This window comes from Centroberyx gerrardi, chromosome 4 (genome assembly GCF_048128805.1).
Source record: "Centroberyx gerrardi isolate f3 chromosome 4, fCenGer3.hap1.cur.20231027, whole genome shotgun sequence".
In the NCBI taxonomy this organism is placed as follows: domain Eukaryota; kingdom Metazoa; phylum Chordata; class Actinopteri; order Beryciformes; family Berycidae; genus Centroberyx; species Centroberyx gerrardi.
In genome coordinates, this window is record NC_136000.1 from 12,330,496 (window position 1) to 12,442,993 (window position 112,498).

Genomic DNA, 112,498 nt, shown 5'->3' on the forward strand with positions numbered 1-112,498 from the left:
CAGCGTTAGCCTATGGCCAGGGAAGAGGCTCCGTGACACCGTTTGCACAGACACGCACATCACGGGCTGCCTCATCTAATGCGTCTATCGTTTCCTCCCCTCCCTCTCTGTCTCGCAGCATCACCGGCGGACTGGCGAAGCTGTCATAAACCGGGAATAAATTTCCGTTTAACGATCCTAAGGGGGGCTGTCATATTTCTGAATGGATATCACGGTATATTGATTTGTGAGTACAGGCCTGTGATGTGTTTTTGGATGCGACCCCCTTCAGAGGCATTATGCAACCTGCTCGTTAGGCTGTTAGTAACCGAGCGGTAGCTCTTTCTGTTTGGACTGGTCGGGATATGTGCGCATATGTTGAATAGGTCTATGTGAATCATATTTTTTTTTTGTTGCCAAACTGAGGTTTTTCGAGGTTCTCCAAGGACGTCAGTGAGCGGCACGTGCAGCAGCGATGTGCACGTCTGACGGCTAGACGGAGCAAGTGGGAGGGAGCCTGTTTCTCATAGTCAATGAGCTGAGTTTCCAGAGTTATCGGTGAAATCCAGGGTTCAAGCACTCTGCTTTAGCTACTCACTCGGTTCACCGCCTGGCTTGAGGATGCGACGTCATGAGTTGATTGTGCTTGACAGATGTTGCCGTGCTTCAGTTGCAAAGGCATAGATTCTCCGCGTGTATCTCGCTGTTTTTGGGGATGATTATTTTAACACTGTTTCTGAAGTAGGTTAATGATTAGTCCTCGCGTTGCGCTCGGCCATATTGCAACATTCATTTAGTCTTCGGGATTAAAATGATACCTGGAACTGCCGCATCAATGCTACCATCTGCGGAAGCTGCGAAATTGTACCAGACCAATTACGTCCGCAACTCTCGTGTCATCGGACTTTTATGGGCCATCTTTACTATCCTGTTCGGTATCGTTAACGTGACCATCTTCTCACAGCCCTATTGGATTGGCGATGGCGTGGATACGCCACAGGCCGGATACTTCGGCCTTTTCCACTATTGCATCGGAGACGGAATATCCAGAGAGCTGGCCTGCCAGGGCAGCTTCACTGAGTTCGCTGCTATTCCCTCCGGTGCGTTCAAGGCCGCCTCCTTCTTCATTGGGATGTCCATGATGCTGGTTGTCACCTGTATCGGCTGTTTCAGTCTCTTCTTTCTCCTCAGCACTTCCACCGTGTACAAGATTTGTGGCTGGATGCAAGCAGCATCAGGTACGTGCACTTGTTTTTTCCAGTGGGAATACATAGGCTATTCCAGTGGGTTCCGCGGCCCTCGAGGGGTCCTTGAAAGGGTCTTCCAGGGTCTCAGCAAAATGAAAGATTTAGAATGAATGAATGACATGAAAGAATGTCAACGTTGATCATAGGCTTCACTCTCTCCGCTGTTATCTCCCCAGCTATAATAAAAACAGTTGGGCCCATGTAATTCTTTCCTACAGCATCTAACAACAAAAATCAGATGTGGGGTCCCAGGGATAACATCTGATCAAATGGGTGCCCTTGGGGCAATATAGGTGTCTATTTGGGGGTCCTTGACATGAAAACCTTTTTGTAACCCTTGGAATGGGCTACACTGGAATGGATTTGTATTTTATTAGAGTAGTTGGTTCTCAGTGTCCTCAGAGGACATGTGACACTGTCAAGGATCTTTACAGGAACCTCAAGCCAACACAGCTGAAGGGAGTCAAGGCAGTGCTGTCCATGGTGCTGAAGTGTTGCTGAGAGAGTACCAAACATGTTGCCCCTTCCATGAAAGGGGGGGTTGATACTAGACTGTTATCAAGAAACTACCAGTAGGTGGTTATTCAAAGTTAGACCAATCTCAGCTTTACTGGGCGATATCACTGTTTTTGACAGATGGTCAGTGTTACCTTGATGTTAATTCATCACACCATGCTTCTGTATGTTATTCCATTGTTAAACTTTTCTCCTGATACATCACTACCACAGTAGTGCATATAGGCTACAGTACCTCCTGCTGCTTTTCAACCCTAACCCAAATGTCAACAATGGTGGTACGTGATAGATAGTGATAGGAGTGATAGGATAATATAGGAGGGTTGCCATGTACTGTCAGACCAGTGTTCAGATCATAAAAACACATTTCAAAAGAGATACAGAATTTACAAATGTAACTTAACTGAATGTCATGAGAGTAATTGTACACTGTATTTTCAATTATATTGCACAAACGTCCACAGTCATACTGGTACGATAGCACATAATAGTTATAGATACAGTGTAGCAATGTTAGTCTGAATGTGAACTGTTTTCCCATGTTATCATGGTAGAACCACCACAATAGAAAACAAGAAAAGGTGTGTCGCACACTCCAGCTCCATAGAAAATACTTATTGGATAACATTTCGGCCTTGTTCAAGATCAAGAGAACACCACAGTCTATCATCAGACAACAGGTGTGTGTGTGTGCGTGTGTGTGTGTGCATGTCTTTATGTGTGTGTGTGTGTGGGAGGGGGGGTGTCCACAGTATCATAGAGATCAGTGGTTCCACTGCTGGCTGTGAAGTATTTTCTCACTGAAACTGTAGGCTAATGTCATCCAATCCAAGTAGAGGCCTCCATCATCTGAAAGCAATCTAAACATTGCCAAGCGCCCGGCTCTGCTCCGCTGTTCCAGTGGTCGAATCAGCCTGCTTCCTGCTTCCTGCTCACAGCAAACACAAATGAGGGGATTATTTGGAACAACTCCAGCTCGGTGCGTTATCTTGGGCTGAATTAACGCAATAAGCCTGTCTAATGAGGGCACCGCTGGGCTTTGTGGCTCTGCAGCTACGAGATGAAAGAGGAAGCCAAGAGGAGACCCTGACCACAGCAAGCTGGCACAGGGAAGCCTAATGAGCAAGCCTGGCTGCTTAGCACTGTCAAACTTCATTACACTTAGCTCAAGGTTAAACTCATGCTGCCATCACTTACTAGCAAGTCTGGCCCTGCGGAGGACAGGTGGCCCACTGGCATCTGTAATGGGCCCCTTACCGTCATCTGATGTTTTGATGGGGTGGTACAAATAATTGCTATGATAGAGATACAATGGCTGCCAGAATGTGTGTTTGTGTGTGTGTGAGAGAGAAAGAGAGACAGAAGGAGAAAGAGAGAACACAGAGGGTCAGCCAACTTGTTGTCACCCATGCCTGCTCCTGGACTGGTCCAAGGACATGAGTGACACATGCTCAGTATTCACAGCGCTGCTCCCAGCGCACGAGTCTCATACCATTTACTCTCTACTCGCTGGCTCCAATCTCTCTCTCTGCTTCAGCAATTACCATAATAGAGCTTTTTTGTTTTTCCATCACTGCATTGTAGATATAGCATTCTTTCTTGTGTTTGGTGTTTGAAAACTCATATTGTGTTCATTACTGTAGGATAGTGTATCACAACACAGCTCATAGCACAGTACCATGGCTCAGTGAGTTAGCCTTAATATCAACTCAATATCAAGGTCATATGTGTTGGCCAACTGTACATGGCTTAAGCGATGTATACCGTCCGTGCAGCAGCTTTCACAAATCCCTTTGGGCTGAGGCCAGAAGGTTGTGGACATATATTTAACAACATATAACAAATTCACATGGTTAAACAGAGCCCCACTCCGGCGGGTCAGTTACCGCGAACAAGCCCACATCTCCAGCCATCTCCAGGGAGGGGGTTCTTCTCGGTGAAACCCAGGGAAAAAGGCTGAATGTTTGATGAGAGAGCGAGCCACCAGGACACATTAGAGGAGCATCGGCGAGGCGAGGCGGCTCTCAAAATGTCTACCAGAGCAAAAAGAAGTAGAGTGCAGAAGTGCTCCTGCGTCCATCCCGCCCTAGATGAACTCGTATCCTTCTTTTACTCTCTTCACTAGAGCTATTTCTGTCCGTGCATCTGCTCAGGTCCATGGCATGCAGATGTAACCACGTGGGTTTTTTTTTTTTTCCACTGAGCTGAGCATGGCAACCTACATGACGCACAAGCCACTCTACCTTATATCTTTCCGTTACCTTCACACAATTTCACCCTTCTGTGCATCTCTCCGCCAACTCTCTTCACCTGCTCATTTTGACCTTATAGTATCTCCGGTTCCACTCTCCTTTCATTCCTTTTTTCACTTCATCTCCTCTTTCCCCTCCCTCTCCTTCTGTTCACAACCTTGTTTCAGTGAGTACAGTACGTGCTCTCCATTTCTACCTCTCTCTCTCTTTCTCTCTCTCTCTCTCTCTCTCTCTCTCTCTCTCCTGTAACTGCAGTTCTTCGTCAGTCTGTACACCAATTAACTGAGAAACGCAAAACAAAGCTGGCAGTGCCCTCAGAGGCAACCAGACTGTGAGGTCAATGATAATTACTTCACCGTTTCATACCCTCTCTACAAATTCCCTGTCATGTTGGGAGACTGTGCTTTTTTGCCAGCCTTCTCTCTATTTCATACTGTTGTTTCCTCCCCAAAACACAATGAAATGAGTCATACCTGTGAATGAGCAGGACATAATCTAGGACAAGTCAGCACAACACATGTGCAGAGTGTCGCATGTGCAAAGATTTGCTACAGACTGGGCTGTTTTCAGTGGTGGCTGTTTACTCAGGAGTCTGTTTTTCTATTTTCTTTTCGTCTTTTTTTTCTATTCTTTGGACTGTTCTGTTAGACTGCCCATCCTTTCTGTCTCATGTATGGATGTTGTTTTTCTTGGAATAATTAAGAAAAGGAAAAAAAGATTTGCTTTAGAATTCAAAGTCAAGCCGGATGACAAAATTGCATTCGGCAACATCCTCTGCTTAGTGTTTGATGTCTTTGGTAGCGAATACTTAGGGGATAGCTTTTTAGATTGTGCACCAGCCTGTGCTTCCTGCAGCATTTGCAAGGCTTGCTCTGATGATGCGCTGAAATAAATTTAAATGCATGAACCTTTGTTTAATGGGGTCCATTTTCTGGCCCATTGATCCTAAAGGACTTTTGTTTCTGTGCTTGTGCTGCATCTCAGATGTTGTTAATTAGACACACCTATATGGATGTTTATATGGGTGTAAGATTTCATGTTTAATTTTATTACATATAAGATTCATTAGGTTGATCAGCAGGTTGGCAAGTTGATTAAGGAGGCAGCCTCGTTGTCGAAATGTTTCTGGTTCAATCACCAGTAAAAACAGTGTTCAGTATTAATGGCATGCCCCTGAAGAAAGGTACCATAACTCCATATACAGTATATGCATGCATAGTATGCTGCAAGGGTGGATATTGGAAAATATTTAGCTAAAAATACAGTAATGCAATCCAATATGTTCTTGTGGTTGTATCTGTCCTTTTAAAATTAAACCATCACCACAGATACATTCAACACCTCTAATTGGCCTAATAGGGATCAACATGCCAAAACTTTGAAGTCTGCAGCCTGACTGTGGTGAGAAAGGATGAGTAGAAGACAAAGGAGAGACAGAGAGACAGAAACAAAGAGAGCAAAAGAAATGGGAGAAAACATGTCTGAGAGGGGAAGAGCCGTATGATGTCTGAAGGTGGACAGGCAGACAGACAACAAATCAGCGCCATAGAGCTAAGGGAAGACATGCCCAACCCTTTAAGATCTCTCTCTCTCTCTCTCTCTCTCTCTCTCTCTCTCTCTCTCTCTCTCTCTCTCTCTCCCTGTCTCTCTCTCTGTATGTATCATTATCTGCCTTTCTCTCTGGCTGGCTCTCTCACTCCCATGGTCCATTAGTTCCACTGAGAGGCTTGTTCTGAAAGAAGCATTAAAGCCTAGTTGAATGCAGAGATGGATAGTGGTGGAGCTCGGCGTGAGAACAGCCATCCTAGAGCTGCACTTTTCACTGCAGTAGAACTAGACCTGTGCACTCTGTCTTTCTAGTGTTAATGCTGAAAGGGAGCGCTTTTGTCTGCATACCTTATCTGCCTTTATAAGCAGATTAGTGCTTGATGGAGGAAAAGGCTGATTCTGTTGCTTTTGCCACAGGGTGTGTGTTTGTGTGTGTGTGTGTGTGTGTGTGTGTGTACCATCCGGTCCCTTAGGTGGAGAATGTAGAAGCACATCCTATATCTGTCGGCTCATGCATGACCCTGCGCTGCCCAGGGCTCGGTGAAGAGTCTTTTTCCGGCACACTACTCTATGTGGAAAAACAACTTTCTAAAGTCGCCACAATATTATTCTGTTTTTAGCAAGGATTAGCATATAAACCAACTAAATTGTGTTAAATAGGCACAAATGAACAAAGCTTGACTGTAATTTGAGTGCAGCCAAGCTTTGTCTATAATTGACTTGACCCCTTAGTAGTAAACAAACCAAAATTTTGCCAACACAGGAAAAAAAACATTGTATATATTAACCTTTACAGCAGATTAGAGGTTGCTTATTTTTTTATCTTGCAGCTTTTTTTATCACTCATCCTTGAATGACCTCCTGAATCTTAACAGCATGTCACATCGTGTTCAAGTGAGTGAACCTGGCTATTTTCACACAGCAGGGCTAATCTGTACCAGCACTGTGCTTACCCAGAAAATTCATGTTAACTTCGTACAGTTCCATCAACTGTAGTGAATTGTTATCCAGCCATACTTCAGTTCACTTCAATTTGGTTTGACATTGTGGAAATACTTTACCAGGAGAGACCAAGCAGGTACATTACTACTACTACTTTTTCCCCATATAGAGTGTTAGTGAGTGCAAAAGATTATGTAATTCAGAGTTGGTTTGCCTTCTGCTGTTCATAGGATCCCATTTAGTTGGAAACTCCATCAAACATCTTGCTGACAGACATCCTCGTCAACATGAAGCCATAATCCATCTTTGGGAATTCAGTGGCATTTGATTGCTGCCGAGCAGCTTTCATTTCAGGCAGTAATTTCAATAACTGACAGCAGGTTCTCAAAAGAGAACGCAATTGAATAAAAGCGCACAGCAGGAATAATAGAGCTTGCATTGGCAATGGTGTGATTTGCTACACCACTCTGATAATATTTGCTGGATTTTTGCAAGGTGTGTAGAAACTCATGTGACAAAGTTACCTTTTATCAAAGAGATACTTTGCCCAATATTATTAGAACAAAGTATGTAATGGGAAACAGCAGATAAATTATATTAAATGGAGGGACAATGGGGGAAATGAACCAGTAAGTGATAAACACAGGTAATTGGCATTTCTCATTTCCAGTCAATGGATAAATAATCAGGGAGATTTACTATTTGAGGCCTTCCAACTCCCAGATTACTCCCCCTAGCTGTTGAATAAATTACCCATGGCTTGTTCCCTCAAATTAACTTCATAATCTTGTGCGCCTCCACACTGTACAGTCAGAACCATGTAGTCTGGTCCAATTGTATGAATAACTTTCACAAATATTATATAGGCACATCCAATCTGCAGTGTGCGTGTTTGGTGGCTGTTTTTACCTAAAAAGTCTTGTCATGTCTTAGAGTCAGTGTTTGGGGGATGCCAGCTTGACTTACCATGTTAGAATTTGTTCTGGTGTATTCCAGGCAAAGTCAGAAATCTTTATTCAGCCACTCGCACTGCTGTAGCGTCTTACAGTGGAAGGAGTGATGCCTCTCTTCAGTACATCAAGTCAGACCCCCAGTGGGGCAGATTTGTGTAATGTAGACAGTGAAACAACATGGGAGAGTGCTGTCTGCTGCTTTTATGGTGCATTAGCCCTTTCAACTGATACACCAGTGAAAAAGGAACTGAGAAAGAGAAAAGAGTGTGTATTTGTGTGCCTGTGTGCCTCTGTGTGTGTACGTGTGTACATGTGTGCGTGAGTGGGAGAGAGAGAGACTAGACTCATATTGTGGCATTAGAAAAGCAAAATAACAAACAAGACAAGATAATACAAGATTTTGAAGCAACAGAAACATGAAACCCCCGCAGAGTAGCGCACAAAGCTTAAATAGGCTTCAGAAGTCTTTGGCTGAAACCCACACTGGCTGTCTGGAGGACTTGACAGTGCCAGTCAGGTGGTAGCAGAGGGGTGAGGAGTAGCGGTTTGGGATAATTGCGGAGCCTATCTGTATTCTCACTGGGTCTTCTCAGAGCGGCGCTGAAACTGAATGTGCTGACCCACAACCTTTTTCAATCAAATCAACTGGATGCACAACACTGCCTCCCGCACTAATCCACACATGGCACCTTCGCGGCAGGCGGCTCAACGCTCTAAGGTGAGATAGAGATGATCTCTAGAGTACAAACTCATCGCTGTGCCTCTCCCCAGCTCTCTCTCTCTCTCTCTCTCTCTCTCGCTCTCTCTCCCCTATCTATCGCTCTCTCTCTTTCTGTCTCATGCATACACACTCTCTTTCTCTCTCTCCCCTTCTTATATTTCTTCCTCCCCTCTTCCCTCTCTAACAAGTTGATCTGCTTTAAAACCACCTCTGCATTAACACCTTCCACTACTGCATTTTTTTAATTAAGAAACACACACAGCCAGTTGAACACCATCTAATTATAGCTGGGGGGCATAGGGGAACCATCCGCCATGCAGCTCACAGTCCTGCTGACAGTGGGCAGGAGGAACGGAGGATGGATGGGGGGGTGGATGTGCACGCCCCCAACACAAAAACAGCACACACAAACCTAATAATTTATATAGTAAGAGTTCAGAAATACTGTATTCCTACCAATTTATTATGTTCATGAGAGATTCATACAGATGGCTTTAGAGGGATGGCCATGTGGTGTTGTGTAATGCAGGAATTGTTCATTTAGTGCTTATTTGTGAATGCAGAACAGTTGGTTTAATTTAAAGACCCCCAAGATCAGGTTTTTGGACGTAAACCCAAACAGATCAATGGTGATTAATTAGCCCACTCTTTATGAGTTTGGGTGTAGCACACTGAAATACAAACTCTAAATGCCAGCCAAGTCATCATGACTCCCCTGAGTCCTCTGGTGTCCCTGCAGCCCTGCTGGGTGTGGACTATAGATTTGCCGGAGTTAATCCCTGTGATCTCAGAAGTAGCCTGGCTCAGGCGGGAGCTCAGGCCGGGGAGGCTGCTGATTTATTCCACTGGAGGAGGTATGAGGTGGGACAACAAGGACACTGTGACCCATAAAAAAACTTACTATGCTGTAGTGACAGCAGTGGTAGCAGTGCACATGCTTGCATGTGTGTATGTGTTTATGTATGAGTGTGTGTGTGTGTGTGTATGCATGCACATACAAGCACACATATGCGACACACATACAAATACATTAATTTCCGTCAGTTACAGTGGTTTGTGTGTGCTTAAAGGATAAGGCCGGTGTTTTTTAATGCATTTCTTACCGTCAACAAATCCTATGAAAATAACAAAATCAACAATGCGTTTGCTCTACTCCCGTTACTTTCTGACTTCCCACGTACCGTTTTTAGCCGTCAACCCGGAAGTCATTGGCTCCAATTGTAAGCTAAAAACCCTTAAATACAGCTCACAAAGACATAGTTTCAATTTTAAAAATCGCTAACTGTTACCACGAAAAGTCAGGCTGTTGTAGTTATTACCAAATCAAATTCAAATGGGAACAAATTCTTCATTACGCTGGGGACTATTTTCGGTGCTACGGAACTACTTTCCTGATATCGCAAAGTGTTTACAGCTGGCTTATTAAGTTGTTTGAGGAAAAAGTCGGCCGGCCCAGTGCATCGTGATGATGAAATATGCTGCCCTGAGCAACGGCATGGCTCTCTGATGTGTTTTTAATCGTTTTTTTAATACAATGAATTTCTATGGCTTCATTGGGCACCGGCTACATGGACGAGACTTGTTGGCAAAACAAAATCATTGCTGATTTGGTTATTTTCATAGGATTTGTTGACGGTAAGAAATGCATTAAAAAACACCAGCATTATCCTTTAAGTTATTCCAGGCCTTAAGCAATAAGGCTGGAGGGAGCATTCTGTTAATGCAACCAAATTTTATATTTCTAATTTCTGAGTGTTTTGCCATTTCGACAGCAAATGCAGCTGTAACTACATCATTATTCAATGACCTCGTTGCGGAGGTTGGTCCTCTGCCGCAGCCCCTCAGTCTGTCCCGGGTGAATACTCCTAATGTTTGATCGCTGCCCGAGAGAGCACAATTCTGCTTCAGCCATGGCCGCTTCCCTCATGAGCTGGCGGCCCGGTCAATGTTTTCATGGAGAAATCAAAGGCCTCTTTTGATCCCCACTGCCCTGGCCAATGCTGATCCTCTGTGGAGGTACAGGCCGCATCTGGACCTGTTACATAAGCCCTCCACCCCGGCTGCCTCCCGCTCTGCTCACTGCGGTTTACGCTGCGCTCCTCCCTCAATTCCTCTCCCCCTCCCTCCATCCACCTCCGCATCCGTACCTCTGCTTCAACCTGAAGTGCTACATCTGCCAGAGGCACAGGGCGCACACCTCTACCATCCTGATAGAGATCACTTGAGTGTAGCCCTTGTATAATTTCAGAGGGCACGGTGTGGCCCTCCTTTGTCCTGCTTCACCTGTAGACTATCACAGGCCTCTCTCTTTTCTAATACCAACTTTAATCAATATGTAATAATGAGGAGCCCTCTCACAGCATGGTCTGTGGACATTGGCAGTCAGAGCACATACCCTCTCTGAATATATTTGGCCAAAGCAGGCGGGAGAAGAAAAGCTTCTAAAGATGACGCAACGTCACTGAGCATCAACTCCAAGGAGACAATGAGCCACTGTTTATGCGGTGTGTCGCCTAATGCCTTTGAGTAAGAAATATTACAGATGATTGGCAATCTTACAGTACATGCTTTCACACATCATGCCCACATAATGCCCTATGGTAATATACTGTATATATATATATAGATAGAGGTCACAGTAAATGGAAGAAATTGATGGTGTGTTGAACCACAACGCTGATCCATTGTCACTGCATGACAGAAAATCCTTTTTGGAAGAGATGTCTCTTTTCAGCCTGATGGCATCATACCTAAGGCTAGCTCTAAAGCTGTTGTCAAAATTATATTTCTAAAGATGAGTCTCCCTCTAGTTAAATTGTATTCCCTGTTGTATAAGTCAGAGTGCTTCCCACAGCCTACAGGTACAGTATACTGTACAGTAGCCGCAGGGACATGTGTGGGAAGATTATTTTCAGGATTGCAAGATGGTGAAAAAGTTTGCGTAAGACTTGTCCTGGCACAAAACAGATGATTTGATGAAATAAGCCATTCCTTGCTCCTTCTAATCCTTGAATTGATTTGATAGGTAGGCTGTGGGCATTATGTGCTCGCTGTGCAGAAAATAACTGATGATGTTGACAGAGAGAGCTAAAGAGGATGCCTGGAAGCTCCTTGCTCCCCTCCAGCAACCACAAGTTTTGCCAACAACTGGAGCAGAAATAGATTTGGACTGAAGACAGCTCATCTCAAGAAGCATGTACCTCATCTTCCTGGGGAGATAGTTGGAGTCAGTTTGAAAAGTTTCTCTTGCTCCACTTTCCACTGCATCCTTGACACTTAGGACATGTTTTTTTAAAGAACAGTCTTGAGTTTGTGTCCAGCCAACTGTCTAAAAGAATCTTCATCTTCTGTCTCTGCTGTGTAGAAGTGTGAAACTGTCAGTCCTATATGACATTTCGAAAACTTTTTTTGACTTATTGCCGCATAAACTGAGAGAGACAGATTATGACATTGTCACAGTAACAAATTACATTGTTATCCTTTCTATAATAGCACTTCCACAGCACTCATACTCTCCTTCCATTGTTCTCTCCACACCCCATATACCTGGACTATGAAAGCTTTTACTCAGACTTATGGGGGTGACACATTTTCACACTCCATTTAGCCACACTATATACATCATACACTCCTAATTGCCCCATTTATCTGGATGCAATTATGGTATATCATTGTCATAGTCTGAGGCCATCATTCTTGTGGACTCGTTGGCTCATCTTTGGAGCCAGAGATGAATTATAATTGTCCAGAGTGAACAGAGGGCTGATGCTGCCCACAATTCATCAGAGCCAATCTGGACTGGCAGTGGGGAAGATTGGATTAATTTGTCTCATTCTACACCCTCATCATCATCATCATCATCATTTGACTACACAGAGCTCCCAGAAGTGGCTCTACAGGTACAGCTGGGCTCATATTTTCTTAAGTGTTATTGTAGTTATGAGACTGACATCTCATAACTACATGGGAAGCAACCATAGCAACCTAAAACTGAATGACTCCCTTTTTGCAACAAGCCAGACCTTCACTGGCTTAACTCCAAATTATTAATTGAAATCCTTGAGCAAACAATGTGCCAGGCAATTTCAATCAATCCCAGAATATATACCACTGGGTGTTATGTGTATTTGCTCACATTGGACAATACAATCACAAAAAAAGTGTTTGGAAATCAATCCACCATAGTTTTCTGTGATGATAATGCCTGGCGCAATATGAATTTGTCCTGATGTGGTAAACCCCACCCACCTAGTATTCCAAGCAGGTGTAAGATTTGACCCAGGTCGGCTGCAGTGGCATATTTTACCCACTAACACTGTAAAAGAATGAACAGATTGCCTTGCACTTACATGCGTGTGTGGGCTAGTTTTGGATAGTAGAGTTCCAGTCCAGATGGTGTAGCTTGATAATGTATACAACCATAAGTCTGCTTCTAATATCGGAAACTACACTGGGAGTCATCAAGCCTCACACACACACACACACACACACACACAGTCCTTGAAGAGGACCATAGCAGTGCTCCTACTAATTATGCTCTTCATTCTGCTCTAACAAAACCTTTCCTCCTCTATCTCTATTGGTGTAGGACGCTCCTTTATTCCCAAGCCTCCCACCTCTGCCTCGCAGCCTCATTTAGTGGCACACAAGCAGAAACACACTACCACTGTAGATGGTGCCAGCTCTCCTCCTCCTCTCTGCTGTCTGTCTGTGTTTTGGCATTGACAGTCAGTCATTCAGTGAGAGGCAGCACCTAGCTCCCACTCTTTTATTAACCCTTATTTAACCAGACCAGCGGCCTCTGGGAGTAGTGCAAGAGGTGGCGAGTTATGCATATTAACACTCACATCCGGCAGGACTAACACTGAGAAGCTCTGCAGGAGTAGCTGGAGGCTCAGCAGTAGTTGTTTACAGAGAGAGGGGACAGCATGTCTTGTTCACTTACCCTGCCCAGAGTCAGTCAGGGGATTCAAACCAGTAACCTTCCAGTGACATGATGGCTTCTTTAGACATTAGGCTACTGCCACCACTGCCACCTCTCCTCCACAATCTGGCATTAGGCCTTGGGCTGCTTGTCTCCAGTCTCAGAGACGTGAGTCATCCGACCACCCAGCCACACTGTCACACACTGCCTTACTACCGGCAGGAGTCTCACTCAGCCTAGAGCTTATGCTGAGAACAGCAATGTAGACAACAAGCATCAGGGATGAACCGTGTCTCAAGGGGCAGTAGATCACATTACTAGCCAATGAAGAACAATCACAAGCTGTTATATGGTTATGTTTGGATGTGTGTAATAATGTTACTGTCTTTTTGTATGTCATTACACTTGTGTCTTCTGGGTTTCCCTGCTGCAAATCAATTGCCTTCTATAAGAAAGGGACTAAAAGGAAGACTGAACTGAACCCATTGCACTCATGTGAACTTGAGATTTAGCTACATTCAGGTCACTGTTTCACCTGTGGGAGCCTAACATTAGCTGTGCTTTAAGCAGACTTACCTATGCATATTCATAGGAAGCCCCACTGGGATAAACACTCAAAGCTGTTCCCAGAACTTCTGTGCTGATTTTCTGTGTTGAAATGATTTTTTTTAGTTTTTACCTTAAATGCCACTCTGCCAGCCATGGGCTCATACACCAGAGAGGCTGTCTGTTCGGTAAACACGCTCATTTATTCATCAGCACCAAGATGTGTCACTGTGAGAAGTGACAAATGATGTTCAGCACATAAACCACTGCATCTATTTTGCACAAAGACGGAGATGTTTGTGTATGTCTCTGCGTGTGTTTGTGTGTGTGTGTGTGTGTGTGTGTGTGTGTGTGTGTGTGTGTGTGTGTGGTACAACTAGATCCATATGCAGTCTGAGATAGAACAGTTTGGAATGTGTGTATGCATAATTCAGTTTGTCACAGCTATTTAAACAAAGAGCTGGAGAAAATGGGATCCACAAAGGACTGTGGGAGTTGAAAAATGTGAATCCCATTTCATGGCTACTTAGATGTGCTGCAGATGTGTGAGAGATGCGGAGAGCAGGAATATTGAACATGCAGAGAAAGAATCACACACAAACACGCGCGCATGCACAACTGCATATTTGCATACATTTACATAGTCACCCGTGCAATGCCGGAACACTAAAAATACACTCAGATTTGCAACGGTCTCGACTGTCTCTGCTGAGCATGAGCATCAGATAGTACGGGGGGTTGAATTACAACCTCTGCATCATAAACCTGAATCTGTTGCAGTGTGTTTAGTGACAAATATATCAGATTTATTTCTTTGTATGCTAAACAGAAGCTCTGAATCCTGCCAAATCCAATCAAGCAGCTGCTTTGGAGGTCACATTGGAGCTCCACTGACCCTTGGCATCTACACTACTTGCAAATGACACATCGAGATTATAGGAGTCAATGGGATTCATTCGGTATCAATGAGATTAACTAGTCTTTTCAGGAAAATGAGCCAATGTGCTACTGGCACATCCATCGCTATCACAGAGTTCTGTACCGTATCCCAACCTGGCCATCTGCCGGTCGGCCCTCAGACGTCCCCATAGTGCCGTTCACACCTAATCTGCCCTACCTATGGTCTCTTACATAAGCTGCTGTTTGCCAACACGCATTTCTCATTCCAGCTTTCCACTTGCATGATCCCAGTGTTCCCAGGGAGAGAGAGAGAGAGTAGAGAGAGGTGTGTGTATCTGCAGTATGTGTGTGTGTGGAGGAGAGAGAGTGAGAAAGCGCTGAGAATAGCTCCGCCAAGGGGCTCCAGCATATGGTAGCCAGTGCTCATGACGTTAGTATGGTGCTGGGTACTTGCTGGAGGCCACACACAGGGCCGCGGCATGGCACATGGGCTCTGTCTCTCACCACCTCCTCCTCCTCCTCTCTCTCTCTCTCTCTCTCTCTCTCTCCCTCTGTCTTCGTCAGCCTCTCTCTCCTCCTCCTCTCTCTAACTCTACCTCTCCCTGCCTCTTCCTCAGTCTCTCCTGTCTCTATGCCTGGCTTCTGCTCTCCTCTACTCTCTTGAGAACAGAAAAGAGGCAGAGAGAAGGGCAAAGCTGAAAGGGTAGGATAATGCCGTCAGTTAATATCATGTCTCCGCTTCGACTGACAGCTGCATTCTGTCAGGTGTGCTGCTATTTCTGTTGCTAGGATTTGGAGCATATCATTTATTACTGCAGCATGAAGTTGTTGTTGTGTTGAAATGCTGTGAATTACATATATCTACTTCAGGTGAATATGTAAATATGCTCTTATGATAAGAAAAATATTATTCTATATTTATATGCCATTATATCATCGTTTATATCTTAACTTCAGAAAAAAAATATTTTGAATTGGGCAGTGCCAGTTGTTTGGCCCCTTAGTCCCCAACATAAAACCTTCCCATGCTTCCTTGTGGTCCACCTGCCCCTCAGAAATGTAATATCTAACTTCTCTCAAATACAACATTTCATTTGTGCTATTTAGTCATAATTATTCCAAATATATAGTAGATCATACTTGAATAATCCATCCCCCCCCCCCCCCCCCCCAATGGTTTTAGTTCCTTCCATAAATGAGTCGGCACCACCAGAGATAGCTGCATTCGAAAATGCAACAGTTGCCAAGCTGGTAATAACTATAGTAATATCCAATCTCAGATATTCTTACACGGTCTGTTATCAGACTCCATTGTAGCTGCACTGGAAATATCTCAGCATGACGTAACGTCATCTTCGTTTACACACCACCAGACAATGAAATTGGCCCAGAAATGCAAGGTATATTGCCAACAGTTTAAACTTTAATATCTCTGTTCTCTATTGATTTGCATGGTAGACATATGTGTATGAGCCTGCCACCCCCAGACATTTTGGGTGCACTAGATCCCTGATGAAAAACCTACATCCCTGAGTTCTCATTGAATTTGTGCACCATGACATATTTAACATTTTAATGTATTTGGAATCTCTTACAAGGCAGCAAACTAAATAGTACAGAGAAGATAGTTGATTTATAAACTGGCTAACACATAAATGTCATGTCCCTTTGTCCAGAATACTGTTAATTCTGCGTAAAAACCTTAAGTGAACCCTCTTTTCTTCCTTCGCTGCTGTCATGGGTGTAGCTTCCTATTGGTGGTATAGCAGTTGTTTCTTTTGTTTTGTTTTTTGTTTTTTTCTCAGTGAATTTGATTAAGCCCCTGATTATGTAAGTGGATGTAGCGCTGTGCTGGAATGGGGCTGCTGGCAGGTGCTGAGTTGTGTTGTGTTGTGTGTGTGGCTGTGGATTAGTTGACTCTAGGCTTGCTGTTACAGTGTGTGGAGGGGACATGTGCTTCTCTTACCACATGCTGTTTCTGGGAACAGGAGTGGCATATGTGGCACCCTCTGCTGGTGTAAACTTGGCCAGTGCATCCCTCTGAGATGTTCACCTGCAGAGGCAGGCTTTGTAGCAGATGTTTTATAATATTCTGTTTGCGACTGTGACAGGTATTTTTCTGCTCTTGTGTCTCTCTTGCTCTCTTTCGGTCTGTCTCCCCTGGCGTCATCAGCATTTGTCACTACTGTAGGTGTACACCTCCTTTATTTCTCTTTTTCGTCCTGCCTCGGTCGTTCTTTCTTTCTGTCTCACCTGCTCCAGAGCTCTGCGTGCCTCTCCTCTCTCCTCCTGTGCCTCAATGTAAAATTCATGTCGATGTCGATTCAAGCCAGCGGCGTGGAGCAGACACCCAGGAGGATCTGGAAAAGCTTTTCGTACCTTTGCAATAAATGCATTTATGAGACAGAGGGAATAGTAATATTGTGTATTCTATTGTAGTTATTAACTCACAGAAGATCTAATGTTATTCAGACGATCTAATGTTCAGTCTTCCATGGCGCTCCCTTCAATGAACATTGTTACATACACTCATATCATAGCATTTATAAATCTAAGAGAAATAGAGATGGTAGTAATTTATTCTTGTTCTAAGGAAAATGTTTTCCTGGTGTGCTGGCCAAAAGTTATATTTCCACCAGTGCACCACAGTGTATGATTTCCCATGGAGCCACACCCCCAGTCAGCAGCACCCACAAAACACATGGACAGCTCCCCCTGCAGATCAGCTGATAACATGACAGCCTAAAGGCAGATGTTTCAGCTTTCAGCACCGTCTCCGGGTTGGACAGCTCCCCTCAAAACACAGCGGATACCAAAATCAGCCCTCTCAGCAAGTCACATTCATAGTAATATTATGTTATTACGTAACGCTGATCACTGGTTGCTCTTGTTTAATCACCTGTTGTCTGCTTAGATGGCTGTGAGGTGATGTAAAGGAATACTACAAATTTTCTCTGGTAACAACCGCCATAGAAATGTCTGACGTAGAATTGTTCATACAGCTGAGTGAAATACAGTGAGTTTTCAGCACTCTTGGCCATCCATTTGAGTCAGAACACCTACCTGAGCCCTTGCTCTGTGAACCACTGTGTGCGTACGAATTTGTTTTGACAGGCAGAGCCAGAGGGAGAGGCAGGAGAGGAGTCTAGGGGATGCTCTGCTCTGTTAGGTATGCAGTTTGTCTGCAGCATACCGCTCTGTAATTTCTCTCTTTCTCACTCTCTCTCTGTTACTGAATCTCTCTCTCCCTCTCTCTCCACCCTGTGATGTCTTTCAAGACTATTAAAGACCGCAGCATTACCGTAACAAGCCGCAGTGTGTGTGCTTTAATGCGTACGTGTGGGCAGCTCGCGTATGCATGTGGGAATAGAGCAGGATCGTTCTCACTCTTGGTTTTAAGACAGTGGATAAGGCAGAGAGGAGCTAGAAAGGAGGACGAGGAGGAGGAGTAGAGGAAGGAATTAGGGAGGAAGGGAAGTGGCATAAATGTACAGGAAGGGGAGAGCATACAAATGAGTGAGATTTCTGTTTGAAGGGTGTACAAATAAAGGCAGTGAGCAGGCTCTTAAGAGATGCAGAACCCATGGGCAACAAACTCAGGCAATATTCATAAGTAGACACACCCTCGTTTATCCATAAACCCTAATACACAAACACCATCTGGGGAGGAAAAAAATGTGAGCAAAAGTTTGGGGGATAAAGAAGTGGGGAGTCTGTTTTATTATTAATGTGCAATGCACTCTGGGTAATTGTGCAGTCAGCTCCTTTTCCAGGCCTTGTGCTGTTCTGCCGCAGCGTCACCTCAGAGAAGAATCTCTTCCAAATTGAAGATGAGAGAGATTTTACCCCTTGGGCAGAAACTGAGAATGAGGAGCTGCTAGTTAATATTGAAGAGGGAGAGAAAAGATGGGGGTGGAGGCGAAAGGCAAATTCCATGCTGCAAGACTGTGCATGGTCTCTCATCATGTTTCTGAAAGGGGCAATGGAGTCATGTAACAAAACAAACAAACTGCATTGAGCAGTGCTGGCTGTCAAATCACTGCCCATCAATTAAAATGCGAGTTAACAGAAAATGCCTGGCAGTTTTGGAGGACCATTCATATAATCAGCCCAATTAGTGGACTAAAACTCTCGCTGCTCTTGTCTCTGTCTGTGACTATCACTGTTGTTGTTTACTGCTGTTGTTATTTACTCTGTTCTACTGCTGGCACACATCTCGTCTAGACACTTCCAGCCTAAGGGAGGGAATGAAAATCAATTTGATAAATGCAATAAAAACATGGTGAAATCTTCAAAGAGAGGAGGGTAAAAGGGTAGAGACTTTTAAAGCACTTTAAATGATCATTCTTCCTCTTTATCTCTCATTTCCCCCCAAAATCTCATTATCCCTTACCTCATTTATTACACTGCACTTCTTCCCCACCTCTTTTTTGTCCCACTTCCCTCTTTCCCCTCTCCTGCCTTCCCTTCTCCTCCCTTCCTCCTGCCTCACCTCCTCCTTCCCTTCCATCCACTCGTTGTTTGCACCTTCCTTGTCCTCCACCCTCCTCATTCCATCCTTCTCTCCCCTCCCACAAGGTGTCTGTCTGGTGCTGGGCTGCATGATCTATCCTGATGGCTGGGACAGCGATGAGGTCCGACGGATGTGTGGAGAGCAGACAGACAAGTACAGCCTGGGGGCGTGCTCGGTGCGCTGGGCCTACATCCTGGCTATCATGGGCATCCTGGACGCCCTCATCCTCTCCTTCCTGGCCTTCGTCCTGGGGAACCGGCAGGACGGACTCATGACCGAAGAGCTGCTGGCTGAGAGCAAGGGTGAGAATGTTATGAAATCTGATGTAATGTGATACTTTACTGATCTCCATAGGGGAATTTGCTTTTCGCCCCCCCACCAGCGAGGTCAGAGTGCAGGTCGAGCTTCAGAACAGCAGGAGCAGGTAGGGATTTAGCGCCTTGTTTAAGAAAACTTCTGCCTGCCAACATGGGGCTTGAACCCAGATTCTTGGGTGAAGGATGGTTTCATTGACCACCTGGTCGCCCCCAAAGGTTTGCAGAACTATTTCTGGAATTGATTAGTTGACCTTGTGAACATTTCTCTTAAAATATGGATTGTGTAAATGCATCTAGTATTGGAAGGATTGGAAAGTGATTTCGCTGAACTACAATAATTTTTAATCTTGTATATTGGGTAATCAATCTCAGAGTCACTGATGTGGAATTGATCAATCTTACTTAGCTCAATGGTACCAATTGGATTGTCCCAAAAGTGCACTCCCAACACAATTTGTATTAGGCAGCTGGCTGTATTGTAATAGTCAGCTGGCAAAAGAAGACACTTAAAGTAAATGAGATTTAAATTTCAACCAATAGAGTAGACAACTGATTCATCACAACCCATGTGACATTGCACAACACATTAAATGGAAAGTTTACACACCCAAAGATAGTGACAGCACATATGCTGGCAAATAGACAAATTGGGCTCAATTCATAAAAGGATCTCATACTTCTATTTGTACGTATGACAAATTAAAGCTTTGATTTCATGAGGAATTGATGCTGCCTCTAAATAATGATAAATCTGAGCAATACCTATGGCACTGCATGAGCCTATTTCTGGGTAATGAGTATGATATGGCATATCACAAAAATAATAACATGAAAAAGGTATGAATCCTATATACATCAGTTTCATTGGGGTTTTTTTTTGCCATTTTTTGGAATGATTCTATGACGGACTCCTGGAAAAAAAGAAATCAAAGGACATTTTAATAACTGAGCTACCATGTGTGCTCATTTTCACATAGACGTGAACCATCAAATCACATTTCCGACATTAGCTATGCTACCTCGCAAACCACATATCCACTTACTGTACCATGACTGTATGATGATCCTTCAAAGATATCAGGACAATCCCGCAGACCCCCTGCCACCACCAGACCTCACTCCCCCACCAAAGATCAACCGTTCAGTCAGGGGACATGATGATTTAGTCATGGAAATGGCCGAGCCTGCACCGGTGTCCATGCATAATTCTGCATCACTATCACAGGGGTTATGCGGTGAGATGCTGTGAAAAGGCGCAGGTCCTGCCATGTCGCCTCAGTGTGTCCCGGTGGGGAATGGGATTAGTATGTCCGCGCCCTGTAGGCTGTAATGGAACCAGACAGGCATGGACAACCAACATTCCCTTAAAGGGAGGTGGGGAGAGGGAACAGGAAAAGAGGGATGGAAAGGAAACAGGAGATAGAGAAAAGGAGAGAGAGCAGAAACGTTAAATGCAGCTGAGGGCTTTTGGAGTGGCGTGGTTAATTACCAACAGATGTTTCCTTAGTTTGCTGTCACCCTGTTCTTATGAGGGAGCTATACACGCGACTTATGTTATTGTAACATTGCTGTGGTGCCGCATGTAATTGTCTGCAGCTTTAGAAAGGGCTGGCATCACCCTCCATACACAGCAATATAACGGCTGTTAGTTACTAAGCCTCAGTGATGATGCTGCTCTCTCAAAATAGTTACATGCAAACTGCGTTTTCTCACACCCTCCCCGGTGACCTTCAATTGAGAAAGACGGGATAGAGAGACGATATGAAAGAGCTTGGAACAATGTTACAGAAGAGAAAACTTGAAAGGGATTATGAGTAGCATTACTAGTCAATAAATAGCCTTATTGTGTGGCCTCATTATGTACCGGTTCCTTTAGGGCTCTGGGGAATCCTTCGTTCTTGAATAGTTCATTACAGCTCAATTGTCTTTTACCAAATTAGCTCATCCCTGGCGCCATCTGCTGGCCTTCATCTGCTCTTCACCCAGTCAGTCTGAACGGAGCACGCTGGCTTGCTCCGTTGTTGGCATTGTGTGAACGTGGCAGTCTATAAATAGTATGACCTTGAGTTGTAGCTCTTTCAAATTTTTTCTCCCTTTCTCCCTTCCGTTCTCACAGAGGGAGGGAATGCCTAAAGTAACCCATAGGTAAGTCATGAAAAAACATAAAAAAAAAGCAATACCACAAAATATACATCCACTAATAGTCTTACACAGACATTGCTGTTGTATTTCTTGTAGTGCACCCCCTCATTATGTAAACCATCATGCACAATGTAATAGCGTTGTAAGGTTTGATAGGCATGAAAATGTCATTTGTGTCCCCACGGACTATACTGCAGGGTAATTGGAATGTAAATTTGATTTACACCGTGCCTCCTGCAACACCCCTCATCTTTCTATCTCTCTCTCTCTCTCTCTCTCTCTCTCTCTCTCTCAGGTCCCTGAATTTCCATGTGTCTGTTTTCATAATGTACCAGACCCTCAACACCAACTTAAAGGAGGGAGGCAGTCCGGGGCAGTGGAAGAGAGGAATACAGTCATTCTAGGGAGCCAGGCAGCCAGCCAGCCTGCCGTTCACACCTACCTACCACAAACCCAGTGTAACCTGCCCTTGATGTCATCCATCCTGCTCACGGTCCCTACGTCGTCTCTAGGCTTCTCCCCCGGCACTTAGACAGAGCCCGGTGCACTTATAACCCCATGTGTCTACAGAGCTAACCCTTGCACAACATTGCATAGACCATGGCCGGGGCAGAGACTGTTATTGTCCCGTTGAGAAGTATGGACTACCCACTACCTACCTGGAAAGGCACAGGGTTGAAATTGTACACCTACGAGCACAGACGAAGAAATAGACATACACACACACACACATGCACAGACACACACACACACACACACACATACACACACTCATATGCCAGCTCACTCACATCCACAAACACAAAAAAATGCACCCACAAACTCTGTAATTACACACACATACATATACATGTAAAGATGCACCTGTGGGTGTGCACACACACACACACACACACACACACACCATACATCAACAAACTCTGTAATTACAAGTATTCAACTATGTTAACACTTAGATATGTGTACCACCGCCTGAATGTGTGTCATGTTTTATTTGTGAAAAGAAGAAACTGCTCATTTTCAGATAATATTGGGTTGATGTAACTCTGTTGTGTTTCATATGTAAGCTATGACAATGAAATGAAAGTTTTCTTTCTTCTTCTTTTGCTCACATTCCCCTTTGTTCCTCTTAATTTACTAGAACAGATATTTAAGACTGTTTTCCGAGGATAATGAATATGAATATGATTAAAAAAAAAAAAAATACTTGTATTACAAAGTTGACTGAAATATGTACAGTGAATATTAAAGATGTTCTAGGAATTTTAACTAAATCCATTCAATGCCCTGCTAGCTAACTTTGCACAGCGCTTCAGTTTGAGAAGAATCTTAATATTTTTTAGTCTGTGGTATCTACACTGTGATGGGGGCTATTAGGACTGTCTGCTCCAGAACTTGTAGCTGCTGTATGAGTGTGTGTGTGTGTGTGTGTGTGTGTGTGCGTGTGTGTGCATACATGAGTGTTAGTGTGAGTGTGTTAGTGTGCATGTGTGTGTCTATCTGCGTGCAATAGTTTGTTAGGCTAGTGAACCAATATGTCAGCCTCACACACAATTGTCCTGTTGTGTAGCTAAATCTCTTTCCGTCTCTGTCTTCACCTCTTACACTCTCTCTCTCTCTCTTTCTCTCTCTCTCTCTCTCTCTTTCGTTGGGACATACAGGGTAATAAGTATGGCGTTGGAGTATAGTCACTGTCATCTCATCCCTCCTTCCTAAAATGAAGGAGTGCAGGGTGAAGGAGGAGTGAACTATGGTGGTAATAATTTCGGAAGGCCTGTCCCAGCCTCACCTGTGGATATGTACCTGTGTAAATAGATATCCTATAGATACCAAACAGTTAGCAAATATGAAGAAGGAGGATAACAAACAGCAATGAAAGAGATTCCTTTAAGAATATATGAATACTTAATAAAGGTTTTCACTGTAAAACACGGTTGTGCTTTGTTTTTGTTCATTTTGCTTGTGGGATAGCACTTTTGACACTTTGTTCACTCATAAGATGGATATCTTTACAACACATTCTGTGGGGAAGGAAGTTGCATCACTAAAGCGAGAGATACATGATGTGCAAAAGCCACAGTCAAAGAGTAGTTTACTCTGTCCTATATTTTATAAGGCATACAGCGAAATACAAAATAACACAAGTCATTTAGAATAACCAGTCACATTGTACAAAGTCATTTTCCCTTAATGATGAGTTGGACATGCAGGAGCAGCAGCTAATTAGCAGTAAAGTTTCTCTGAAGAGTTCAGAGGCCATCTTTACAGACAGCATACACCAGCTATCGCCATTTATGAACCCCAATGATTTTGCAATTCTCTGACAGTAGTGGTGGGTTTAGGATGTAATTGGATTACGATCATTGCAAAACCTGAAAGAGACAACTGAATTCTGCTACAGTTATTGAAAAAAACAGATCATCAGATTATAGATGCCTTGACAAATTGGTGCATTACTCCATGGATTACTCAAACCATGTTTGAAGTGAAAGGAGTATTTAGATTTTGCATACAAACATCATTTTAAACATCTTGACCTAATGGTTGATGAGGTTGCCTCAATCTGAAATCTATCAAATATCAACTATCAAATATGAATTAATGGCTTTGAATTGCTGAATACAGTTTGTGTTGTGAGTATTTAACAGAAATTTCTAAACTGATTTTCAATTCAATTTAAACTGAATATTGAAGAACGAAATTTAAAACAAGCAAATACAAGTAAAATTTTTAAAAATTCATATTCAAATGCCAACCTTCACACATACAAATTCAGAACACATAATTCAAATTCAGTGGTCTGGTGGCACAAATCTCTCCCCATAATTCTAGGCAACACAATTCAGACAGTGCAGTTCCTCTCAGAGATAAACCTATGAGATTATGAGATTAACCTCCTACTCACAATTCACAATAGGTCTGTTATCCAAGTCACATGTCCAGACCACAATAGAGAAAGGAATGCCAAGGAGAGAAAAGTGAACCAAGAAAAGAAAATAGTCTAGTAGTCTCTCATCTGCTGCTATAGTGCATAACAACAACCAAACTCTTTACAGAGACGGCTTTTTCCGCTGGTAAAAATATTAATATTTAGAAGCATGTATTATCTGATTCAGTGCAGTCAGTCTTTCGAAGTCAGCACTGCAGCAGTGGTTCCCAAAGTGGGGTCTGGGGCCCTTCAGGGGTCCTTGAGGGGGGTTCCAGGGGGTCCCTTGTGAAAAATATGGCAGAGACAGTTATGTAATTCTATGCAAAATCATAACTAACTCAAAGAAAATTTGGCCCCTAAGGATAAAATCTTAAAAACTGCGGATCCGTGGTCTAATGCGTATCTACTTGGTAGTACTTGACTGGAAAAACTCTGGAGAAACCCCTGGATTGCAGTACTTTGTTTGAATCCCCCAGAAAAACAAAGTCACTGTACCTTTAAGGACATGCACCAGTAGGAGGTGGAGCGTAATTCAAACATTTGGCTCCGCCCCTGACTTTCGTTTCTTAACCACTGCGGAAACAGAAAAACAGACAAAATAATAAACAAAATGGGTGCCTCTTTGGACACCCCGGCGGTGTGTCCTTTGTGCAACGAGCAGACTCGGGAGCCTGTCACCCTGAAGTGTAACCACCGTTTCTGCCAACGCTGTATAGGAGACTTGTGGAGCATTTCTCCAAACGGGCCGTACCGTTGTCCGGAGTGGAGGTGTAAAACGGTGTACAAGACACTGCCGTTTGACGGCATCGTGACACGGCCGTCCGCCTCCAGTCAACGAGCGCACCCTCGCAGCAGCGCAGGTACAGTAGTGTAGTAAATTTAGCCTGCAGCAGATATTAAGAGGTTCACGCGCGGTTTCCTGTCACGGACCCCTATATAGACACACACTAGGCCACCCACACATACCCATTTGATAGGATTTTGCCTAGGAGATACCCTATGTTGAAGATTTGTGGTGTTGCTGACTCAGTGTTAAATTTAAATAACTGTCTACACTGTACTTGACGAGGTTGAAACCTATTAGAGTACTCTTATACATCCACTAATTGGAGGAATTTCTTATGCATTAGTTTATAATCAAATATAACTATTCCCTATCTTTCTGGGGAGCCGCTAAAGGTACCCACTTTGAGAACCACTGGCTTACAGTAAATGGATTGTAATGGCCAGTGATTTTTAGGCCTGTGTGGTTCAACAATTATAGCAATCAGTAACAAGACAAGTATTTAAAAAAAAAAAAAATCTAAAGTAAAATAAAGAATTAGCTGTAGTCATAGCTTAAAGGTTAGAGAAGTGGGAATGTGACTACATGGTCTGGTTTGAATCCCCAGACCAGCTGGGTAAAAAATGTGTGAGGAAATTGAATGAGTAATGCCATCCCCTCTGTCAGTAACTACTGTCAAGGTGCCTATGAGCAAGGCACAAAACCTCTAACTGCTCCAGTGTGTGAATGTGTGTTAATGTGAAGCAGGCTGATCAGTTTTGCTTTTCATATATTTTATTACTTAAAGGCACATCCAGTAATTATGAAGGGACATTGGGCAGGCCCTCCCTCACCAGCCGCCTCCTTGGGAAGAGAAAGGCCAGCACACCTGCACCAGAGCAACCTGACACAAAACGACCAACAGTGGACTCTCCTGCTCCCCATGTGCTGTCCAGCGATACTGAGCGTCCCACCACCTCCTTGTCAGATAAACCTAGCCAGTCAACTGATGTGGAGCCGTCCAAGAAAGCAGAGAAACAAGAATCTGCACAGTCTGTGGGTGGTGAGGGCATCTCATCCAGGGACTCGTCCTCTGGCAGCAGTGTAATACTGATAAGTGATGTGCCTCAAGACGTCTCCATCCAGCAGATCAAGCCCGAATCAGAACAAGTCATCACATTGGATGACTCGGACGGCTCCAACGAAGTAGATATATGTGATGCACCTGCACCCCCCAGGAAAGACACACAAGTGACAGAAACCCATGTATCATCGAAGAAACCTGCCTCCCCCGCCTGCTCAAATCTCTCTCCTGGGGTTTCAACTCCAGGAAAAGAAAAATCTTCTTTGCACCGTATCAGCTGGCCGCCTCCTATGCTCACCAAACGTCCCATAGCCACCTCGGCCTCCCCTAAGCGTGTCAGTATCTTTCCCAGGCCTGAGAGCACCAACACCGGCCCTGTGCCCTGCCATTACTGCCCCAGTGCTGGGCAGCAGTCCGCAGTGAAGACCTGCCTGGTGTGCGGGGCCTCCATGTGTGCGGAGCACCTGCGTCCCCACCTGGACTCCCCTGTGTTCCAGAACCACACCCTGGTCGCTCCCATGGAGGACATCTCGCCCTGGAGGTGCCAGGAGCACCAGGAGATGAACCGTATCTACTGCCGGCAGTGTGCGGTGTGTGTGTGCACCGTGTGTACCGTCATCGGCTCCCACCGCGATCACACCTGCATCAGCATCAGGGAGGCGGAGAGAGAGCTTAGGGTGAGAAGATATGATATTGACAGTTGGTTACATTACAGCAATATTACAAGAGCTTTTAGCAGCAAAGTAATTACACAGGTCTGTTTTTTTTGTATTAGGCATACAAAGTAATTGCGGTCAAAGTTTGAGATAGATGTAAATATAGCCTGGCACTATTAACAGTGCAGAGAAGCCAAGGAGAGACAAACGGTGGTTTTAATGAGTTCTGTGCATGATTGTCTCCAGGGAAACCTGAAGGAGGAGATTAAACAGCTGCAGGAAACTGAACAAGGACTGAAGAACACAGTGGCTGAACTCACGCAGAAGAAAAAGGACTTCCAAGTAAGAGGCTTGACTATACAGTGATCACTAATCCAAGCATGTATCTTGGTTTAATAGCTCTGTTCTGACCCAGACGCACTTGCATGTCATTATAGATATGTAAGCTAATCTGTGTAGCCATAACATATATTATGAAGCATCATGGAGCTGAAGCATGTATTCAGTGATTTCACTTTTATCCCTAACCCTATATATGCAAACTACAAATGGGTAACAAAGCCAGTCACCAGTCAGATGAAGTCCTGCCAACAGTCAATCAGGATCATTTCATGCAAAACTAGCATGAGTTTGTCCTCATTATACATTTAAATCAACGTATTAAGGGAGAGCTACATTTATCCTAGCCCAAATTCTGTGTTTTAATTTGAATTTAATTGTGATAATGTCATATTGTGAACCCCATATTATATCTTGAATTGTATTGTTAGCTGAGATATGGCTTACACATTCCCAGGACCAGAATCATAAAAATATCCTAAAATAGAAGGGCTGATTTCAAAGCTGCTGGTTTGAAGAAAACATGATCCTTAGTCAGTATCCAAGAAGCTTTAACAATACATTTTCTGTTTGTTGCATGGTGGACTAGTGGTTAGAGAGGCAGTCCTTCAACCGGAGGACCCAGGTTCAAACCCCCATGTCAGCAAATATCCACCCTGCTTCAGTGTCCTTGAGCAAGACTTTGGCCGAATCCCAGTGTCCACAGTCACTGACTCACAGACTTTGAGGCGTGTTCCCGATAAGTCCGCGAGGGTTCAGGGTCGTCCCGCTGTAAAACTGCCAAGCGCATGTGGGCTCCCTAGTGGGCTTTTTGAGCCTTTGATACAGACTTTCAGCAAGTCCGCAATTCTGCAGACTTTGCTTGAGTTTGCTTGGAAATTACCCACAGTTCAAAGCATTTGTGATGTTAATATTGATGTATGTGGAAAATATCAAGCAAAAAAACATAATTATGGAAAAATAAACAATTAACAAGAACTTGGAGAGAAACAGACATAATAGGGTCTAACTACATTCAAGATACAGTTAAAAGAGAAAACATTGCAACATTAAGACAGAATAAATAGATCATGTGAGGAAAAAAGAAAACTCATATTAAAAGTTTTCCTAAAGGTTTAAGAAGGTTATATTAAGCTACATGGTACAACATAGTGTAATGAAGTAGTGCAGGCTATCCTCTAGTAGAATGAAGAGTATTTTCTATAGCCATTAGCACAGTATATAAACTACAAACTGATTAAGTTTGTAGTTTATATACAAACGTGATGCCAGAAACTGCTTTCTGGCATCAAACAGCATTCTTCATATACCATTTTGAGCCCTTGGGTTTACACATTTTCGCTGAGCACGCAGGTGATGTCAGTTAAAGTCTGTGAGGGTTCAGTGCGTAGGGCATAGGGAGGACATTGGGATTGGGCCAGTGAGTCCAGCTCCAGGGCTGTTGCTCTGTTGCTGGCCCTGCACTCTGTCCTTCCTGGAGGAGGGCAAGTGAAAAGAGAACTGTCCCTATAGGGATCAACAAAGTATCACATTACATGACATTACATTACATTGTGTCTCTGTGGAAATATTTGTCCTTCCTCCCCAGGTGGTTTTAAGTGAGGCACGAGCGGGGGTGCAGCAGCAGTACGGGGCCATCAGGGAGGCCCTGGAACAGGAGGAGCAGTCAGCTCTTCAGTGTGTGATGCAGGAGGAGACCAGGGCTCTGGGGGGCCTGGAGGGCCGGCTCAGTCATCTCCAGAGCTCCCTGATCTCCATCCAGCAAGGCCTCCATACTCTGGAGGGGTTGGCTGATGCTAAGGGGGACAAACGTGTCCAAGAGCAGGCCTTCATTATGGTGAGTATGGATAATAGAAGCAGAGCTTGTTCATTTGTTGCTAAAACATAAGATGTGGGCTACTTGAAGCTAACACAAGGTTATTATTCAAATGTTTTTTCATCTTTTTCTTCTTTTTCTCATGATAGGAATACAGCAAGATCATCCAAATGTAAGTGATTTTAGTAATCATATTCCTTTAAACGTCTACCTTGCATGGAAGACAGTGCTTTGTTGAACATTTCAATAGCTGAAGGTGCCAACAAAGCAGCCAGCCTGAATAGCCTTGAGTAGGCAGCCTGTATAGAAATTCTAAGTTCTTACATCTGCTTCTTTGGGTAACTTTTTTACCTCTAGAGAAAAACATGTTACATCTTTTTGTTGACCAGCCAACATATACATGTATATAAATACATATACATATACTGTACATATATACATATACATACATATACATATGGACAAAAGCAGTTATGGTCAATGGAAATGTTATGCTGACCGGCATATTATTAATATCAGTGGCAGCCTATTGTAGTATAATATAATGGACGTGGTCTGTGTGAGTCCTTGTCTCGGGGGAAGTCTCATGTCCTTCCCCTCCTCTGCTCCTCGCTGCCAGGGTCGGTGACATGGGGAGTTCTGTTGAGGAGTTGGAAGCTCCAGAAGAAGTGGACCGCGCCCGGCTGACATTCCTGCAGAGGTGGACAGAGAAGCGGCTGGACACGGTGGTCATCTCTCTGCCGGACAGAGACCCCTACAGACTGATCTGTGAGAGACTAACGCTTGTTTACTTTCGGCTCACTGATGGATCGCAACTAATTGAGCTAAATCACTAAAGACATTCTCTAGACCCCTATGTGGCATATCCAATTAGTCTTAATCTTCTTCTTGCTTATGAGTCTAATTTGTTTATTGTGTACAGATGGGACCATCCCCTCCCTGGACGCAGACACAGCCCACCCCAAGCTGCTGCTGTCTGAGAACAACAGGAGGGTGACCTACAGCGAGGCCCAGCAGGCCTACACAGAGCAGGGGGCCCGATTCAGCTCCTTCCCCCAGGTCCTGGCCGCCCGCGCCCTGGAGGAGGGCCGCTGGTACTGGGAGGTGGAGGTGTCTTTGGATGACGGCCGCTGGAAGGTGGGGCTGTGCGAGGGTCAGATGGGGAGGAAGGGCCAGAAGGACAGCTGTCGTCTGGGCTTCAACCCGTACTCCTGGTGCCTGGGGAGCGAGAAGAGGAAGGTGGAAGCTCTGCATGACAAGGTGGCGGTTCCTGTGGCTGCAGACGGGCTGCAGAGGGTGGGCCTCTTACTGGACTTTGATGAGGGCATTTTATCATTCTTTAATGTGACACCAGGGGGCAGTCTAGCCTTACTGCATTCTTTCAAGCACAGGTTCACCGAGCCTCTGTACCCAGCCTTTTCTGTGTCTAAAACACAACTGAGCATCTGTGATCTGTTCCAGCCATCATCCATAGAATAATGGACGATGCCTATAATGTCAATTCTGCTGAGATTTAAGAGAATACAAAGCAGCTCTGTGCCTTTTTATATTTTAAAATCATTTACTCATTAATGTGCCAATTTGTAAAAATGTCCTGGGGTGATAGTTATATCATGTAAATAATGTCGCACCTTTGCAGAGATCCTCCAGTGTGATTTTATATTGTTTCATAATATGAGAATTGTACCATATATGCCAGAATTTTTTTTAATTTACACATTCAACATTCCAGACCTGGATTGCATATCAGGATTTTTTTTACCAGGGTCCAATTTTACCTTTTATACATGTTTAAATTCAGGTCAGATATATCTTGGAGTCTAGGGGGCAGTGTCAATAATACATGTAATAGGAAAGCATCTCATTTTGGTTAGAAGTTTTTCAGATACTTGTACTACAGATACTTCATGTCTTAAATTGTATCCTATGTCTTCCTCAAGAAATACAGTGACAACATCTCAAGAACAAAATAAAATCTGAATTATTTATTGCGTTGACTCTTGCTATTTACATTTGTGTAGAAACACTAGTGTGTTATCGGGTGGCGGACACCTGTGCCATGATTTCCCGACAACAGGTGACAGGTGGCATGTCGTTAACGTTGAACTCTCACTGCCCCCGCAGCATGTGAGCTTTACTGACAACAAACACTGCAGTCGGCACAAACTCCTTATAGCGTCACAAATCGCCACTGTTTCTAAATTACCCTCCTGCTTGCAAATTGTGAGGCTCATTCATTCTGAATGGGGGTCTGTGTGGTTGACGTCATTGAGAGGGATCAAAGTGCTGTTTACATGAATTCCTTCTGGGTGATTGGGAGAACTCCAGCATGCCAGCGGTTCAGGGACAGCTTGCACGTTGGCCATGAATCTGGCTTCATCTAAACTCAGTGGCTAATTAACTAGCTGTAAGACTCCTCAGTATTTAGTAAATGTTCTCTAAATTAATAGGATTGGATGAGATTCCTAACTGAAGTAGTAGAGAAGCACAAGAGAGCGGTTCGAAGATGTTTTTCCGCACATCTTTTATAGGTTAATAGCTCCTTCCCCGCAAAGCCGGTTTCTCCCTCTGAAAGGCATCAAGTCGGCATGATGAACACTTGAGAAACTTGAATCCAGGCAGGTGTACCATTCAGCCATGGCAACAATTTCACAGCCATGTGATCCAAAGGCAGTCAGAAACGCTCTCTGGGTTTTTCTTTCTTCCTCTCTCGTCTCCAGCTGCCACATGAAGCCCAGATGCCAGACATTTCTGAGAGAAAGAGAGAGGTGGGGGCTTTAACCGTCAGGATAATTAAATTCTCCTCTCCCTGTCCATCCGCTGGCCCCTCAGCCTCCGCCAGGCTCTTCCAAGCTTTTTCAAACCAGTTACCATTAAGTGGAAGGAGAACGCTTACGTTGGCCGAGAACAGTGTGTCAGTCAGTCAGGTATTATTAAGGAAAGAAATGTGCGATGGAATGTAGACAGCTTTCGACAGCCTTGTTGGCTACTAGAGGGACTAGAGGACTGAAGCTGCAGCATCACTACTTCAAGCGACAGGGTGTCAGGTCTTTAGAGAGACTGTCCTATAGCCTGAAGGCTACAGGCTTGATCCCTGCAACTGGTGATGTGACTGTTGATGTGTCCACTTCTGTCAAAGTGTCCTTCAGCAAGAGGAAACCCAAACCTGCTTCTGGCTGCTCTGGTGAAATGCACACATGTATTTGTGTCTCAGAGGAATATGCCAACAAACAAAAACAACATAATTACAGTGTGTGTGGTATGACAACTTGAGAGCCATGAATTCCTGGGTGGATGTGGACTTGTCTTGCAGATGAGAAGCCTTTGGATGATGGAGACAGTAAGCTGCTGGAAAATTAATCAGTTGATTTCCACTGTACTTCTCCACTCCAGTCTTTTCAAAGGTAAATAAAATAGACAATCATCAAGTACAGATTTGGAGTAGATACCCAGATAATAGACTGTTATTTGCTCTTCCGATCAATGCTTAATTAAAAGGACTCAAGGCTCATATTCAAGCTACCTCCCCAAACTAATAGAACTTTTTCCCCTCTTTCACATTACTCATTATATTGTTCCTGCTGGAAATTCCTTTCTTCTCAAGTCTACTCATATTGAAACCCTATAAGCTAGGTCAAGGTGGGTTGCATTTGCAAAGCTTTCTTAGTCAGTGCACTTTTTTAAATTGTATGCTTTTACTTCTCTTCATTGTTGTCAGGAGGAAAGTGGAATGAGCCTTCTTAGTGCACTTTAAATTTTATGCTTTTACTTTTCCTCTTTGTTGTGAGGAGGAAAGTGGAATGGCATGAAATGACTAAGGTCAGAGAGATTTTCAAACAGATGGTAGGCAGCAAGTCTTCCATTTAAGCAGTCTATTCTTGATGCCGCAAAATGTCACTCCTCTTCAGTTCTTGCTTTTTTGATGTGTTGGTCATTTTCTGCTCCATTGTTCAGAGGGGTTAAGCAATTTCAAGTTCACTTTCAGACTTTGATATGTGGCACCACTGGATGCAGGCTCTTTCACATTAAAGCCTCTTTCTGTCTTTTGTGGAAATAACAGCGCCTGCTCAGCACAGATATCTATTGCTCTTGGGCTGGGAGTGGTAGCTGATTCAATTTGCATTCTTGTATGGGAAAATCTGCCCTAAGGCATCCGGTGCCTCCTGGGTCAGGATCAATCTGGGGTTGATTTTGATTTCATGCCAAAGAAATGGAAGCAAACCTATGGATTTAAGATAAAAAGAGCCCACTAAGGATATAAAATGTGAAATGAAATTTAGAACCAACCAACAAGACATATTCAGTTGTCTTCATTTGAGAGAGACAATGACATTACATTACGCAAAATACGGATCTAATTGACCATAAAGAAAGTGTTTGCTTATCTTCTCCAGTCACACTAAGATTATCAGCATGCAACCAAGCACTGTTTAATTCATTCTTTTATTGCCATTTAAATCATTTCAATTGCTTCCCCCAACATGCTCGCTGCTGAATAATGCCTGGAAGCTCGGCTCTGCGTGATTGGATGTGTGGTCATTTGGATGTGTGCTCATTAGAAGGAATACACCATTAGCAGCAGGACGTCTTCCTCCACAGAGGGCAGGACCTCCGCTCTGCCAGCTTGTCAAGGACCATAATGGCTGCCCAGCTGCCCATACACTCATACCTTCTTTGAGATATAGCTGCTAACTTTTTTACATTTTAACAACCTAATGAAAGTGTTTATTCTTTTATTCTGGTTTTCCGCTCACCCCTCTGAAATGAGAATCAGATATCTTGGAGAATCCTAGCAGAGCAAAGGTGGGCCCTCTCTCCTTTGCCCCTTGCTTTTTCCTTTGTCACAGACTTTTTTAGTGGATTGCTGGTTATCTGCTGGTTATTTCCAGTTGAGAAATTGGCCTTTAATTTAATTAAACGTTTCTTTTTTTATGGTAATAAATATTCTATATGAAACACCGTAGGATAGATATCTTTAGTATATACAAGTATTACCCCCGGTTGGCAAGAACCATACTCACATCTGTCATGCCTTGTGGCCATATCTTCTGTTGGCATGGCAACGGTTGGTGAGCTCAGGTGAGTGGGGAGTCTCAAGTGTCTGACCCAGTCACCTGCTAGGCTTGGCACTGTTCATGGAAATCTGAAAGAAAAGAAGTGATGGACCTATTGTTGACTGATGTGCCTATTCTTTTCCTTCACCTTTCCCCAGGCAAATCAGTTTAGTCTGCGCTGTTCCAAAGAAAAAAAGCCTTATGACTTTCATGAGCAAGTCCATCTCTGTATCTGTCCATCACCTAGGGTTGAATGGATAAAATACAATTTAAAGAAAACCAACTCTCAAAACTGTCTTAGTGGTTATTCACTCTCATATGACCATATATTTGAGTGACAGGCTATTATGTCTTACATACTGTATATTTGCATGCACTGTATGCCTCCGTCACCGTATGCACCGTATGGCTGTTATTTAATGCTGTTGCCCTTCATAGTGGTCCAACCAACCATTAACACGTCAACACATAAAGATCAGGGGGCATTAGCAGCAGCATCTATTTCACCCACACTGTTATCAGCGATGGTGCCTATCTGTCTCTGCCTCTGCCTCCATCCCACATACTGTAACTCCCTATCTGTTGTCTCTCAGAATACCTGCAGTGTCTTGACCATAGACTCTATTTATTTGTCTGTCATGGTGCTCTATCCACTTGCCCCCTCCACAGCGAGGTCAGAGTGCAAGGTCAAAGACAGAAGAGCCCCCGGAGCTGCTTGGGATTCAGTATCTTGTTCATGTACATGTCGGCAGGAAGGAAACCCCAACCTGCTGCTCATACAGCCTCAACATCTAGTTGTCTCTGATCCTGTGTGTTCTTTCTCTCTTTCTCATTCCCCTTCCCTCCCTCCTTGCCTTTATGTTTTTGAATATTCTCTTTATTATGCTAAACAGATCTGGGTCACATAGTATTTCACAAAACATTGTTGCCCTTTGTTTTAACCTGTTTGGTGAGTGTCAGATGTGTGGGGTTTACTGCATGAGGATAATTCAGATAGAATCAGGTAAATTGTCAGTCACAGAAGAGAATACCAGATTGACTTTCAAACTGACTTTCATACCCTTGTGTTTTTGTAAACTTTTTGGCTCCATTGTGTTGTCCCATGGGACAAACTCAACCCATATGGCATTTAAGTAGGATTTAATCAGACAGTATTTGCAAAAACTAAAACTGATTAAATCAGGTCTGGGCCCTAGTCATCCTACAACTTTATATTTGAGACAGTCAGGTCTCTTGGTCTCTCTGGTCTCTCCTCTGCCACTTGTCCTGGCCAAAACTGTAGGCTGCTCCTTCACCAGGCCTGATCATTGCACGCTGAATCACCAAGAGCCAGAACGTTGTGTCTTGTAATTTCACGCTTCCATTTATTTTGATTGTACTGTCATGATTCAGTTCAGTTCAGTTCAGTTCAGATCTTTATTGTCACTCGAGGGGAACGGTGGAACGATGGTTGATTCCTTTGTTTTTCTCTATTGTGCTGATATGTAGCTTGGAGCAGAATTGCATAGCTTGCCCAAGATACTTGTGGATGGGCAAATAAATATGTCTCAGCTGAAAAACTATTGATAAGCCATTAACTTGGTAACCAAGGACACAGTGGTGCTGTGTGTGCATGTATTACATGAGCTTAAACGTGTTTGCGTGGGTGTGCTTTGTCCCCGTGTCTCACTGGTTCTGTTGTGGCTATAAATCAGACGGCTCAGAACTGGAGAGTTCATTAGTTCTGTCAAAGCCACGGACTCTTGTGACCATTCTCACATGCAGCTTCACTCACACAAATACTTTGAACCACACACACACACACACACACAGACACACACACACACACACACACACAGATACATACGCATGCACACACCGATACACATATGCACACATGGAAGAAATAGATTAAACAAATGAAACGGTTATTGTATTTACCAGTTGTTTAACTGCAGTCCTGAAATCGTGTCGCAGAAGGACACAAAGCAGATGATTGAAGGAAAAAAATGCACAGGTTTAAAAATAATCAAATCTGAAAGTGATAATGGGTGAAAATGAAACTACTGGCTAATGTGAGGAGAGCCATCTCCTGTGAGAATCAACAAGCCAACGGCCATCTCCAGAGGAATGACTGATAATCAAAACAGCAGACCTTTATGTATTTACATCTTAGCTATTTGGCAGATGCTCATATCCAGAGCAATTCACAAGTGCAGTAGAATAAGCTTAAATCATGTTAACACCAACATTACAAGCAGCCAATTATAGAGGGTCAAAATAAGGGTCAAAATAACAGCAACAAAAGGTAGTAAAAACATTCTGGTTTCCGTAAACATCATCAGCAATATTTGAGAAGTGCCAGCTAATAGCCAAGCAGAATTTTTATTTTCATGTATTTTTTTTTTTACAGTAGCAGTCCCTGAAAGAGTTCTCTGATGAGACAGAAAATAGGAAGTAATCTGCAGTCCAGACTGTGGTATCCTGACAGTCCTGCTATCTGCAGTCAATCACTCGAGGTATTTTGCATTTTGCTTAATTATGTTTCAGACTGCCACAGGGAACAGCACAGTTATGAGAGTTATGAACCATTTTGCAGCATGTTGATCAGTGCAACTACCTACCCCACGGTTCAGTGTATTTTATTGTTTGTGGTAAATGAAATCAATCAAACAATCAAGATTATTAACATTCCCCTAGGATATGACAACTTTAACTCTAACGTTAACTGTTATAAGTCTTTATAGTGACTTTGGGAGATGTGTCAACACGTTTATCTTCCCCCTGCAGCATCAAAATAGGAAAGGTCCTTCGCATTTCCCACCAGCCTTTGACCCCATGCAGATACACAGGCACTGGGCTATTGTATATGTGGAAAGCCCTCCACAGTTACAGTTAGTTACAGATACAGTTAGTTATACACAAGAGGATTGTGACTGAGAGACGAAGGGCGACCGACCAGACCTGAGACCAGCAAATCTGCCTGGCAGAATCAGGCTTCTTTGGTGAAAAAGGATTGCATCCCCAATGTAATCGCCCACCATTTTCATTTTCCCCTGCTTTCCTCTTGGGCCTACTCTTGGCTGTGTGAGATGTTTTTCTTTCACTGATGGAGATGGGGGCTTTACGGTTTTCAGGGTAATTGGTATGATGCTGTCTGAGCCACACGGGTGGAAATATTCAGTATGAATCATGGGGTTATTGCTGTTTTTATGAACACTGATAATATAAATTCCCACATTGCACTCGGGGCATCTTCTATCCAGGTGATTCAAAAGCTACCTAATCATATAATTGTATGGGGGCTCTCAATTGTCTTTGTAATGAGCAGGCAGTGCAAGTCTTATTATTTGAGTGTGAGCAAAACATTGAAATGTGCTCTGTTCTTGTCTCTTCTGATGAATCCCACACAGTTTAATGAAGCACGTTCATTCAAATTTACATCTCCATTGCTCTCTCTATTTCTCTCCTTTTTGCTTTTGTTGTTCTTTTGGCCCATTATAAATTCCCAGAGAAAGTTATCTGTCTCCTCCTCCCCTCTCCTCCCCTCTCTCTCTCTCTCTCTCTCTCTCTCTCTCTCTCTCTCTCTCTCTCTCTCTCTCTCTCTGTGTCATTTGTCTCCTCCAAGCTTTGCTGACTGAGTCATTCATATCTCAAATTCTGTCTCCCAGTGAAATGTGAATAATGTCTGTGTCCCTGAGGCAGCAGGCTGGTCACACCTGACTACTTTCTCAATCCACATCCCTCCTCATCCCTATCTACCCATTTCCATACTTATTATACTTACGCATGGCTAAAGACTACCTTGCTGGATGCTCTACAGAAAATAAATAAACCATAACCAATGGTTATCAACAACAAACTCCACACCAGCGCTGTTTCCAAAATTCAATTCAAATTTAGTTTTTCAATCAAACCTGGGTCAAATTTGTTTTTGCCTACTTAGTTGCTGGGTGGGTGTTGTTTGCCACATAGGATAGTGCTTTAAAGTTTGTTGAGTGCTGCACTAGGCAAGATATTTTATGTAAAAATACACCTGTCTTATCAATCTAAATCACAAAGTGGGGCTGTAGTCGATAAGAGCGTCCCATCCCCACTAATTGAGATGTTATATTTTGCCTCTGTAATCCTTTTGGTATCTTTCGGTTCAAACAATCACAGACTGGGTAAACATGAGCGTGCTGTGTGCAGTTTACTAGTGCAGCTTTAAGATAATCACAGAAAAAGTATTTAAAAATCAATTTAGTATACTTTTCTCTGAATGACAACTTACATCATCTAAACTGTCCTGATGTGGGAAACCACACCCATCTGGCGCTCTGTGCAGGTTTACAAGATTTACAGGTTTCTAAGGATTATTCCGAGGATTATTCTAAGGATTATTTTTAAATACGGTTTGACCCGTAGAGCACTTTGCAATGCATGTGGGAATGGAATTGGCCTCTCACTACTGCACTAATAGGAGCTGATCAGATTGATTTTGCCCTAAGCATTGGTGTGCTCCAAATGAATAGACACCCTGATCCACAGAGAAAGGGCAGCAGGGAGCGGCGTAACGTGTAAGAGAAGTCGCCTGTCCTTCTAGATCCCCGGAGAGCGGTCAAATTTTCACCGCAGCACAGAAGCTTCAGAGGAGTGTCAGCTTGGGACTCATTTCACCTCCTGTTGGGGAGGAAAGATACTTGCAGTCCTCTCTCCTCTCGTCAATGTAACGACCCGCCTGTCAGCAGGATACAGGACAAATCAATGTCTGCCTTTACATGAGAACATCTTTGATGAGCTGAGGTTGTCTAAACCCCCCGACTCAGCTAGATATCAAGGCATGAGTTTCTAACCTCTCACTCACACAGGCCCTGATGTAAACTTAGACTCCTCTTGAAGCAGCCAGAATTTATTCTGTGAAGTTGACAAAATAGTTTTGGAGCTGAAGCAGTTCAAACTTTTAGTCAAGTCACGCATCAAAAGGGCAAATGCTTCTCTGGCCAGAGAGCCAAAATGCCGCTTTGCAGGTCCATCATTATGAATGTGTGACAGGTGAGATAAATTGGGCAAATCTATTGGTGATGCAAAGAAAATTCACTCCTTCATTGATTTATTTTCCTTTTCCTGTTTTTCTGTGCCAGGGCTGTGGGATGTTTGCTGAGGTGTGAACTCTGACACAGATAACCCAGGCTGAGATCACCACCGCACAGCCTCAGCTCTAGTCTATCAACTTGCTTGAGATTCGGCCCAAGAACTTTAAATCCTCCTCCTTTATCATTGGCACCAGGCTGGACTCCATTCTAATCTATTTCTCTCATTCTACTGCCCACTAAAGACTCCCTGTGTGCCCCAGCTCAAGTTGTTTCTGAATGGATGAATCGTCTTATATAACTTCACCCTGCACCACAGAGAATCTCCCTGATTTATGATAACAGAGACTACAAATCCTTCTTGGCCTAGATTTAAGATGGAAAAACATAATTTGTGGGGGGGCTTCGGTTGTCTCAATGGTAGTGATATTTTCTACTGCCGCACACTATAGATAGCACAGTAAACTTTCTACCCAGTCTGTGTTGTACCAGCAACACAAAATGATATCAACCTGAACAATAATCAGTTTCTGAATATTGTTCTGAGCATGCTGAAGTCTGTTGTCTTTTCTATGTGCAGTGCCCATGGATGGAGGGGAGAAGCTAGCCCACATCAGCTGTGAAATTAGTCACCTCTACACTGAGCCATTTCCTCCGCAATGACAGAAACATCATGTAAACAACACATTGAACCCAGTGTGCAGGAAGTCATATATTCATGCAGCAGGCTGAGGTGTGTGTTGATCCCAAGGGACACGCTGTACAGTAACAAGACATGAATTGATACCATCTGCAGACCACCGAGCAGGTGTGGGTGTCAAATGGTATGGTTTTGATCAATAACACTTGCACCTACTGTATTGGTACATAAGGTTCAAAGGCTATTGCTGTGTTCCAGGGGTAGAGTCTGGTGTGTGCATCCAGTCAGTTGAATAATAACTACCACCTTCAACATGTCCTTTAATTTCCAACCAGACACAAGATAGAATTAATGAGCCATCTGTTTTCAATGAAGTAGTTGTTAGCGTTTCTGAGACCCACTGACACCTTGTACAAAAGCCTCCATTCTCCCTCCATGTTATTTTTTGATCCCTTTTATTTTAGATATGTATAACACCCCAGGGATATCATTCAGCTTGTGAAAAATTCATGTTTCATACATCATATAAAATCTGATTAGGCCCCTTCTGAGTCACCTACTCAGCCTCTGCTGTCAAGGCTGGGAGGTACGCAAAACGCCCTCAAATATGAATTAAGCCTATGTTTGGGTAAATAATTTTCTCCTGCGAGGAACAAATAAGAGCCAGGTTCTTAAAATAGCTCTTGGCTGAGGCAAAGAGGAAATTTAATTATACTTGAAAGAAAGACACCATTGTTTCCATAAGGACGGCAGATTAGGTGCTAAATATTTAGTTTGATCCCACGTAGCGACACAATGTGCCAAAGCCTCAGAGAGCCCCTTCAAACCAAATGGCTATTTCCATTTGCTTAATCTTTTTTTTTGTATACAAAATTATGCAATCCATATATAGCATTGTTGGATGAAGATTTCCAAAGTGCTTTTCGAAATAACAGACAACTGCTCTCTTGTGTGTCACAAAGTCATTACTATGCTCAAGGTTTCTTTATCAGTCATTCTTTTGTGGAAGTTATTCAGCGGAAAGGTAATTAATTTTGTGCTCTGATTATTATTAAATCAGTGGGTTCTCTAATTCTCTCCAGGATCGGGTGGAGAAAATAATGATTAATCACAAAGTAAAGGATGAGTCAGGGAAATGATTAACTGGCTGTGCATTTGTCTAGTCTGGTGAAGCCCAGTCCAATAAGCATGGCACGCTGACAGAGTGGAGTGCAGAGAGCGGCTAGCCAGAGGCTGCATTTAAACTAATACTTGACCTTTGCTTCCTTCAACTTTGGAGCAACTGTTGGGGAGAAGCGAAGCCTCACAGGAGACCCTCTCAGGGAAATAAACAGCCAAACCCAGTCAGCAGCTGACTGCTGGCCCTCAGGTCACCCCCCCCCCCCCATGCTTCTGTTTACTTATGACAGCACTGGCTACCACCAGGGCAGTTTTACTCTTGCTACTGTATGTTATGAACTTTATACCAGACAATATTTTCTGTACAGAAAGCAAAGGTCTGTCCTCCCTGCAGGATATAAGCTCAGGGATCAATGTGCTGCATAAAGCACAAAGGGCGGATCTCCTCTCACCTACCACTCCATTTGCTCAAATGTTCACTCTTTCCCAGGAATCACCTCTCTTACAGTAATGTTTGCTGTTTTGCAATGTCTGATTCACCACATCCTATCACCTGGCATTAGTGGTTGCACTGGTTCTTGCTCTCTCACAGGAAGTCACTATCCCCGGCGAATTCCCACTGTCTTCCTGTTGTGATGACTGGTTTCAGTTTCCGCAGCCCACTGGCAACACACCTAAATAATCCATTCCATAAAATTATCCAAATATCACAATCTTGCTCTAATATGGCATATACTGCTTTCTCAAGACAATGGAGGATTCACAGGATCAGATTTTTGGAGCATTAAGATATATTAAGGCTCCAAAATGAACCAAGCCTCTCAGGAGAGCCATGCCCCACGTTTAAGCAATGCAAATCCATTTAATGCTAGAGTACCATATGAGAGGAATAAAGAGAGGAGTATCTCTCATGCTGCTCTTCATCAAAATCCTGGGACATGAAGTGAGATGTTGGCGTAGCCGGACAGTTTGAGACTAATGCCTGGGAGGCTGTCTCACAGGATTAGTTCAACAGGTATGATGGCTGGAAGTGAGCTGATAACAAGACCTTGGTGTCATCACAGGTTTTACTGTATAGAGCTAATCTGACACTTCTGTACATACTACTGTCTAAGGACCCATCACCTCTGAATTCTGTAGGTTTACCCTTTACCAGTGATTTCTACACCAAATGGAAAAAGGGTAACAAACACCATGGCAAACAAGACAGCAATCAGTTGACAATATGGATGACATAGACCTTTGTAGTTGGTGATGTGAGTGTTGTGATTCTGAAACCTGATTGGCTGCTGCAGGCTGGGGGTGGATGAACTGTGTTTTTGGTTGACAGGTCTGAGTGTGGGTGAAGATAAAACACACATGCCTCTCACTCGTCCCACCCCCATCCCTAAAGCCCATATTTCTAGTGCATTACTCAAACCCCCTATAGCACATGTCCACATTCTTCTGCCTGCAGGCTATAGATAGTACATATTGATAAGTGTGATAGTAAAGCAAATGAGGGTGAAAGCGTAACTGTCTCATCCCCTCACCTCCTCCCACTCGGTCCATGCCCTCTGCACCAACTCAGCCCACACAATTTCATGGCCTCACACCAGTCTGCAACCCCTTGCCCCTCTCATTATGCCCCTCCTTGCCATTCATCCGCAACATACACCTAACCCCCATCATCTGCGCCCTTCCAAGGTTCAGTGTGTCCCTGGTACATGGGTTCGAGGGGCTCCCTACCCTTTTGTCCTTTAAAGATTGAAACACCGACACAAAGGCAACAGGCATTACTAACACTGATCACCTGAGGAGCTACAAAATAAAATGGGCAACCATTTATACCACAGTATTTCCACTTTATGTATAGGCTACATGCCTTGCCTCTCTTCAATGGCTTATATTGGTCAGCAGTGAGCAGTTAAGGCTGCATGAATGATTTCATCCATTCCATAAAATGATAAGACACTTGCCTCCCTCTCTCGTCCAATCTGTGCAGAAATAAAAATGCCCGCTGCTACTTTGGATGAAGAAATTGCAGAAAAAAAAAAGCCAAAATTGAGAGAAAATATGAAATGACGGTTTGGTATCTCTCAATCTTGTTTTTTGTTTCATCTTCTCAATGCAAACTGTTTTGAGGAACATTAGGGCTGGGCCAACATCTATTTCACTCATCCAATTTTCAGTCCATTAACTATATAATTACATTCAGTCTGAATATGGGCCACATTTTTGAAATAGCATGCAAAACTATCAATAAATTGATTCTCAAAACCTTAGCCCTTTCTCAAGACCGTTGCCCTTTTAGAGGATTTTTCCACTCTGCCACTTTCAGAGTCTGTGCATGTCAGACTCTTCTGTCACCAACCTTGGCTCTCTGGTTGTGGAGGCAGTGCAGCAGTTACAATTTCAGATGTTCTACTACATCCTTTATCCCTCATCATAACTTCCTAATTAACAGTACGACCCTCCAAGTATAAATTGTGAAAACATTTATGATTTCTCTGAACTACTGGCCTTGATTATGCCAAAATTTGATAATATTTTAATACTCTAGGGATTTTAACATTCTTGTCTGTTGCTTGTTCAGTGGGCATCTTTGTAAGTTTTTTAATTTTGTTCGTTGTGTTAGTGGACCTATTCTTTCAAAGAGATATATCCTTGACTTGTCACTTCGATTCACACCAACTGATGTTGCTTTCAGAGAAATGTGTGTATCTGACCGTAAGGCCATTGTTTTTAATGTGTGCTGTCTTGCACTGCTCCCACCTTCTGTGCACCGTTCCGCTCCCACATCTTTAATTCTGCTACCAGGCCTTTTTGACTGCTATGTCCAATACTAATCCAGTGCCTCTGCTCAATACTGAGGAGCTTGTTGGTCATTTTAATAGCACCTACTTGAATATTCCTAATACTGTTGCTCGAATTAAGATAAAAAAAATAAAATCAAGAAAAATATCCCTGCCTTGGCCAGATGATAACACTCGGGTCATGGAGAGAAAATGTAGAAAAGCCAAACATAAATGGAAGGCTGATAAACTGCTAGTATACAATATTATCAAGGGCGTCATGCTGAAATATCAGAACGTTGTTAAGGATGCGAGAGCAGGAGCAGCTTATTTCTCAGCCCTTATTTCAAAGGACTATCTTAACTCCAGGGAGCTTTTCAATATTTTTGATTTAGTTGTTAACCTCTCTTCTACTGACTGCACCTCAGCCTCCGCTGAAAAGTGTGAAGAATTTTAAATATTCTTAACCAAAAAGGTAAAGGAAATAAGACTCCGGATCTCGTCCTCTGACAGGGACCTACTGCAGTAATTTGGCTTTACTGAGCTGTTTTGAAGCCATATTCCTCCCCTGGTATACTGCAGACAATATCTTGCCTGAAGTCATCCATCTGTCTCCTCTATATTGTTCCCACAGCGTTTGTTAAAGAAGGATTTAAATCAGTCTGTGCAAGCATTTTATATATTATCAATAGCTCTCTGGCCACTTGTATTCTTCCCTTCTAGTTTAAACATGCCATGATTCAGCCTCTGTAAAAAAAACTAGTCTTGTCTCTTGCAAACTACAGGCCAATCTCCAAACTGCCCTTTTAATCCAAGGTGTTAGAAAACGTTATTTCAACTCAACTATTATCACTGATGTGTCAAATTAATATATTTGAGAAAACCCAATCTGGTTTATAGCACTTTATATCAGAGACGGCTCTCCTCAGAGTGACCAGTGACCTCCTTATAGGGGCAATGTTCCATTAGAATTCTTTTAGATTTCAGTGCAACCTTTGATACTGTAGACTATTAGCCTCACAAGCCAGACGAGTCTTGCGAGTTGCAAGGCTAATAGACTATGACCTTTTATTAGATGCTTGGGTTGGTCTCTGGGACATACAGTAGCTCTTCACTGGTTTAACTCCTATCTCTCCAGTAGAATGTTTTCAGTCAACAGAGGCGACTCATCCTCATCTTCCGCAGGCATTACATGTGGGGTCACGCAGGGTTCAATTTTGGGCCCCATTTCATTCTCCAATTACATTCTTCTACTTGGACATGTTATTCGCAAACACAATACAAATGTTCACTGAAATGCCAATGACATATCTGCCTGTAAAACCTAATGACACTAACACTCTATAGTCAATCTCATAAACTGTTTCACGCAGGATGCAGAATGTTCTACGACTGAAACCAAACCAGAAAAAGTCCTTTTCTGCCCACCAACTCCACTAAACTGATTCACCATAAATTAAGGCACTCTGTCTGCCTTTATAAAGCCAGTAGCAAGAAACTTTGGTGTATTTCTTTATTTTATTTTAGTGTAGACAAGCGGTTAAAGAGAGTTGTTCATTGCTGTTCCTTTCAACTAGAGAATATTTCCAAAATTAAGCAGTTTTTATCCTCCAGTGATCTGGAGAAAGTCATCCATGCTTTTATCTCTTCTCACTTACTGCAGCTCTCTGTATTTCTGCCTCAGCCAAAGGTCTCTCTTGTCTCCAAAATGCAGCAGCCAGGGTTAAAAAAGAAACAAAAAGAAAAGATCACATCACCCAGGATTGTCATTTTAATAGGCACAGATGGGTCTGGCACCAAGCTGTATCACAGACCTTTTCAGCTCCATATGAGGTGGATCTCAGGCTGAGGTCCGCAGGCAGGCACCTACTGGCTGTTCCAAAGTGTAGATTAAAAACGAGAGGCGGCCGGGCCTTTGCCATCAGGGCTCCTAGACTTTGGTATGACATGCTTAAGGAGCTGGCTAAATCAGTGTCATCTTTTAAATTACTTTTTTAAAAACTCACTTTTATAAACTTGCTTTTACATAATGACCTTCTTTAATTGTTCTGACCTCCCTCTTATGGTTCTTGCATGTCTTTATATTAGTTACCTTGGTTTTAATGCTTTTGCTGTTGATTTTATGTTACTTTTGATCTTTTGATCTGTGTTTAGTGCAACATTATTGTTGTTGGTGACGATGGTGGTGGTCAGTAAAAGCCCCTGTACAAAGGTTTTCTGAGTTGGCATTTTGTTTGAAGTCAGCAGAAGTAATCCCCGTGTTGGCTGAACAGAAATGAGTAAAATATTGCAGAATATTCTGAGCACGAGGGCCTCACTCCAGTTGTCAATCAGCTGCGCGCCTATTGGTGGAGGGAGGGGAGAGTGGAGCTAGTCAAACTACCGCACAATAACACAAATTACCGCACATTACCGCAGCGTGTGCTTTGTTTTGTGCGTCTCTATACTGTATCAGACAGGGTACAAACAAATTACTCAATGAATGACACACAGACCACATTTTAAGGCGAGTAGTAGTCTGAGTGTTACGGTAGAGGCAGCCCTATGTGCGGTTTCGCGTGCGCACTTGACTTTACGGTAAGTGGCCGCTCTGTCGGATTGTTTGCTTCTCCAGGGTTTGTGAAACTGAATACTGCGATGTGAATCCACACACACACACCACACACACCACACCACACACCACACACTGTGCGCACTCGTTGCAACACGGCGGCTTCACTTCGGAGCAAAACTCCCCGAGACACTGTTCAGCTTCACCGTGTAAGTATTGTTAGATTTCTATGAAGTGCTCTAGTAGTGCTTCATGTTTTTGCGTTTGTTTTTCCCAAGAACTAGAATTTTACTTGGAGATGCGTGTGTGGTTTTGCTTTTATCCGTCAAGGTATTGGGGAGTTATGATTCTTTCCACGTAGCTGCGTGATATTATAAGATCGTTCAATAAAAAAAACAACTATTTCTTCACAAGGCGCTTTTATTAGCAAGCTGGTGAAATTGTATCGTGACATTATGTGATTTCTCTTGGTAGGCTAGAGAGGCAAAGTTGAGCGTGGCATTCAGAGTTGCTGACGGGCAGCTCAGTCAAATAAACCTTATTGAAGAAAGGCAGTAAGTTACTTTTGACGCGTAAAAGTATCACGCAAAGAAAGCGTTCATCTTTATCAGATGATCAAACCGGTTAAAGATTGTGTTGTTGGGCAGTTGCCCGCCGGTTGCTCATACACCCCACCCAGTTACTGTGAAGTTATTTTCCAGCGTTAGTAGTAGGCTATGTTAAGGTGAAGTCCTCTAATGATTACTTGATAATAAAATCAAGAGACCCCCGAAAAACGTGTTGTCAATATCCAACGTAAGCTATTCTGATCCCAACACAGAGGCGAACATTTATAGTTGTGGTCTTAATCCACAGTAAAAGCTCTTTGGTTTGACCAGCCCGAAGTACAACAGGGCTTTGAGCGCTGTAGTCTGTTTGAGAGCTGGACGTCTAGAATATTTTTTAAATTTTTTATTGAGGGAAGTCAGAATTGGATGTGAAAGTTGATTGACTGGTTGAATAAGACAGTAGGAGCCAAAATAATAGTCTTTGTGTCTGTCTAAGGGGTAGACATTGCCCAATTAAGGCAGCACTCCAAGATATTTCATGAGAAACAGACCAATGTGCCAACTATGTTATCATCTCTCCTGCAGAAGGGAGAGGGGAGGCACTGACAGCGGTGTGCTGTAACAGAGAGAGTGGATGAAAGAATGAAAGAAAGGAGGCTGTCTCGGTGTATATTCATCTGAACAGCGCAGATGCACTGGGCTACTTTTTCCAGAAGCTTTGTTGGTGAAGTAAAGTGCCGATAATCAAACGAGACAATGCAGAGGCAATGGGGGTATGCTGCTGTTCATTCTTGGGAGCCGTAGATCATTCACTGTGAGAGTCTGCTTGACACACAGCAGTTAAGGTTTGTACTTGGTATGTCAAGACTTGTCCCACATGCAGTTTAGCTCTGTTGCAGCACAGAATGTACAGTATTCTCAGCACTTATGGACTGAGCTGGAGAGTCTTGTTTAGAGGTCTGCAGAAGAATCATTTTATTATTTATATATTATTTATATACTTTAGTATTTATATTACAAGTTATATTCCATTGCCATTTTTAAACTCTTGAATGTCTTGATGCAGTTTCCCCATGGGGATCATTTAAGTTCATCTCATCCCATCTCATACCTGCAATGTAAACTTTCCTCTATTTGAACCTTCAGTTACTGAATGCATGGTAGAGCAGACTAATGAACAGTTTGATTTATCCCTCAAATTACCTTAGTTGCTTAGTTTATAATTGCACAAAGACATCATGATAACAATTGTAATACTACAAGTATTCAACACGCAGAACAAAAGCTAACCCAAGGTGCTGGCTTGGGTAAAAACAGCAACCAATAACATGGTGGCTCTTCTATTCTTTCAAAGTGAAGAACCATGAAGAAAAATGAGGAGACACATGAAAGGATTTTATCCCTCAGCAAGACACCTTGTAAATAGCTTATTTGCTTTGTCTTTTCCATGTATCAGGCCTTATTACCATGGCAGCGGTAGTACCGCTCTGCTCTAATCATCTAATGATCAATGAATCAACACGTCATCCAGAGTCTGTGGGCGGGCGGGGGATCCTAATCGGCCAAGGAAGTAGGAAGGATGGATAAGGGGCTTCCTTCCCTGTTCTTTGTGCCCATGGTGACAAAGTTGCATTGTGGAAAATGAATAAAATAGATAAGGAGTGGGCAGTAGAGTGTTGGATGTCTGTGTTTAGTCATCAGCATTGTACCGGCGGAGGTATAGGTTTGACAAACATCCTTTATCTGGATTGAAACAAAGCAAGTGTCACCACACCATAGGATATTTTCTGCTCTCACCAACTCAGCTCTCTATTCGGCGACTGGAGAAGTGGCTCTGGTAAATGGGTCAGATCTGGCCTAATGATGACCTTTTGGAGTGTCTTTTTCATTGAATGCCTCTGACAGCAGGATATTGTCACCTCAGCCAACCCTGCTTTCAAAGACTCTTTCAAATGATCACAAGCTCATCCTCCTAATGGCTCTCATACAGGATAAAAGCATGACTAGCACAGCTCTTTATCACACAGAAGCGGCACAGCTATACTTTTCATTGGGCATCCAATTCAGCACTTCAGGTGTGTGAGAAATGCTATTATTGATGTTCTGAGGACAGTGGTCTCAAGATGATTGTTGGGATGTCAGGTGAAAACACTGACATCATATTTGGGCAGCTGTTTACCATAGTGAATAGAAAAGCTGCCCTTCAACTGGAGAACCTGTGTTCAAGCCCTCATGTTGGCAAGTATCCACCCTGCTTAAGTGTCCTTAAGCAAGACACTGATTCCCTTCCAGTTCCAGGGGTGCTGTTGACCCGTCTGACCTCCTTATCGCAGGGGGGGGCAAATTAAAATAGAATTTCCCTACAGGCACCAATAGAGTATCAGAATATTATTATATTCCTAGAAAACTTGGAGAAGAACAAGAATTTTTTTTCTCTCTCTGTAATATTAATGTTTCGATTGCAGTCCACCAGGCAAGGAAAGAGAGATAATCTGGTCTCAGCGGAGCCGGGCTGTGAAGCTGAAATGAGCCTTAGAGAGTTTAGCAGCAGCATATGTAGATAGCTGAGCTTCTCTCTGTAGACTTTGTGATGGGGCACTGAGGCAGGCAGCGGCACCGAGTGCAGCCCTGGGCCATCCCTTAGGTCCTTTGCACGCTGTTGGCATACTGCATGCTGGGTAGCCAAAGCAGATGGTGACCCTTTTTCAGTTTTAACCCTTCAGTGATTAATTGATAGTCCAGTTCATAACGCTGTCCACCTCCAATTGCTCAAAACCAAAGGCACTACCCATTGTAAGCATTATGAATTTAGTGGTTACTGAGGTTAGTTACATGTGTAAATTTAGATCTTGAGAGCTTGGCATCTTGTTTAAGGTTAGTCTTGATTCTGCCTGAAGCGCTCGTCCCTGGCAGATCACAGTGGTGCAAAGTGGTTTCTCTAGAGAGAGCTGTTGAGGATCTTTGCCTCAAGACCTTGTATTTTATCACTGGATTTTCTTATACTCTGAGAATGCATAGGAAGTCATTCATTTTTAATCACAGCTGACTTTGGGCTTTGGCACACAAGCCTGTAGGTATCAATGGAGAGAAGCTTTGCTTCAGTTACACTATTGCTTCAGGTTTATTATTAAAATGGCAAAAAATAAGATTTACCTCAGCAAAATGGTGGTAAGCTATATTTAGTTTCATCTTTCTGCCCTCTGGTACCTCTCTCTGGGGACTATCTATAGCAACAATATTGGTCAATCATAGAGGAAGGCTTTATTCCTGGAATCCTCCCTTTTTAATTTCCTTACTCTCTGGTGTGTCAGCGGGTTAGCCATAGGCTTTAATAATGACCCTACAGCAGATGTGCTTGTGTTTATTTCCAGTGGACAAGATTAGAGAAGCCAAGTCCCTATGTTGCTTTTCAGACGATGCCTTTTTATGGCGCTGATAGGCTGCCCAACTCATCGATGATATCTTGGGAAAACAGAAAGCAATTCCATTGTTGAGTGGTGGCAAAAAGCTGTGGACAGTTGCTGTGTGTATTTGGCAAGGCATTTCCCCCAGGCAGCTCCAGGTGTCCACAGAAAACCAGAAAGATCTCATTTTGGAGTCATTATCTTTTATAATCCATTTAGGTCCTATTGTAATGTTTTATAGAAGATGTCATGTTATCTTTTGGTTTGGGTTGTTTTATAATATTGTGATGAATGTGCATAGCAGTAATCTCATAGTTCTTATTCTGCAACAATCCTAGCTGTTGCACCCTTTTTCATTTGTTTAGGAAAAATATTCCTGTGGCTTTTTTGGGAAGTACACATGTTGTTTGTAGTTTGCCAAGGGCATTTAATTGACTTGCTATAGTAAATGTGTTTTTCCATCTAAAAAACCTGTGATTTCTAACCAACAGGTAATCTTTAAGAGCATCCTGCAGGACATTTGGTGTAAGAACAGCATCGGCAGCATCATATATCATCTTCAACCAGGGGTTAGGAGCAAGGCGTGAACCCCATATTTCAGAGAATCTCTATTCAGTAAGTCATAGTTTTATTATCGTTGTATAGTACTTAGCGTGTCTGTGGTAAAAGGCCATCGTCAATGAGTCTTTATTCACAGTCGCTCTGAAATGAGGCATGTGTAGGGTTGTGCTGGTCAGCTGTTCAGAGAGAGTTTTTTACTGCAGACTAGTTGCTTGGAGCCTGTATGTATTCATGCTCACAGTGGGGCATTGTGATTGTTTGGGCTGGTTGTCTGTGTGTGAATGCAAAATTTTTTTATGATGTGGTGTCACATTTCCCCCTCGGCATTTGGACAAAGTCACCTTTCACTTCTCCCCAGCAGCACTCGTGCATTAATGCATCAGGTCAAACAGTTTCAGCACCAGTACAATGGTATATCTGGTCGGTCGACCCCTGGGCAACCTTTTACCGGAAGGACTCAGCTCTTACAAAAGGATGAAAGAAATGGAAATGTCTCTAAATGTTAAGACTTGAGGCGGCAGCTTTATCTCTCCATGGACGCTCCCTATCGCCGCGGAGCCGTCCCCATGGAGGTTGCCAAAGTAATCCCTCTCCTACAGTCACTCAGTCTTTTTCATTTACTCATTGATTTCATTAAGAGGTGGGAGCTCAGCAGTAGATCATCATTCACAATCGGCCACCACTGATCTGACGACTGTTACCAGTTCACTGCCTTATGGATCGCTTCATGTGCCGGGTTCATTTAGGGGTTGCTTCAGTAAAGGAGTTTTGTTTTTTTGGTAGGAAATGGAAACTACTGATTTTGGTAATATTTTGTCCTAGTGAGAAAAATATTATTCTTTGAAGAAATAATCTTGATACTTTCACATAGATAATTGTCTGCTACTCTCTATCACCAGATTACCACTTTAAGATGGTTTCTGTAGCGACTCCAAGAAGCAGTCAAAAGAAAAGTCTTGCAAAGTAGCAGAGATCAGACAAAACTTGTATACCACAGAGTATAAGAATAAGAATTTTTTGGCCGTGCAAACTTGAATGAAAATCAATTGGCCTTAATTCATTGTCAAATACACCAACTGCTGCATTAAATATAGGGCAGATGGATTCTCTAATGCTAATTAGGCTTAGGATTTATATTTTGATCAATATGCTTTTATTTATTTATTTATTTATTTATTTTACTCCCGGAAAGTGTTTTAGTCTGCGCCAGTCTTATGGAGTAATGAGCAGAATATATACAACCCATGTTTTTTTTTTCCTCTCAGCTTCAGCAATGCTTGTACCAGCCTCTGGAGAGAGCTGGAATGCCAGCACTTCAGATTTTAACCTATACCACATCCACTGTACAAAAAGATTCACAGCTGTGTATTTAATCCATTGTGGTGCGGGCAAACCAATCATCTGGTTCAAGTTAATTGAATCATCCGGTTAAATATAGGTAAATAAATGTAGAAATTCAAATGTATGATTTATTTCTTCTTTAGGTATTTGTGTGGGTCGGCTTGGGTCACAGAGTAGATGGGTCCAGTCCATGGCAGACCTTTGTCCAAGAATGTGCCATTGAAGCCTGTTTCCTGTTGTAGTGGTTTAGATACGGAGGGTAATCTCACTCGTATGACGCAGCTCCCAAATAGTTTTGATTTGAGTATTTATTTTTATTATAAGTCTGTTATGATCATGTTCTCGGACCATCCGGGCCAGACTGGAGGAGCAGTATTAATATCACTGGCCCAGCTGGTGACCAATGTTCCCTCTTAAGTCAGCGGTGCCCGGTGTATGCAGGTTTCTGTTCCAAGCAAACACCGCAGCGGCTGAATTCACTGATTAGTTGCAGTAAGCAGAAAGGGACACATGACCCGTCCAAACTGTGTTTATCATGTGCATTGCGCTTTTTTAACTATACTGAATTTAAAATGGTTTAATATCAGTATACTGAAAATGCCAGGATTTAAAAAACATTTAAACCTTTTGTCCAGGATTGACTGAGTAGATGTGAGAAAAATATTAGTTAAAACAAAATAAATCCCACAGTATGGTTAGTATACTATTAGGATTGTGTGTGTGTGTGTGTGTGTGTGTGTGTGTGTGTTTAACAAAATTCAGACATGGCAACAATCTCAACTGCAGGAGCTCCCTTTATAAACATTTCACCCCTGGCATGCAGTGATGAGTGACACATGCTGGTGACACAATCCCTATGCGAAATGTCACCCACGCCTCAGTCACATACCGTCTGTACAAACACAGCCACCTAGTCTTTGGACTTTCACATATATTTCTGTTGATCAAAGCAAGTTAATTTACCAGATTATATGTTTTTTTTCCTAAGGTCTAACCCTAACCCGAAGTACTCTCTATTATTCTGCAAATTTTTGAAGGATGAAGCATATTTAATGCAGATGTATGCAAATGCATGCTAACAACCTAGCCCCCTGTCATGCAGATTGATTGAAACCCAAGGTATTATATAATTCATCTTTGAAGCCAACCAAAGCTGATTATCAAATCCAAGAATGCCAAGTCGACACTTGTGACCTTGTGGAGAACGTTCTTCCCAAGTTGTCTTGGAGAGAACGATCTTGTCTTGGAGAGAACTGTAAGGAAGCGCAGAGATGCTTCCTTACAGTCTGAGATGGGCTTTGTGCTTGATGTGCGCAATCAATTAAGACACAGAGCTGTTAATTTTGTTTCAAATGACTCTGAACTGTACATTATAGCGCTGCTCGGACATGATTCGTTGTCCTTGCACTAAATGTCGGGGCTTCCCTTTCGTTCTCGTCAGGCAAGTCACCGTCCGATGCATCCATCCGACTGGAAAGTAAACTTCCGGGATGTTTATCCGTCCTCCGTCCTCATGTGGTTTTGTTTTGGAATCGTGCTTTGATGGTTGGATATTACGTAAAACGCATCACGGACACAAGAACGCACAAGAACACGTATTGAGAAACACCTTGCACATGCCAGATCCTGCATATCAACAGTTGTTTTTGTGTGTGTGTATTTGTGTTGCTAGTACGCACATGCTTTGCCGTGACAGCGCTGAGAAAAATCCCTCCTCCTGCCCTGATAGCAGCTGATGCCTTTAGTAACAGTAGCAGGTTTGATCCTCAACTTCTTTCTAATGCTAGAGCTGTCAAGCCCTGTAACACAGAGGCTCTACTACAAGACTGGCTTTGTTAAGACAGAGCTTTATTGTCAAAGCGTCATACAGTTTTAATGCTCATTGACTCATATGTCCCACTGAGTGAAATACTGTCTGAAACACATTTTGCCTAATAACACCACACAGTAATCCCCAGACTGTGCTCATTTCTGTCATTATGACACATTAACTTTGATAAGTTGTGGTGCTTATTTTGTGCCTCTTTGAGAGCATATCCATTATATTTGTCAAAGCAATTGAATAGTACGGCTTCAAAGAATAGCCTGTCAGTGCTTACAGTCTAGCAATATTTTATTGTAAGGAATATTTTGTTGTTTTTTTTTTGTATATTTGTTTGTATATTGTTTGTACTTTTTCTGTACTTTTTCCAATAGAATCTGTTGGAATCTCTAATTAAATGTTGAGCGTGGCATCTGGAGGTTTACTTGGATGTCTGTTCCAAATGCAATTTTATGGCAAGCCAAGCAGCAGACAGTCTAAAAATGTAACCAGTCTCTTACATAGCTCATTCATTGTTGAGCGTGGAAATTTAGTGGCCCTGACAGGCTTTTTGACAAGAATGAGGCAGTGAATAGCTTCTTGTCCAATCAGAAGTTTAATTTTCTTCTAAATAGAATGCAATCATGCAATCAGAAGCAGGCCCGTGCCGAGGGAACAAGCTGAACTTGGGCAGATTCTCTATTAGGACCAGGAGACAACGGCAACCTTTTCCCTGATTAGATCTCTACCTCATCATGCTTTAACATCAACCATGCTGTGCAGGCATTGATTGGCCACTGGCTAGGGTTGATTCCCTCATTTGTTTCTGTGTAAACTCACCTGAGCCCTCATGGCATTTGTGGTGCTCGGTAAAAACCTGATTAGCGAGCTGCGTGGGTGTACTCACATCCTCTGAGAGGTAGCTGTGACATAAGTGAATGTGAGTTAATCCTATAGACTGTGACATATTTTAGCAGCAATGACCCAACCATTAGGAACCTTTTCCTAGGCATAAAGCAGTGGGGAATAATCATAGTTTAAAGCATAGAAATATTTCTTTAAAGAAGTAAAAAATCACTAACTTTAAGACACTTAAACACATAGACACATGAACAGAAACACATTGTGCAGTCACATCTTTATTCACCAGCCTTGGTCTTACCGGTTCAGTATTTCAATAGGTCTCCACTGATTGCTGCTGCAATGGGCTATTGAACGAAATTTGTCCCCCATTTAAGTAACAGGCTGTCTGAGCTAGTCCTGGCAGCCTAATGTGGCTTGAATGCATGTGGGCAATGGTGTGATTTTCCCTACATCAAATGACACACGCATGCACACACACACACACACACACACACATGCATACACACACACACACACACACACACACATAGAGTTGGAGCTGTTATTTGAGATGGAAAGCTTTTCTGCTATAAGCCTCGGTCCAGAAGAAAGTGGTATCCTTTGTTTAAGCTTTGTTTATCTGAAAAGTGAGGCTGTCTCCACTACTGTTAGCGAGCTGCAGGCCATGTTCCACTTCCTCTATAAGGACATAACATTTCCGTGAAAAGCTGTAATGACCCCTCAGGAAATGTCAGGAATTCTTTTGGCTCTCATCTGATTATTTGCACAAGTCAATAGCGCCACTAACAAGCTAAGGCTTCAAAACTGCTGTTATTTGTGTGAAAAAAAACATGGTGACGTTTGAGGTGCTGTTTAGAGGTATATATTGCATCTAAAGATTGTTGTGTATTATCTGCTGACAGACAAGGGAGAGGTTGTGCTTTGTGAGAGATAATAACATGCAATGTCCCCACTATTGATTTTGTGTCACCAAGAACCTTTATTATTTGCGCTGTGTCTATAGAGTGGGACAGTGATGGACAAACCAATCACAGAGGCTGAATAGTAACAAGGCTGGTGTGTACCTGTGTTGGTGTGAACCTGCAGCTGTGTGTGTTGTGTTTTTGTGGTAGGTGGCTGCCTACTGAGAGAAACTGAACAGTTCAATCAATTCCGCCTATCATTGCATTGGGGCAGGGCAACACGGAAACAATGACAGTGTGATGAAATGTTGAAATAAGGGGCTGTGTTTTGTGGCAAATTGATGGCCAGAGAGAGCTATTTCATTTCAGAGGTAGAAAACCACTTTTTTGTACAGCGAGAGGTGGAAGATAGTGACCTGAGAAACCTAATACTCCGTCATTCTGGACCCCTCGGTCTCTAGAGCCATTAATGCTGGCCATTAAAGCTCACTAAACCAACATCCGCAAACACTAACGTTGATTTTATTGGCCGTTACTGTGGTTGAGACAATCTTGGTTACTCATTTGAGCAGCTTCAGGCAGCAGAGGCGCGGTTATTGTAGTGTGTGAAGCTGTGTACGTGTGTGTGCATGCACTGTTTGTTTTGCGTCACACGACATACATGATGGGCCAGATGAAGCCTTGGAGTGATGAGCGCAGGATTATATGACGAACCTCTTTCATGATGCGTATTCAGGAGAAAAAAAGTCAGATGACAGCGCTGCTAAAATTGCAAACATTTAATGGAATGTCATATGTTGCTCGACACCAGAACGGATGAAAACATCATGGATATTTTCAGTCTGTGTTTCTGACCTTTACCAAGCAATTAATGCCGAATGAAGAGATCCTTAGTGACGCAGACTGAGCCCTCAAATGAATACTCTCCGTCATCCAACTGGGCTGCCTAGCAACCAGGTAGCGCTTCAGCAAACAAGACTGACTGAGCAAGGAGGCACCAAGTCAAAGGCTTGAAATAGTAAAAATGTGGCACCTCAGGGATCATTCTTCTTTACTACTAGCGCTGTTTAATTTATGATGAAAGAAAATTGACTCTAAGTGGTTTGTTCCGATGATATCTGCAATCAAAAACATGACAGCAATTAATGTGCTTGGTAGCACTAATTGAACTTCATTGTTATTCTTCAGTACCTCAACCGCTTTTGTTCAGTTTCTAATGGATAGACCAGAATACATGGTGATGAGAAATGCCTCAGAATAGGCCTGCTTGATAGTTTTTCACAGGTTAAGTGTGACGTGACGTAAAAGATCAGCCTTCCATAGTGGGAGACAAGATGCTTTGATGTGTTTGCTGTTCACACTTTGGGGGCACCAGGAGGAACAGAAACTCAGTCGGCTGTGGACGAGCTGCCGCCACACACTGCTCTCCAGAGGCCAGGAGCCCCTCCAAACTGCTTTATTACTTACTCATTGATATGGAAGACAAGGCTTGGAGAATGTCTCAGCCCCGCAGGTTTCACCAGGGACATGGGACATTCTGGAAATTACAAATTTCTCCCCCTCACTTTGTAAACCCAAGTTATTTAGCAGAGTCAATACGTTCAGAGAAGCAAACTATGGAGTGGTGTAAGGCCACACTGCTGTTTGGCACTGCAGTCTGTGAACAAGCCTAGTGTGTTTGCATGCCCTGGAGGGCTGCACAATTAATCATAGATAATTATATATTGCCATTTTGTTTCCACAATTAATAAGTCTGTAATTCAGCTATATTGTTTGTCAGTTCTTCTGAAAGTCCTGGTGTGGTACATCAGGTGCTTACGTGTGACCAGTCACAACTTTTGAATGTGCGACATGCACCCATGTGATCAAAACACAAGTTAAGATGGAGAAGCAGGCAGCTCCGGTGGGAAAGAAAGAGAGAAACCTTACATAGACCATCTCTGGAAAAATGTAGCAAAGTGGAAAAGAATGGATTGACCCAGCGTTAGAGAGGAAGGTCCTTCTCCTTCTCCCGAGTCTTAACATGAAAACGTTTTAGTTCCTAGAAGGGGCTCATCGTCTGTCATTTGGAGATACTGAGGTTTTAAACCAGTTGAAGACTAACAACTACAGATTCTGTGCAATCAGAGATAACTATAGAAATATGACTACACTAATGCATATATTGTATATGGTAGCAAAGTAGGGGATTGAATGATTAATGCATTAAATAACTGGCCAAATGTAGATGACGTGATGTCACATTGAAATATTTGCAGCTCAGCTACAATGGAGTTTAATGGCAGAAATCAAAGAGCAAAGGCTTCTTTCTATCATCATTTTGCATCAACGTTCAAAAATCATACAGACAGAAATCCATCATAGAAGAGGCAGAGATACCAAATTCTCCACTGACAGTAGCCTCAATCAACCAGAACGCAATGCGTTTTGCGTAAGGAGCACGACTCTCACTTTTTCTCAACTGGAAAAACTTGCTCTCTTGCTCTTACTATGCTACTGTTGTTACCATCAGGACGGAGGTACAGGGTACCGCCTTTGCGGACTTCCCGTGCCCAGAGATCCTTTATACCTTCCAGTATAGCTCTGTTAAACAAATCCTGATGATATGAGGTGTGTGTCACTTGCATTTTGTTGTATCTTGATTGTTGGTGATGTTGATGTGGAGCACTTTGTTGTTAAATGTCTGTCTTTAATTGTAATGTCCTTTCTGTTGTGGTTGTATTTGTCTGACAGCTGCCACAGACACAAAGAGAATTTCCGAAAGGATAATAAACTAACTAACTAACTAACTACTGATATCACTATCTGCTCTCTCCACCTATACGTACTGAAAGCAGCAAGTTCTAACACGTTCTCTGGAGGTTGTATAAAGGCATTCTGGTTAGTGTAGGAAATCACTAACTGAAGGAGAAGGCAGATCGAGGAAGGTTGAGGGAAAGTGGGTGCACCAGAAAAATGATTACAACACTTCATCACAAAATAACTGCTGGAATGCACAGAACAACACAGACTGATGAAACATAAAGCGTAAGTGTATCTGGAATGGATTTTTCCTTTACATTTTTCTTTAAAGGCTGGATGCATTAAAGTAAATCTAGCTCAAGTGAAAAATATATTTCTAATGTTAAAGCATCTTTGTAACACCGAGTGCATAATGGCATTTGCATAATTTAAAACATGCATTCTAAGATTAAACAATGTTGAAGGGAAGGATGGAAGAAAGGAAAGAAGAAAGGAAGGGTGGAATAGATGGAGAAACGGTCCAGATAAAAAACAGCATACATTCATGTTAATGTATTGTTTTGCCTAGATCTGCAGCTTTAAAAAGGATGTGTAGTAGGGCCTACTTTGAGTCATGTGATGTTATGTAGAAAAGCAGTAATGGGATACCCAGAACCTGAGCCAGAGGCCCAAATCTTGGGGGCAAAAACGTAGACCCTGTGTCAGGTCTATCTCTCAAACCAAACCCACACATGCAGCCCCAGCATTTCTGCCCAGTCCTTTCTATAATGTGATGCTGTTTATCACTCCTGAATAGGACAGGACATTAATGGGGTTTTTTTCTGCAGGCCACAGTGGCTGGTAAATCCAAAAATTTACCAGCCAAATGGCATTTTGGAATAGAGTAAGACCTCCAAATGATTCTTGGTTATGTGCTAATGTGACATGTAGACTAGTCAAACTTAACAGTGACAGAAAAGAGTTCAGAACCACCTAATGTGTGCACTTTTGATCTTGTGTCCTCCACTGTGGGAGAACAGGTAACACAACAGTCTTAACTTACTACCATTTATAAAACTCCAGCTTCAAACTGCTGGTTTTATCCATCGTTGTCTGCATGAATACTCATTACCTGTAGAAATCTGTACTTACTTTACAGCTACTCATGTTTCTCTCAGCTCTTACCTAGATGTGATTGTAGTTACAACTCTTTCACTATAATAATTCTCCACTTCTCTTATGTTCCAAAGCAAAATCCATTTCAAAGCACTTTCAGAGGCACCACTGTATCTGTTACTGTGTGTATTTTAAGGGCACGAGTGTGTTAACTCTCACTGCACGGTTTCCCACGCACTTACAGTATTGCTGCACCTTATTTCACATGTTGCAGTGGAACATCTCTCTAATACGACACCACTATTATGTTTACAGACAGTATTCACATGAACTGTTTACACAGAAGCACATGTGAAAAGAGGATATAAGCTGATAAGGAACTTTTTTATTATCTGACATAGGCTTTCAGTGTTTTATAGCTGTAGGTTATTTTAATTTGTGTCTGATGACTGTTCACCGTCTATGACAAACATTTACAGCACAGCTGCCGTACCATTTATAAAGCTTTCTAGCAGAGCTCAAAGTAGTGTTTGTAGTGATAGTTTTGGAGCATGCAAGAGTATAAGACATAACACTTAGTAATATGTAAGAGAATACGAGAGACCGTGTCTACAAGCATTCCTAAAACGCTATCATTATTATTATATATTATTATATTATGCGTGTATTATACGTTTTATACGTCTTTATAGATACCCTTATGTTGTGTTGTAGATATGGTCTTCATACCTGTACACAGTGGTACCACAGTACCAATGCAGTTACTTGGTCTTGGTACTGTGATGATCTTTTGCATGGTGTAGGGTCAATGGTTACCTTTTAAGGTGTTTAAAAATCTCGTATCTGCTAAATGCCAACAGTCTGGCAGTCTGGAGTGGAAAGTAATTGGATGTACAAAGTTTTATCCAGGAATAACCATTTGTTATGCGTCATTTAAGCCTGCCTCATTAGATCAATTAATTAGACTTGGCTAACAGTTACCGTGGGCAACGAGCAGTTGACATCTGGTATTTCCAGCTACCTGTGGCTCCACTACATCACCGGGGCCCTCCATTTCTCTGTTGAGGTGCTGGGCAGGGGCATGCACATACTGTATTACATACTGCAGCAACATACTGCAGCAACACTGTATCTGTATTTTCTCATATTTTTCAATGGACATCTTAGCTTTCTTCAACTTTGGTAATATTTGTAATCCTTGGTCAAAGTTTTACAACCCTAGTTGAGGTGGTATTATAATAATGGAACAGAACCTCTGTTTCCACATTCCACCCTATCCTCCTTTGCAATTATAATTACCCTTTATCTTAAAATCATAGTGACAATGTAATAACATGGCAGCTGCAGAGATGAGCAAATCAGCTATAACCCTAAGTGTTAGTCACTGCATAACAGCAATAATAATAATTATATAAGTGCCGATAGTAATAATTTATGGGTGGCACTGTGGCAGGCCTCTCTCTTTCTCTCTTGCTATAATTCTATCTTCCCAACCAACCTGATTGATAGCACATTGCATGTAACAGAAAGGCTCACTGCTCGTCTCTGGCTTACTGTACAGGAGAGACGGAGCCTTGAAGTTTTTTGCTCCATCAGAGTTGTTGGTGTGTATGTTTTTAGGTGGGGAGCCGTTTCTCCTCTCCTCTCCTCAGTGTGTGCCGGATCCCCGCTGAGCTCAGATGGGTTTGCTCCTCGGAGGAGATGATTCACCTCCCAGCTGCGTGTGTGCAGAAAGTGTCAGCTCTGCTTTACCTCATCACATCCCTGCTGCTCCTGCACTGGCTTCACAGTGAGCCTGCCTTGGCAAGCCGGCTCCAGAGATAGAAACGCCAAACAATCACTGACAGGCCTCAGTGACCCCACACTAGTAGAGGCACCCCCCACCCAGTGCCCCACATGGGCCTATTGTAACAGATGGACAAATTAACTACCAGTCCTTCTTACCCAACCTTAAATGGGACATTGTGTCCTTGCATTGTGGACGAAGACTACAACAGTGTTCAGTCTGTGAGTGTCAAGAGTTTTTTTCTGTGAAAGTAAAGGTTTTGCTCATGTCGCTAAACTGTCTCCAGGAAATGAATAGATAACTGTTTAGAAAGTGTGGCTCTCACAAATAATTCAGTCTGTCATACACCTGGTGTATGCTATTTTTTGCTGATAATACAATTAATGATACAAGGCAAGGGAAGTATTTTCTCTGTTGGACTGTAAATGTAATAGCAAAATGTAAAAATAAAATGTAGGCGAGGCACCGCAGATGAATAAGGAAAAAAAAAAAAACATAATATAGTCATTTTCTTTGTTAGTAACATACAGTATGTCATGAAAAAATGTGGGAATTTGCAAATCTTTTGCTATTTTTTCTTGTAAAATGCTCTATAAAATAGAAATGATGACAAAAGATAGCAAAACAGGCCTCTGTAAATTACCAGTATGTTTTGTTAAGAAGCAACATGGCAAGTTTGGATATCAACAAGTTGAGCTGAAAAAAAGGTGTTTAACATACAGGAAACGTTTTCATTTTGAGTTTTTTTCAAATGTTGTGCTGGCATGAAAAGATAAAGTATGTTGTTCTTTTTGAGGATTATTTTTGATGATGATTGTTTTGTATATGTTATGTAGCTATAGTACTTACAGAAACAAAATATTATATCTCAGAATTGACCACCCCAGCTAGAATTGCCATTTTCATTTTTTCTGTGGCACCTCACTTTAAATTAAAATAAAAGTAAACACAAAAGCCCAGACTTTTTAAATGTTCAAATCAGCATTGCTGGAAAAAAATCTATTCCAGTTATTTTCCTCCTCTTGTGCTTGATTGATGAGGCAGTGGTAGTAGTGGAAGTAGGGGGGAGGGAGAGAGGGAGGGTTTCCTCCACTGACATGAGGGACAGGCAGAGGGAGACCCAGCTGGTCTTCTGTACTATGAACTGTCATCATCCACCATGGCTGCAGCTAACATCATGTGACAGCCCATGAAACTGTTGTTAAGAGATGGACAGCAGAAATGGACATTCCTCTTCTTGCCAACAGGTGCTATTAAACCACATTGGAGTAATTTACAGTTTTTCTCAGTCGCTTTGGTACATTTCTCGAATCATCCTTAACATTTGTAAAACAGTAAGTGCATTTCTCGAAACAATTCGTACAAACTGCACCACACAATGGATTACCTGCAAAAGCCCGTAACTTGCTCAAAATCCTTAGTCTATCTCTCAAAAGTAAATATTTATGTCAATGAACATCTCAGTGCCATCAGAATGACAAGTCCTTGTGTCATTGTTTACAAACAAGATAGTCAAAATGCTTAGCCATGTTGTCAATATAACAGTGTACTCTGTAAGTATTTTCTGATGTAAACTATGGCTATGGTTTTGATGACAATGATTGAAAATGCACAAGGCTGCACTTTTTCTGTATGGCATATTTCAATTTCAACAGTACAAAGTTACACATTACTGCATGTGGGAGATTGATTGCAAGAGATTGGACAGGATTCACATTTACGTTTTTACTGTTTGTACTGTAATTTGTTGACAGACCATGTCATTGCGATACAGAAAAGAAAAAGACAAGACTGTTTTACAGCACTGCATAGCACAAAGGAAAAAAATACAAAATTAGAAATGTAAACATAGGAAACACCCCTTAGGCAGAACTGTACATGCAGCGCTGTATGGGGAATTACAGTGCGGTCTTTCTACGCCTCCTGACGATCCTGCCTGTCTGCTATTTTAGAGAACTGGTTGATCATTGGTTGATCTAACGCTTCACACATTCCCCTTCATTAGTGAAAGATTCACCTGAGAGCAATTCATCAATTCAGGACACATTTACAAAAAAAGTCTAATAGAAATGTATAGAAAATATGCTTGACAGATTATGACAACTGGTTCAACCATTTTGCATGTAATGACTTATGCAATGAACTAATGCCTAGATGTTTTGGGGGGTAAGACTATTCAACAGAGAACCAGTATAATACATTTTGATCAACATGACATAAGCAATTGATAATGTATGAAACAGCAGACAATTGTACATAATCATTTGCATGAATGTGCCAAAGCATTTGCAATTTGTTCAAAAGAATGAGAAATTGCTTTTATGATGTGTACAAGTGACTAGATGATGTGGAGGTTGAACAAGTAGTTTTGAGAATTTCAATTCTGATCTGAGAAATGTACCAAAGCGACTGAGAAAAACTGTAATATCTCAGTTCATGACCAGAGTAATCAGGTAGCAACAGCACTTAAAACTGTCATTTTCAGGTATTATTTTAGCATTTTGCAACTGATGTATATCTTCGAAAGCATATAGTAGCAAACGGTACCCCAACTGTAGGTAACATTTCATTACTGCATGGAATTTTTGTCTACAATACTATGACTGCTGGGATATCAGCCTTTTTATGTAATTGGGATGGACTCCCCAATGATCTACAGTACAACCGCTGCAGAAACACTCTTACATAATCATGTTGGAGTAAATCAGCCAACAACAAGGAGAATTCCCTTGCTGCAGTGTGATGTAATAACTGAATATTAGACAGGGAAACCCCTAATCCCAGAAATCATTAGGTCTGGTTCATTCAATGGTAACTGGCCCCAGATGATTTAACAGTAATAATCTATTCTACTCTGCACAATAACCCAATGATGGCAACTAAGGACCAGTTCTCCACAGACGAACTGTGTGCACAGATCTTCTCTGTGTTGTTGTATAGACTGCAGTTTCCAGGGGATGCAGTGGCCTGTTCTGACTCAAGATGGGAATTCACTGCCTTCCCTATTGTCCTTTGTTTATAACCAGCTGTCATAAGCACTGCTTTGTGTTTTCTTCTATTTCTCTGCCCTTATTCCACCGTTGAGCCTCATTGGCAATTTCCACTGCGTCAGAGCCAGTAGAGTAGGAAGCCGCTACTGTAGGAGATATGAAGAAGAACAGAATTTTTTACACCCCCAGGTAGCTCGGTACATTTACAGGGCCCACAGGGTTTCCTGTGCCTAGTGGGAGTGAATCCATTTATCACCATTCAGTAGGAATCTGAGGCGTTGTGAGTGAAATGCTGAGCACTCACAGACTTCAAAGCAGGGTCCAACAATAACCCAGGCCCACTGGCCCAGGGGTGCTAGAAAGTCATGTTAGGCCAGTGACTGAGTCACTGAAAAATTCTGCCACACTCTTCCTTGGCATTTGGATGTGGTCACATATAATTAAGGATAACTCAATAGGGAGTGGTCATCAGTTTGACTTGCCTCTTTACTGCAGCATCCAAAGGATAAGCTCAGGAAATAAATAAATAATAATAATAAGTTTTGACCAATGTTTTAAGCTTGGATGAGACTTGGAATTTTTGGTAGTTATTGAACTGGGCAAAATATGAAAGGGATGAATGATTTATTAGGAACTGATTTAAAATTTTGATCACACCAGCAGTAATTGACTGTGCCAGTGTGTGCTTGTGTGCAAAAATGTCGACTGTAGAGCCTGACGGCTATAAAAATTAGCTCTCCAGATCCTCTTCCCAGCCCACAGCTCTCAACCCACAGCCAGAGGGGGTGGCTTGGTCTGGTGCTCCAGGAACACAAGCAGACAAGTCCTAACACTGTTAGGACATCTGGAATCCAATAAGGGTCTAGGATGCCTGCTCTAATTCCATCAGAACACGAGAGACTGGATCTTCCTGTCCTCAGCTTTAACTTGTACTGCGGTGGAAAGCCCTAATATTCCTTTGGGCAGTGAGAAATCCATGCTGTTAGCACTAACCATGAGAAGCAATGCATTTATTAAGGTCAGCAAATCATTCAGAGTGGGCACTGGAGGCAGACATTTCGATGAGGATAAACTCCCTGTGCTGGTGTGTAGAGTCTGATGAGCGGTTGTGTCGTTTTGTTCCTAATCTACTGCTGGTACTGTGTGGTGCTTCCAGATATCCCAAACAAGGTGGGAAGGGGATTGAGGGGGTAATAGGGAATTGGGTCTCAGGTTATTTGTGGAAAGGAGGAGGAGACAAATCCGGAGTCTGCTTTCTTGTTTTCAGTAGCACATTTTCTCACACTTACTCCTCCATGCCCACACATAGTGCTTTGTTAATATGACACAATTATTTTTTTTACTCTATATCTTGCCACTTACTAACTAGAGATCTCTGAGGGAGTTCACACCTTTTCCGCAGTATATTTAGCAGCTTTTGATTTCAAGAGCACATGCTCTCTCTCAAAACCCATGGGAAAGAACAAAGAGAGAGGATTGTTTCTACACATAATGACATTATTGCTGGTAGCCTACCGCAGCTCCCAGCTTTTGATTTATTCTTCACTCTAGGTGGACAAACCTGGCCTCCTCCCCTCCCACTCATTAATTCATATTCATATGTTCTGCTGTGATATGAGTCTGTTCCCTTTGTTTGTTTAGCCCACAGGGAGGTAAATGCATTGACATCCTGCCAAGACATGCTCTATCACAGGAGGTGAAAAGAACTCCATCTTTTCAGACTGCATCAATAGCAGGCTTTTCAGGCTGCATCAGTTGGCTGTTTTAAGGCCTGTGGCTGATACACCCGGCGCTTATCATTTGCCTCAAAGCCTTGAGGCGATAACATGCATCAGTCTGTCATCATCATACATGTAAGGCTCTGGGGATGTGCCTTTCTCAGATGGAATGGTATTTGTTGATGCTGCACGAGAGCTTTCCATATTGGGGCAATGAACGCCCTCACATATTGCTGAAATCTGTTGAGTGGGTGTCCTTTCTATTTTAGTCAGGGTGTTTTAAATTGAATTTTCCATATCTTTCAAGTAATATATGTTTGAAATGGGAAATAGGATTTCCCAGATTGGAATAGCATTTCATGAGCAAACAGTTCTCACAGGAACACAGTCTTGCATATTGATTGTTTGAGTTGTCTGTTCTGTTCTCATCCTGCTGAATTGAGAAATATTCCTGGAGGTATTTTTGGATCCTGGCAAAGATTTCACAAGTCCTCAGCTCACTATGCTCACTCCTCACTATGTCTTCAAAGCCTGTCTTCAAATTCCCATTCCTCTGTTCTCGTCAGTAAATCAAGTTAGCTTCATACTCATACATGTAGATATCTTTAATTTATCTCATCTCAGGCTAACCTTCCACAGAGGCAGACATGGTAAAATTAGCATTATTGGACTTTATTATTGGTCCGAAGAATGAACCAAATTCCCAGCGTAGCTAGAGGTATCAAGATTGAGTCAATAGGGCTCCAAGCCATTTAAAGTGAGTATTATAATCTTATTTCTCCAAACTACCCTTGTAGACAGCACCTTGTCTTATGCTCGCTTATCTACTCTATCTAGACAGCATCTAGGTACGTCTTTTGTATGTGTTGCAATTTTAATCTCGGGTGTACAGTGAAGGGGCCACTGTCTCTGTTTTTAAGTTCCCTCTATCAGGTCTTCTCTCTATTCATCGCCTCCAGCCATCTCAATAATTCATTGTTTCACACAGCCTCTACCTTGTTCACATCTTCACTTCCCACCCCACTCACAATATCCAGGTGAAATGTTGTTTGCTTCACGACTCAAGTAAATATTTATGCTGCCATGCTGAAGGAGTGAGATCACTGTCATGAGTTGCCATTGTTCTGTGTATTGTTCAGGAGGCGACTTTACCAATCCTGTCTACTTTTCACCTTGAGAGAATAGGTCAGTTCCTCTCTAAGCCTTTTATGTTCTGAGAAGAAGCCACTTATTTGTAGCACATGTCTTGACAGCAGACTCATTACAGATCAGCGTCTTTTGATTTAACTTAAAACGTCACTTCTGACTGCAAGGGGAGCAGCAAAGGAGCCACCGGTGGCTCTCAGAAAAGACCTCATCATCAAGCGTGGTTTCAATAATGAAGAAACCACTGCTCCATTGGCAGTTGCTAGGCAACTGCATCGGCATTACTCTGGCAAGTCAAGGAGCACTGGTAGGGAGATTCTAGGGGAGAGACAAGACGCATAGTGAGGCACATCTCATTTGCCGCTCCATCTCCATTTTGATGGGGTCATGGTGCTGGAGCGGACCCATATTTAACCATGCATGCTGTAGGAGAGGGTCAACAACCCACAATGTCATTACTGGAATTTTGCATAATTTCCAAGGAAGCTTTTTGTATCTCTCCAGTGCATGTTTGATGATTTGCCCCATGTTTTTTTCTGTGAACGGAGGGGTTGTAGATTAAGATTAGTCACTTTTCTCCATGGAATGAGGAAGGGATTGAGGGTAGAGAGGCATCGTTGAGGCTCATCGCCCAACAGGGTTTCCCTTCTCCCCTATGCTTTCCTTCTTTGGCGTCTCTCTTACTTCTGATAGTTGAGGAAGAGGGAAAGCCTGGTGCCTCACTGGCTGTGTGGGAGTCTAAGTGGCATATTTGGCAACAGAGGCCCGAACACATGCTATGTGACCTTCAGCGAACTCTGCTAATACTATGTATGTAAGACATATTTGCAGAAGAATGTTCATAAGCCCTTACCATATGTCTTAGGCAGAAATGCACTCAATTCAGCACACTTTCTGGTCCCCACCTGTCTCCAATTGGAGTAGTTATTGTTCTCCAAATGGTACATTTAGGGACTCCAGGCTAGACAAGAGTATTAACACAGTTGCTTCTGTGTGTGTGTGTGTGTGTGTGTGTGTGTGTGTGTGTGTGTGTGCGCGCGCGCGCGTGCATGTGTGTGCACAGATAGATAACTCTCTTTTATGGATGTCTCCCTCTCCCTTTTCTATCTATATTTGTTTGCTTTCAGCTCTCTAATGCAGCCCAGCTGAGCAATTTGGCCTCCATAAGAAAACCAAGAGTATTATTCTCTTATCTCTCCTTGATGCTTACCTTTCCTCTAACTGGGTTGATGCACTTTCCATTTAATTGCCTTGGTAGAGAATTGAGCACTTCGTTTTTTGTTTTTTTCCCCAGTAGCACAGATCTTTTTTTCTTCTCCTGTGGACAAAGCTTGGTGTTAGGAAGTGATGTCCTCATACTTGGGAGAGTAGTTCAATAATTGCTCTTGTTTTACTCCTCTAGAGAACTGCCCTGTGGAGTAACCATCAATTTTTAGACAGGCCCATTGTGTGTGTGGTGTGTGTGTGTGTGTGTGTGTGCGCCTGTTGCCTCCAGCTGGGCCATTGGGTGGAGGTCACATCATTGAGTCGATGCTGATCTCCCTTGATTCGACTGTTGCTTGTTCCCATTGCGTCCACAGGCTCTATTCATTAACCCTGATCAATAGGACCACCACAGCGTGTCCTACTATCACTGTCAATAGCCCACGTAGTCAGACAAGTACATCTCTACTACATGTAAGGGTTCGTCATGTACAATCATTGCTAGTTTGATTTATTGACCGGTTGATTGACTGAATGATTGAGTGACTCACGAACGACAAGGGTTGATAACGAGCTGTGATTTTAACAAAAGAAAGCCTCAATAATAAAAGTCACTGATAGATACTGGGAGACAACAATCTTATCTTGATTGCTAAGGCTTGCAAGCCTATTGAAGTTTCACAATTACTGACTTATAGCATACTGTTTTTGTGAGTCTTGTTGTCTTTGTAAATCACAAGAAAATTACAAGAAATTACAAGAAAATGAAAGAAATTAGATGATGAAAGCATTGTTGGCAGGAAGAACTGCAGAAAAAAATGTCAAAAATGGAAAGAAAAAAAAGACAAAGCATAAATGTCTCTGTAGCCACGGTTAGGATAGAATACACTGGCTCACTTGAAAACCACCTTCAAGTTACTGAGTCTGCACGTCTCATCTTGACAGAGGAACCTGATCGATATGGACAGTGAGACCCTCTGTCTTCAAAGAGCCCAGCTCCATTTACACGTGTGTGTGTGTGTGTGTGTGTGTGTGTGTGTGTATGTAATGCAATAGCCTGTGTCACTATCAAATCCATTGACTCTTTGAGCAGGCACCTGCGTCTATTGGCCTCTCAGCAGACCTAGAGGACATCTGGCTCCAGCCTCCAGACTGACTGAAGAGGAAGGTTTTTATTGGTTGCCGTGCCATGTATTAGCTAGAACCATGTTATATAATTATGTTGCATAAGTCAAGTCCTCTAGGGGGGGTTATTGGTAGATTCGTAGATACCTCTCACTGTGCTGTAGGGAGGTGTCTGCCTCAGAGAGAGTGGTAAAACAGAGTCAACCTACTGCTGTTTCTTTTAAGATGTCGTCTGGAAAGTCAAACTTTCTCGCTCTCTCGTCTTTTGTCTTCTTTCTTATTTCTTCCCTCTCTTACTCATTCACTTACACCCCACGCCCTCCCTTCACCATCATCACCACGCACACACACTTCCTGCCTGCCCCGCCTTCTCTCTTACATGCACACACATGCACATGTATAACTCTCTTTCCACCTCTCTCTCAGGTGTGTGTACCATGGCGTCTAAACCTCACCCTCCCCTGATGAAGAAGCACAGCCAGACGGACCTGGTAAGCCGCCTGAAGACCCGGAAGATCCTGGGAGTCGGGGGCGAGGATGATGATGGCGAAGTGCACCGCTCAAAGGTCAGATTCCTTCACATGAATATATTCCAGTCATTTTAATTCATTATGGGCAGTACAGACAACAAAGGCATACAACTAGTAACTTAGCATTCCTGGGTGACTGTAGTTAAAGTTATATACACTACCAGTCAAAAGTTTGTACACACCTCGTTTTTCTTTATTTTTACTATTTTCCACATTTTAGAATAATAGTAAAGACATCAAAAACACAAGTGGAGTTATTCAGTGAACAAAAAGTGTTAAACAAATCAAAACTATCTTTAAAGGAGCCACCCTTTGTCTTCATAGAAAGGCAAAGGCTTTGGAAAGAAATTCATACATAGGCATCAACTTCTCACTATTTTTTTTTTTTGTGATCAGATTTTTATTTGGAAACAACATTTTATCCCACCCTCCCCTCCCCACCCCAGCCTACTCCCCTCCCCTCCCCCGGCTGGCATAAAAAAAAGATGAAAAAATAAAAAAAATAAATAACAAAAAAAAGAAAAAATAAATAAATAAATAATAATCTAATCAAATAATAATGATAATAATACTACTAATAAGACTACTACTAATAAATATATACACACATGTACTGTACGTGCACACATACTATGTACATACACATGCCTACACATACCCATATACATACAAATACATTTATACATACGTACACACATAACTCTCCACAAAAATAAATAAATAAATTTTAAAAAAAAATTACATTCAGCATAGCGAACCAAACATTATTGGCCAACCTGATTCATATAGATAAATTTAACCTTCTCCATTGCCTTAGACAGAACCTCAACTTTATTTGCCATGGCCCCATTTGACCGGGCAATAGAGAGCTCTAGCGAGATTATGTCATAAAACAGGGCAATCCAATGGGTAATATGAAGTGTATGTGGGGGCTTCCACCTCTGTATTAACATTTTCTTTGCAGCTGTCATACCTAGAAGCAACAATCTTGTCTGAGAAAAATTAAGAGATAATGAAAAATCATCATTTAAAAGTAAAATAGTCGGAGTACAAGGCACGTTGGTTCCAATTATACCTCCCATCAGGGATGCCACTTGAGACCAGAAAAACTCCACATCTGGGCATTGCCACATTGTATGCAAGTAGGTTCCTATTTCTCTATTATTACACAGAGGGCAAATGGGTGTAGAACAAAGTTGAAGTTGACAACGTTTCCTGGGAGTGAAGTACAGTCTATGAATAAATTTGTAGTGAATCATTTGATGGTTAAAATTTCGTGATGAAGCTTTGATATTTCCCCATACTCTCTTCCAATTAATAACTTGCTCCCAATCCTTTAAGTCAACATTCCAGACTTTGGTCACCCCCATTATAAGACTTGTAGCTTCCTGTAACTTTTTATACAGATTAGATACAAAACCCCCACATTTAGGTTTAATACATAAAAGCTTAAGAAGCGGGTGTATAGAAAGAGAATTATTGCATGGGACTCCATAGCTTCGAAAAGCAGCTCTCAATTGTAAATAAAAATAAAAAGATGTTCTGGGTAAATTATATGCGCTTTTAAGATCTTCAAATGATCTTAAGCCTCCATCATCCATAACCTGAGAGAGAGTGCGGATACCAGATCTCGACCATGTAGGGAAAACAATAGGTTTCCCACCTAAACAAAGGAATTTATTTTGAAATATTGGCGTCTGAGTGTGCCACTGCATCTCCCAGTTACCTAATTTCCCCACTTGTTGCCAAATCTGTATGGAGTGGGCAATAATAGGGCCAAATTTTGTTTGACAATATTTGGGGGATAAGCCACAAAATGCTAGTTCTTCCAATTTATAAGGGGTAACCACACTGCGTTCAATCTGGAGCCAAGGCATGTTCGCATCTTGAGAAAACCAATTTTTAAGAGGGCGGAGCATAAATAATAGATAATAAGAACTAAAATTGGGTAAGCCAAATCCCCCCAAATGTTTGCCCTGTTGGAGTATTGTGTTTTTAAGTCTTGGTCGTTTCCCTCTCCAGAGAAACTTAGATACAAGGCTCTGAATCCTGTCCCAGTATCGAGGAGGTGAGGGTAAAGAAAGCATACTGGATAGGAAATTAATCTTAGGTAAGACATTCATATTAATAACTGATATTCGACTACATAATGATAATGATTTATGCTTGAACCATCTCTCCAGATCCTTTGCGATAGAGTCGTGTAAACGATTGTAATTCTTGCTGACAATTTTATCAAGAGTAGGGAAAATATCTATACCAAGATACTTGAATTGAGAAACTATTGGTATTTCTGTATGCAAACCTGAATAACCTAAAGCATTATTCAAAAGTAAAAGTGCGGATTTGTTCAGATTTACTTTGTAGCCTGAAAACCTACTAAACAATGAAAATATTCCATTACTATATGGCAAATCATGTACTACATTATTGAAATATAATAAAATATCATCCGCATATAATGAGATAACATGGCGTGTATTCCCCACGACTATAGGACCTACATTTTGAGATTGGCGAATTTTTTGAGCCAGGGGTTCCAATGATATGGCGAATAAGAGCGGGGAGAGGGGGCAGCCTTGACGTGACCCTCTGCCTACAGGAAACGGAGAGGAGCAATGGTTTCCAGTCAACACTATAGCTGAGGGGTTACTATACAGCACTTTTAACATATGTATAAATTGTCCACCAAAACCCATATGTTCCAATGTAAACCACAGAAAACTCCACTCAAGACGATCAAACGCCTTTTCCGCGTCAATCGATAATATCGCAGGCAGAGAAGACATCTTAGGTGCAGCATGTATAATATGGAGTAATCTTCTTACATTGTCTGATGCTAATCTGTTTTTAACAAAACCTGTTTGATCAAGATGAATGAGCTTAGATATTATTGGGTCTAATCTATTAGCTAGGGTTTTGGCGAACAATTTCACATCAGAATTTAATAATGATACTGGTCTATAGCTCGTGCAAACTGTAGGGTCTTTATCTACCTTGCATAAAAGTGATATGATAGCTGTATTGACGTCTCTATTGAAAAAACCCTTCTGGAGAGATGTATCGATCATATCAAGCATAATTGGTCCTAGATCCGACCAGAACTCAAGATAGAATTCTGGCGGAATGCCATCTAATCCAGGCGATTTGCCTCTTTTCATTTGTTTCAGTGATTCAATTAATTCATTTTGTGTTATTTTTGTATCTAAGGAGTTAGCCTCATCTGTTGAGAGCTGAGGTAAATTCAAATCTTCAAAAAAAGAATTCATGAGTTCGGATGAGTCATCTGTCTCACTTAGGTATAATTTTTGGTAAAAAATTTTAAATTGTTGGTTAATCAATTGAGGGTCATGCAGAAGAGAGCCATCCTCGGCTTGTACTGAAGATATAACAGACAGACGATCGTTATTGCGGAGTTTACTGGCCAGTAAAAAACTAGGTTTGCTGCCATCAAGATAGTGGGATTGCCTAACTCTATGTATTAAAAATTCAGACCTCTGTCTGAGGAGAGAGTTTAGTTTTAATTTAGTCATAGATAGCTCTTTCTCCCTTTCAGCAGAAAAGCTATTGTGCTGCTGACGAATTAATGAAGAATGACAATGTTCCAAGTTGTTAATCTCCTCAAGTTGCTTTCTATTTTGACCAGAAGCAAACGCAATTGAATTGTTCCGTATAAAACCTTTTGTGGCATCCCACAGGATTCTAGCATCAGAAACAGAGCCTTTATTAATGGATAAGAATTCCCTTAACCCTTTTCTAAATTGATTACCAAAGTCAATGTTTTGCAGAAGACCAATATTAAACCGCCAGCGTGTTGCACGACTAGGAAATGCACTTAGCAATAAAACACACAAATTAGCATGGTGGTCAGACAGTGACATATGTACTATTTCTGCTTTATGAACTCGATGTACCAATTGAGAAGAAATTAGAATATAGTCTATCCTCGAGAAGGAACAATGTCTACCAGAATAGAATGTATACTCTCTTGTAGTAGGATTGTGCGTTCTCCATATATCCGAAAGGGCATAATCCGAAACTAAATTCCGCAGGGCAAGAGTATTTGAGGATACATTGCTAGTCTTAGTTGTTTTATCCATTAAGGGATCCATAACTGTATTGTAATCACCTCCTAAAAAAACTTTAAACTGATTCATTTTATGAAGAATTTGATATAGAGATGAAAAAAAAGAATTGTCATATATATTGGGTGCATATATTGAAAGAAAAGCAATTTTTACCCCTTCAATAATGGTTTTCACATAAGCAATCCTTCCCTCCTGATCACTGCCTTTTCCTACAATATTAATTTTAAGATTGGAGCGAAATAATATAATTGCTCCCTTTGTTTTATTACTAGCTGATGAGAATGATACTACTTTAAAGATACTGTTCTCAACTTTAGTTACATCTTGTTGCATTAAATGAGTTTCTTGTAGTAATGCAATATCTACCTTTTTTTTATTTAAAACATCTAAACAGCTGCAGCGCTTCTTTGCTTCATTAATGCCCTGTACATTCCAAGAAAGAATAGATAAACCTGCCACCATTAAACTACTTTGATATAAAGGAGTAGATAGTAGTATGTAACATAGTAAAAAAAAGAAAGAAGGAAAGAAAATAAATAAATAAATGCATGAAGCACAACCCAACCTAATACCAGCAAACACCCAACCTCCCCTGCCCTCCCTCTCCTCCAGCCAGTTGCATCCCCCTGAACCCCAAACCTTCCCCCTTGACCCCACCCCCCTTCCTACCATAACCCTAACACAAGAACGGGGAAAAATACTGAGGTAATCCAAGTCAGAATTTATGTATTCAGAATCATTAGTTACCCCATCTTGTTGACTCCTTTTACTCCACATCACTTGCGGAGCTGTGACAGACTAGAACAATCCCCTTCACACGGTTCCCCATTCTTAACTCCCCTCAACCGAATACACTAACCCTTATTAATTATGGAATATATTATTAATAATAATAATAATAATAATAATAATAGTACCAATAATAACAATTACAATAATGACAATAGTGATAATCAGGGTAATAGTAGGCCTATTTACATTCCAACCCAACCTTGTAAACCATCGAAAAAGTGAGAACCCATATTATATAATCAACTGTACAATCAGCTAACGACCAACTGGTCAGCTGTATAGAGTCACTTAATTGTCTCTCATATTTAATCATAGACTAATCATTTGTGGGTATTTCTCATACCTGGTCGCCTGCCATAAATCAGTATTCAACTAGAAGTAACTTGTTTAAAGCTGGGAAGATAAACAGTCTTGTCCACTTCTTTGCAGACAGCCTACTGGCCTGCTGATGTTGATTCCGTCGCGGAGCTGGAGTTAGTGAGGGACGGCCTCACTTGCTTCTCATAGAATTCCATAGCCTCCGCTGCGCGAGTGAAGGAAAAAGTTTTGTTGTTGAAAGTGACCAGCATTTTAGCAGGGTGAACAATGCCGTATCTCAGATTAGCTTTACGTAGGAGTGCTTTAATCTCATTGAATTCGGCCTGCTGTTTCCGCAACTCGATGGTCGTATCGGGGTAGATGCTGATTCTTTGTCCTCGGAAATACAGTTTACCTCCCATTGCTCCGACCAGGCGCTGGATGGTGCGTCTCACCTCGAAACTGTGCAGCCGGGTTATCATGCAGCGGCTCCCGTCTTTGGCAGCAGGACCGGTGCGATGAGCAATACCAACCAATACCAACTTCTCACTATTTATATTCGTCTACGAAACAAATTTCAAGCATTTCAGCATAAGCATTTAGATCAAAATGGCTTTAAGATAATGAAAAACATACATCAGGTGTGTCTAAACTTTAGTGTATATGTATGTATTTATGTGAAAACGTCATCAATCACATGAATACAATGGCAACAATGCATGGGCAAAAATGGAACTCAACCACAGATGCATTCATTAACCACGAGAAGAGCTATAGATTCCTTTTTAAAAGTCACAATAGGCGGCTAATTGACTCATTACTCTCATGGTGTCTCATTGTGTGCATTTGTTGCAATGCTTCAGTGAATCTAGATCACATAATCACATGAGCTCCGGCAGCTCCACTGGGATATGACTGGCTCCCCTGGGAGAGTCCTCGCTTCTTGCATCTGTCATATTCTATCCCTGCCTTACATGCAGATACAAACTCACATGGACAGTGTACAGTGGTTTTTGTGTACCGATACAATAGTACCCATGCTAGTTGCTCGCTCATTGCCCCGCCGACACAAAAACACTTGTCACATTCATGCATGCTGAGACGCACAGTTGCAAACAGACAAATATTTCTTGGCCTCTATCACAGAACTCATAAAATAACAAGATTCCAGTGATTTTTGTATATTTATTTTTATGCATTAGACTGCATTAGAATGAGCATAGGCAAAGCAGGCTGTTTCTAACTAAAATATTCATCAGGCAAGTGGGAGAAGGCAACAGAACAGAAGGGAGCAGGCATACGGTGGCGGCTGCTTGCTCGTGATGAGAAGTCAGCCCCCTTTCCTCAGCCCTCCTGAGTGTTTGTTTTCTCTCTCAAGGTTTTTGCAAGATGGCCAACCCAGACATCTGCTGCTCAGATCCCTGCATTTAGTCCCCTTGACGTTAGAGCTTACTGATGGAGACACGAGAGATACATATAGGCCTACTGTGCATGATATATATACTGTATATATATCCTGTCTTTAGCCGGGAGATACTTGAGGTTAGATACCGACTATAAATAGTAAATGATTGCGTAGTGATCCATTACAGGTCCACGAAAGGTAGCACAAGGTAATCTATGAATCTATTGTACGTGCTGATATGAACAGAGCGTGTTTCCCTATTTAATTGTGATACTGACGTATTTGAGAAATTACATTAAATTGTTGCTCTTGTTCTTTTGTTCTCCTACAATGTGTTGTTATTCTTGAGTTGTTTAAGTTATCCTTGCCACAAGTGTTTGTGGTGAAAAGGCCCATGGGATCTCACAATAAGGTTAGCTGCATAGCAGGAGTTGGTTTGGAGGGGAAACGGTTGACTTGATCCCTGTGGTCGCTGTAAACAAAGGAGGGAAGTGCTCTTCCAGCCTGCTGACTGTCTGTCTTCCTGCCGCTCTCACTGCTTAGAGACAAGAAGACTGTTCCTGTTTCTGTTACTTTAGTGAGAGAGAGAATAGGTTTTGTGTTTGCCCTGGTGTTATGTGAGTGGAACTGTACCAGGGATATTGCCACTCTTGCCTCTTGTGCCACCCTCACTAACTAACCCGCTGGTGAAGGTCATGCAGCAACAAGCAACACCTGACAGCATGTGATCATACCTTCAGAAATAAGATGCCATGCTGTTTTGTCTCCCTGAGGATTACATACCAGTTTAGACAAGGAGACATATACAATGAAATTGTGATCACTATCTATTTAATCTGACTGCACCAACTGATAACAACCAGTAGATGGGAAAAATAGTCAAATGCTGAAAACAATTTGAGGTCTGTGGAAAATGGAGTATATTTCTCCTGGACATTATTTACACTATCTGTCTGAAAGTTGCCTTTTGTTTGCTGAGCGTGGCTGACTGAGTGATTGATGGCAAAGCAAGGCAGTAACAGCTGTGATTGAGCAGCTTTCCACAAACAGCATTGTGTATTTCTTCCTTTTCCTGTTTCTCCCTCTCTCCCAACTCCCCTCCCCTCCATTCCTCCCCAAGCCAGCCCTGTGCCATCAGTTAAGGCTTGGCTTTCTCATGCCAGTCATGAATGTTTATGTGTTCCTGTCAAAAACAGACCCCTGAAACCATGGCATTGGAAGGCTGATTCACCTGGTCACATGATCGCAACTGGCACAGACAGGACATGCACAAACCAAGACAGATTCATGTACAAGCACATCAGCCCCAGTGCTAGCAGGGAATTTAATGGGGCTAGTCTGTAACACTCAATCTTAAAGCTTTTAGGAGTTCAGGCCAAAGGGAGTCTTTTCTGAAGGGTTCTGCTGTGAGATCAAAGCTAGCAGCAGCCATGGGCAAGAGGAAATGTTTAAGAATCTCAAAAAACATCAGTTAAATATTCAGAGGTCTGAAACAAGACTGCAGTTTTTTCCATATCTTTCCCTCCTCCATTTCTTGACATTGTAAAATGAGTGCTACAAAGCTACTTGTGCTAAATGTGCTTCTTGTCCATTGGTGTGTGTGTGTGTGTATGCTGCTGCAATGTGCAAGCGCATACATGTGCATCAGCACCTTCACATATTCATGTGTAAATGTATAGTCCAGTGTGGTAACAGGCTTGGAGTTTAGGGCTACAGCCCTTGCTGCCTCCTGGAGAGAAAGGAGCAATCATGCCAGTCCAACCCAGCAGGAGAGTCTGGCCACCTGGTGCTCTCACAGCCTCGACCGCTCACAGCACATGGGCCAAGTCCAGCCCAGTCACTTTCATTAGTGCTGGAAAAAGTCAGTGTGTCTTGACCTATCTTTTATGATACCCCCTGCCTTGAGTCTGGTAGACTATATTTCGTAAAGAACTATGAAAGGGAGCAAATGAGACCTTTCGGCCCTCTGGGAATCAATATGTCCCTGAGGTAATTGGAGGTACAATAAGTTACGATTATTCAGAGTCTGACTGTTTACAGCCAAGACTTAAATAATTGTGAGATTGTTTGAGGATATCTTGTGACAAATGACAAATGAAAAGCCCTAATGCACGCTTTCCTTTCCAGCCGCTCTGTTTATGCTATAAGAGACACTTATAGCATAAACAAAAAATGAATAATGGCAAAGAGCCAGTCGTTTTGCCTTTTTAAGTGTTACTGGGTCCCATCATTATAGTCAGAATTTATAATAACTCAGACTTTAACCTCTGTTTAATCCATGAGGATTGTTGTCATGACATGATCTGAAATCTGGAATGTCATTGTTATTGAAAAGGTTCCAAATGTTGTGCTTAATAGTATTTACATGGTGGAAAATGGTAAAAGGCAAAACCGCTGTCTTAATCGTTCTAGTCTATCATGTGAATCATTCCATTTCATTCACTGTGACATTTCACGGGCTCCTCATGCAGGAAACTACTTTGAAATTGATAGTGACTTCCCTCCAAACACTGCCAGCCAGAAAATGAATCTGTCTCCCTGCCTTAGTGGTTTTCATGCTTCAATGTCTTAGTTTCAGTGATTCCGGGTCTGCAACACAAGAAGCGTTCTTGAGGGAGGAGGTGTTTAATGATGAAGAGAGATTGTTGATGTTATGGGGTTGATGAGAACTGAAGGCTTGGCATGAAGGAGTTCAACCTCACAGCTCTGTGCGTTACTATCTGTTCATGCAGAAAACTGGGCTTGTTTATTCCACTTGCCCTATGTGTGGTTTCTCCGGGGCAGTTTATTTGTTTTCCTCCTTGCCCCATGTGTCCTGTTTGTCCCCAAGCCAGAATCTGAAATTTTACCAAGGGGTCTGAAGTTAGATCCCTCGCATGCAACCAAGAAGGCAACATCAGTGGTTCTGATGTTGCCTTCCTCATTCTTTGTCTTTTTTCTCCCATAACTGAAATATACACTGAATGTGCAAAATATTAGGGACACTAACTCTTCATGAAGTACACTGATGAGTTGCATCCAGATAAAAAGCTATTATCGCTTATTGATTTGCCATATTAAGTCACAAAGGAGGCAATGAAGATGAAGAGAAGCCAGTTGAGACAATTGAGATTGGATTGGATTGTTCAAAAGGGGCTGCAACTCAATATCAGGAAGATGCATACATTCAGTGTACATTCTCTCTTTCCATTTTAGATAACTCCCGAGCTATCACCTTGTGCACTTGGAACTTCTTAGCTATGGGGAGCATCAAAGTTTAAAGGACCCATCATTCTCAAAAGCACACTGACTACACTACTCTTCACGCTCAAAACAACAGATTACCTTTTGTAAATCTTGTACTTTAATCTATTTTCATTATGGCACAAGATTGTTTGATCTCACTGTTACATTTATAGCGGGCTCAGAACTCAATAACCAGTTGGCACAGAGTGGCTGATATTGCACTGAACAAGGCTGAAGGGAATCTACTGGCAACAGTAGCATGTATTCAACTACATCACCCATGTGATTGGATTGGAACAGGAGAAGAAAACCTTGTTTAATTTATAATGAAAGCATATCCTCCCGCTTTTGAGTCGGAAATGTTCAAAAGGCCAAAATGCTTTTGCCCTCTAACTTTGGCCATGTACAGAGGCCTTGCTTTATTTGCTCTCCCACTGTGTCATGGCCATGTAGACCTGGCATCACTGCAGGCATGCCAACCACTAGAGTCTTAGATGAATCTCTGCCCCGCTGGTAAGATCACACAGCAAGGAAGTGGAGCCACAGGGTGGGTTTGGGTGGTCTGTAAACAGAGCTATATTTATATGTTTGTGAGAGGATCATGTGAATATGTCACTGCACCATGGAACAGTTTTAGAAAATCCGGTGGCCAGTCGTTTGCATTCCATTGCTCAATCATCTGTGATAAGTGATGCTGAGCCCAACAGATGTTACCAGGGAAAATGCTTTGGTATGTGTGTCAATATTGGTGTATGATGATTTTTTGTTGTGTGACAGTGGTTATGAAAATGTCATGAAATAGTAACTGTACTCTGTTATTGCACTCAGCTAGAGTGAACAACGACACTATGACACTGTATGACACACTAGGCTTTCAAATTGTTAAAATTGTCAAGATTCTCCCTCTAACTACTTCAGGCTTTCAGGATGACACATTGAGTATTACTTGGTGTGGGTGTTGCAAGGATTAAGCTAATTTGTGGTAAATAAGATTTTTTTTTTCTGCCAAGTAGTTGGTAGGTAGTTATTAATTCAGAAGACACTGGAAGACCTTGTTATTAACATGTCCTCTTAATGAGAGGAGGTGATTAAGATGCGCACATTTACAGTCTCTAATTAACATTTTAATGACTCTGTTTCTCTGCCACTCTCCCTCCCTTTCTTTCTCTCTATTGCTATGTTTAATGCCTTTCATTCCAATAGCTTGCTACAGATGTGTCATAAACATTAGATACACCTCCATGGAGGGTGCTTTACGCTTGGTGATGTGTTGTTTGTCTATTGAGGTGGCGTTTAGTCAAAGGTTGTCATAAATAAATACGAATATCTGTGAAAATGACATGATCTTTATTAAATGTCTCTTTATTTCTCATAACCCATTCTCTCTCTGCCCCTCTCTTTCTTCTCTTTGCCTCTTTCACTCACAGATCAGTCAGATGCTGGGAAATGAGATCAAGTTTTCAGTGCGTGAGCCTATCGGGCTGAGGTAAGATTTCAGGCTGCTCAATCACTCAATATCAGTTAGAACAGCTCACAGCAGAGACCATCAGGTCGTCTGTCTATCACCTCCAGTGGAATTATACATCTTCTAAACTTCTGAACATCAGCATTGGTTTTCTCTCTCTCTCTCTAGGGTATGGATCCTCATCTCAGCGGTGGCTTTCACAGTTATGGCCCTGATGGTAAGTGTTACTTAAGTTATCGACACACCAAAACGAATTAGTTTCACATTCATGATCCAAACCTTAGTGGCCTCTATGAATTTTTCATCACAAAAGTCTTTCATCCATTTTACAAAATCACTGTCCGTATAAGATTTGGTACAATTATGAAGGACAAAAAGCACTCCTTTTAGGAAGTTCAGGAAAGGGCATCCTCTCTATATATGGAAATTATGTTATGTAGGCCAAGCACTGTGTCACTATAGACTCTTTCTAACTTATCAGTGAAGGACATCTGGAGGAACAGCTCAGTCTTTGTCTGCCTGACCACCTTGAGGCTCAATATCCTCAGTGTAGAGCGGCACACACAGCCATGCCAACTGGCAAACAGGAAGACGTTGTCCTCCGTCAATGCTGCTGTATTTTGGAGGCACAACAACAGTTTTCTGGGCATTTGGGGAGAACAGAATGCCGCTGTGCTGATATGACAGAGTTGTGTTGTGCTTTTGTCTTCCTACACAGGCCCTGGTGTTTCCCAACCAGCTCTATGAGGTCGTTTTTGAGGAGGAGCTCTCCACAACGAGCATCTCCATCCGCCTTTATGGAGGAGCACTGCTCAGTGAGTCTTCCAGCGCTAAGACGCATAACAACAAAGACAGGCACATAAATGCATGCCGCAATTCATGCTCCCTCATGCAAAGCTGCAGTACAGCTACTCTGTCTCTGCTGACATACACACTTGCAATATACAGTATTTATTTATATGCATGCTAAAAATATATGCTCTGGTACTGCACACGCTCTCTCCCAGTCATGCAATCAAATGTATTCGTTATAATTCGCACATAAGTACTCAGAAAATGTACAGAAAGCTGTCTCTTTGCTCTAGCTGTACGCCTGAAGGCTCCATAAAGAATTCAATTCAATCTGAATCAGTTTTACGTATCTAGAGTTCAGTATGAGAGCACCACAGGGGCACAGAGACCAATCCTCCAGAGTGTTTGACAGCAGTAATTCCAGTAGCCACTGTTGCTGTGCCCCCATACTGTATATCACTTCTAAGTCCTATGGGAACGCAGTGGGGGATGGCAGACCAGTGTGTGTGGGTTGGCCTGGAACTCTGAGAGGAGGCAATATATTACTCTACATTAAAATTTCGCTGCTAACTCACTTAATCACACATTAAACTGAGCTTTTTTCCTCTCCACTGCCATGCCATCGGCAGCAGACAATAGATGCTCATAAATGAACTCGGTAATTATTGCCCCAGTGCTCTGCTCCCTCTCACGGAGAAATTATATTGGAGATGTAAGTGATTATTTTAATGGCCTTAGTCTGAGACAAGGCAGTCAGGCAAGTCAGTGAGTCAGTCAATCAGTCAGTAGTTACGGGGTTTGTGATGGGCCTGTGAAGAGGGACGAGGTGACTGTGTACAGCGAGGCAGGCAGCACTCAGGTTCCTCGCTGATGGGAAAATAAGTGTTGGCTAGGGAAAGAAAAAAGGGAGAGTGCAAAGGCCCATCATGCATTCAGGAAAGTTTGCCAGGTTCTCACTTTCAGCATAGTTAGAGCACAACAGAACTGTTACTGTCAGCGCCTCCCTCCACGTTGCTAAATTTACATAGGCCTGGCATGTAGAGGGGGTCTGGAGGAGGAAAGGGGGCGGCCCCATTGTTAGCACAAAATATGTCATGCACATGTCATGCCTTTTTCTCCTCTGGCTTCACCAGAGGTTTTTGGGAAGAACTGAGGCGAACCCACACATTCTAATACATAATATGCATAAAATCCTTATAAATCTGAACAAATCTTTACGGCCCCCTGTATGATACAGGGAATACTGTAATGCCAAAGGAGAGATAAACCCTTAATAGCATGGCACTGTGGAGTAAGGCGCATGAATCTAGCAAAACCAGCTTCCAATCTCGTGTGGCTGACAAGAGATGGGCCCCTTTATTGTAAATGTCAGCAGGACTATGGGGATTAGCAAGAGGATAGGGTGATGTCTTACAAGACAGGAAAAGGTAAAGAGGGAGGAGGATGGGGTCTCATCTCCCACACAGATGGAACCTGGCAGGGAGAGGATACAGTCCCTCAGCCCTCCCACCCTTCAGCCCACCCCCACCCGTTCCCATAGCCTAGATAGGTTATGTGTGTGTGGGTGGGAGCAAAACACAGGAAAATCAACCTAGAAGGATGATGGGGGAAAAAAATCATTGAGCACAACCTCTTATCAGAATCAATGACTCAGAGCAATTAACAAAATCAATATTCCAATTATTACTGTGTACATGGCAGCACACAGATCACAGTGTGAGTGCAGCTACGAGAATAATTGCTCTCACATTGGTTCTGATGAGGGAAATGTTCTTGGGCATGTAGGAGTCTTCTTTCCTGAGCTTCATCTTTTTCTCTCTATTTTCCTTCCCATGCCCCTGAACCTTTCATTTCCCTCAACCCCGACGGTTTCCAGGCCTGGCCCTCATCATGTGGAATGGTCTCTACACAGCCGAGAAGGTCATCATCCAGTGGACTCTGCTCAGTGAAGCCTGCTACTTTGCTGTCCAGTTTCTAGGTGACTAAATCTTGATTCTCTACCAGTTCTAGGCTCGGTTGCCCCTCTATCCCTATTACAATCGGAGCTTCAGAGATCCCTGTTTTTACCTTAAACAATCAGAGAGATGGCACTAAACAATGGAGACAATTTATATTTCCTTTGTGTTGATTTATATACTCCAGTTATATCCGATCCTTCCCAGTCTCTAACCAGAGAATGTTACTAATTCATGTGTTAATACTGCCATCTTGTGGTCAGTATGTGGAACCACAGCCCTGCATTATATTTGGGTTTGCACACTCCTGGAAAACCTGGAAAAGTCATGACATTTTAAAATTGTTTTTTTCAGGGCCTGGAGAAGTTATGACAAACTATAAAACTATAAAAACTATAAAACTTAGTGATTGTTTTTCTTGAATACTGTGGCTGGCTCCGAAACAGTCTAGACCTCCCTGTTGGAGGAAAATATTGTTGAGTTAAAATAATATGATTTTTAATGTGGAAAAGCAAGCTAATGCTTAAAGTTAGTGTGGCTGATTGTTTCTTTTTAGTTCAGTCTCATTAAAATTTGGTCATGGAAATTTGAAAAGGAGTCATGGAAACGTTTTGGAATTACATCAGTGAAAAGGTGTGGGAACCCTGTATTTTAAACCATTCTCCAAAGGTTAATAACTGAAGGAAAACCCTGGACATTTTACCATTTACAGAGACAGTGAATTGTAATATGTGTTGCTCTGTGGTTTCAGTGACATCCATCACCCTGGTGGAGATCGGCACCATGCCGAACGCTGCCGTCCTGCTGCTCCTGAGTCGAGTGCTCTTCCTGGTCGTCACCCTGGTCTACTACTACCACCTGGGCCGCAGGCCGAAGAAGATCTGAGCTGCCTGCATGCTATTGCCAGGGAGGGGACAGTTGAGCACAGGTCGCAAAGTGTGGGGTCAGAAGGTTTGGAATCTTGTTTTATGGGGGCTTGGAGCATTGCTTTTCCACTGGGTGCACCCTGCCCCCTTCCATGTATTCAACAGATGGGCACAGTCTCACAACCCAGACTCTACAAGAATGAGAAATGACCTCGTAGTGAAATTACTTTTTCGGTGGGCTGTGAGATCAAGCCCCTCTCGAGACACACTACTTCTATGTGCAGTTCTGAGTGCTGTTATTGTAAAGAAGGGGATAGCAGTCTGTAGTACAGTGTGTCCTTGTAGCTCCTAGTCATGTGATTCGATATGTACAGAGTAATTTGAAACACTAGACTGTGTTGTTCATGTACAGCTACAGGAGTATTTTTTTCCAGATTCAGTATTTAGTGTGATCTGTCTGATAAAAAGTTCCATCTTAACACGGCTTCTTACATCACACTCAAGGACCAAGAGTTTGTGCTTTAAATAGTTTCCTCTTTGACGCTGTTGATGTTAATTCATACTATGTGTGCTAAAGTGAAGCCTGAATATCTGTGCTCTCGCATGCTTCTCTTCCAGCGCTGCAGTGAACACACTGAATGGAAAAGCATCGACCATGCTTGGTGTATCTGAAATTTAGACAAGAGGGAGGAGGATTCAGGTGCGATCAGATAAGCTAAAATGTGGATGAGTGACAATATTTTGTCTTATACTGCTGACAGCTTCCTTAGTCAGCACACTGAGGGAACTCCTGAAGGTCAGTTTTTATTCTCAACCACCCGCATCAATCAAATTCAGATCTAAACTACCCAGTAAGCAGCACAGAATCTAAACCTTTTTCAGGGACAACTGACTTTTATATTCTCGGAGTATCAGTCAAGAGGTTCTACCAAAGTGAATAAGAATTATTTTGTACAGATTATTTACACTGAAGAGATGATTATATGTAATTTTGATAGATAGGTGTGTGCACCGACTCATACAAAAGAGGCAAATTGCTCTCTCCTTATATGAAGCTGTGTGTGCACTGGCAGGCGAGACTGTTGCCTGCGTGATCTTACAGAAAGTTGTTAATTCTGACCTTAACTGTAAGCTAATGTCACAAAAGCCGAGCATGTGAGTGTGAACTTAAGCTGGTTCCTCATTAGTGATGTAGCACAGTTTTTTACATACAACATATCCTTAGTCTTGCCTTAAAACTACTTAAAAGAACAGTCATTAACACTGCATCCTATTTCTTGTACATATGTAAATAAAAGTATTTACCACCATTCGGTGTTCTCGTGAACAGAACAGGGAACTTGTTTATTATTAGTTAAATGGTTTTCAAAGGTTAATCTTTCTCTTGGAAATTCTTTTATTAATTGATTGTGTCTGGAGTCTCTTATTTGTACTTATTGAAGTGACATTTGTGTTTTGACATCACATTCTGCATGCAATATAATCTGCTGTAAACCGAAATATAGAGAACTTAGTAGCAAACCCCCTCACAACACTGTAATTAGTATGCAATGTTGATAAACATCTAAATGTAACGGTGGTGAATGGATGTTTTAGCCAAAAATGGAAGCAGACATAGCTGAGCTTAAAAAGGAAAAAGTTATTTGTGTATCACAGAGTGAAAGTATATGTGGTTAAAAACAGACTTTACCCAAAACCTGACAGTGACAGTGTTCATCCACTGTCGGCACCAGTCCTTTCCTCTGTATTAATACGTTCTCTCTACCTCCCAATGCCCGGACACGTTCTCAGGTACCTGACGTTCCAGCTCCGTGTTTTAGATCCTTGCCAACAAATGCCATTTTGCCAACTTTGCTCTCTGCAACTCAAATCCTTTAGTACAAGGCCAGTCAAAAAGGCATTCTACAGACAGTTCGCTCATGTTGTTACTTAACTTGAAACGTCATTACGAGTTGGACAGAGAACACAGGTCTCCTACAAAGGTGGTCCATATTGTTGCAAATGACCATGTTGAGTCCTGCCCTAGAAGGGAGTAGTCCTGTGCTCAGAGTAGTTGTGGGTTTGTGGTTCAGTTAGTCCAGCGCTGAAGGCACATGTGCCTGTTGCCCGGGTGAGCGTTCAATGCAGATAGGGAATGCGAAACATGGGTGAGGTCTCCCATGCTCCGGTAAAGTAGTAATTATCCTTTTTGCAGTGTTTAATTAGACGCAGCTTTCCTGACTGACATTGTGTGCCCCAACCTACTGCTCTGCCCTCAGCAGCATGGTAATTATGGAGTTCAAGAAAAATATCATTCCATTTCCGTCGATACGTGAGGCCTCAAATCATCAGCCTCGTGAAATGTTCAAAGGACTGAGGAGCAGGTTATTTTAGGAGAGATGGGCAGTTCTGCTATGGGGGACAGGCAGAAGAAGGGAGGCAAAGAAATGACTCTAGCATCCTCCCAGTTCTCTGCCGTACTTTGATCTTTTGCACATTTCTGGTTTAGCATTGATGAAAAGGAGTAATACTAGGAGTTGACCAAATTAGTACGATATTACACTAGTAAGTCATGTCTCGTTAAAAAATTAGAGGAATGGTAGGTTAAGCTATTCATTCCCTCTCATTAGGATCCAACCTATATTGTACTGTTGTGAATAACATACCAGGTCAATTTGTTTCAAGCTGTAGCATCAAAGTGTTTTTATGTATATATGTGCTATATTGTACCTCAAAAAGGAATTGTTATGGATTTCCATCATTTAGTTTGAAATAAAGAATACTATTGTTTATTTTGGAGACTCCAAAAGTGATGCAATGAATTATTTATTTGTTGTGCTTTCTGCTAGAAATATACGCTCTTCCTGCCAACAGCGCCATGCCAGAAACTGCAGCACATGCCTGAAATCATGCCAAGTGTAATGGCAATGTAAGGATACTTCATATGAGGTTTATCAAAGGGGTTTATCAAGCGTAACACACAGAGGCACACACACTACACATGCAAGATGCACAACATGCATTTTCAATTAATGACAAGGGGTGATGAATTCGTAATTCTGGACAATAAGCTGCTGTCCCCTTCATAATTTCACCTGGAAAAGATGTTTTAAAGTACAGTCATGAGTTCTGTTGTAAGTTGTATCAACCTCAAATTTCCACTAGGGTAATAATGTATTCATCTAATGCTTCTAACATGAAACCAAAAATGTTCACACAATGATAACATAATAAGCATAAGGATGAGAAGAGCTCTCCACTAGATCCAAACATATATCAATCCACTGTAGTCCTCTCTATGAGTATTTTGAGATTTTCACTCTTAGGCCCAGGCATACACCGGTGAACACATGCATGCAAACACTCATACACGTGGTAGCTGACAGCCCTAGCCTAGAGCAGCCCAGAACAGGATGCCCTCAACCTACCTTAAGTAACTTTGAAAGTAGAGAGCCTTCAGCTAAACTTATAGATGAATGCAACAAACCACATATCACTCCACAGCACAGCACCTACAACTGATATTTACTCCCTGACAAATCTCAACAGATAGAAACTAGAGAGCTGTTATGTAATCTATCTCACCCATTGTTTACTGTTTTCTGTTTGGGTGTCATGACATGATCACCTTTAGGTCTGCTGCATGCAAAGGTTCACTTCCAATCACTCTACCTGAAAGACTTGTCCCATCCCATATCGCTCTCTGACACACACACACACACACACACACACACACACACACACACACACTGGGCAAATGGTGAAAAGGGAGATTAGGCAGGAAATGTGTGTGGTTAGGGTTGTTTATGGGCAAAAAGCTCCCATGTGGCCCTGTATGCATTCTTCCCGTACTTCCCGCTTAATATATTGAATCGTGGTTTGTTTTTGTAGTCATGGTGGGAACAATATTTTTTTTCGAACAACTTTCAATGCATCTTGCAGGATGGGGTGTAATGCATTTTGCCCTATTGACCCAGTAACATATATATATTTCCTGAACTGCTTTGACATAGACGTAAGCGAAACCGGTTGTCTTAAATTGCACAAAAACACAAATGAGTGCAATTCTGTGTTTTTTTATTTATTTATTTATTTATTTTTTTGGAGTGGACAGGAAAGAGTTAATGAAGTAACCCCTGTCTGCCGCACGGTGGGGGTGTGAACACTTTCCCAGGCACACACACACTCACTCATTCACTCACCCACCACACACACACACTGCGCACACACACACATCTTGTTTCTCACTAGCGGAGGCAGACAGCGGCTCAGTCAGACGCACAACAAGACAGAAGACGGTCAGTCCCCCCTTAAGCCAACTGTTCTCACAACATACTTTTTGGAGGAAAAAAAACGTGAGTATTGATCATTTTTCACTTGTACCTAGTTAGTAATAACCGAAAGATTACGCGTGGATGTCAACTTGCTGTGGTAGCCGCCGTCTCCTGGCTTTGGAAAACTTTCTAGCTAGCCTAAAACCACTCGTTCTGGTTAAATTTTCTCCCAAGTTAACCTTAAATACACCAACGGTTACTGTGCAGGCTGTTGAAGGGAAGGCACTTTACAGGTAACCTAGCTAATGATTATTCGAAGTGTGTTGCCCTTAGTTACTAGCAGTGCGTTTTGTACAGTAGACATTTGAATGAGCCAGCTAAAGCTCAGTTACATTAACGTTAACGGTCACTAGTCAACTGTCACCATGTATGTTCAAGGGGGATAATTTAATAGAAAAGTGTTCAGTTTGTAGCAAGCTGTCTGGTCACATGTCTTAACGTTTTGTGTGAATTATCTGTTAACGCCGCTGTGTTGTGTATTCATGTAACGTTAAAGGGTTGGTGGGTTTTTTTTTTACAGACTATGTGGCTGAACTAGCTATTTCTGTTTGTGGTCATCAAAGAAACTCCAAAGCAAAAACTAAACTAAAACTAACTGTTGTGATGAAAATCTTCAAGTAGGATATGTCTGTCAGTGGTTCCCAAAGTGAGATCTGGGGACCTCCAGGGGTTCTTGAAGGGTTTCAGGGGGTCCCGCAGCAGCAAAATGAGAAATAGTTAAATGGAGAATGTATGAGCATGACTGCTTTCATCAATGGGTTCACTGCCCACTCCTACAGTACAGACCGTGATGTAATTAATCTACAAAATCATCTGATAACAAACATATCAATAGGAGCTTCTTTGGGACAAAATGATCTATGTATCTTGACAGGAAAATGTCTGTAAGCTTCTTCTATGGTGGCATTTACTCCCAAGAATAAGATAGTTGAGAAATCCATATCTGAGCACACACACACACAACCCGAAGGAGCAAGAAAAGTTCATTCCCCACACACAATTACTTTTATCTGCCCTCCAAGCCTTGTTTTTTATAGGATCACGTAGTGCTGGGTCATTGTATCCATAAATTTCATTGGTTGGTTCATTGGCCAACACCTTCAATGCAGATTAAAATGAAGATAAAGAATGGAGGGGTAGAAGCAGGCAGGTGTTTTTTTGTTGTAAGCAGTGGCTCATGTATGGAAGCCCTGAGAGGCAACAGAAGAAAAAAAAGGAGATTTTCTTTGGGGATCCAGTTATCACACAGGAGAAACAAAATTAGACGTAACTTAGATTATTGGATCCCCCAAGAGAATCCCAGTTTTTTTTTTTTCAATTGTCTCTCAGGGCTTTCATAACCTCTGTTCTAGAAGGGCGCTGCCATTTTTTCTGCCTCAGAGGGTAACAGACTGCCAATCACAACAGTTTCGGACAATGGTGGTGGATTTTATAGGCCCAGGCCTGAGCCTGCCCCTGACTGTCCAAACTAAATGTAACTGGAGCACAGAAAAAATGGAAAAAAAATCAGCTACTCTTGGAGGCCGATGGATGCTCTTCAAAAAAACTGTAATTGATGCAGTGAAAACCAACACGTTTCGGCATCGTGCCTTCATCAGGGTTCCAGTTCTTGCAAAGTTGTGACAGTTCGTCCTCTTGTACTTGAGCACAGAAAGAAAGGCTTTGGAGAGCAGAGTAATTGTGTGTGGGGGGAATGAACTTTGCTTGCACCTTCAGGTTGTGCGTGTGCTCAAATATGGATTTCTGATTGCAAGCTGCAGTATTGTTCACAAAGACAAAGTTCCCACTGGAGGTTCATGCGTGTAGAGTGGGGCCATTTCCTTGCGTGGGCAGTCCTCTTGCTTGCTCGCAAGTTCACACTTATTCTTGTGAGTTTTGTCATGGAATTGCCACCATAGCCCCTGAGCTACATGTCTCTATAAGGTCAAGCTGCATTGTTGCAGATGCTTAAGCAGGAATTTATCATGCTATTAAGGGCTTTAGTACCAGGATGGTGTAACTTAGCGTAATGGACTCACAGATGTGTAAATGGGTCATATCGTATCAGAATGAAGGAGGTGGTAGATGGAGTTTGGCACATTGCCTGCCTTTTTGGGTACAATAGGTCTGTGGTTGATCCGTCCTGGATGCATTACTGGCACAGTTGATGCCACCCACCACATGCTGTCCTCATAATCCTGTCTTTACCCCATACATCTAAACTGGCTCTTTGTATAATAAACCAACACTGATTTCATTGGACCACCCATCTGAGTACCCACTGAACACCATGTGATAGTTAATGCACCTCATGACAAACCATGGGGAGGGAAATGGGGCAAGGAAGGAAAAAAAATGTCGTATGAGGTAATGGAATTTGGTCCAGGTGACTCATTTGCAGTTTTCTAAGGGCAAGTCAGTTCTTTTATGAACGTGTTCATTGCATCCTAAGCTAGAGGACTTTAGCTTGGTCTAGCGTTTTTCTCCTATCCCATTTCAGACGTCAGATAAACCACATTCTCTTTTGATTTTGGTTATGGCAGGATTATGGATACTACCCGTTGAACAGGGTCATAACAGTACAGTTCCTTGCAATTGCTGTTTGGCACTGTTTACAATTTCCATTGCAGTTTCCAGCCTTATTTTTTTTTTAACTTAGGAACAGATTTGTCATTCACTTTCAGTGAGTACAGTGGGATTAGGCTTGCTCAGGCAGGCTGACAACAAAGACAATGCTATGAAATGGCCCCACTATTTGTCTGCTCAGTCTGTCTGCTTGCATGGAAGTTCTAGACTAAATCTGAGTGAATTCATGGTTTGGCTTGGCATTGCTGTGAACCTCAAGCAGTAGCATATGGTCAACTGGCCACTTCTCTTCAGAACACAGGCCTGTTAACCTATTTAAGTTACTGTTTGAAAAATATACCAAATAGCATTGGGGCATTGTTAGGAATTGTTTTCAGATGAACTGGGCTCAGTCAACAAACAATGGTACTCATAACTAAGCCTGCTTAAATCTGCACTGCTGCTCACCATCTACACATAAAGACCAACAATCTCCTTTAAAGATTATCTACTTTGTAGGGGTATTTGCTATGTGGTTTAGGCTTTTTACTGGGTTAAATGTTGTAAACATGGCATTGTATTGGTGTTTAGGTTATCTGGTACCATTAATAGCCTAATTAAGTTGGTTAGTAACACTGATACTAAGAGTCAGCCCTCATTTGATAGACCTAGACTACAGAACGTGTGGTCCACATGTAGCGTAAACCTAGCCAGGCATGTAAGGTACTACAGTATCATTCATGTTTGTCCATGTGTCTGATCTCTGTTTGAGATTTGTAAGTCGATCATCTTGGTAGATGCAGAATTGATCATAGTATTTGGGAGTGAGGACAGGGAACAGTGGAAGGGATGGGCACAGGTCATATGTTAACTACAGTTAATTAATGTGCATCAGGGAGTACTGTCTAATTGATGTTCCCAGCAATGCCACTGCTATTACTTGGTCTGTCCTCAGCTTTTTGTGCTTTATTCATCCTGCTGCTTACTGACTAATTAATCTAACTGGGAAGATAGAAAACTGAATGTCTTTATAACCAGTGTTGTGGAGACCTTATTACTGTAACAGTGTGTTACAGTACACTCTATTGAGTAACCTGGTAATATAACACATTGTTTTAAAAAACTGGCAAGTAAATGGCATGTTATCACATTCAGAAGAGTGTTGTACAGCAGAGCTGTTAACTCATGTCTTGTAATTATGGTGTAACTTCAACAATTTCCTGTTCCTGTCAAGAAGCATTGAAGAGAGATAGCATCTGTGACATCATTCTGCTTAACTTTTCGCTTTGGTGAATACACAGATATACAACTTACTTTGAAAGTAACTTAAAAGTAATATAACGGGTAATACAAGACATTACTCTGCAGAGAAGTTGATATTCTGACTTATCCACTTTGGCCGTCATGAAATAGTTCAAGTAAATTTCCCAACACTGTACAAAAAGATAAAAAGTTCTTGCACACCTACAATGCCTTGCGCAACACTCATATGCTGTGCCATGAGCATGTGTACAGTTTTGTTCCAAAATGAGATATTCATCACTAGAAAAAATTGACACCTACTCTTACAATCATAGCACAAAACAGTGAAAGTTATGGGACCTTTTTAAATGATAGTAGGTATTTTAAATCCTTGGTTGATCAAATTTAACACTACAGACTGGATCCTCTATATTTTAGAGAAATTAAATGATGAACTTCAGGTAATAATTTATTTTCCAAAATCAATATATTTATGCATTTTGGAATAGAACTGTTCAAATGCACATCGTTACAAGCCTAGGATATCACAATGTGCATTCAGGAAGAACTTACAGTTTGGATGTGGAAAGGAGGCTTGGAGAACAGCTTGTCATCTGATACATGGGGAGTTGTCCTCATAGGATATTTTCAGACTCTTCAAATAACCACAATGGCTGGTTATATTTTCAGTGCTTTCACTGTAGGAAAAGGTCTGGTGGTGGTAAATATTTTCTTGGGTTTTCTGGAGCACAGGCTGAATCATGTTGCCGGAGAGCTTCAGAACCCGAGTTCCTGTGTGTGCAGCGGGCCTATGCAGGTGGTTCTCACAGGAAATTGTTTCTCACTGTTACGTCTGTTCATGGCACCTAGCCATGTTTGTAGGCGTGTGTTTGTGTACTCCTGTAGGTGCGTATGTGGGTGCATAGGCGTTTTGTGTGCATCACACCTGTGGATGAGTTTGAGAGGTAAACTGATCATAGCAAAACAATGTTGACATCTGTTGGTGTGACTGGCATCTGTTGCTGTAACACGCCCCAAGTAAAAACTGACGGCTACTGTTCTCAACTTGTCACGAGTGTCTGATTCACAACATTATTGTGTTATGTGGTCGTATGACATCAGCCAGACCTGTTGATTTTGGCGTATATGCTCTCATTTATAGGCTTGACATGCTTCATAAAGTTGGCTGTTAAACACTTTGTTTCATTGCTACAGGCCTGGTGTTGTCAGTAAACGCAGTTGTAATAGGGCTGGTTTCCTTCTGCTTGTGATGACAATTGCATACTTGACCACATGGTCTCTAATGCTGACCACACAGTCATCATGACTTCTCCGTTGTTCTCTTTGAAGTGGTCTTCTTTCCAATTTGTCTCACCAGGGTGGTTCCTCTTGTTTGTCAGGACCAAACTGGCTTTGTTAACAAGCTGGTTCTCATACGCATGGAATACTGGCATATAACATAATATCCTAAGAAAACAAGCCAGTTGTTGTCATGCAAAAGTGGGGATTAGTGTATGTTGGGATGTTTGTGACTGGAGAAACATGCCTGTTGAAAATGAATTAGGCCGATGTTGTTGCTGCTTTGAAGATTAAAGCTCTGTTTAATCAATACCCCTATTGCGTAGTTTAAATATCTGAAGGCATCTCTTATTTTCTCTTTCTCTCTCCCTGTTCTCTATCTATCTATCTATCTATCTATCTATCTATCTATCTATCTATCTATCTATCTGTCTATCTATTTATCTATCTTTCTGGACTGCTGTACTTTATCTGTTTGCCACACTATATTGTGATATACTGTACCACCATCTATTGTTCAATTTAACCAATAACATTTGTGTATGTCTCTCTTCCAGAAGAGCAACCATGGGGAAGGGATGCATCACAGCCACCAAGTACTTCCTCTTCCTCTTCAACCTCCTCTTCTTTGTAAGTGGCCACATTCCTTCATCACTACTTAGTAGCCATGCTGCAGTAATTAGAGAGGCACAGCTCGCACCGTCTGACCCACATCACAGGACTTTCACTCTGCAGCACTGTTGATCTAAGATAGAAATATGTAGATGTGTTCTTTGTGCCTCTCAGCTGTTGGCTGTTATTTGAATAGGCCTCCTTATTCAAATAGAACCAGAGATTAGCGGAGATACATAGGGAAATGTCACCTGTGGCTCTACCTGGGGAAGAGGCTTTACGGTGTACCGCAGCACAGCCAGGTCTGAGAAAGAGCAGATGGTTTCTATTTGTTGCCTCCTGTCTCACACCAGCCACAACATAAGGTCCAGGGGTTGATAAAACCCCAGACTCTCCTAAAACTGACTCAACTGCTCCTCTCTTTAAACTCTGCACCAAGGATGTCCGGACCTTTCCAGTGAGTCTCCAGCTATAAACCTGACACAGACCTTTTGATGTGAACATTGACTCGACTGGTGTCTAATAGGAAGCGTGTGTGTCTGTGTCAGTGTGTGGATATAGAGGAGACTAGTGGAGGCTAGGGGCAGCCAGGAAGTGGTGGGCTAATGATGGCTGCCAGGAGCTCAACAGTCCCTCCAAATGAACAGCTCTTAACCAGGGCTCTAATTACCACTGTGGGGTGGGGGAGTGGGGGTTCAAGGGGGAAGCTGGTGAATCAACAGACCCTCTCATCTATGGATTTAGCCCCCACTACAGCGCCCCACGTCTCCTAAACAAGTACCCTCTTAATTACACAGGAGTTCGGAGCTTCTTAACCTCATTACAAGGGTATTAGGGGTAAAACTACTGCCAGAGTGTTCCGGTCCAGAAGTGATGATTCTTCTTGTTTCTGCTGCTGCTGCTGATCTTGACCCCTTGATCCTTAGTTACACTGCTCAGTTTGCTGTTTTAAATGGGTGATTGTGGACTGAGTATGACTGGTAGATCTTCAGTGAATATAACTGTTGATGGCATGTGTTTAATTGCCAGCAAAGTGGATCTCTTGATCCTCATCCACATCCTCTTTCCTCCCTCAATTAGCTGTGAGAGATTGAGAGAGACAGAGAGACAGAGAGAAGGGAGAGGATCTGATTAGTCCCAGATGTGAAAGAGTGGGGAAGCAAACATACAGCCTTCTCTTTAAGACACACCAACACAAACCCTTTGTTTTATCTCTTGCATGTCTGCCTTACATCCTCAAGCCTGTTATCTGACTCTTTTCAATTTGTTGTCCACAGATCTTTGGAGCACTGATCATGGGCTTTGGGCTGTGGGTTCTCCTTGATAATCAGAGTTTCATTGCTGTTCTACGTAAGTGATATGACACACACACACACATACATGCACACACACACACACCTACAGAGTCCTTCTGCCACGTCCTACAGTGAAACGCTCACGTCAGCAAACATTCAGCATTTTTTGACCCATGTAAGTTCAGCTGTTCTGAGCACAGAGCAAAGTGAAAATAGAGATTGGCGAGTGTGCTTGTCAAATCCTAAAACCCCAGGCCTGCTCTGTGCAGCTTATGTGGATTTCATCTTGTTGGCCTCATTCCCACGGACCCAAGGGAAGCAGGCAATAAAATCAGAGGGATGTTCGCAGCAAAAGCACCAAAAATCTGACTCGGAACCGAAAGCTGATGACTTCCTCAACCATTCGAAAGTAGCATTCTGTTTAGACATACACACACATCCACAGTGAAAGGGTATTGGGTCAGTGACAGGAGGTGACAGGCTCTCACTGTAAACACGAGTATCAAGGCATCTCAAGTGTTTCATCTTATGTTTGAAAATAGCAGCTTACTTCCCAGCAGTGGGTTACTGAGATGTACTTTGAACTTGCCTGTTCACAACCTCTCACCTCCCCAGATTGCAGAGGTACACCAACACATTCTCACACCCTCACAGATGTTGTTACACATCTATTTCTAGACCCCTCTTGCGTGAGTAGGAGGCAGTGGAGAAACTGTGTGATAAAGAAACCAAATTTTTTAGCTTTGTCACAGATGAACTAAATCACAGGTTATCTAGAATGAAGAGACTGCAGAAAGTATAATGAAGCCCGGTTTCAGCCTTGCCTGAACAGAACAGGGAACCATGGATGGAAACTCAAACTACCATAAATCTCGTTATAAATGCTTTCAGTATGCTCAGCCCAGATGGAGCGTTGCCGAGAGCAGCAGTGGAGTTGTTCTCCCAACGTCAGTCTATAAAGAAGAATTCTTTCTATTTCTTATCTGGCAAGTTAATATGCTTGGAAGTCAAACACAGCAGTTTTTAATGACTATATGAGATTTACTGCTCTTAAACAGGAGTGTTTTTTTTCACATAACTCTGGTTTTAATTCCAGTTCACACTTTGAATTTGTTTAGCCCTTCTGTATGTGAAGTTTCTGGAAGAGCAAGGCCCTCTCTAAGGACTGAGCAGAGCTGGAGAAGTCTATATTTAGTCTGAACGTTCATGCTGCTTTGACTAATGAGTTGCGAGAAGACTGGAGTTTTGACAAAAGACTGACCAGAACTGGCCTTGCTTCCTGTACCCGTCATACTGGGTCCTATCTTCCTCTGGCTCATATTTTTGCACTCAAGGCCACTGCCCTCAGTGGAATCGCTCCAGGGTCACTGCTGAGCCGGGTCTGCTTATCGCTGGTCGGGCGTCTGGAGCATAGAAAGCAGTACAGTATCTTTCTGCCATCCCTGCCAGCCCCAGTCCTATTGTGATAATCCAGCAGCTCCTCCAGAAATAGCTGAGATCCTGCTTCGCTGATACTCTGAGGATTTCCCTTCCTATATGGGGGCCTGGTGACCTTCTATACTCCTGTTTCTCTTCCCTGTACCCAGGGTGGGTCCTCCTCAGCTCCTCCATGGGTCCATGGATTCCCAGCCTCCCTTGCTACTCTCCATAGAGAGACAAAAACCAAAGCAGCAGGCAGCTTTGTTTATTGACTCTCTGGGTTCTCCTCAGAAGTTGTACCATAGCATAACTGAAAACAGGATCTCAGTGTTTTCAGTTTCCATTCTTTATGAGTTATATTAATAGAGCCCTTTGCAGCTGTCCCAACCTCTTCAGGGGGACTTTTGGAATGTTTTGGTTTCACTCCTATTCTTCAGTTAAAATGTCACCTTCCCCTCAATATACTCTCCTCTCTATCAGTGCAGCGCTGTTAATAGTTTACCAATGTGACATGGCATCTTGGGTTTATCATGCTGGCACTTGCCAAAACACAGCTTGCCTTGTGTTTAAACAAAACTAGGCCTTGGAGAGGAGGTCTATGAGCTGGGGAGTGCGCCAAAGCACAATGTGGAGGTATGCTGCAGAACAATTCTGAAGCTTTTTCCAATGTTCCAAACAGAGTACCAGGTTGGAAAATCATATTTCATCGGAACCTTTAACTTTAGAAATTCAGCTCAACGTTGATCTAGTTATGTTTACAACTTAAATCTGTATATAATGTCAGGCATTAATTTTCTCCCACTGTACACAGACTATGAATGTGTGGCTCTGGCCGTGTTTACAGAAGGACCTGCAATACCAAACAGTCCTCCCTCCTCCCTCAGCAACTTTCTTAAAGGGCACCATGATTCTTGCCTCTTTAAATGGAAATTTCCGTGGAAACCACCCGAGGAACTATTTTGGAATATCCAGCAGAGACCTAGATGGAAACTTGCCATAGTACAAGACAGAGCAGCGCAGTAACCAGGCAAACACATGCTGACTTCAGGAGAAAGCTATGTTTTAGCATTACCACAGAAGACACACAGATGCTAGCCCAACAGAGGAGGGCTTGTAAGTATCTGTTGCTCTGCAATTTGGATACACCTGGTGGAGAGTCTGAGAAAAAAACGCTTGTTTGAGTTTTGAAAAGAGCTAAAATGTAAAAGTCAGTGCTGCCGATTTCCCTTCAGTATGTATGTATGTCAATCAAAAAGAATGGATGCATTGCTATTAACTTGCCAGGAATATTACTGTTCCTGGCAAGGAACTATTCCTATTAGGCATTATCCTAGCCCATGTTCAGAATTTGTTTTGAGATTGCATCAGTGTTGCATAGTGTTTCCTCCAACCCCAGGGTGTATATTTTTATTGGGAAGTGTTGAGTTAAGCGTAGGGCTGCAGGGGAAATGTGTACAAACATCTATCACGGTTTTAGTTCCCACAATTAAACTTTTTGCTTCACTGTTTTCTCTGCTCTATCTCTGCCACAGATATTGATTTTTTTTGTCCGTGACTAGAGCCACAGCAGTCCCTCACATGTCTTAAGTCTTGCAAAACTAAGACTTGTGTTGCTGCTGCTCTTTATCTCTAGAGTGAATCTCTGTTAGTGGTGAGACGTTTGGTACACTAAGCATTGCACACGTCCCCAAAGTCTCTATCTGATGCCTATTTCTAAGGAACCAAGTGGATATTCTCTGCTGTGGCTGTTGCTGACGCAGGCTGTCTCTCTGTGTGTGTGTGTGTGTGTGTGTGTGTGTGCGTGTGTGTGTGTGTGTGTAAAAGACAGAGCGACAGACTGAAATGGTGTAACGCGCTGCAAGGGAGTGCTGAATATAGATCATATGTTTCTCTGCCCCTCTTTAAATGCTACCCTACAGCCACATACACACACTCTATATGGTGCCTGCTCTCTACTTAAAAAAGGTGGAGGGCCCAATCAACCTTTTAGCTTTCAATTACTCTCAAACCACCATGACATAGGAGTGTGTCGTTCTTGTAACCCATATAGAAGCAGGGGCGTACATACACGTGTCTTCATGTCGGCTGCTTGGCTGGGTGTACATATACAGTCATACAAACTTATACAGTGGAGTTCTACTTGGAAAGGCTACAAGTTTTCATGTGGAATTATTCATTCATATTGTCCATCTGTCAGGGTTTATCTCATGATTTCTGCATGGAGAATCAACAGATAATATGACACAGGGATTTGGAATAACTACGTCTATTCAGCGTCGTCGTGAGCAAGCCAAGGCTTTGAAGCGACATTGCATTGTATTCGTGGAGCAGTGGTGGATCAGCTGCTGTGGCTGTCAGCTTCTCCACCAATGGTCGGGGGTGAGTTATCCGATGGCGCTGGCTGGTTTGCTTGAACCAGGAATCTCTGGGAGTTGGAGCCATATCACAGAGCCCAGATCCAGGCTTCATCTGCAGACCAAGCTCTTGCTCTCTGGAGCTTCTCCAGCCCAGATAAAACACAGCCACATAATGGCTCCAGTTTATCTCCTCTCCAACCGTCCAATCTTCCGTTCCAGTTCCCACCCCCTTTCTCCTGGATCTCTCCCGCTCTACATACCAAAGAGGGAAATCAATTCATCTCTCCCCACATTGCCTTGTCTTGGTCCAGCTCTTTCTGGTGGACTATTAAAATGATCCTTTAGGGGAGAGAAGCATTAGAATGTTCCGAATTCAACATGGAAGCTTTGTTCTGTGAAGCTTTTTTTGGCTCGCTGTATCAACATGGTCTTGTGTGTGCAGTAGGCCAACCTCTGAGCTCCAGATTTGTTTGCAAACACGCACTGTGGTTGCAGTGGAATAAAAAGAGCAGAGATCAGGTCCTCAGTGCTCTTGCATTATTAGACAAGATTATATGTGTCAGTGTATTCTGTGCTCCATAGGGTTGTATGTATGTTTGTGTTAAACATGCACTATGAGATTAGCTGTAAAGCTGTAGCATAATAAACTGTCACTTGGTAGTACTGTATGTGTGCACTTTGCATGTGTGGTTCTGTGGTGTGCCAAATAGTTGACTCCATCCTGTGTGTTTGTGCTTGTGTTCCTCCAGAGGAGTCGTCAAACACGTTGAAGGTGGCTTCCTACATCCTCATCGGCGTGGGTTCCCTGTCCATGGCCATGGGCTTCTTCGGCTGCATAGGAGCCATCTATGAAATCCGTTGTCTGCTGGGCCTGGTGAGGCGTTACAATCACCTCCAGCTCTCATGCCGGCATGCTATAGCTTGGCTTCGTACTCATAGAGAACAACACCTTCACTACAATAGATAAGCCATTCAAACAACTAAACCTAAAACTGTGTGACTCATTTAAGATGTAACCACAGTGCACTCATTAGCACACAGGCCTACCCACTGTATATTTGCAATTGCTATGCAACCATTGAAAATACACAAAAGATACAGTTATTTTTATTCTGAGACCGAGATATGAAACCTCTATGTAAATGCACCTGCTTGAAATCCCATGCACAGCTAAGAATGCATGATTCCTCGTGACATTAAAGCCCTTCATCATTTCTGCTTATGTGTGGCCTGGGGGGGGGGGGGGGGGGACGACTTAGGGGGTACAGAGAAGAGTGGGGATGGGTGCATGACCTCTAAAGGTTTAAACCTGCTAGGGGTTAACAGGGAAACGACGGTGACCTACTTCCCCCCAGTGACAATGACCAGCTGGCGGCCCATAGCCTACTCCAACGGGGGACCCTCCACCCCCCATCCCACACACACACACACACACACACCACCTCTTACTCTATGTGAAATCCTATACTCTTAAGTGAGACATACTGACATTACTGTGGAAGGATCCTTAATGGCTTACACTGTTCCTCTGTTAAGGCTTCAGAGATTATGTTTAAGACGCTGTATCTCTAAACACAGATTAAAGGCAAACGAAAATGAAAGGTAACAATGTCTGCCTTGCCCAGGGAAGTGATTTTTATTTTTGTTTTTTTCACTGGTTTTGTTAGGATTTTTTTATCGCCAACTCTAATGGGAGATTACTCATTTCCTACTTTTTCCTGTTTGTTTCGTGTGTGTGCTGATCACATCCTTGCTTGATATTCTCTGTAGACATGGCCTGCACATTAATATTTTTCTCCTCAAATCGCAGTGATGCCAGTGTTTTGTGGGCTTTGATTGTGAATGTTGTTATAATGCTGTGTCCCTTTATCCGCCACAGTACTTCACCTGCCTCCTGCTCATCCTCATCGCCCAGGTGACTGCTGGAGTGCTCATTTACTTCCAAAGGGATCGGGTGAGTCACTGTTACCTAGCTCTAATAATAATAGTATCTCCCTCTTTGCATCTCTCCCTCCCCTTCTTTCCTACTGTCTCTTTTCCCTCTTCGTTTGTCCTTCTGTCTTTATGTCTTACTCTGTCTTCCTAGCTCCTCTCACTTCATTCTCTGCCCTAATTTTACGTCCTCTTTCACCCTCCTCCCCCTGCTTCCCATGCTCTCTCCCTCCCTCTCACCATCCTTCCTTCCCTCAGTACAGCTGGGACCGACTGGGCATTCCCGCGCCCCCGCCTTCACAGCTGTGGCTGGCTGCATTTTAGTCTTGACTAAGGCCTGTTAGGAAGCCCCCCGACATCCCGTGATGAAATGGACAGTTAGCTCCGCGTATGGAAAGTGACAGTGGTGTGGGTTTGTGATTGATGTCACTGGATACTGGTCGAAAGTGAGACAGAGCAGGTGGGCTGTGGAATATATGTGACATCTCTAGAGGAAGTAGCACTGAGGCTCCTGCACTGTATGTTTCCATTGTTCTCTTGGTTCCCCCGCTGAGTTTGTGTTTTGTGAGAGAGAGAGAGAGAGAGAGAACCAAAAGTTCATAGTGGGTGAGCGGGGCTAAAGCTGCTGTCATTTGCTGACATATTTAACTGGTATGTCTAATATTGCCACATCTGGGACGATGGTAATTATCATCCCAGAGATAGAAACCACTTGCCAGTGAAGTCTCTGATGGCACAGTGCCCCCTACAGGTGGGATCAGCAACTCACCAGGGTTGATCGAATATGTTCTAGTCTTTGCTCTGGGTTGAAAAGGGGCATTCAAGCTCAACGTCATTCTGTTTTGATCTGAAGAACCATACCAAACTGTAATAAACTATGCAGCCTGCGTGTTTGCACTTTGCATAAAGGGAGTGTTGTGTTTGAACACACCAACCCCTCTGACCGGTTTCATGTTTCGTGAACTCGGCCATTGTCTCCTAGCATTTCTAAAGCCATTCCCATGATCAGCCTCACCCCTCCAGGACTCGGGATAGGTGGAGGCTGCCGTCGCCTTTTCAGCTGTTTGCCTTTCAGTTGGGTGTATGTGCTTACGAACGTGTGTGTGTGTTTGTGTGTGTGTCTGTGAGAGCACGTGTGTGTCCCTAGCCTAGACATGCTCCCTGTGTTTAAGGTTTACCACAGGGCAGGGTGGTGCCCTTTCCCAGAACAGGGTGAGGCTCTCGCTCGTCTCCTGTAGGGCTCTGAAGATACTTCCCTACCACTGTACTGTGACTCCACACACACATAAACACAGAATCATGCTCCCTCTAAGCTGTACTTGTGCAATGTTTCAGCCCAACACAGGACTTCATCAAGCAATTCTAGCTCACATATTGCCTGATGAAACATTTGGTTAAAAGGTTGCACCAGAAAATCTTAGTGGGGGCAAGATTTCGTGAGTGGATGTTTTCATTTCTTCAGCACTGTCTTTAGTTTTTACCCTGCACCTGAGATTAACTGCTATCTAGAATGTGTACTCACTGTTTTCTGTGTCTCACAAACCAATACACAAATAAACATAACCATTCATATTATTTGTGTGCACTGTAAACTGATCATCAGTATTGTGTGTATTATGAATTACTGTGATGTGTACACTATGGGTTATTGATATCCTATCCTCATTGGTTTTCCCCAGCTGAAATACGAGATGTCCAACATCATTAAGGGTATGCTGGTCAACTACACTGGGCAGAACAGGACCACAGAACACACATGGGACTACATCCAGAGGACGGTGAGTTGGCTCGACCAAGGCCCAGAGGGGAACAGCCGCATGACTCTATAGAGTGGAAGCCATTGTACTATAGTAATTGAATAAGACTAAAGCAACTAACTAACTATATAGCACTTTTCTTAAGCTAGTGCTGTAATATAAAAGGAACAAAATAAACATATTAAACAAGTCAGCTATAGTAAAGAGATGACTTGCATTGCTTGCTCCATTAGTACCTTCTTCATGCAAGAAGTAGCACAAGACCATGTAATGCCAATATTATCATTACAATATAAAGAAACATTTAAAAAATATGCTACAACAGGTTGCATTAACATATGCCATTTGGTGGAAACTCACTCACGAGAACTGAGATTGGCCCGCTTCATATTTCCTCCTACATTTATCCGGTTAATATTGATCCACCGATAGAGAAGACAACATGGAGCAGATCGAAGAGAGACTAGCTGAGGAGGTTTGCAAATATGTTCATTTGTACGACACCTTGTCCTCAAGTTATAAAGAGTATCAGATGTCACTGAATTCATAGTGAGAAACATCCCAAAACATGAGTGTCAGAGAATGTAAACACTGCTACTTCTGTTGTTATTACTTCCATGCTAACAAAACACGACACTGCCATAGACTACCATAGACTGTAGGTGTAGACACCTACAGCGTAGCAACGCGACACTTCGATGCAGAACTATAAAACACTAAAGTACTACTAAATAACAGCAAATAGCAAATAAAATTAACAGTCTATAACAACTTGAAGTCAGACAGCACCATGCTCTGATACTGTTAGACAAAGTTTTCTGTGTTTTCTGCCCTGTTTCTTTCCCCCCTCGTTCTTTCTCTCTCTCCTGCCAAGCCTCTTTCCCCTGTGGTGTTGTTGGGAACAGCAGCCAAGAAGGGATTGGTCTCAAACAACACAATTGGAATGCTCCTTCACTGTGGCAATGGATTTGACAGTTTTATATTAATCTCATTTGATGTGCCATAAATCTTGCTATTGCTTTCTCTTCTTTCTTTTGTCCTCTTCTTGTACTTTTTTGCCCCTGCCAATATTTTGCTTTATAGAGTTTTTATAATTTTTTTAAATTAAAACTCAACCTTCTCTCCATCTCCATCTCCCTCTTTCTCTTTACCTCCTTTTCTCTCTCTCTCTCTCTCTCGCCTCCTTCCCTCCGACCAGATGAAGTGCTGTGGGTGGACTGGTCCAGGTAACTGGTCCGAGAACATCTGGATTAAGAACAGCTCCCAGATCCTCTACTCCTGCTCCTGTCGTAACGAAACTCTGCCCGGCACTGACATCAAGGAGACGGGTCTGTGTGAGAACCTGTCCGCAGACCTTCCTGTTTATGAAACGGTACGTAATACTCACAAAATCTCCAATACCATTTTAGGTTAAAAATCAATGTCTAAAATCCAGTTGTGCACCTACACTGATCACTGTTTATGTTATTTGTCACATCTCAGTCTAAATAAGTGAATAGTATCAATGCCAGCATGGCAGACCTGGATCAAATAATAGTTGTATAGTAATAGTAGTTTGCAAATAAATTTTATCGTTAGAGAAGTATAATTTTTGCTTGGAATATGCAATTGGTAGGGTTCAAGACATCGGACAGTAAAATGAGTGCTAGAAACTTTAGTCAATCAGAGGAAGTATGCAGGGTCCAAAATTAACTTTTTGGCTTACCTGCCAAGGTGGCTGGTAGATGAAAAAATGTACCGGCCAGACAGATTTTTCACCAGCCAAAAATAATAAATTGCTTTTTACTATTGCAATTTGCTATTATTACTATTTAGCATGTCGTCTTGGTCTCATATGCGATTCTCAATCAATATTATAGTAGTGTGCAGTAATAATAGTAGTAACATCAACTGTATGCAGAAATATTAATTCAACTGTTTCAACACTAAAGTGTAACACATTTGAATTAATAAATTCAGTGGTATTCAACATGACCCCCTCCTTAAACTCCAGCCGTGTTCTTGGAGCACCTGAATCATTGTATCGCCACCTCTCACAGAACTTCCTCGATAGTTTCGGCGGATGAGACGAGGAGGGGGCGCTTGCATTGGCCGTGGCAGCAGTGCTCTCTTCGGCCTGAAGTTCACCTGTTTTCTTTCTCTTTCCTGGGGGCTCCACTCCCGCAATAAATCTCCACATGGCTGGGTTTGTTTCAACTGTAACAAAAAATCGCGCGGTTTGATGACTGACGCAATTACGTACTACGCACGACACACGCAGCACGGCAGATCTAGCAGATTGAAGTGACAGCAAACCAGCAGCTTTCTCCAGCGCGTGCAGGAAATTCATTTTTTTCTACCGGCCAGAGTGCCGGGTGGTCTCCATAATTTACTCGCCAAAGACTAAATTTACCCGCATTTGGCGACTGGCGAGTGTTAATTTTGGACCCTGGAAGTATGTGAAAGTCAGTATATTTGTTTTTTTATACTCTTCTGTGATTGACACCTTACACCATCTAAATTGTTATACTGTAATAAACTCCACCCAGCCTGTGCCCCAGGAGGGTTAAAACAAATGCCCAAATTATTTGCGAATGCTAATTGCCTCAGGTCTAGACCGCGGCTCGGTTTACTTCATCAGGGCGGAACACAAGACAGCTATGCCGGCATTGTTCTGTGAGACTACTTCACACCTTTACACATTATGTAACCTGATTTGACTCATGTTGTGTAACTCCTGCTGCCAACTCAGTGTGACTGTATGGTCGTACTTAATCAGCCCAGTGAACACTGACAGTTGAGGCGTGTTGTTTGTGCTGTGTGATTTGTTCAAACACCAGGAAGGCTGTGCTGTGCTGTTGTTTGGTCTGTGTGTTTCAGAATCCTCTCTCTCTCTTTCTCTCTCTCTCTCTCTCTGTCTCCCTCTCTCTCTCCCTTAGTCCACCGTTTTCCACAGCTCAGCTAAGCCCTGTTATTCTTCCCCTCAGCGGCTCAGTCCAAAGACAGCAGTTGTGTTTGGAGAAGGCTCTGTTCATGTCCGGCTGGGATCATGCAGCCATTCATCTCTCTCTCTCTGCACGTCTGCCTGCCCCCCCCACCCCCACCCCCACCCCCTGTCTTTCTGAGTCTTTCTTAACCTCTTTCTCTCTCTCTCTCTCATCTCTCTAGGGCTGTATCAGCAACGTGGAGGGATGGCTCCTGGAGAACTGTGGAGTTATTCTTGGAATCTGTGTCGGAGTGGCGGTTATCGAGGTATCTGTCTCTCCCCCGTAGTAGCTCTAATATGCGGACTATGCGCATGTTAGCTGTCCATATGACCCGACAGCCTCTCATACCTCTATTTATAGGAAGCCTGTTGTTGCGCGTATGTGTATGTGTGAGTGCCTGTGCATATATACCTGTGTATAGGGGAATTCTGACGTGTTTGTGTGTGTTCCAGTCAGTTTTAGCTCTGATAACTGAGTTGACATCTCTGTCTTCTGCAGCTCCTGGGAATGATCCTGTCCATGTGTCTGTGCAAGAGTGTCGTCCAGGAGGACTATACCAAAGTACCCAAGTACTGAGCTGAAGACAGAACCAGCGCCACACCACACAGATGGACGGTCTCTCTCTCTCTCTCTCTCTCTCTCTCTCTCTCTCTCTCTCTCTCTCTCTCCTTCTCTCACATTCTTTTGTACACACACAAATTGAGGCAGCTGTCTCCACCGTTTAAGCTTCTCCTGCCTAGACAGCTGTGCAAATCCCTCACTCCATATGTGTCACACAAACACACACACCTTTCAATCAAGCCTGGCACACTTGTTGGACTCGTGGACTTTTTCGGACATACGCTCTCAACTTACCACGGGCCACAACCTACAAGTGCGTGCACATTCTTGTCTTATCCTTAATGAAATGATACATTTTTTAAGGAGACGCTTGTAGCTATAGGTAATGGATTTTGGTGGGAGCCAGAGAATTTTACAGTATGATAATGTTCATGTGTGAATGAACTCTTTGTGTGGTATCGTTTTCCTTGGCTGTCCTCCCTGAAGCGCTTATCCTACTAGTAGTTAGCCCCGTCTTTGTGAGAGAGAGAGCACTTTAGTGACATTTGGTGAGCGGAGAGCTGGAGCATCCTCTCTAACTTGAGGCAGGGAGATGAGAGGGAGATGGGAGGGTGTGGGTGGGTGCATGGTGGATGCTCACAAGAGGGATTAATCCCACTCTGTAATCCCATAGCTGGTATTTTTGGTGCAGAGGGTGGAGGAGAGGCCCCCGGGCTGAGCCAGGGCAGGGTTGCTGTGGTTGAGGCTTTGGCTTCTTTCATCAGCTCCTTGCACTGAGGAGCCCTAATATTAGCCTCCCTTTACCCCCACCACCTCCTCCTCCTCCCTCCCATCCATCCATCCTCTGTCCACCTCTGTAATCCACCTCTCTGTCTTCCTCCCGGGTGCGTCTGACTGGTAACCAGTGGCTTGCAAAATGAATAGTTCTGCATGAAGTACTTGTGTGTGTATGATGTGTTGAGTGAGTATTTTATTTCTTTTTGTTCTTTTTTATTATATTCTTATGTCATCTCTGTTTTTTTACAACTGTATATATGTCTTTGGTAAGGGATTATTGCACTTCTGTGCTTGGTCAGCGTTTTATATGGGAAAGCGGTCACCCACATGCTCTTGTTTTAAGAGTCCTATTGTTCTTTGTTTCCACTCTATTGTTTATGATGTACAGAGTGTGGCTGCCAGAGCGGCTCGTCAGCACTATTTCGGTCCGAATCAGAGAAATTGGAGTCCAACTTTAAGTTTGTCGAGTGAGTCTGTTGGTTCCTCTTAAAGCGATATTTTCATTTTTTAGCACGTATAACATAGCATGAGTTTGTGAACAGACAACCAACCATAGTGTCTGCCTCAGGTATCTGTACTGAAGTCATTCACTCCTGCTTTCATTTTGAAAACCTTGGTTATTTAATCATAGTGATAACACATGAAGACTGCAGCAGTGTAAACTAACCTAATAAACCCTAATTCTCTTCTCTATATCATTGGTAACAAGAGTAGAGAAAAATGTTGGAAGCTTAGTGACTATATTTCTGAGGCAGCTAAAGCCATGTGTGTGCTAAAATATGTTCTACAAAAGTGTTTAAATATTGCTTTGAGTTTTCTTGTCCCATCTCACCATCTCAGTTCTTCCACTTCATTTCAAACAGACTATTATGGGCGACTTTAATGGTTAATTTAGTGGATAGATTGCTGTTTTTTGTGGTATGTAATTTGTCATGCATCTCACATTAGTTTAATTCAACAGTCATTTTAAATTGTGTTCCTCATGCTGCAATTACACAAGAGGGAGGAAACTGGCCATTTGTTATAAAAAGAACAATGGAGTCTATCAGAGTGTTACAATCAGCCTCTACTTTATGACCTGCCAAATTTAAACATTAATTTAACTTAAATATAGATGAAGGCTTTTTATTGTGTGTTTAAAATGTTTTTACACTTTTACAGAAAAAGAACTGTATTTTGTTAGGTAGAAGAAAATGTTCCTGGACCTAGAAGCCATGTTTTAAAAAAAAAATGTGCATTTCTTTTCTTTATCAAGAATTATTAATAAACTGAACCTACCAGAATCAGTTGAACACTTGTCTTATTTCATGTCTTATTTCATGTCATTAGTTGAAACATTTGTTTAAAGTAACAGAGGTTAGGTTGAGATACAGACCGTTATTTTGCTAAGCAGATTCTATCTAAAGGAAAGTCCCTTTATTTCCTTAGAACTTAACACGTGGTCATTTATCAGTTTTATACTGAAGGCAGCCAGAAGATGGCAGTATATACTTACAATGTCACTGGCTCAGGGACTAAGGCATTAGAGACAGGCAAAGGAGAGCATGAATTCAGCAGCTTATGATGTTTTTAGTGTAAAACAAAAGATGCTTTATGAAAGGATTAATTATGTCTGAATTTTTGATTTGTGGAAGTGGCAGATTTAATTATATATCTGCTTTATGCAGATTATTTTCAGGTAGAACACTAATAACCTTTGCCTCCCTAGTTCTACACCTTTGGGCTAGTTCATTTATTTTCTGATAATTTGCCTATTTAGTCTAGACATTTTTCTGTTTGAAATTAGGTCTGTCTAACCTGAGGCTGAACAGAACAAAGAGCTCCACAGCCATTCATTTCCCTATGATAACAGAAAGGGATTTTCCTCCGCATTAAAAACAATAGGGCCCTTCTCATAAGATTTAAGGGCGATGACTCTTATCAAGAGAAAGGTGCCCTATGACGTCATGTCATGCTAGAAACCAATACCTCACCACACCACTGACTCACCAGCACTGCTATAAAGCAAAACAAAAGAATCACAGCATGGATGACCATGTTTCTCTAATCCAATCCACTGTTGACTGTGACACTTTAACCTTAACACTTGGTGAGGCATAATGAGTGCAGCGTAGCGCTCTCAGGAGGCTGTTTCGAGTACCTCAACAGGGCCGCATCTCATCAGGGAGCTCCATTCATCATGAGTACATAGAGCGCTACACCTCAACCTCTCCTTTAAAACATCCTATGGTGCTTAAGAGCAACAGCCCTTAGGCTAAACGAGGGGATAATCAAGGTTGGGGAATGTCCCATTTTACAGTTGTTTTTCCATATAGGCTAGTGAAGCGTTTGGTGTGATGTGGGTGAGGCGCAGTACAGCCAGGATCTGGATAAGCTAACTCTGTTGCTTCATCATTTATCCACCGGAACAAAAAAGTGTGTGTGCATTTGTGTGTGCATGTGTATGTGTATGTGCTTCTGAAAAGCGGGCTTAAGTGGGCTTATGGCCAGGACAGACTGCTCCTGCTGGATTCATCAGATCATAACTACCACACACACACACACACACCCACATACACACACACACACACACACACACACACACACACACATACACACACACACACACACACACACACACACACACACACACACACACACACACACATACACACACACATACAAACACACACTGCCCACCCAGGCCAAACAGTGCAAGGAAGGAAAACCTCCTCTGTTTCTTTCCACATAAATGTCACCAGGTCCAAGATGGAGGAAGTGGGACAGAGGGGGCTTCCCCCTGATGAGCCCACTGAGACTGTATGAAATAATGGGATGAATAATGAAGACTTCAAGTCCACGTGTTCGGTAAGCACTGAGTAACCTGGAGCGGTCCGAAATAATATGCTGATTGAAGAAGTGGGTCTCTTGTGAGTGTGTAATAGCACCTCGAGGCGATACTACTTTTGTAATAGTATCTTGTCTTAATGCTGGGCGTGCATGCATCTTACAACATCTCTACTGCACAGAGCTTTATGTAACAGAAAATGAGGTGTGTGTGTGTGTGTGTGTGTGTGTGTGTGTGTGTGTGTCCATCAGGATGTGGTCCCAGAACTATTTGGCTCACTATCAGTGTGTGTGTTTTTACAGTGAGCTTTCCGCTCTATTGGTGCTCATCCAATGCGGATGCTGGCGGAGGGCTCTCTGGGGGTTTGCCCACTAAGCGCTGTCCTCTTCCTCTCTCGCAGCAGCATCCTGTTCACAGTGTGTCATGGGCACATTCAGGCGGTAACCCCTGACACCCCCCCCCCCCCCCCCCTCGATCACCCCGCAATGGACCCCACCTCCACCTGCTCACTGACCTGGCTGCCTGGCCCCTTCCCCATCCGGACACTGCATGGACCCAGCACAGACCCTTCCTGTTTTGAGTCTGTCTGAGGAAACGTGCATAAACAAGCAGCGAAGCACACACTGACACACATCCATCTAATGGGCACTCATTTTCATACACACACACACACATACGCTATAATATACCTAGTTAGGTCCCTGTCTGGTGCAGATTACTTTAAGCCTGAGGAGAGGAGCTGCAATCAGAAATGAGATGTATGAGTCACAGCGGCCCTGTATGAGAAGGAGAGAGGATCAGGCTCGTTCCATTAGCTGTTTAAATTGTTTCTGTGATAGGCTGAGAGGCGGTGAGTGGCTGCAGGTCAGCGGGTGCCCTCCGCCTCATTTCCTGCCCAGCGGCTTGTAGAATCCAGTGCAAAGATACACACACACACACACACTCACAGCTACCTCCCTTTCCCCCTCTCTCCCTCTCTCTCTCTATACCTCTCTCTCCTTCCTCTCTCAGGCTAATCCAGTGTGATAAGGGCGAGCTCTCCTCTCCATGCGGCCTCTTTGGCCCGTGGAGAGCGCAGACCTCTGAAATCACTCTGGCACGGCTCCACCGCCCTGCCAAAGATCAGGGAACATCAGCAATATGAGTCTGTGAAAACATGCTGTTTCCGCTCCACTCCGGTGAGATGGGGGCAAGAGAGAGAGAGAGAGAGAGAGAAAGAGAAAGAGAAAGAGAAAGAGAGAGAGAAAGAGAGGGACATTAAGAAAGACACCCGGCGCCAAGTGTGTGGAGAGAGAGAAAGAAACTACAGCTGGCGCCAGTCAAAGTCATCAGTCCTATCTTATATATTCCATAAAGTTAAAGTCATCAGCCCTATATTCCATCAAGTCAAAGTCACCAGAAGAAGATCATATTCCATAAAGACACCACACAAGGAGCAGCTTGCAGAAGAAAGCCTATTTCTGGATAGGGACACGGACTGCAGTATTAGCTAGTTAACATGTTTGATGATCGCACCTGAGGACTGTGCTTGAGGCGCTAATTATCTCTCTTTGTGTTCATAAATATCTCATAATCACACCGTAATCTTATGTACCAAATTATACCCATAATATTGTTGTGTCAGTGTAGCCCACAAGCTATAATGAGCTATCTCTGCGTTGAGGACTTCAGGGTGTTTGT

The 112,498-nt window shown here is 42.6% G+C and overlaps 4 protein-coding genes across 6 annotated transcripts; all 4 read left to right on the forward strand.

Moving 5' to 3' along the window:
* The first annotated feature begins 790 nt into the window (after nucleotides 1–790).
* Nucleotides 791–19,375, forward strand: LOC139910281 (LHFPL tetraspan subfamily member 3 protein-like). The gene is made up of 2 exons (XM_071897534.1): nucleotides 791–1,217; nucleotides 19,107–19,375. The coding sequence occupies exons 1-2, from the start codon at nucleotides 791–793 to the stop codon at nucleotides 19,373–19,375; spliced, it is 696 nt and encodes a 231-aa protein (XP_071753635.1).
* A 5,659-nt stretch (nucleotides 19,376–25,034) lies between these two features.
* On the forward strand, nucleotides 25,035–31,060 carry LOC139910306 (tripartite motif-containing protein 14). The gene is made up of 7 exons (XM_071897570.2): nucleotides 25,035–25,289; nucleotides 26,001–26,953; nucleotides 27,179–27,274; nucleotides 28,860–29,108; nucleotides 29,237–29,259; nucleotides 29,707–29,855; nucleotides 30,010–31,060. Exons 1-7 carry the CDS (start codon nucleotides 25,040–25,042, stop codon nucleotides 30,564–30,566), a joined length of 2,277 nt encoding a protein of 758 aa, XP_071753671.2. The 5' UTR covers nucleotides 25,035–25,039; the 3' UTR covers nucleotides 30,567–31,060.
* A 15,328-nt stretch (nucleotides 31,061–46,388) lies between these two features.
* Nucleotides 46,389–87,698, forward strand: tp53i11b (tumor protein p53 inducible protein 11b). 2 transcript variants are annotated; one of them, XM_078282887.1, is made up of 8 exons: nucleotides 46,389–46,485; nucleotides 50,720–50,843; nucleotides 69,929–70,068; nucleotides 81,267–81,325; nucleotides 81,473–81,521; nucleotides 82,023–82,119; nucleotides 83,973–84,074; nucleotides 84,803–87,698. In XM_078282887.1, the coding sequence occupies exons 3-8, from the start codon at nucleotides 69,940–69,942 to the stop codon at nucleotides 84,934–84,936; spliced, it is 570 nt and encodes a 189-aa protein (XP_078139013.1). In that variant the 5' UTR covers nucleotides 46,389–46,485; nucleotides 50,720–50,843; nucleotides 69,929–69,939; the 3' UTR covers nucleotides 84,937–87,698. The 2 variants fall into 2 exon arrangements, with proteins under 2 accessions (XP_078139013.1, XP_078139014.1); XM_078282888.1 differs by lacking the exon at nucleotides 50,720–50,843 and having other exon boundaries at nucleotides 46,414–46,485.
* A 1,459-nt stretch (nucleotides 87,699–89,157) lies between these two features.
* On the forward strand, nucleotides 89,158–109,267 carry cd82b (CD82 molecule b). Of its 2 annotated transcripts, none has more exons than XM_071896659.2 (9): nucleotides 89,158–89,251; nucleotides 94,873–94,945; nucleotides 96,205–96,277; nucleotides 100,748–100,872; nucleotides 101,878–101,952; nucleotides 103,610–103,708; nucleotides 104,886–105,059; nucleotides 106,835–106,918; nucleotides 107,152–109,267. In XM_071896659.2, exons 2-9 carry the CDS (start codon nucleotides 94,883–94,885, stop codon nucleotides 107,227–107,229), a joined length of 771 nt encoding a protein of 256 aa, XP_071752760.1. In that variant the 5' UTR covers nucleotides 89,158–89,251; nucleotides 94,873–94,882; the 3' UTR covers nucleotides 107,230–109,267. The 2 variants fall into 2 exon arrangements, with proteins under 2 accessions (XP_071752760.1, XP_078139012.1); XM_078282886.1 differs by having other exon boundaries at nucleotides 89,180–89,255; nucleotides 94,876–94,945.
* The last annotated feature ends 3,231 nt before the right edge of the window (nucleotides 109,268–112,498 follow it).

Excerpts from the sequence above, each read along its gene's own strand:
- LOC139910281 (XM_071897534.1), top strand. The coding sequence starts at position 791 with ATGATACCTGGAACTGCCGCATCAATGCTACCATCTGCGGAAGCTGCG. Across the intron at positions 1,218-19,106 it reads CTGGATGCAAGCAGCATCAG|GTGTCTGTCTGGTGCTGGGC; the intron begins GTACGTGCACTT and ends CCCTCCCACAAG.
- LOC139910306 (XM_071897570.2), top strand. The coding sequence starts at position 25,040 with ATGGGTGCCTCTTTGGACACCCCGGCGGTGTGTCCTTTGTGCAACGAG. Across the intron at positions 25,290-26,000 it reads GCACCCTCGCAGCAGCGCAG|GCACATCCAGTAATTATGAA; the intron begins GTACAGTAGTGT and ends TATTACTTAAAG. Across the intron at positions 27,275-28,859 it reads AGAAGAAAAAGGACTTCCAA|GTGGTTTTAAGTGAGGCACG; the intron begins GTAAGAGGCTTG and ends CTTCCTCCCCAG.
- tp53i11b (XM_078282887.1), top strand. The coding sequence starts at position 69,940 with ATGGCGTCTAAACCTCACCCTCCCCTGATGAAGAAGCACAGCCAGACG. Across the intron at positions 81,326-81,472 it reads CGTGAGCCTATCGGGCTGAG|GGTATGGATCCTCATCTCAG; the intron begins GTAAGATTTCAG and ends CTCTCTCTCTAG. Across the intron at positions 84,075-84,802 it reads CTTTGCTGTCCAGTTTCTAG|TGACATCCATCACCCTGGTG; the intron begins GTGACTAAATCT and ends CTGTGGTTTCAG.
- cd82b (XM_071896659.2), top strand. The coding sequence starts at position 94,883 with ATGGGGAAGGGATGCATCACAGCCACCAAGTACTTCCTCTTCCTCTTC. Across the intron at positions 94,946-96,204 it reads TCTTCAACCTCCTCTTCTTT|ATCTTTGGAGCACTGATCAT; the intron begins GTAAGTGGCCAC and ends TGTTGTCCACAG. Across the intron at positions 100,873-101,877 it reads TCCGTTGTCTGCTGGGCCTG|TACTTCACCTGCCTCCTGCT; the intron begins GTGAGGCGTTAC and ends TATCCGCCACAG.